This window comes from Syzygium oleosum, unplaced genomic scaffold, assembly GCF_021117445.2.
Source record: "Syzygium oleosum isolate NSW1041296 unplaced genomic scaffold, Sole_v2.1 Sole_v2.24, whole genome shotgun sequence".
In the NCBI taxonomy this organism is placed as follows: domain Eukaryota; kingdom Viridiplantae; phylum Streptophyta; class Magnoliopsida; order Myrtales; family Myrtaceae; genus Syzygium; species Syzygium oleosum.
Window position 1 is genome coordinate 5,855,915 of NW_026607508.1, and position 144,179 is coordinate 6,000,093.

Below are 144,179 nucleotides of genomic sequence, written 5' to 3' on the forward strand. Positions count from 1 at the left end.
TAGTGCCTAAATGTTAATTTTTCCTGGTACTGTTCATTCAGTACCGAAAATGCCTAATTTGTGCCCAAGTTGAATATTCTAAGAATAATGGACTAATGACAAGAATTTAGGCATTTTTAGGGGATGATTAGGACGTGTATAAATCCTATTGAATGACCCCGAAGTGGTGAGAACAACTATTGAGATGGATTTGCCCAGGGTGGGCCTTTAACGCATTGAACTACCTTGGAATGAACGTGCGAATGAATGTGGGATTCGTTGAACCAAAGTGGAAATATATTGAATGTGCCAAGGATGCGTTGAATTCGTTGATTTGGTGAATGATTGTGTTCGGCATGTTGGCTTAGGTATTATCGGTGTAGTCTGGACTGGATTAGGTAGTACTAGTGCGTAATTCGGACTGGATTGAGGATCGATCGTTGGAAATTAAGTCTAAGGAACTTAGTGGGATTATTAGAAATAATTATTGGACTAGCACAGATTAATCGGGGATTATGTGATTGGACTGCTGGGTATGCCCGGGTTGATTGACTGGTTGATTTCTGTACCCAATTGTTGGGAAATTGAGTAATGCCATGTCGCGTGACTGCGTGGCCGACTTGTGAGGAGTGTGATTGGCCATATGATGGCTTGATTGGATTATTGAATTGCACATTGTGGAATTGAGCCGCATTGTATTAATTGACCAGTGAACGATTGTTGCGGCATGAAATTAACTGAATGCTTGAATTGTGCTGATGCTCATGTTGCATTGTTTTGCATTTCATGGCACGCATAGTGAATGCCGGGAACGAGGCGTGTGATGAATTGTGCGAGAATGCGTGCCTGCCATGAGCATGTGATCACCTAAATGCCCTGATGCGTGATACGCGGGGTGCAGATAATAATTGATTGTGTGTATGTGTGATCACAATTTCGCCCTGATGCGTGTTACGCGGGGTGTGCCGTCCTGATGCGTTTTACGCGGGACGATGCCCGGTACGTCCGGAAGACGACCAACCTGATGCGTTTTACGCGGGCTCTGGTTCGTGAGGAGATCGGTGTTGCGCCTGATGCGTTTTGACGCGGGCTAGAGACACTGGGCCAGTTGATGCGTTTTAACGCGGGCCACGAAGTGTTGTGATTAAATGAAGAGACCTGATGCGTTTTACGCGGGTCGTAATAAATGATAAATTGAGCAAGTGCCAAGGTGCCAGTGTGGGCTAGTGAGCCGAGGCATGAGTATGGTGTGACGATAGCATTGCATACATAAGAATGCATAGGCCTGTTTGCGGGTGTGCGGGACTCGGTGATTGACACGCGTTATTACCATTATTAAGTATGAGCATACGTTTGACGTACGCATGAACCGAGTGCTCGCGTATGTGACTTGATTTAAATCATGATTGTCAATAACCTGCAGGGTCAGCCAGGTAAGAGATCTGGGTCAGAGGGCCTAGGTCGAAGTTTATTTATAAATTGGTTGGTTATGTTGTTTTGTCTTTGTCGGTCGGGAGATTGCATGTTAGCCTAGCCTAGGTTTAGGGGTCATACTCGGCGAGATTCGTCTCACGGTTGTGTAAACCGAAACATTTTCAGACCCCCAGCCGTAGGATGCCGAGGACACCACCACTTTTTGGGATGCTGCATTTCATCCAGTGGTCGTTGAGCGTGCACCCCTGTGGAGACGGAGCAGATCGGAGAAGTGGCTGTTTGGTTATTCCTAGGAGTTGGTGTTTTATTTGAGTTGTTGGGAGCACTGTAAAAAGAGTTTTAAAATAGTGATATAAGTATGTACATATTTTCTACGTTGATCGTTGTTTATTGCTTGGCTATCCTTAGTCTCATGCGATTTATTGTATGGGTGTATATATTTATTTATATACGTTGCTTCCGTATGTGTTTGATCTCTGATTGGGCGTTGGGTCGGCAATGCTTCCTGGGAGCGTTGCACCATAATCGACCGTCGACGGAATGTTGCGTTCCGGTAGAGTACGGGGCGTGACATTTCCCCTTTCAAAATCAAAATCACAACCTAAAATAATGTGATGTTCCTAAGAAAAAAAAAGTGATCAATTAAAACTTCATGAAGATGGAGCAAACATGCAAAGTTGCAAATTTAATGTATCAATGAAGAACTACTATAATGTTACTGCATTTTTGCGTATCGTACAAACATATAATACAGAGGAAAAAGCTCAGACATTTATGTCACATATCGTACAAGCATCTTATAATACAAAAGGAAAAAGAGAGATATAGCTCGAATTCCATCACTCGATCGACTAGACAATGTCCTCCCTGACTCCGCCTCTATCACCGCCAACCGGTTGAGATGTAGAGTTGTTATTCATCGATGATTCTTCTCGGTCTGCAACATTAATTTTCAAAAGATTTTCGATAAACACTTGTGATTGAATGAACAAGAAACTGAGTCTCAAAGAAGTTGCTCTGCACATGGACTTGATGATTCGTTTCAACTCCTGAAAAAATTGTTGGTAATCGGGATTTGTATCTACCATAGCGAGGAATATACCATAGATAGCCCACTTGATGTAAGAATTCAGTATAATCGAATCGAGTGCTATTCCAACAAGGAGACATCCTAGTATGAGAAACGAGCAATTTATTAATGTCATTCCACGATCGCTTTGTCTTGTTCGTGAACTGATGCCAAAGAGCACGATGAGAGCTACAGCTATCAGGATGAAGGTTGCTTGCTTGTTTAAAAGTACATCCTTGGCTCCTAAAAGAGCAAATAACCATCTAAGCGAGGATGTCAAGAAATCTTTCGATTTTTTAATGATGACATCTTCTTGTTCTCCGAGTCTACCAAAAAGAACAACAAAATCTAAAATCATTAATTTATGGTGCAAGTAAATAATACAAGCTTGTAGCAAGAACTGTCCACCTATATGGTTAAATCTTGCTCGACAGAAGTTTAATCATCCACAAATGAAATTGTACAATTAGTAAAATCTATTGTACATATGAAATATGACAGATGAAAATTTCTCCCGAATTGCATTGCAAGATGTCACAGGCGAATCCAACATTAAAAAAAAAGAGCTTATTATCAACGACATGCAAAGTTCATATAATTAGCCTAAACGGATTAATTGCGGTAAGTAATAAATGACTCTCCATCAATATGGATGGATTCTACAAATAAAAGTTCCAACAAACATAGAAAGTCAGGTACACTAACCAACAGAACAAAAAAAAAATTAATAAAAAATACACTAGCCTCTCCCGACCAAAATCAAAAGAAGTACACTAACCTCTGAGCTTCAGTTGAAGTAAAGTTGAGTCAGACATGGATCCGTGCTAGCTTTCCGACAAAGAGAGTTGATGTTTTTTCACCTCTGCGCGAGAGGCAAAGAGTTTGCAGTGACTGCAAATGGTGTTGGGCTTTATGTCCATCAAAATTGGGTTCTTATAAGGCATTTTTTATTCATTGCTCTCGTTTTGCTAGCCCCACCTCCAATAGATGCATGTACAAATTTTTTAGATGAATAAATTTATTTTTATGCAACTATACTTGTGAAACCGAAAGTTAGAGTAAAAATCATCTCAAACATGTACACATCTCTTCTTGTGAAGACCCTACAATTATCTAAAATACGAGGGGAAAAAACCATTTTTAGCAACAATGTCTTGAGCAACTTGGCACAAAAAGGTTAATAATATATAAATAAAATAAAATAAATGTAGGGCCATAAAAGAAAGCCTAATTGAAGTTTCCCAGAATTGTTGAAGAGAATGCAAAGGTGAATTGCTGGGCAAATCTCCTTTGGCAGTGAGCTTATATTATATTCACTCCCAATCGCCAGTATTTGACGATAACCCGCCTGCCATAGGAGTAAATGCCCTGTACTTCACACTTGCATGCCAACAACCCTACTTTTAGCTATCTAACATTGCATGTGAAGCTCGTCTAAAGAAAATACTGACCCATATCAAGTTCCTAACAAGAGGAATATGAAGATGATCAGGAACTCTACCTTGTCACTTGAAAATGTGATTTTGATTTCTTGATATTGATTGTCAACTACAAGGCATATTTCATTTTTCACTTTGACTAAATACCCGATCGAAACTTGTAGATGCTATCAAAGTTGAATGTGCCCCATTAGTGCAAGTCTGTCCGAACAGGCACAAAAAGCTCTTTGAAAGGAAGCCATGAATTTTCAATGTAATTAATAACTTGATGGCTTTTCCTTACAACAACATTCAAATTGCTGAATATTTCATCATTTTCCACTTCACTTTTAGAGTTCAAAACCTCAGACCAACCAGGCATGAAAGAATCCCATTACGTTCCTTCTTCAAAATGAGATTTACATTTTACCATAATTTCTAGGAAAAATGAATTGTATTAAATTCATCAATGCCAACTCTCTATCAGTGACAATATCAAAAGGTTGACACCCACTATGTTGCTAAACATTGTGAAAGTCTAAACATAATCTCTCTTCCTCCTTTCTCGAAACGGTAAAGCATGAGTAGAAAGAAGTACTAAAGCTGGAACCTCCAATAATATCCACCAAAGGCATTTAGTATAGTCTTGTAAGTACAGTCCATTACAGAAACATTTGAGAAACATTTAAGAAACTCTTTGTTAGTACCATGAAGATTAGAATGACAGAGAAATAAATGCGTCCAGTGACCCTCAGCATCCTGTTTAACATTGTAGATGAATCCATTTGCACCAAGCTCATCCAATCAAGCTTGGATGATGGTGCAATCATTCAAATATTCACGACAGAATTTCGCTTTCATGTTGTAAACAGTCTTAGCCATAGCTTAAATATTTTGGATTACTATGTCTAAAGGAAGAAAGAATTTGGCAAGGAGGTGTACTGGCTTTAGACTTATCTTTCATATGCAATGCTTCAACTTTAGAAAATCAAGACAAGTAGGATGTCCAAATATATTACTCGAAGGATCGTGATTGTCTTATGCATTCAATATTTTGAATTACCGTGATCCATTCTTCTTTTCATAGCCACAAACTTCAAAAGGTTAGTTAATCAAATGGCATCTAATCTTTCTTCTCTAACGTGCAAAACAAAATATTATGTCATCAAGATAATTATCTCCCTTATTGTAACCACAAAGAACATATTTGTCTCTCTTTAACCTTTTGATAGAGATGGCATAGCCTTGAGCAAGAAATGTCTCCCCACATTATTCAAAGTATCCACTCACGTTAGAAAATTACAAACTAAAGTGTCAAATGAACTTGTTAATGTTCAAGACGGAACAGACATACACATGAACTTGCAAGATTTGACGCTTATAGGGTGAGTGTTATCCAGAGGCTTAAGGCACCCCCTTCACAAGTCATAACCTCCCATGAAATAAGCGGAGTCGAGTCGCCTTAATACTACCTTTCTCTTCCTCTCCTATCATAGGTTTCCTAAATGCAACCTGAGGCTTTGAGTCAATGTCTGTGGAAAAGTCATAGTCCCTCTTGCAAGGCTTTCACTGAGTACGGGCTCTCGCAAACCCTACCGATCGCAATTTAGTTTCTCAAATAATTATTCGATTTGATTCTAAATTAGAATCGCCACTTACATATACGTCCAGTTAAAGGCCGAGTAAGACGCATGAGATCGCCTTACTTCCAGGAAGTAGAGATTGGGGGTATCATGCATAAGTATTGATGCTTTATCGATACTCTGTCTAACGCCCCATTACTGATACCTTTCTCTATTTATTTGAAAATAATTATTCATGCGATTGTCCATTTTGTTGTTGTTTTATTATCATCTAGAATATAAAAGGGCTATCATGGAATAGTACTCACTCAAGTGAAAAAAAAAATCAAATCAAACAAGCATAAAACAAATAAAGTGCGGAAAAGAAAGAAAAACCTTGTCTTATCGGGCATAATTAAATAGGGCCTCTTTTTTAAATTCTAGGACAGGACCCATCCGTTTAATTAAACCAATGAATAATCTAGCTGGCAAGAATAAAAAACCTAAACATGATGCCATGAATGAACTTAGTCTAATCCTACGCTCCGCTTTCTATATTTTTAGTCTTTTTTGTCACCTTTTTATTATTTTTCATTTCATTTATAAAAATCAATTAAAGCCTAAAAATCAACTATACGGCAAAATAAACATGTAAGATGATCTCTGTGTATGTTTAGCCATGGGCCAATATTTGTTAGCATATCAGAAGCTACACAATCACGAGATTGCTTTTCACATTCCCCTGAAAAATGAAAATCATTTTGGAAAACTCACTTTGACCTCGACCATAGTTATCAATCATTGAAAACATTTAGACTCATGTCTTGATACCTTGACTCCATGACCCCTCAATGTTCAAACATAAGTTTCTAGCGCTTGGACCAGGAAATCTGCCTCTGAACCGCCTATCTCCCCGGTAGCTGGATTTTGGTACTTTTTATTGTTTGAGGTTGTACAATTGAATTTTTTATATCTCTCTCCCCCTCACGGCAAAAGTCATCAGGACCTACATTGTTGACCTATGCTATCTCTTTGTCACTCTCTCTTCCCTCTATTGTTTTTTCGTTTTTAAAGTTGGGAAAAAATCACAAAAAAACTTGAAATTATGCCCACCATGACACGTTCGCCCTTAACTTTTTTTTTTCTGATATCAAAAACCCAAAACTATGCCCATTATGATACATTTACCCAAAACTTTTTTTTATGACATAAAAAAATCCAAAACTTGTACATATGTGACACATTTACTCTCCGTTAAGATTTCGTTAGATGATTTTTCAACTAAAATAATGTCGTTTTATTTCTCTTAAGTCACGTGGGTGTCATGTCAATATTGTTTGCTTATAAATAGATTTTTAACGGTTCTTATTGACAGAACTTTGATGTAGGGTAAATGTGTCACACATGTATAAGTTTGAGATTTTTGGTTTCACGGAAGAAAAGTTTAGGGTAAATGTACCACAATAGACATAGTTTAGGGTTTTTGGTGGCTTTTGCCCTTTTAAGTTCTCCGAAGGAGGAGTCCGAAAGTTGTGTCCTTGTACTCTTTTGAATGGGACTAGTCTAATCCTCTTAAAAAAAATTGGGAAAATGGCATCTGATATGCAATCTAGTTTAGCCGTGAGGCCAATATTTGTTGGCATATTAGAAGCTGCATCAGTAAGAGACTATTTTTTACATTCCTCGAAAGATAAAAATCATTTTGGGAAATTATAGTCTCTTGTCCGCATTTATTTAATGTTTTATTTGACGTGGGATTGTAAAAGAGAACTTTCTAAGAGACATCTGCTCTATCGTATATTGAAAGAAACTGTGCGGTCCACCGTCAATAATAAATAAACGAGAAGTGAAAAACGTAAAGTTGAGCCTTTTCTCGACTAATTGTATTTAGTTCTTCGATTTTCCTTGGGCTTCTCTTTTGTTGTATCTTTCAAACTAGGTGGGTTTGAAAGCCCAGTGGACTCGAACGACAAAGATAGAAATGTGCGAAGCGATTTCCTTTCCGGATTGGGATCCTTGAGAAGTTAAAGAGTGCGATAAAGTTTTCCTGGACTTTCATAGCCTACACTTTCAAGTAAATTCACCTAAGCACGACAAAATTCTTAAATACACACTCCAATATCCCTCTTCCCTCCTCTGCCCCACAACCCTCACGCTGCCGCCGTCATACTCGCCACCGTCACTCCTATTACATGTCAAGCATGAGCATTCGCATATCCATAATAGGTTCATATGTGGCCCAAATCTTTCCGAGGAGATCACTTGCAATATTGAAGAGGATAACGAGGATGAGGAATGGGTCAGAAAGGAATGGATTCGTCATGAAGAATCAAAGCCACTCACATTAGGGAAGACGATCACTGTTAATCTGGGCGATAAAGAGAATTCCAAAAAAGTTAAGATTGGAGAAAATCTTCCCTTAGTAGAAGCAAAAAGAATCACAGATTTGCTCAGAGAATATCAAGATATATTCGCATGGTCTTATACTAATATGCCAGGCCTTGATCCGAGCATAGTTGAACATGCTTTGCCAATCGATCCAAGTATTCCACCAAAAAAGCAAAAACTGAGGCGAACGAAGCCGAACTTGGCAAAGAAAATAGAAGAAGAAGTGATGAAATTGCTCAAAGTCGGTTTCATTGAAGTAGTACCATACCTAGAATGGGTTGCCAACATAGTACCCGTAATGAAGAAAGATGGTCGAGTGCGGGTGTGCGTTGATTATCGCGACCTAAATAAAGCAAGCCCTAAGCATGATTTCCCGCTTCCACATATAGATGTATTAGTGGATAGCACTGTTGGGTTCGAAACATTTTCATTCATGGATAGTTTCTCAGGATATAATCAAATCCTCATGAAGAAAGAGGATAAGGCGAAGACATCCTTCATAACACCATGGGGCACATTTTGTTACAAGGTGATGCCTTTCGTTTTGAAAAATGCTGGTGCCACATATCAAAGGGCAATGGTAACTTTGTTCCATGAGATGATGCACAAAGAAATCGAGGTATATGTGGACGACATGATCGCAAAACCCAAACAAGAAGAAGATCATGAAGAAGATCATGTTGAGGTGCTTCGCAAATTGTTCGAAAGATTTAGAAAGTACAAGTTGCGACTGAACCCTAACAAGTGTGTATTTGGGGTAAAATATGGCAAACTGCTAGGATTTGTGGTTAGTAGCAAGGGCATCGAAATAGTTTCCTCCAAGATCAAGGCAATATACGACTTAAAGACTCCTTCTATGGTAAAAGAAGTGAGAAGCCTATTGGGGCGATTAAACTACATTGCCCGTTTCATCTATCAGCTTTCTGAAACTGCTAAACCATTCTTCAAATTGTTGAAGAAAAACGCCAAAGTGAAGTGGGATGCGGAATGTCAACAATCCTTTGACAAGATTAAAGAATATCTTGTGTGCCCACCAGTGCTGGTACCACCAATCCCTAGAGTTCCGCTGATCTTATATTTGACGATTCACTATGAGTTGTTAGGAGCGGTGCTTGTATAAAGAAGACCAAATGATGGTAAAGAACAATCATTTATTACTTGAGCAAGAAGTTTACAACATCAGAAATGAATTACTCGGCAGTCGAAAAGACGTGCGTTGCGTTGATATAGGTGTTACACAGATTAAGGCAATACACCCTCCATTATCAAATTTTGCTAGTGACTGAGAATGATCCGATCAAGTACATTCTTGAGAAATCCTCCTTGGTCGGGAAATTAGCAAAGTTGCAAGTCTTGTTATCTGAATTTGACATCAAAAGTTCATCCCAAAAGTCAATCAAAGGACGAGCAATAGCAGACATATTAACAGAAAATTCGCGGAATATCGCCAATCCTGAAGAAAAACTTGATGATCATATATTAACATTGGTCGACAATAAATGGACCATGTATTTTGATGGTGCAACCAACTTATCTGGATCAGGAACTGGGGCAGTACTGATCTCCCCAGAAGGACAACCCTATCCGGTATCTGCGAAATTGGTATTTCCATGCACCAATAACGTCGCTAAATACAAAGCATGCATTCTCAGCTTGCAATTAGCCCTTTCAATGAAACTCAAGAGGTTGCAAGTATATGGAGATTCTATGCTCATCATATTGCAAATAACTGGTGAATGGCAAACTCGAGATGCCAAACTAATTCCTTATCACAGACACTTAGAAGAGATGATAGAAAACTTCGAAGAAGTAACATTCGATTATTTCCCAAAAGCTCAGAATCATTTTGCAGATGCTCTTGCAACTTTGTCATCCTTACTGCAAGCTGAAGATGGTATGGATATAAAACCATTGAGAATTAATATTCTTGAACAACCAACTCATTGCATGATGGTCTAGGCAGAGTTTGACAACGAACCATGGTATCATGACATCAAAAGGTATCTTCAAACAGGAGAATTTCTTGAAGGAAGCCAATTAGGTGACAGGAAATTTATAAGGAAGATAGCCCACAAATTCTTCCTTAGTGGTCAAACCCTCTACAAAAAATCATTTGATTCAACCCTACTAAGATGTATGGATGATACAGAAGCTGAACAGATCATAAAAGAAATTCATGAAGGTGAATGTGGACCGCACATGAATGGACATCTTCTAGCCCAAAAGATTATGAGGTTGGGATATTATTGGATGACAAACAGATTGCATCCAACATGTGAGATGTTGCTATCAATGTCAAGTTTATGGAGACAGAATTAATGCACCGTCAAATGAGCTACATCAAATGTCCGAACCATGGCCATTTTCAATGTGGAGCATCGATATGATCGGTCCAATCAACCCCAAAGCCTCAAATGGGCACCGATTTATCCTGGTTGCTATTGATTATTTCACTAAATGGATTGAAGCAAACTCCTACACGAATATTACTGCCAAGAATGTTGCAAGATTCATTAGGCGGGACATCAATGCTAGGTACAGAGTTCCAGAAGCAATAATTACGGACAACGGCTCAAATCTAAATAACAAGATTATGGATGATTTACTCGATCACTTCCACATCCGACATCTGAACTCATCCCCATATCGTCCATACATGAATGGAACAGTTGAAGTGGCAAATAAGAATATCAAGAAAATATTGGCCAAGACAGCGGAAAATTATCGTGTTTGGCACGAAAGGTTACCGTATGCTTTGGTGGCATACCGAACTTCAATTCGAACATCAACTAAAGCAACTCCGTTTTCCTTGATTTATGAAATGGAAGCAGTGCTACCTGTTGAAGCAGAAATTCCTTCATTAAGGATATTATCCCAATTGAAGCTTTCAGAAGTTGAGTGGATTCAACAAAGATATGAACAACTCAACATGATCGATGAAATGAGATTAAGAGCTATATGCCATGGGCACGCCTATTAGAGAAGAGTAGCTAAATCCTTTAACCGAAAAGTGAAACAAAGGCATTTCAAAACAGAGGATTTAGTAGTGAAGAAAGTCATTTTCAATAATTCATATCCTCGTGGCAAATTCACTCCGAATTATGAAGGTCCATACATTGTCAAGAAAGTTCTTCCTGGAGGAGCATTGATTCTTGTAGATATGGCAGGAACAGAATTGGCCTATCCTGTAAATGCAGATGCTGTCAAGATTTTCTACCCATGAAATGAAGACGAACATTCAAGAAGAGATTTGGGTTACTTTAGAACATGTGCAATATCATGCATACCATGCATTTCATGAACATGTTTATCTGTTTTGCAGAAGAAAGCAAAAAGAGTCCAAACCAGTCAATGGTTTCAAAAATCCCAATGAAGCTGTCAAATAATAAAGGGAAGTATTATTTCCAATTCAATTTTCCGTTGATATTCCCTAATGTGCTTTTCTTTTTATCATCCCCAGGGAGACAAAGAAAAGGGAGTAACAAAAGAAAGAATCCCCAGTGGAACCAAAGCAAAAACATGCAAACAAAAAGGATCTTGGTAAGTTGATCAGACAGGTATCCCTAAATCGTGAGTACATGTGTTAAAGAAGTTGCCTTCCCAAGAAAAAATCGAACTTTTTCTTCCCCAAGCAAAATGACACTAAGATTGAGCAAAACAAAACACATTGTTTTGAAAAGAAAATACCTTAGAAATGTTTCAAATCAAAAGTTTTGAAACATGCTTTCTTTGAGAATGCATTAAGTATCAAAATTCCCTAAAAAGGGATAATTTGACAAAAGGCTTTGAAAAATTTCAAAGAAAAAGTTTGAATCAAATCGAATGGAAAGACCTTCAAATGATGAAAGGTAAGCCGTATCCAAACACGTCCTCTATACACTCAAAGTCAAAATGAAGGAGTGAGTGAGAAAAAAAAAACTCATCCAAAGGAAATAAGGGATGTTCGCAATGATTACATGGATTGAAATGATAGTAAGGAACAAACATATAACACGGGATAGTAAGGAACTCACTTGAACACATAACAACAAACATATTCATACACTTGGCATACTAACAACATTTATTTACACAACCTTACACTAGGCCATTAACATCAAATCATGTTCATCAAAAAGGGGCGGTGATTGGGTAGCATAACTTCACTACCAAAAGGAGTACACAACATACGGGAGCATTAAACCTATCTTCAATCCCCGTGGTACTCTGGCGGCGTCCCCGGGTCTTCCATAACATCATGAGGCTCAGGGGTCTGAAAGGTTTATAATCAACTATGAGAACGAGTCTCAATAAGCGAACAACCTAAGTCCCGCATAGGCCAACACGTACTTCCGAACAAGTCTAAGCACGAGATTCAAACTATCAACATGCCGTGACAAACACAGACATCTCTACCTCATCTCGGAACATGCACAAGTCCTGCATGTTAGTCAAATCGCAATAATGCAGCAATAACTCACGGACACGTACAATCCCGAAAATGACTTACACATGCATGTGTGCCAGCAATAATCCGAACATGATCACATCTCAATCTCGATACACTGCATACACCAATGCACAACACACACCCACTTTTCCGTTCAGATTATTCACGACCCGCGTAACACGCATTAGGCCCGTGGCACAAACCGCGTAAAATGCATCAGGCTGGCGGTCTGCCGGCTTAACCGTACATCGTCCCTCGTAACACGCCTCAGGACTGGTTAAATCCCCATGTAAAGACGCATCAGGACACTTAGGTGATCACACACGCCACATGACCCATTCAATTCCATGTCATTCATGCGCTCGAACATCACTCGAATGTGCTCAATCACCAGCAATGCAAATCAGTTTACACGCCCACCAAATCAGCCACGGTTCCACCAAATAAAGCCATGAATGCACATTCACAATCAGTCACTCCCTCACGTGCAACAACCACAGCGAAAGGTTCCCGAGAGAGAGAAACCAAATTTGCACAGAATCGGCCTTAAAATTGGCAATTGCACAGTAATCGAAACTCTTTCGAAATAAATAGTAATTCAACTCCAAAAAATTTTAATTTTGGATATGTCATTGAAAACATCTTGATAAACATTTTTCATGAAGGATACAAAATCCAATTGCGGCTGCAAACAGCTCTTTTTGTCACCCAAAATCAGATTGAAAATTAGCCCACCAGGGTAAACCGTTTGGCCTTAGAAATCCCTTTCAATCAATACCAAAATCTCCTTGGAAAACCTTGAAATTTTTATATGTCATAGACACAATTGTCATTGACAACTTTCATGAAGGAAGTTTGTTGAAAAAAGGTCTGAAAAATTTTATAAAAAATTCAGAAAGACACGCCAGTCGGGTGAACAGTAAATCCGGCAAAGTGGTGACGGTCCGAAAATGGACTTCCAAATACACCAAAAAGGTCTCCAAAAATTTCAGATTTAATATATGACATACTACAAGATATTAGGGTCAACTTCCATGAGAACACTTCCTAAAATTCGGTCCACATTGATCTCTACAAAAGTAGAAAAACACAGACGCATAGCAACAACGAATCCGAGAATCAACCAACATGAACCATTTAGCAATTCAAGCTCATCTAACTACTAAACCAACTATCCACAGCCATGAATCATCCCCTAAGGGCGCGCATGGAATCCATTCTGGAGCAGAATTTCTACTCCAGAATGCATTCCGGAACAGAAATGCGTTTGTTAAAAAATTTCCGGAATGCATTCTGGAGCAATTTTGCATTCTGGAATAAAAATGCATTTGGTAAAAACACATTCTTTTTTTGGTTCCAGAATCAAATTTTGATTCCAGAATGAGTTTTCCACCAAAAAAGAGAAGCTACTTTTTGTAGCTTCTCTCTTCCCGGAACTCATTCTGGCCCTAATTTCTTTTTCTTTCTCTTTCATCTCGTTCTCTCTTTCGGAATTCATTCTGGCCCTAATTTCTTTCTTTCTCTTCCATCTCGTTCAACTCTTCAGTTTCGTGCCCTCCCCTTCCCTCCTCACGACTGCACCGGAACCGCCACTGCACGTGGCGGCGATCAATTTGGCCTTCCCTATATCTACGTCTCTTCAGTTTCGTGCCGTCCATCCCTCCTCGCGACTGCACTGGAACTGCCACCTCACACAGTGGCGAACGATTTGGCTCTCCCTATATCTCCGCTGCTTCCGTTTTTTCATGCATAGTTAGTGAGTCTTCGATTCCTCCAACTGTTTCACCTCCTCTCGTTAGCTTTTTCCTTCGGTGCAATCCGCGGTGCGCGACGCGACCGCCTGTTTAGGGCACGCGGCCCGCGCGAATCTCACTCGATCGAGTCGGAACGAGTGAACGAGACGCCGCGGAGTAGTATGGCGAGAACTTGATTAGCATGTTGCGGATTGAGGTTGAGGTTGAAGTTGAGCCGCGAGATTTCGGTTTCGAAAGGGCTATGATGTGTGGATTGTGTGGCTAAATCGGTTTGTTTCGTCATTCGTGTCTGGCTCTGCGGTTCGCGGCGAATTGCCGCAAGTAGTTGGCGCATTTGTCTCGTTTTTATCTGGGTTATCATTTCTAGGCGGCATCTCGAGCACTGGCTTTCGTTTTAGCACAGGCACTAGATGATGGGTTTACCCCGGGAAGGTTAAATTTTATGGATTGGGAGGACGGTCTACAAGTGAAAGATAGCATATCGACCTGAGATAGTGAGGGGAAACCATGGCATTTCATTCAATTTATCTCTTTCGAAGGCTATCCTCGACTCATACTATAATCTTTCTGTTTTCCTATGCTATACTATTTGTTAGCTCTTTGGTAGAGTTTCTCTATTTTCAGGGCTTGAAGATGGTTATAAATCTTGTAATTCAAATAAAGAGTGTGTGAAATCACGAGCTTTAAGTGTGACTGGAGCTTCAATTTTCCGCATCGATAGACTTGTGTGTGCTCAATCTTGAGGCATGCATTGCTTTGACTATTCGATGTGTCTGATTTTAGGGTTCACTTGAATTGCCTGTATCAATTAATTATTGCCTCCCATCTTATGGTTTATTTGAACCATTTCAAATTCCAATAATCTCGAGAATGAAGTTGGCCCATTTCTCCTTTTTATTTGTATTTTCCCTTTGAATATCAGTATTTTAATCTTCACGATTTTCCTCTCTTCATTAGCTCTCAGGTGCAATATCTATATTTTCTCATTGATATTCAGTTTAAGGCTTGAGTCTTGTAGCTGCTTGCAATAATCTTGTGAAAAAGGTGTTCACTTGAAAAACTTTTGAAGGCTTGGGGATTGTCCCCTCTACAATTCTAGTACATAGTACATTATGTTGTTCTTGTCAAACATCATTACTCTCTGGTTGATGGTGCAGTTCAGCTTGGGACTTGGTTCAAATTTTAGCATAATTTTTTTAACCTGAGTTCAGCTCCTTATTTTGCATGTTTCCACCAGTAGGCAAGCCCCTTACATAATTTGATATATGGACTATGCACCTTTTATGTTCTCTTTGATTGAATAGTGATTATCAAGTTTGGCCGGTGGTGTACTTCCTTTCGCAATAGCTTGAAACTAATGACATTAGGGTGTGAAATTCTCTGCTCAGGTACAATTTATGTTCTCTTTTGTAGATGTGCTCCTCTATTTAATTCTTGTTTGTTTGTTGAATCGCCATTACCAGCATTTGCCCCTGAAATTTCATCGATTTTACATAAATGGAATCCTCCAAATACACGTACATGGCAAAGTGGACTGAGCCATTGACCGAATTGTTTGTAAGTCTGATGGTAGATGAGGTAAAAAATGGAAATCGCACATCATGTACCTACAACAGAGTAGGGTGGATTAACATTGAAAAAGAATTCAATGAACAAACAAGACTTCACTTTAGTCAACCACAGTTCAAGAACAAGGCACAGAAACTGAAGAGACAATATGGTAGTTTTAAGAAGTTGCTTTCAACAACGGGATTTGGATAGGACGATGACAGCAAGAGGGTTGTTGTGAACGATGAAACTGTTTGAGCAAATCACATTAAGGTGATGTTACTTACTTAGGTCATCTTATTATTGTAACCTCAAATTTCAAATTTATAAAATGTTGAGTACTACCTGACATTATTTTGAAAATGGCGCAGGCTAATACTAAATGGGCCAAGTTCAGGAAGAACGGATTTCCTTTGTATTCACAGCTTTGTGTTGTGTTTGGGGATACATACGCCACTGGGGAGTTTGCAATAGGAAATGCGCAAGCGTGGCACCGTCGGAGGGTACAGGTGACAGTGGTGGTGGTGGTGACAATGATGTTCATGTCAACCTAAGCGAACCTGAACTGTTTTTCGAAACCCAAGCTGATGTGGAACAATTTAACGTGTCGGTGAGCCCACATCCAAAAAGTCACACGTTGGATAGGACTCCAAATGCCAAGAGGAGGAGAAAGAGCAATTCGCATTCATTTGACGCGACCTGCAAAGCCATTCAAGAGATGATCAAAGCTAAGACGGTTCAAATATCAAGTGCCTCCGTCACCTCATAGTCCTTAATACCTGTGGACCCTTACTTTATAGCAACCGTGGGTGCTGTCCTAAATGCCATGCATGACTTGGACAAGGTTCTTTACATCAAAGCTATGAAACATGCTGTCATTAATGCCTCTTGGAGAGAGGGCTTCCTGACATGTCTTCCCGAAATGAGAGTTGCCTTTATTGAGGCTATGGATGAGTAGTTGGGGGCTCTTGAGTAGTTGTTGGGCTATAGTATGCCGTTTTATGTTTGAGTTCATTTCGGCTTCACTTATGTATTTCAGACATTGACTTGTCTTTATGACTATGCGTTTGTGATGATGTTGAGACTTTGCTTTAATGTGATTGAATTCCATAATTATCTGTTGAGTGGTATTAAATTCCCAACATATCAGTTCAAATGTATTGGCTTCCCAACTGACATGTTGAGTTTGTCTTCTTCTTTCGCATGATGGCCTAGGTAATATGGAAGGGGGTCAAAGTAGCTGGTCTAATAATCAAGTAGCATCAAGTGAAACAATTGTATCGAGTTAACAAGACTTTGATGAGGATGGGTTGAAAATATTGTTGGCATGATTGTGTACTGCTTGGTTGCATAGGTCCATGCACAGGACAGAACGTATTAGGGACAGCGTATTGACAGGACCCCAATAATATTAGCAAGCTTCTTCATGGACGTTCAGATAGAGTATACGAAGCATTTAGAATGGAGAGACATGTTTTTCTTAACCTTTGTGGTTTGCTCAAGTCAAGAGGTTGGTTGGCAGACAGTCGATATGTTAGGGTAGATGAACAGGTTGCCATGTTTTTATTAATGATTTGTCACAAGAACTCCAACAAAGTTTTATGTGAGAGATTCCAACGTTCAGGAGAGACTGTTAGCAAGTACTTTGCAGCGGTGTTGAAAGCTGTTTTGGAATTGGCGAAGGAGATTATCGTACCTCCTTCGTTTGATGTTGTCCCAGAAGAAATTCGGATTGAGCCAAAGTTTAATCGTTACTTCAAGGTACGTTTTTCGTACATTTCCTTGCACCATTTGATTAGTTTTGCTCACAATCTTGTCTAATGTATGTATTTAATTAAATGACAGGGGTGCGTAGGTGCTATTGATGGCACCCATATTCATGCTACCGTACCTGAACATATGCAACCACGATTTAGAGGTAGAAAAGGCACAACCACTCAAAACGTGCTGTGTGTGTGTTCCTTTGATATGCGATTTACTTTTGTGTATGCTAGTTGGGAAGGATCAGCCAACGATTATCGGGTGTTGTCGGCCGCACTTGACACACCTCACCTATAGTTTCCTCGACCACTCGCAGGTGCTATTTTGATATATAAATGAGTATTTGTGTTTATGATTTTGCTAGGATTGCATTTCATGATCAATCCATGAATACTTTGTTGTAGGCAAGTACTACGCCGTCGATTCTGGTTATGCTTCAAGTCCAGGATTTTTAACACCATTTAAAGGCGAACGGTATCATATACCAGAATTTCGATGAATCGGGGGACCAACAACAGCAATGGAATTGTTCAACCACAGGCATTCTTCATTAAGGAATATCATTGAGAGATCCTTTGCGGCTTTAAAGAATCGTTTTGAGACAGGTGCCTCCATTTAAATTTGAAAAACAAACACAGATTGTAATTGCATGCTGTGCAATCCATAACTACATCATTGAGCAAGATAAGATGGATAAGTGTTTGTCCATATATGGAGATCCGGATTATGTGTGTGAACCTACTGAATAAGGTACAGACGATGTAGTAACGACCGAAGAGGGAGCCGAGATGAACATTGTTAGGAAACGTATTGCCAATAAAATGGCTAGGGATAATCATATGCCGCAGATTCCATGAAATTCGGTTTTCCTCTATTGTATTGTACTTCCATTATTATTATTCAAGGATTATTTGCTTTTTTTGCCTTTTGTAATGTAATGTTGTATTGTAGGATTCGTATTATGTGTAATTGAGGATTTGGTACCAGGTCTTCTTGTAATGACATGTTATTTTGGAATTTATGTTCTTTTTATTTGAGGATTCAAAAAAATGTACTAGATTTTGCCTCGAATATCATGCATTGTAGGTTAAGATAAATAATATTTTGCAATTGAGTTCGGACTATCTTTGTTGCGGAAATAGAATTGACGTGCCGTTATCAAATGTATTTTTGGCTTACTTTGACTGAAATTTAAATTTTTTGAGGTGCCCAAAAAAATTTAAAAAATTTAAAAATTAAAAATTTGAAAACTTCACAGAATGGCTTAGAATACCTGTGGCCACTTACTTTGAGTGAAATTTAAATTTTTTGAGATAGCAAAAAAAAAAATCAAAAAATAAAAAATTTCACAACTTCACAGGATGGCTTAGAATACCTGTGGCCACCTATTTTGAGTAAAATTTAAATTTTTTTAGGTGCCCACAAAAAATCAAAAAATAAAAAACTTCAAAACTTCACAGAATGGCTTAGAATACCTGTGGCCACCCACTTTGAGTGAAATTTAAATTTGTGGGCACCTCCAAAAATTTAAATTTTCACTTAAAGTGGGTGGCCATAAGTATTCTAAGCCATTCTGTGAAATTTTGAAATTTTTTATTTTTTGATTTTTTTTGGGCACCTAAAGAAATTTAAATTTCACTAAAAATGGGTGGCCACATGTATTCTAAGCCATTCTGTGAAGTTTTGAATTTTTTGATTTTTTGATTTTTTTTGGCACCTAAAAAAAATTAAATTTCACTAAACGTGGATGATCACAGGTATTCTAAACCATTCTGTGAAGTTTTAAATTTTTTTATTTTTTGATTTGTTGAATTTTTTTTCGGAAAAATTCAATAAATTTCCTATTTTCCCGAAAATCTGACTGTTTTCCACTATTGTATTATACTTCCATTATTATTATTCGAGGATTATTTGCTTTTTTTGCCTTCTGTAATGTAATGTTGTATTGTAGGATTCGTATTATGTGTAATTGAGGATTTGGTACCAGGTCTTCTTGTAATGACATGTTATTTTGGAATTTCTGTTCTTTTTATTTGAGGATTTAAAAAAATGTACTAGATTTTGCCTCGAATATCATGTATTGTAGGTTAAGATAAATAATATTTTGCAATTGAGTTCGAACTATCTTTGTTGCGAAAATAGAACTGACGCGCCGTTATCAAATGTATTTCTCATCCAGAAGTAGAAATTTCCTCTTATTTTATCAAACAGATTTCTCTTCCAGAAATCAATTTCTGAAACAGAATTAGGCTGCGCATGACAACGATTTTGTGCCCGGGAACAGATTCTGCTCAGAAATGATTCTTTTTTATTCTGTGCCCGGAATTGATTCTGAGCATTTTAAGGCGTTTGTTAACGGCCCAAAATTCCATCCCTAGAATAGAAAAAGAACAGAAATGTGTTTGGTAACGCCACAAAATTTCTTTTTATTAATAATATTTTTAAATATTTTAATATTTCTTTCTTTTTTTTCTTTTCTTTTTTTCTTTTCCTCCTTCTTGGCCATAGCCTGCTCACCGGCCATGACCGGTAAAATATTTTTTTATTAATAATATTTTTATTAAAAGTATTTTTTCTTTTTTTTGGCCATGGCCGGTTGCCGGCCATGACCGGTAAAATATTTTTTTTATTAATAATATTTTTTATTAAAATATTTTTATTAAAAATATATATTTTTATTTTTTTTGGCCATGGCCTTGTCGCTGACCATGGCTGGTAAAATACTTTTTTTATTAAAATATTTTTATTAAAAATATTTTTTTTTCTTTTTTTGGCCATGGCTCGATCATTGCCACGGCCGTAAAATATTTTGTTTATTAATAATATTTTTATTAAAATATTTTTATTAAAAATATACATTTTTATTTTTTTTGGCCATGGCACAGTGGTCATTGCATGGGTAAAATATTTTTTTATTAATAATATTTTTTTATTAAAATATTTTTATTAAAAATATATTTTTTTTTTTTTTGCCATGGCCTGGTCTCCGGCCATGGCAGGTAAAATAATTTTTTTATTAATAATATTTTTTATTAAAATTATTTTATTAAAAATATATATTTTTCTTTTTTATGGCCATGGCCTAGTCGCCGGCCATGGCCGGTAAAATATTTTTTATTAATAATATTTTTTATTAAAATATTTTATTCTCGTCAGATCCGGCGAGGGTGGTCCTCGGGCTAGGACATTAGAAGCTAAATTAAAAACCAAGAAAAGGAAGAAGAAAAAAAATTGATTCTCAAAATTGTTCCGAGAATCAAGAAGCTACTTTTTTTTTATTCTTGATTCTGCTCCAAAATTGATTCTGGGAACAATTTTTGACAAAATTGTGCCCATAATCAAAAAATTAAACAAACGCATTTCTGTTCCCAAACTGATTCTGGGAACAAAAGAACAGAATCAAACACTGTTTGGCAAGTTGTCATGCGCAGCCTTAGTCTTGTTTTATCAAACAAATTTCTCCTTCAGAAATCAATTTCTGACAAGAATTCCAGAAATCAATTTCTGGCAAGAATTTGATTTCTAGAGCAAAATGGTTACCATTCACACCCTAACATATCCATTAGTAACCCCTTAGCCTAGTCAAAAGTTAGGAAGCCACTTACCTTGAGTCTAGACAAGAATGACTCAGAGGAAAGGGGCAGCAACAAGGTCGGCGAGAACAACAACGGCGAGCGCGAAGCGAAGCGAAGTAGAAGCGAAACGGAAGCGGCGCGGCTGAGCGAAGCGAAGCGAGAAATGGAAGAAGCAAAAGCAGAAACGGAAGAAGTAGAAGACACGAAGCGGGAGCAGAAGCCAAGAAGGAAAAGAAGAAGAAGAGGAGAGAGAGAGAGAGAATGAATGAGAGAGAGAAGACTTCATCAGATTTTTCTTTACTAACCCCACTAAAAACCCCATCACCCACCCCCACTCACACATCCAAGGGCTCACATTCCATCCCCTTCTCCAAGTCAAGAACTAAGGGTCCACATAATTCCTCACATTATTTTTCCAAAATTCCTAAATGGCACACAAAATAAATAAGCAAGATGAGGAGGGGCATACTTGTCCATGAGTTTCGGCCAAGGGAGGAAAAGCTCATATGTCCAAATTGCCCTTTAACCTTTCAAATGAATTCAAATAATCCCAAGGGCAAAATGGTCATTTTCCAATTACGATCCAAATTTTACTTTTCCAACAAATCCGAGTGGCCCTAAGGTTGACCACGCCAAATGTGACGTTGTCCAATGAATTAGTCGTGACTTTCGAGAAATTCGATTCCCAAGTCCGGATTCCAAGTAATGGTAAAATTCGATTAAATGAACTTTAGTGTGTCTCAAACTATCGGGCGGCTTTTAGGAGTTACGCGTATCGACTCGTGGCCGATTCGATATCGGGCCACATCTAAGTTTACTCGAGCCATGGCGACCTCGATTGTCATGTAATTGCGAGGGTCAATCACTAGTTCCAATCGACGTGTCGTTCGAATTAGGTTTAGGATCGTTCGAAATTTATACAATGGTCAAGCGGATTCACCCGCGATCCAATTATACAACATTTGCGAATCGTTCCATAACCATCATTGGATTAGTCTATAATGGCCCAAAATATCTCCTCGTCAATCCTTATGGTCAAAGTGTCGATTCACGGCCAAGTTCTTAGGTCCACGTACTTAATTCCTAGTTAGCCATTCTCTAATGGTTAGTCTTCTCAAGAGCGATCAATTCCGAGTGAGATTTAACTAAAGTGCATAGAAGATACAATCATTTCATAAATCCCGAGAAATAAGTCGAATTTCATAATGTCACAAACTAGTAGATGAAATCAAGTGAAAATAGAGAATCCAGTGTCTGTTTTGATGAACACTGACCACTACGGCCCGGAGGACAGGCTGAGAATGTTGATCGTGAGGCTTGGAACGCCAAGGGAGGGCCGCTGATCCACCGGAGACACACAAACCAGCAGGTTTCCTTCCTCGGCATCTTACCGGTTTTTCCACTGGTCTTGCTGCCGCTGGTTTTCAGTTGTTGTTCCAGTGATTAGCGGCCCTCCTTTAGCATTCCAAGCCTCATGATCGGCATTCTCATCCTGTCCTCAAGGCCGTGGTCTAAAAATGGGTGAATAGAGATATTTTTGTGTGAGAAAGAGGAGAGAGAGAGAGAGAGGGGGAATTTCAATTTTTTTTTAAGTTTAGAGAGAGAATTTTCATATTTCAAATGGCTAGCCCCCTTAAAATTTGGAGGGAAAAAGCTTAAATTCCTCCCTTGAGTTTAAATTGTGGACCTTGGATTGATCTAATGGCTCACATTGCTTTCTTAAGGTTATCTCTCGTTGATTGAATTTAAATCACTTGGATAAGTAACATGGCATGATTGATGGCCAAGATGTGCTCTTAATGGATGGCCAAGATCACTTGCTTAGTCATTAAGGAAATGCTCCTATTGGCCTAAAATGGATGACATGGATTAATGACATGGCATTCAAGGGCATTTCGGTAATTTCTCAAGGGGCATTTTGGTAATTGTTGGGCATAAAGGAGAAGGCTTGGTCAGCCAAGGCTTGAGGTGGCCGGACGAGATCGGAAAATGACCAAGATCTGGCCATTTCTCGCCGAAACGGCTTCCTCACCGGTTGGGCCGATCAGACCGGTTGCGCCGGTTCAAACCGTTTAAGTCGATTTGGCCAGTTCAATGCTATGCAAATTGTGCAATTTAGTCTAATTTGTTCTCTAGGGGACCTAATTGCAAAAAAAAATTATCCAATTATCAAGAAAATTGATCAAATTGAAATAAAACAACTCAAATCCAATCGATTAAAATCAATCAAACTTATTTTTGACACCTCAATTGAATGAATTTGTTCGAATTACATCATGGATAATGCCAATTTCATTTCAATTGATTTGTCTCACACAAATTGGGGATTTTCAATCAATTGATGCCAATTTTGTAATTTATGTCCTCAACTGACAAAATTTATTTCAATTAAACCCAATTGACTTGAAAAGCAATCAATTAATACAATTGACTAGGCTTGAAACACTCTAATGTGCTCAAATTGACTTTCACATAATGATCCAATTTAGACTACCCCATAAAGAAATTGGACCTTAGTCGTTAAATTAAAGCTCAATTCATCAAATTAACCTTTAGATTGTAATGGGTCAGATTGAATTATATCAATTGGACCAAACTAACTCGATTTCACAAGACTTTAGTTAGCCAAATTGATCAAATTGACTGGAATTCATGTGAGCTTGTCAAAATTGATGTTGAATTCAGGAAGTTTAATAGTGGAGTTTGGTAACCAAGGGAAGACTTTTGCAAATCTCTCAGATTTGTGCCAAAGTCATATTCATCGCAGAGCCGATGTTTTCGTTGCCCCAATTTTTATATACTTTCTCAGCAAAGCTTCCACAAGTATCTTATATTGTGGACATTGGTCGAATTTCCATAGTTGATCAACAATGGCTTGCCACCCTCCAAGAAGGGCATTTCCCAAGGCAACGATCCTGTTAGGTTCTCTCATAATAAAACCCTCACATGTTACATTTTGGATCATTTCATTGACCTTGATAACATGCTCTAACATGTTAACATTAACATCCCATCGATAGTTAGCCAATTCTTTTCTTAATATTAGAAGATTCATTCTTCGTTCCCACGTCCTTGGTATTCTCGGACGGCATATGACAGTTACCATTATTTCTGTAATGAATACATAATAAAAGAATTACTCAGAATCCATGGTACAACAAAATATTGGGAACATCAAAGACATCGAGGGGCAAAAGTCTCTGGATCTACTCCCACCAAGGTCAATCAGATTAATAAATTATACCACAATTAGATAATTTCAATATAAACACAAGGACATCAACCGTGCCCCAAACGAAACTCCTACATTTTTTTTTCTTTTTTGTCAATGGGTTGATCAATTGGGTCAAGTCAGTCAACGGTCAACGGGTCGACCAATGAATTGGGCCACGTGGGTCATCCAGTTGGGTCGACCCGACTGGATGACTAGCGTGGATGATGTCACCACCAAGGCGTGGCTGACATCAACAATGATGTTAGCCACGCCTACGCCGATTGGCGAGCGGCGCTTGTGCTGGAACGGTGCAGGTGGGTGTGTGACGCGCACGTGCTGGATAGTGGCGGCACATGAGGACGATGAGTCAGCCCCTCATGGCCGCGCGTGGGGGCATGGGTGGCCTCCTTGGATACGTACCACCCCTCGTTTTTGTTGTCTCGATGAGAACTACCAGCCTAAGTAATTAAAAACGATTTTTAATGGATGGAACTCCGAGAAGCAACCCCGAATAGTATGGTCAGGCGTCAATTTTCATACCCGAGTGGCCGTTGGAACTGGTTCGCGATTTCCTACCGGTGCTTGTTTGATGGAACAAGCCAATTAGCAATATATTAACCACTGCTATGATACCAATGATAGAAACTTTAGGAAACAAATTCCGAATTCTACACGATGTTGGAAACAAATTCCACATTCTACACATGAGAAACATGCCCAGGAAATTCTTGTGTCACTGATCAAATTGGTATATTACAATTATGAACATACCTTACGTCCACAGATCAAATGCCTTTTGCAGCAGCCTCTAGCATTTTCATGTTATGGTGAAATAAGGTATGTTTGTTGTGTGATATACCTATTCGATTAGCATTTGTAGATTTTCTTGGGCATGTTTCTCGATTGTTAGAATTTCGGTATTTAGGAACTTCTTTTCGACTATTTGAGTTTCGTTTTATTTAGGAATCCATTTCTTCATTGGTAACAGAGCATTGGTTAATATATTGTTACTTCACTTGTTCATCAAACAAGGACTAGCCGGAAATTGTGAATTGGTTCTGACGGTCGCTCGGGTACGGAAATCGACACTCAACCGTACTGTGCGGGGTTGCTTCTCAGAGTTCCATCCATCAAAAATCCATTTTAATTACACGGCCTGGTAGTGCTCACCAAGACCAGAAAAACGAGTGGTAGTATGTTGCTGAGGGAGGCTGCATACGCCCCCATGCGCGACCGCAAGGGGCGACCTTTCGGCCTCACGTGCCGCCGCGTGCACAACACGCGCTCGCCTGCGCCATTCTAGCACGGGCGTGGCTGCACGTAGGTCATCCAGTCAAGTTGACCCAACTCATTGGTCGACCCGACCCATTTACCCAAAAAAAATATATATAAACGTAGGAGCTCCGTTTGGGGCATGGTTGATCTCATTGTGTTTATATTGAAATTATCTAAACTGTGGTATAATTTATTAATCTAAATGACCTCGGAAGGAATAGATCCGGAGACTTTTGCTTGTCGATGTCTTCGATATTCTTAATATTTTGTTGTACCATGGATTATGAGTAATCCTTTTATTCTGTATTCATTACGGATACAATGTAACTATCATATGCCATCCCATAATACCAAGGAAGTGGGAACGAAAAATGAATCTTCTACGATTAAGAGAAGAATTGGCCAACTATCGATGCGATGGTAATGTTAACATGTCAGAGCATGTTATCATGGTCAATGAAATGATCTAAAATGTAATTTGGAGAGGCTTTATTATGAGAGATCCTGACATGGTCATTGCCTTGAGAAATACTCTTCTTGAAGTGTGGCAAACCATTGTTGATGAGCTATGGAAACCCGACCAATGTCCACAATATAAGATACTTGTGGAAGCTTTTTCTGTGAAAGTATATAAAGATTGGGGCAACGAAGACATCGGCTCTTGCGATGAATATGACCTGGCACAAATATGAGAGATTTGCAAAGTTTTCCCTTGATTACCAAACTCCACCATCAAGCTTCCTGAGGAATTTTATGAGTCCATTCTTGTTTTTATGAAGATTAAGAAATAATGATGTTATTCTTTTTGATTAGTTGCCATTAGGATCTTTTGTTTTTTCACTGTTGATATTCCCTTTCTTATAAGACTTATGAGTTGTTTATGGAATATTTAGTTTTGAATATTCAATTACGTTGTTTTTATATTGATATTGCCTTACGCATGTTATATATGAGTGGGAAGTTCTAAAAAGCTTTAATAACTTAAAATAACTTAATTTTGCATAAATAATTATATTAATGATAATTTCAAATTATGATTGTCTAAACTATCATCTGTATGGTATTAATTGTAAAGACATATGCTCCAAGGGAAATGAGAAAAATACCATAATACGCATTTCATATTGCGCATGCATGAAACGACCAACAAGAGATGGAAAAAATTTTTATCTCAACTTTTTAAGCCGTATGAGACTCTTGAGGATAAGTGTTCCTTAATTATGTGCCCTTACGACTCTTACTTATTCTCAAAATTTTATTCAGTGTTTGCTATCTTAGAATATTGCCAATGTCGCCAATGATCATGGATGATTCGATCTAACAGAACATTACTGGAAAAGCAAATCGAATAGAGATTGAGAGATTTAAGGGAAAAGAAATCAATTTGTTATTGATTACATTCTATATTTTGCATTCATAGTTTGACCAATTATGATTATTTATGTTTAATCGTAATTGTGAATATAATAGATATAACATACTTAAATAGATCAATAGAGTTACAAATGTAATTGAATGATCTAGGGTGCATACAAGATCCACTCTAAATGATTATGTCCAATTGAGCTGCTATATTTTCTCAACAGATATATTGCAACGAGCTTTCGATGCATGTTTGTTGCACAGATTATTTACTGATATGAACTTTGAAGAGAAATGAGAGATAAGCTTAGCCCATCACGCGTGAGGGGGAAATGATGGATTATGGGTTTATGGATGTAGGCCACCCATGTTGGGCTAATCCAGCCCATCCATCATGAGGGCCCATCTCAAGTAACTACTCTAGCGGTTACTTGCGAATCGTATAACTGCCCTTAGCAATTTAAAAAAACAAAAGGGGAAAGATCGTAATATAGAGAACGTGTTTTTAAGAAAAGATATGAAAAAAAAAACGACGTTCCGCTCTCTTCCCTAACGTATGATCCAACAAGGAACTCTTGCGCCTGCAATTAACAGCATTTAATATGTGGAAACAAGGTATGCTCATTGTGTGATATACCTGTTCGATTAGTATTTGTAGATTTTCTTGGGCATGTTTCTCGATTGTTCGAGATTCGGTATTGAGGAACTATTTTCCGACTGTTCGAGTTTCGTTTTATATAGCAATCTGTTTCCTTCAATTAACTAAGGTGGGCCACACTTAAAGAAGAAGAAGAGAAGAATTTCATGTCTAAACCAAATATCCACACTCACACTCAGCATCAACTTTTATATCACTTATGCTGCTGATTCACGGAGGAACGAGATTCAAAAGAAACAGACTAGACAAAATTCCAGCAGATAAATTACCTAAATTGACATATTATTCCTTCTAATTATAAATTACCTAGGCTCTGGCAAAAAGCATGTTCTTAACAACTTCCATAGGATGGACCTGTCCAACTGGTCCACTGATATCGTAGCTAGCACCATTCTGGATATTCCATGCCTCCAAGAGATAAAAGAGAAAGCAATGAATTAAAGCTCAGCAGCTCATCAATTCAAGAATTGCCCAAAAAAAAATTAACGAAGGACAAAGGAGACCCAGACAAACGCTCACCTTAACAGTATTAGGCATGCCAACAAACACCCAAGGACCTTCACAAGTAAAACGAGAAAAAATTAGGTGGTCCGGGGACCTCCCCGTAGGCGTGGTCCCGGACCAATCATGAAGCGCCATGTGGGGGCCCACTCGACTGAGGTGGAAATTTTGCACAAAAATTAATTTGTTTCTCTCTCCTTAGGTCTGCACACTAGCCCCTCTCGTCTTCTCTCTCCTCTCCTTCGTTTTATTCTTTCCTTCTCACCATCAGAAGAAAAGCCAACGCATTTCCTCTCTCCGGCTGTCAAATTATTTTGAATCCTTGATTTCGTTCTCAAATTTTGCTCTCGGCTTCAGCGTTCCTGATTGCTCCGGCGCTCACTCTGTGGGGTTGTTGCTACTCCGGCATTCCTTGCTTCCCGCCATCGCCAACGAAGCACCCCTGCTTGCTCCGGGGCTCATTCGAAAAAATCCAGCACTCACTCGCTCTCTACTCCGGTGCTCTCGCTCGCTCTCTACTCCATCGCTCTCTTCGCACCTCCCCGTGAAGTGGGAGCTGTCAGCCTCCCCAAAGACCAGATTGTCTCTTCTATCACGGAGTGAAAAGTTCCTGCATTTTTTTTTAGCAAAGTGTCACAAAGATTCTTTCAACAGCGAAAGCCTAGTTGCTTCATTTTTGTCGTCGTCTCACTACCAACCAGCGGATATCATCTAGCTATGGGTGGTCTCCAAAACCCATAGGTTAAATTCAACAGAGCTTCCATTATGATAACCTTTCATCCGAATTGCACTTGTTTTCAGGGAACTTAACATTTATATGGTTTCTTATTTTTTGGAGAGAAATTGAGTTAGTCGCGTACCAAGGATAGTAGGTGATAACTTTTAAGAACCGCTTAAAAATAGGAAATTGTAACCGGTGCCCACCTCACAGTATTCAAAATGGTTAATCGATTCAATCGTGACCAGTCAAATTTGTTGGAGTGAGTATTATTGCATAGTATCTGTATTTGGATAGCTATGTTGATCTTTTTTTGTTCCTTTTCTTTTGGGGTAGGGGAAAGGGAGGGGTTTAGACCATGACTCTTCGTGGAGATTAAGTCAAGAGTTTGAGCAGGAGTGAGATTACCTGAAACAGGTAGAAGCTCGGAAAGTATGACAGATTTAAACTTGAGTGATCTTAACAAAAAGAGGAATTGCAACAGTAGAATGTAGGTCAAGTGGGCCACCAAAGACCACTGACGTTCGATTTACAAAAGCGTAATAGAGATAAAAGAAGAATCCTTCCCTGTTTTCCCTCTTAACATCCCTTAACTTAATCAGCTCCTTTTATCCGATAGACAGAATTAGAACAAATTACAACATAAAGTTACCCTGATAACCACGAAAGCTAAAAGAGATGGCGGACCAAATTTCAGAAGCAACTTCAAGAAACCAATAACATGGTCTAAACCCCCTCCCTTTCCCCTACCCCAAAATAAAAAGAACAAAAAAGATAAACATAACTATCCAAATACAGATACTATGCAAGAATACTCATTCCAACAAATTGAACTGGTCACAATTGAATTGATTAACCATTTTGAATACTATGAGGTAGGCACTGGTTACAATTTCCCATTTTTAAGCGGTTCTTAAAAGTTATCACTTACTATTCTTGATACACGACTAGCTCAATTTCTCTCCCAAAAATAAGAAACCATATAAACATCAAGTTCCCAGAAAGAACAGCTGCGATTAGAATAAAAGGTTATCATAATGGAAGCTCTGTTGAATTTAACCTACGGGTTTTGGAGACACCCGCTCATTGGTAGTGAGAGGATGCTAAAAATAAAACAAAATGAAGCAACTAGGCTTTTGCTGTTGAAAGAATCTTTGCGACTCTGCTAAAAACATGCAGGAACTTTTACCTCCGTGATAGAAGAGACAATCTGGTCTTCGGGAGGTTGACAGCTCCGGCTTCATGGGAAGGTGAGAAGAGAGCGATGAAGCAGAGAGCGAGCGAGCATCAGAGCAAGGATGGAGCGAGCATCGGAGCAGGGGTGCTTCATTGATGATGGCGGGGAGCAAGGAACGCCGGAGCAGCAACAACCTCACAAAGCGAGCACTGGAGCAACTAGAAATGCCGAAGCCGAAAGAAAAATTTGAGAGCGAAACCAAGGATTCAAAATAATTTGAAAGCCGGAGAGAGGAAATGCGTTGGCTTTTCTTCTGATGGTGAGAAGGAAAGAACGAAACAAAAGAGAGTAAAGAGGAGAGAGGAGAGAGAATAGGAGAGGGGCTAGCGTGCAGGCCTAAGGAGAGAGAAACAAATTAATTTTTGTGCAAAATTTCCACCTCAGTCGAGTGGGCCCCCACATGACCAGGTCCGGGACCACACTGACATGGAGGTCCCGGACCACCTAATATTTTCTCCAAGTAAAACACCCAACTTCTCCTCTAAGGTTGATCACTTGATCACATTTACCAGTGTGACAGTCCCAGATTCGTGCGGTTCCATCTTTGCTTCCAGAGTAGAGCTTTGTAGATCCAGAAGTAAGTGCTAATCCAGAAACACCCAACCATAAAAAGCATAAGGTGAATCCAGACCTACTTTTATGCCAGACAGGCAACGATATTTCCACATCTTAATTAGAATTGGACAGAAACAAATTGGAATTTAATAAAAAAAAGCGACGCAACTGGATTTTATCCGGCGATAGTCTTGGATATAAGGGAGAACGCAAATGACAAAAACTAATTTGTAAATTGTACCTTTTTATGCCCCTCGAGCTTAGCCAAGAGGGCAAAATCAACACCGTGAAACCACGAATGCAAGAAAGGACATGGATCGCCTTTCACACAGTTGCCCGACATCCAGTAGTGGCATACTTTTCCTTGGAGCTTTTGAGGGTTCTTATCTTTTGACGAAACACCTCTTCCTCTAGAAGTTAAACTCGCTGAATTCACCGGACTAAATTCAGGGCCCTTCCCAGGGCAATCCTCAGGCATATAACTCGACTGCTTTGCAGCTCCATGGTAAACATTGCATGGAAGAGACGCATCGTGCAAAAATCTGCAGGGATTCCGGTTGCACCTCCCTTCTAACCGGTAACTGCAAACTTTGCGGCTTGTTTTGGTGCTGTCGGCCGCTGATTATAGTGAGCAGCTGATTTTTGTGGCCAACCCACAGTACTCCTTGCTGTCTTAATACCCATGCTATTATACAGAAATACAGACAATCAATTACTGAACTGAATAACCTATCCAAAGTTAACTCAAAGCATCAGAAGTCGTTCTTGCAAGAAGACCCATTACAGAAAAACCAAGGTCCACTGTAGTCAGCAACTCCAAGAGTTTCAGTTCCTCTTAGCACCAACAGTACGGAGAGAATAAAGAACAATCCACGACCTATAAGAGAATGCATGACCATCTCGATCCATCATGATTCCCATCTCTTTCGGTTCCAACCATATCAAATTCACCCAGAAGCAGAATAACCGAAAACCCCAAACACGAGCTAGAGACTAAACGAATGACGAAATTCGGACAACAATGTCGCATTGTCAGACCCCTTGACGAAAAAATTCCAGTCATCAAACGTAATTTCCAAACTTGCCATCCACGTAACAACAGCCCCTCAAATCAAAGCAACAAATCCCAGATCCTTTCAGGTGAAAGAAAACCCTCGATTCCTTCGGGATTAAGAAACCTGACAATCCCCGGCGAACGACTACCAAACGCAGGCCCGATGGCCATCGTCATCATTGGCAGACACCCACCTGCTAGAAAACCCTCCAATGGCGAGGAGGAGATCATCATCGTCGAAAGAAGATGAAATCCTAACGGAAACTTCATCGTTATACTTGGCTAGAAACTGCAATGGAGAGAGGCGTCGAGAAGAGAAGCAAAGCAAACCTGAGGAAACCCGCAAAGTGACGATCGCCCTCGAATGGAAGTTAAGACGATCGTCGGCAGCGATCGAGAAGAACGGAATCGATGATCGATCGAGAGAGATGTCGAAGGAGACGAAGCTTTGTCTTTGTTTCTTGTATGGGAAGTTTGCTTGGCCTTCTTCTTTTCTTCTTTTAGGCTGTGTTCGTTTGCGGAAAAATATTTTTCCGAAAAATATTTTTCGCATTTTCGGGTATTCGGGGGCGGAAAATGTTTTCCGTAGAAAAACATTTTCCTTCCCCACCCCCAAATCCTTCATTGTTTTGAGGAAAATGATTTCCTCTTTTCACAAAGAGGAAATCATTTTCCCCAAATGAAGGCAAAATTACCATGGGAGGAAAATATTTTCCGTGGGAGAGGAAGTTGATCGTTGGTCACCATAGTTGGCCGCCGGTTGGCAGCCCGCGCTTATGCGCCGCCGCCGCCCGCCGCCCGCCGGTCGCCGCCGCCGCCGGTCGCCGGCCGCGCCGCCCGCCGGTCGCCCGGCCGCCGCCGCCGCCGGTCGCCGGCCGCCGCGCCGCCCGGTCGCCGGCCGCCGCCGCCGCCGGTCGCCGATGAAAAATATTTTCGAAACTTTTTCATATTGATCGCCGAACACCGGAAAATTATGTTCCGGGAAAACATTTTCCAGGAAAATGACTTCCGGGAAAATATTTTCCAAAATGAGAATATTTTCCGCCAAACGAACGGAGCCTTAATATAAAGGAAGCCAAAGCCCGTTCACTTCACGCGGGGGTGAAAGTTACCATCCGGATTATTATTAAAGTTTTAAGGTTAATATCTAGAAAAACCCTAAATTGGTATATTTATTACTCTAAAATAATTTTTTGATCACAAAAAATTCTAATCCGATACACTTACGATAGATTTATCCTCTTTTAATTTTCATTAAATTTTATCGTCAAATTGCTGAGTTGGATTACGCGTAACAGTTAACAGGTATACTAATTTAAGGTTTTACCCCTCCCTTTGTCACAGATTTATTAATTTATGATTTTTCGTGGTACTAATTTAATTTATCGGAGGGTAAATTTGTCACAAGTATACCAGTTTGGAGTTTTAGTAGCCAAAAAATTAGTTTGGGGTAATTTGTCATAGGTGTATTAGTTTGGGTTTTTTTTAATAAAAAAATTAGTTTGGGATAAATTTTTCATAGGTGTACTGATTTGGGATTTTTCGTGGTATTAACCCTTAAATTTATAAGTGAACATCATAAATATCATAAATGCTTACTAAATTAAAAAAAAAAAAGAGTAAGAGAACATTAAATATGGTATAAATATAAATTTCTCGAAGACTTTAGTCGATTTAAGAAAAACGATAAATATCATAGATGTTTATTAAATTTCAATTCGAATGTTTTAGAGAGATTTTACAATATGTTTTTTTTAGAAAAGCTTTAGAGGGTGGAGAAAATATAAGCGTTGAGGAAAACAAGGTGGAAAAAGATAAGAGAGGGAAATTATTTTCATTATCCTTACTTAAAAAGGGGTGAAAATTACTTTTAATTGTATATTTCTCGTAAATATCGTGTCGAATCCAAAATATAAAAATAGGAAAATGATGTGGAAAAAGAGGAGGCAAGCGAAATTATATAGCGCTATCGTTATATGTAAAGGGTAGAGATTATTTTTACTTGAATATTTCTGGTCAAGATCGTGCTAATACAAAAGGATGTTTTTCTATCATGCTAGTTTTATTGTTACATGACCAGGGAACAGGCGCTCTATCAAAGCACGTCGATAATTATTTTTTGGTCAAGAAAGCACGTCAATAATGAAAAAGTCCAAAAGTAAGGATTCAAAATTGGGAAAAATGAAGTAATTTCAAATTGCATTATGATGGGAAATTTTCAAACACAAGCAGACCTCTCGATAAGAGGCCAGAATCATTACAACCATGGATGAGTTAATTATATCATGAGATTTTTGTAAGTAATTAAAATGCAAATAGGGATTTTTCTCGAAAATGGTGAAAAATCAAAAGCATGTTACAAGAATAGTCGCAATGCTAAATTCATGTAAAATTCCTTAGAACGCACCGCGTTTTAATTCGTTTGTAGTAGAGAGTGAAGGAGAAAGCAAGTTTGATAGGCTAATAGAGGAAGAAGGGAGTTATTAGCTGATCTCTAACTCAGTAAATCGAAAAAAACAAGAGTTTTTTAAAAAAAAATTATTAGCGGCTTACCCGAACTTCCCTTAGCAATTCGACTGAAAGCTTGACGATCTCTGGTAACGCAAGCCTTTTTCTCGGTTGACGGACGGGATAAATGCCTATATCGCTTTAGAAAGTGTTATTTATGTTGATGCAGTGCGAATTTGACGTTGTGAATATAAAAGATTCTTTTGTGTTTAATAAATGGCAGGACAAAAAAAAATCAAGTTCAACTTTATCATAATTATCAACCTATACAAATAATAATATGACCATGATAATACAAGTTCAACTTTACTTTTAATGCATGCTATTCATTTTAGGATTGCATTGCATTCCTTTAAAGATGACCATGATAATGCATATTAAAACGTTAATATATCCTGCCTTTAAAGAGGCCCCCATGCAATGAGGCTTGAAATCCATGGTACGAAAGCATATGTGCAGACCATGATAATGCATATTAAAACTGTCACTTGACCTAAAGTTTGTGTTTTTTTATGAAATTAGCCCCATTCTTGTGTGATTTACTTGTTTAGCCTCTAAAAAAGGAGTGAACACTCTTATTTCTCTTGTTCCAACTTTGATAAAATAATATTTCTGATATAGATCATCTCTCACTAGAGTTATGAATATCAATTTACCCCAATGAAGTGATAAATGGGGACTTACTTCTTGGACCAATTTGATATTTGTATTGATTTCAGCTTCGTTTCTTTCTTTGTTTGGGGTTTGTGTAGCCTTTAGGTACAAGAAGGAAAATGGCTCCGTGTTACTCTTTAAAGTGGAACCGGTGGGTATCGGTCGGGTTCCCAGTTATAGGTGTAGAACAGTCCACCCACCCACCTGGATTAGACCAATAATATATATTTTAATTTTTAAGAAAAATTAAATCCCTAAATCAATAATCTCGCTCGCCAGTCGTCTCGTCTCATCTCCGTCTTTCTCATCTCAACTCTCTCAAGTAACTCCCTCGGTCTCTCTGGCTCTCGTCTAAGGACTCTCAACTCCCATCGACTCATAGCCGTGCCTTCGGTCGTTCCTCCTAGCCGCGCCTCCGGTTGTTCCTCCCATTGACTCATGGCCTCACCTCCCTCTCTCACTCTCTATCGCCTCCATTTGCTGTAAGTTGGAAACCCTAATTGTTGCCATTTGCCCCTTTTCAGTTTGTTCAATCTACTCACCGTACGAAATACTGAGAGGAAAGTGTTCTTTGCACTTGTTAGAGAGGATACTCCTTGGGCTGCATGGATAATAGAATCTTATCATTGTAAAGTTGTCTAATTGATATGCAAAAAAAAGTTGTCTAATTAACTCTGTTGGATGAATTTGTTCCATGTACTTGGGTTTGGTCTAAAGGCAGGGCAATTAAAGAACAAGGAAGTTTTATTTACAAACAACAAGGCATTCTTTTTTGCTGGAAAAAGAAGCTTGGTGGGACCGGTTCATGGCTTGCTGGAAAACAAGCCACTGATCGCGTAAAGCTAGGAGGGGCCAGTTTCGCGGACCTACTTGGGAACCGGACCGCCAGTTAGTGGGTGGTTATCAATTCCAGAGTGGGAACTGCCCACCCTAGAACCGATCAACTCTAGTGATGAGCCAAGACAGGACCATAATTTCACAATAATTAACAACATGGCTGTGAAGGCTCCAAACAATACTGACAGCATGAAGGGGTACTTCATGATACAGGCTTTTTTTTTGGGTAAAAACTTCTGGATACATGTGACCTTTAGTGTTTACAAGTATGTGTCAATTGTTGAGAACAAAAAATATCTCATGACGATCGGAGACGGCATCAATTGTTCAAAGATTTAATCAATAAAAAGGAGATAACCTCTAGCTTAACTTAGCCGTTCAAAGATTGAATGAAAGTAACATTTGAAGAATATCACACCAAAATACGAATTTCCACATACTATAAAATAAAACAAAATTAAATTTGTGAAGAAGCTGATGACATTGAAAATTGCCTTTTCTTAAAAAAAATTTCTCAATACACTATTTAGCTAGTTTAAAACTTTCAAGTTACATATGCCCAGTTTAGGGAAAATTCCAAATGATAACCCAAAGTGGAGCCATTTTCTCAAAAAAGGACCCAAAGTGGACATTATCTCAAGTAAGGACCTGAAGTGGCTAACTTAGTCTCAAATAAGAACCTCAACTTCCAATCTTATTCATAGCCAAGGGCATTTTTGTCTAAGAACATTTTTTCTTTACTTTTCTTTTTCTTTCTTATTTCTTTCTTTCTTTTTTTTTTTATTTCTTTTCTTTCTTTCTTCTTTTTTTCTTTCTTCATCTTCCTCATGCCTCCTCCTTCGCTCTAATCACCGCCATCTTCAATTCCATCGTTAGCCCTTCTATCTATCTGTGTCATCTAGTTGTATGACCAGGATCGGGTTTATTTCAGCACAAGCCGTTACAACACGGCCAAACTCGTTGAAGAATTTAAATTTTGCTCATCAAAATGGTTTGTAGACAATTCCATGAAGCCAAAACGAGCTTACAAAAATAGGTTCTCTTCATCCCGACATTCATTGCAAATTCCAATCTCAAAGCCATAACATTTTCTGCTTTTACCGAGACTCCAGCTTCTTGTCCAACTCTCAAGCAATGCAACTAATCCCTCAGGCGACATCTGTTCTCTCACCTCAAGAGAGTATCAAACTCCACTTGTTCCACGTCTTTCGCCAACCTAGCAACTGCAATTTTTTGCGCCGTTGTCGGTCATTCTTGCCAACAACAGAAGCAGCAATATCCAAGCATGATCATCATGTTTGACTAACTTATGCCTCCAATCAATTAACTCTTGCTTGATGATCAACAATTTCACGCCAAAGAACAATTTCGTTGCAACAGGCGACTATTTCAACCTCGACAACAGTTTTGCCTCATCAATTTCAAATTCGGGTTTGCCCATCTTGTGTGAATTCAATCTTTCGACCATCCTCCTTCTCCCTTGCAATGTCAATGGCTCCTATCAGTAATCCCAAGTCTGGAGACACCCTCTCACACTTTTGCCATTCTCATCGACACAGCTCTTCTCCTCAACCGATACCCCATCCTCAGATTGATCATCAATCAATCTCACATCACTAACCGCAGAAACTGCTGTGTTCAGTTGCCACACTGCCACCATTGACAAGGCCTATTTGAGCCCTCGACCTCGTTGGTCACAGCCCTCGACAGAAATTCCAGCATCTTCGTTGTCAGACGGAGGTTGATCTGAGCCTTAGATTGAGCACGAGCGCGCCGAGGTCTGATGCGTCTTGAGAACTGAGGATTGTATCGTCGAAGAAGGCGGCCGGCAGAAAATAACTCCAATCTGGCTTCTCATCACCGAGACCGGCAATAGCTTGCGTGACGATGCAAAGCTCATGAGCTCCCCGGTGGGGAGCCTGATCGAAGATGGAGGTGATGTAGAGCAAGGACGGAGACGTGAGGAAGATGAAGAAAGAACAAGAAGAAGAAAAAAAACAAAACAAAAAGAAAGTGAAAATAAAGAAAGAAAAAATGTCCTTGGACGAAAATACCCCTGTCTATGAATAAGATTTGGAGTTCGGGTTCTTATTTGCGACTAAGTTAGCCACTTCGGATCCTTATTTAAGACAATATTCACTTTGGGTCCTCTTTTGAAAAAAGAGCTCCACTTCGGATCCTTTGAAATTTTCCCCCCAGTTTATAACTTTTTTCATCGGCATTATTTAACATTAAATGATGTTCGACACAATTTCATAAGCTCTAATGAAGTCAATGTCTCTATTTCTTCTTGCTCGCTAATTGCCACACATGAAGCTGGATTTCCTATGGCGTGTTATGGCCTCATTCCGTTGAAGCGCCTGTGGTTGGGTAGCTTTCTTTTCCTGTTAATCTTTTATTTATGTAATGGATTTGACATTAGTCGGGCCATGCGACGTGAATCTATTTTTATGGGAGCGAGTATGAAGAATATGCACTTGCATTTCCAATAATGGGACACAAATTGAATTTTGAAGTACTATTTACTCATCATTGATTTATATTTGAAATTTGTTAATGAGTGTTGAGGGGCACTTGTATATTTTGACGATTAAAAAATTTTATTGTAACATGTCTGACCAAAAAAATATCTCTTTTGTAACATGGAAGTTTATCTCAAATTTCAATAAGTTTTAAACTCGAAATGAAATTTATATTTTGACAATTAAACTCAAAAATGAGTTTTTTAGTTGACTTGCAACACAAAGCATATAAATAAGCTACTTATTATTTTTATTACGAATTATTTCAAATTTTGAAAATAAAAACAATTATTTACAAATTATTTAAGCGTAAAAGAATCATATACAAATTTCAAATGTCAATATTTTTCTATTTTGAAAGGTTCCATGTGTTTTATATTAAATATAAAAAATCAAAGTATGAATTTCGTAACATTTATAAAAATGAGAAGTAAGACCCTAAATAGCAATTTGTGTGTGGAAATCATCCATGTGCATGAAGGCACAATAAGAGGAAGAGTTCATCTTCTCATATTTTCATCCTTCCATAAGGTCTCTAACAAACATTAGGTTTAAGGTGGAAAAATATTTGCTCCTGTGATCGCTATGTGGCAATTCACTTTGTCTCTGCGCCTTTCCATCAAATAAACATTGGTTTATTGATTATTATCTTCATATTTTTCTTCTTATTGAGTTGAATTTCAAAGGATAAAACGAATGAAGAGAAAGTATTTGAAATTTATTCTCCAATATTTATCTCTTCCAATAAAATAGTTTGTTGACACTTTACTTTACTTCTATTAATGCGATACAAATAGAATTTTGAAGGATTGTTTACTCATCATTGATTGCTATTTGAAATTTGTTAATTAGTGTCAAGGGGCACTTGGATATTTTGACGATTAAACTCTTTTGTAAGATGTCTGATAAAAAAAAACTCTTTTGTAACATGAAAGTTTAACTTAAATTTCTATAGGTTTTTAAATTGAAATGATACTTATATTTTGAAAATTAAACTCAAAAATGATTTTTTTAGTTGACTTGCAACACAAAGCTATTAAAAATATAAAAAGCTACTTATTATTTTTATTACGAACTATTCTTCAAATTTAGAAAATAAAAGAATAATTTAATCGTAAACAATCATAGCTAGCACCATTCAAAGGATTATTATCTCCATACTTTTATTTGCTTATTGAGTTGAATTTCAAAGGATAAAATGAATTGAAGAGAAAGTTTCTCAAATGTATTCTCCAATATATATCTTTTATAGTAAAATAATTTGTTGATACTTCACTTTACTGCTATGAGTATCGTGTGGGAAAAACAAAGGGCATAGTTTTGCCACGTGTCACATGCTCGACCAATAAACTTTCGTTTATTGATTTGTTATCTCCTGACTTTTTTCTTTGATTGAGTTTGAATTTCAAATAACAAAATTATTAAAAAGCAAGCATCTCAAATATATTCTCCCATATTTATCTTTCAACTTTTTTCTTTCATTGTTTTTAAACTGGAAAAAAAATTAAAAAGAGACAAGATATTTTGAAAATTACTATCATTATCCTTTCAAGAGGTTTATCTTTTTCGATTTTTATCTCTAATTAATTTTAAATTTGACAATATGGCATATAAGTATATTGACATATATAATTTATTTTAGTAATTATAGATTTAATTAGAAGGAGAAGTATATCTTGCTGGATAAATAAGATGTATTTTTTGAAGTATAGCATATTTTAACATGTGAATATAGACACAATTTAAAATAATATTAATGTAATTTGAAGGATAGCTTGTGTTGTGACATTTTTAATGAATATTTTCTAACTATAAACATTTAATTTGAACTTACTTGAAACATGCATATTGACATTTTAATTCGATTTTAGGTCCTCTTGAAATTCACTTGATTTAAATATCTCTAAAATCCTGTAAAGCAAATCTATTCAGTAAAAAATAAAAAGTGCATGTAAATTGATGTAAACTCCACGTAATTTGAAATTTATTCAACAAAATAAGAGAGAATTCAATAAGGTTGAATGTATTAGTTTATTGCTCGATAGATAATTTAAATACAACAACTCAAATAAAATTTAGGTAGTGGACAAAAAGAGACGATCTCGAGTTTTAATTTAGCAATTCAAAAGATTAAACAAAAATGAAATTTAAACAATATGACGCTAAAATAAGGAAATCTTCATACTCTAGACTAAAACAAAATTAAATTTGAGAAGAAGAAGTTAATAATTAAAATTGTTTCCTTTTTTTTCGGATAAATATGTTTAGCAAATTTTTTAATTCAAACTTTCAAGCCACTTGTGTCCAATTCATAAATTTTTTGTCTGATTTGTTCTATCTTCAATGGGTTACAACCTCAAATAATACTAATACATACACGAAAATGCATGTAAAAGTATGTTATCGATATATGTTGACTAGTTATTTTCCTTATGTAAATTCTACAAAATTTTCACATTTCTGCATTCCTCTGAAATAACTTTGCAGAGTTTATCTACTCTCATAATTGCTCCGTGAGCAGGATCGGGAGACTCTCAGACCTAGTTTGGAGTTATACCTTTCAAGATGGAGCTTCTTATTAGTTTCATATCAGTTTTGATTTATAAGATCTATTCATTTGAATTGTAGTATGTAATGTATCAGTTTTTATTTCACGTTTAAAAGTACATGCAGTGTCATAAGCTTATGAAGTTCATTTACCAATTTCTCATTGAACAATTTTTATCCATACAGTGGTCAGCCAACGCAATGTGGATTTGTTTTCATCAGAGCGAGAAGAATATGCAACAATTTTGAAGTGCCATTTATTCATCAATTATTATCATAGCTTCTATTTTGTTTTTCTTTTTCAGTGTAATAAAACTTAAACAAATCGTACTGAGAAAATGATGATCAGAATTCCACTGTTAAATCTCTCAAAAAGAAGAAACGTTTCCATTCGACAACTTCTATGGTCTACTACTAAAGAGATGGATTTGCCCAACTTGAATAGCAAAAGGCATATCATATACTAATGATGAATCATATACAAGTCCAACCGTTGCTGTCAAAAAAATAATGTCTGTACAAAAACGATAAGAGCCCAAAACTTGGGATTGCGGCGCAGACAGTAGTAGTTACAGCCATCCCATTTCTTGCTCTAAATCACAATCCCAGTCGCGTCGGTGCATAGATGACATCGTCTTCCTTGCGAAATTTAAACTCCAATGTCAATAGCTTGATTCTCTCTTCTACTTAGCATGACTCCATCGAATGAGGAAGCTGCTCTTTTTGGCTCTTCGGAGAATCCAGCCATTTCCAAACGGTCAGCATCCCCGCAGCGTCTCCCGTGAAGAATAGGCCTCCGGGAGCTGTCTGAAGAGTCCTCACTTCTCGTCTTGAGAATATCTTGCCCCTTTCAGTGAACCTAGAGTACGATGCACAAAGTTAGCCAAGCAGAAGAAGAGAACAGTCTTCACAGACAGACAAGGATGTCAAACCAATTAGAGAAATTATTGGGACTTACGATGGGAGCTCGTACAAGCGAACTGTGTTGTCATTGCATGCACAGAGAAGGACCGGCTTACCACATGCATCCATCAGCCCTGACAGTGCAAGAATACCCTGTGCAGGACAAAATGATATTTGCAACATCAACATATGATATTACGTCACTTCCGTGAGACTAGAAGCATGGTAAGAAACTGACAAAGCACCGACGGGTGAAAGATGAAAATTCATGTCTTCTCCACATAGAGCAAGCACATGGACAGTACTTGACCATATGGCTATATTACAAAGTTTCAATCCACATTATTCATATTGATATTTTTAGCCATGGAAATAAAACCGAAAAGAATTAAGACAGCATCTTTAAGATCTAAGATTGTAAAACAGGTCGTCCATGCACTTCGCACATACGAAGTCAATAAAAGAAAACACAATTTCACCCTTATTGTCTATACTTTTTCCTATAATACCATCATCGACCACAAAATAACATAATCCACACAAGTGTGGAAAAAAAAATATAGCGAGCAACATACATGGTCCTCATGATGTGTATAGGCAACTTCCAAGCTGCCTCCTTCAGTGGCAACCCCCCAGACCTTAACTGTCTGATCCAACGAACAGGATATCAAGTACTGGTCCCAGCAAAGAAGCGACATCACCACATCAGTGTGTCCGACAAGTTCCTGAACACACTCCAGAGTGTTCAAGTCCCACACCTGCGAAGGAGAAAAAAAGAAAGATGTGACAGGTCAGGACGATACCACAGTGGAGCGGGGCAGAAAAATACAGAGAGGACGTAGCAAACCCATAGAAGTGATGCAAAAGAAAACATAAACTTCAGAGGCCAAGTCATGCCTTCCAAGGACACGCGACTAGATATAATCAGGGAGAGAGACATCTAAGATAAACCAGCTTACCCTTATGGTCCGGTCAATGGAACCTGAATACAACCGGTCGCGCCCAATAGTTAATGATACCACGCCCCGAGTGTGACCCATGAGAGGCGCAGCCATCTGAAAAGGATCAGCCTCACTACCTCCTTTCCACACCAAGATAGCACCATCCTAGAAGCAAGATTTGTTCAGTATAATCATCAAAAGCCAATGCTATTCATCACAAGTATCAACAGAATGAGGCAGTCAGTGATCAAATGAATGTTGACTTAGGTGGGCCACGCTTAGAGAAGAAGAGAAGAATTTCAAGTCTAAACCAAAAATCCACCCACACACTCAGCATCAACTTTTATAGCACTTGTGCTGCTCATTCACAGAGGAACGAGATTCAAAACAAACAGACTAGACAAAATTCCAGCAGATAAATCACCTAAATTGACATTAAATTCTTTCAAAAAATTAATTACCAGGGCTCCGGCAAAAAGCATGTTCTTAGCAACTTCCAAAGCATGCACCTGTCCAACTGGTCCACCGATATCATAGCTAGCACCATTCTGGATATTCCATGCCTAAAAGAGATACAAGAGAAAGCAATGAATTAAAGCTCGCCAGCTCACTAGTTCAAGTATTGCCAAAAAGAAATAATAACAAAGTACCAAGGAGACCCAGCCAACCACTCACCTTAATAGTATTAGGCATGCCAATAAACACCCAAGGACCTTCACAAGTAAAACACCCAACTTCTCCCCCAAGGTTGATCACTTGATCACATTTACCAGTGTGACAGTACCAGATTCGTGCTGTTCCATCTTTGCTTCCAGAGTAGAGCTTAGTAGATCCAGAAGGAAGTGCTATTCCAGAAACACCCTGTCATAAAAAGCATCAGGTGAGTCCAGACCTACTTTTATGCCAGACAGGCAATGATATTTCGACATCTTAATTAATATAGCATGGAAACAAATTGGAGTTTAAAAAAAAAAGTCATGCAACTAAATTTTATCCAGCTATAGTCTTGGATATGAGAGAGAACACAAAAGGAAAAAACCAATCTGTAAACAGTACCTGTTTATGCCCCTCAGGCTTAGCCAAGAGGGCAAAATCAACACCGTGAAACCACGAATGCAAGAAAGGACATGAATCACCTTTCACACAGTTGCCCAACATCCAGTAGTGGCATACTTTTCCCTGGGGCTTTTGAGGGTTTTTATCTTTTGACAAATCACCTCTCTCTCTAGAAGTTGAACTCGCTGAATTCACCGGGCTAGATTCAGGGCCCTTCCCAGAGCGGTCCTCAGGCATATAACTCGACTGCTTTGCAGCTCGACGGTAAACATTGCGTGGAAGAGATGCATCGTGCAAAAACCGGCAGGGATTCCGGTTGCACCTCCCTTCTAACCAGTAACTGCAAACTTTGCGGCTTGTTGGTGCTGTTGGACGCTGATTATAGTGAGCACCTGATTTTTGCGGCCAACCCACAGTACTCCTTGCTGTCTTAATACCCATACTATTATACAGAAATATGGACAATCAATCACGGAACTGAATAGCCTATCCAAAGTTAACTCAAAGCATCAGAATTCGTTCTTGCAAGAAGATCCGTTGCAGAAAAACCAAAGGTCCACTGTAGTAAAGCAATCCCAAGTGTTTCAGTTCCTCTTAGCACCAACCAACGATACGGACAGGATAAAGAACAATCCACGACATATAAGAGAATGCATAACCATCTCGATCCTTCATGATTCCCATCTCTTTGGGTTCCAACCAAATCAAACGCACCCAGAAGCAGAATAACCCAAAACCTACAACACGAACTGGAGACTAAATTCGAACAACATTGATGTCGCATTGTCCGAGCCCCTTCACGAAAATGATTCCAGTCATCAAACCTAATTTCCAAACTCGCCATCACCGTAATGACACCTCCTCAAATCAAGGCAACAAACCGCAGATCCTTTCAGGCGGAGGAAAACCCTAGATTCCTTCGGGATGAAGAAACCAGACAATCCCCGGCGAATGACTACCAAACGTAGGCCCGACGTCCCTCGTCGTCAAAGGCGGACACCCAACTTCTAGAAAACCCTCCGAAGGCGAGCGGGAGATAGTCATTGTCGAAAGAAGAAGAGAAAACCCTAACGGAAACTTCATCGCTATATACTTGGCTAGAGAAACTGCAACGGAGAGAGGGCGTCGAGAAGAGAAACAAAGCAAAGCAAACCTGAGGAAACCCGCAAACCGACGATCGCCCTCGAATCGAAGTTACGAAGATCGTCGGTGTCGGCTATCGAGAAGAACGGAAGCGATGATCGCTGATCGAGAGAGATGTCGAAGGAGACGAAGCTTTTTGTCTTTGTTACTTGGAAGGGAAGTTTGCCTGGCCTTCTTCTTCTTCTTCTTCTTCTTCTAAGAGTATATATAAGGAAAGCCAAAGCGCGTTCACCTCACGCGGGGTGGAAAAGAGAGGAAAAAAAAAAAGTGAACATCCGATAAATATCAGAAATTTCATTAAATTAAAAAAAGAAAAAGAAAAAGGGAACATTAATTATGGTATAAACATAAATTTCTCGAAGATTTTAGTCTATTTAAGAAAAAAGCGATAAATATCAGAGATGTTTATTAAAATTTCAATTCAAATGTTTTAGAGAGATTTTACAATACTTTTTTAGAAAAGTTTTCGAGGGCAGAGAAAATATAAGCATTGAGAAAAACGAGGTGAAAAAAGAAGAAGAAAGGGAAATTATATTTGTTATCCTTATTTAAAATGGGGCGAAAATTATTTTTCGAGTAATTGTTCATTTTACCCCTATAGTTTTGGCCCCTTCTCCTTTTAGCCCTATGTTTCTTAATCGGACTCGACTTTGATTGATTATGCGTGTATATGAGTTATCAACAAGTTAGCTCTTTTAATATACCTTATAGGAAAAAATTCGATTTTCAACCGTTGATTATGCATATCACGAGAATAGCTAGTGTGTTGAAGATCGTAAATTATTTTCTTATATGATTGCTTAATAGGTGTATAGGGCACTTTTCTACAAATTGTATACATATTTTTTTTTATATATGATGAATGGAAATGCCATAGAACATGCTAAGTTATAAGATATGAAAGACATCCGGGTATGACCAAAAAGGAAACTCAAGCCTCGGAGTGATGTCGTGTTTGGTACGATGGAATGCAATAAAATGGAATGATGGTTCTAATATATTTGTTTGGTGAATCCATGGGAATGAAATGGAATGGAAATTACTTTGTTTGCTAGTAAAAAAAATGTTGTCGGAATGGAATTGAATAAGAAATTTCTAATAGATTTAATTTACATTGAAGTTGTATTTATTATAATTCTACGATATTAAAACATGTACAAACCAAATAATGTTATTTATAATTGAATAGTATGCTAATCGGCACTTTTTAAACCTAATTCATAATATATCATTATTCCAGAGAATGATCAGTTCTTCAAATCAGACATGCAATAATTTAAAAAAAAAACATATAAAATTTCAATTCGAAGGTGTTAGAGAGATTTTACAATATGTTTTTTTGGAAAAGCTTTAGAGGGTAGAGAAAATTTAAGCGTGGAGAAAACGAGGTAGAAAAAAAGAAGGCGAGAAAAATTATTTTAGGTTATCGTTAACTAAAAAGGGGGTGGAAATTCCTTTTACTTGTATATTTCTTATATATATCATGGGGCATTACATATAAATGTAAAAAAACGAGGTATAAAAAGAAGGAGGCAAGGGAAATTATTTTCCGTCATTGTTATTTGTAAAGAGTGGAGATTACTTTTGATTATATATTTCTCGTCAATATCGTGCTAATACTAAACAATGTTTTTATCATGCTTGTTACAGTGTTACGTGACTTGGGACAGACGCTCTATCAGAGCACGTCCATAATGATCTTCATATGAGATTGGTGGCTCAAAGAAAAACTTTGATAGATGAATCGGAAGCTGATCCCTAACGTGGAAAATCAAATAAACAAGAATTTGAAAAGAAAAAATGTATCGGCTGCTTACCCGAACTTCCCCTTACGCAGGTGTTTTTCTCAATTGAGGGATGCGATGAATGCCTATATTGCTTTAGAATGTGTTGGCTATGTTGATGCAATGCGAACTTGACGATATGAATATAAAAGATTCTTTTGTGTTTAATAAATGGCAGGACAAAAAAAAGAGGCACGTTCTAATTTATCATAATTATCAATCTATACAAATATGACCATGATAATACAAGTTCAACTTTACTTTTAATGCATGCTATTCATTTTGGGATTGCATTGCATCCCTTTAAAGATGAACATGATAATGCATATTAAAACGTTAACATGTCCTGCCTTTAAAGATGCCCCCATGCAATGAGGCTTGAAATCCATGGTACAGAAGCATATGCGAAGAAGATCAAGTCTTCTAGCAATAAAAGATACACTGTAATGACCTAACTCGCTTGCATTCCTTTTAAGATGACTATGATAATAGATATTAAAACGTTTTGCTAGATTTGGTTCATTTCCTAGCCTATAAATTAGAAATGGTGATTGATTTATTGAAATGGTAAAGAATATAGAGACGCTAAGCAACGATTATGGGTCATTTTTCAAGTAAATTGGATATATAGAGCATGAGGAGGTAAAGAAACGGCACTTGTCATTGTAAAGCACACAGACAACTGGTCTTGTACTTAGTCAGAAATGTTGAATGGAATCATTCAAGACCATCAAGCTCAAATTTGAAACAGAAAGAGAGAGAAAGCCTTCATCCTTAGTCAATGTCATTTATCTAGATCTTTCACGGGCTAGCTTGCAAAAAAATGATTTTATTTTTTAAGCATTCATATTCATTTTGGGATTGCATTCACATTCGTTTTAGTGATATCAAGAATTTTCATTTTGAGACTGCTTTGTGGAGGATTAATTATACTTCCATTGTTTCTAAATAAAAGATTAATTTATTCACCAAAATGCTTAATTCATGGGATAAATATATTTTTTGGACACCCATGTTTAGTCAACGTAAAAATATTACATCTATAATATACAAGCTTGTGAGGTATCTAAAACCTTATGCGCTTATACGCGACTTGCATGTGAGAGAGATATTGAAATATTGTCCCACATCACTTGACAACAAGTCTTAAATACTCTTTATATTCACCAGAAATCAATTCTTCTTGTGTTTTTTACTTGTTTAGCCTCTAAAAAAGGAGCGAACACTCTTATTTCTCTTGTTCCAACTTTGATCAAATAATATTTGTGATATAGATCGTCTCTAACGAGAGTTATGAATATCAATTCACCCCAATGTAGTGATAAATGGGGACTTACTTCTTGGACCAAATTTTTTTTTTGGTGTAAATGTAAGTATTATAAATCAAATGAAGTACAGCAACATAGGGGCATTCCCCAGCGTTACAAATAAAGCTAAACAAATAGAGCTAATGGTTCGAAAATATGGACTTAGGAAGCCTCCATGTAGTAGCCAATACACCATTGGTTTGGGAAGGTCTAGTTTTTTGACCTCTTACATTTTTTACGCACTTTTGCCAAAATAATATGGACGGCATTGGACTTGTTCAGGAACTGTCTTCTATTGTGCTCCATCCAAATACAACATATGGTTGCTAGGAAAGCCACTTTAATGAGTCTTGCCGCTAAGTCTTTGCCTTTTGTTGCTCTAATCATCCATTAAAGCTCCTCATGCTATCCTTCTATAGGATGCCTAATCCCAAATTGTGTAAAGATACTACGCCATATACTGCCTATCCACTCACACTGGAAGAACATATGTGTTCTATCTTCGATACATGTTCTACAAAAATTACATTGGGTGTCAACTGCAGTTATCTATTGGGCGATAATCGTTGCTATCGGTAATTTGTCTCTGCAAACTAGCCAGCCAATAAAGTTGTGTTTGTTAATGCCGCTGGATCAAATTAGGTTATACCACTCCACAATCAGTCCTACATATCTGAGTTCATCATATATATCATGACAGCAGTAACTCGAGCTATGAATAAACGGGGTTAGAATAGGTCGTAGTTCTAGGATGCATCGCCAACTCCACGCCATTCTGCCCCTAATACCGAGTTGCATAATTGGAGTATCTCTGCATTTGGTGTTGTGGATCCATATACTTCAAAGGGAAGACGACGGACGATTGATGAGGTTCCACAGCATGCGGCCTAACAATACTTTGTTTTGTTCAGATGAGGTAAACCCAATCCACCTTCCCATTTAGGTGAACATACTACTTGCCATGCAACCTTGTATGATCCATGATTTACTGCATTACCAGCCCATAAAAATTTTAGGTGAAGAGACTACTTCTTGGACCAATTTGATATTTGTACTGATTTCAATTTCGTTTTTTCTTTGTTTGGGATTTGTGGCCTTTAAGTACAAGAAGAAAAATGGCTCTATGTTACTCTTTAAATTGGAACCAGTAGGTATCAGTCCGGTTCCCGATTTCATGTGTGCCCACCTGCCCACCCGATCCGGATCGATAATAACATTTTAATTTTTAAGAAAAATTAAAACCCTAAATCCCTAATCTCGCTCGCCAGTCGTCTTGTCTCATCTAGGTCTCTCTTGTCTCAACTCTCTCAAGCAACTCTCTTAGTCTCTTCGTCTTTAGACTCTCAACTCCCATCGACTGACAGCCTTGACTTTTAACTCCCATTGACTGATAGCTGCGCCTCCGGTCGTTCCTCGCAGATACAACTCACGGCCTCACATCCCTCTTTTGCTCTCGATCGCCTCCATTTGCGTAAGTTGGAAACCCTAATTGCTGCCATTTGCCCTTTTTTAGTTTCTTTAATCTACTCACTATTCGAAATACTGAGAGGAAAGTGAAGTATTCTTTGCATGTGTTTGAGAGGAAACTCTTCGGGCTGAATGGATACTAGAATCTTATAATTATAAAGTTGTCTAATTGATATGAAAAAAAAGTTGTCTAATATACCGTGCTGGATGAGTGTGTTCCATGTACTTGTGTTTGGTTTGAAGGCAGGGCAATAAAAAACAGGGAAGTTTTTTTTACAAACAACAAGGCAATCTTTTTTGCTGGAAAAAGAAGAAGCTTGGTGGGACCGGTTTAGGGCTTTTTGGAAAACAAGCCACTGATCGTGTGAAGCTTGGAGGGACCAGTTCTGTGGACCTACTCGTGAACCAGACCGCCAGTTAGTGAGCGGTTCTCAATTCCAAGATGGGACCCGCTCACCCTAGAACTGATTACCCCTAGTGGTGAGCCAAGACATGAGCCAAAGCGGTTGTGAAGGCTCTGAACAATACTAACAGCACGAAGGGGTACTTCATGCTATAGGATTTTTGTTTGGGTCAAAACTTCCAGATACATGTGACCACCGGTGTTTATGAGTATGTGTTAATTGTTGAGAACAAGAAATATCTCATGATGATCGGAGACGGCATCGACTGTTCAAAGATTTAATCAATGAAAAAGAGATAATCTCTAGCTTAACTTAGCCACTCAAAGATACGAAAGTGACATTTGAAGAATATGACACAAAAATATGGAATTTCCATATACTCTAAAATAAAACAAAATTAAATTTGTGAAGAAGCTAGCAACATTCAGAATCGCCTTCTTTTCAAATTTTTTCTCGATACATCTATATAGCAACACTTTCAAGTGATATATGCCCAATTTATAACTTTTTTCATTGGCATTATTTAACATTAAATGATGTTTGACAGAATTTCATAAGCTCTAATGAAGTCCATGTCTCCGTTTCTTCTTGCTAGCTGATTTCCATACATGAAGATGACCAGTCTTTGGATTTTCTAGGGAAAATGACACAAACAGTCCCTGAACTTTGGTCTAATGTGCAATTTGGTCCCTGAACTTTTTGTACATGTTCAATTTAGTCCCTGAACTATATGAAAATGTTCAATATAGTCCCTGAATTTGAATTAATGGAAAGGACTGCATTGAACATTTTCATATAGTTCAGGGACTGAATTGAACATGTTCCAAAAGTTCAGGGATGACATTGAACAAATTAAAAGTTCAGGGACCACATTGAACATTAGCTTAAAGTTCAGGGACTACATTGAACAAATTAAAAGTTCAGGGACCAAACTGCACATTGGGCCAAAGTTCAGGGACTGTTTGTGTCATTATCCCGATTTTCTATGGTGTGTTATGGCCTCATTCTGTTGAAATGCTCGTGGTTGGGCAGTTTCCTTTTCCTTTTCCTTTTCATCCTTTATTTATGTAATGGATTTGACATTAGTCGGGCTATGCAACGTGAACCTGTTTTCATCATAGCGAGTATGAAGAATATCCAATCGCATTTCTTTTAATGGGATACAAATAGAATTTTGAAGTATTGTTTACTCATTATTGATTTCTATTTGAATTATTGATTTATATTTAAAATTTGTTGATGAGTTTGAAGGGGCACTTGTTTATTTTGACGATTAAACTCTTTTGTAACATGGAAGTTTATCTCAAATTTCAATAGGTTTTTAATTTGAAATGACATTCATATTTTGACAATTAAAATCCAAAATGATTTTTCTAGTTGACTTGCAATACAAAGCATATAAAAAGGCTACTTATAATTTTTATTACGAATTATTCATCAAATTTTGAAAATGAAAACAATTATTTAAGAGTGAAAATATCATATAAAATTTTCAAATATCAATATTTTTTTTATTTTGAAAGGTTCCAAGTGTTTCGTATTAAATAAAAAACCAAAATATGAATTCGGTAACATTTATAAAATGAGAAGTAAGACGCTCAATAGCAATTTGTTTGCAGAAGTCATCCACTTGCATGAAGGCACAATAGGAGGAAGAATTCATGAGTACGCTCATCTTCTTATATTTTCATCCTTCATAAGGTCTCTAATAAACATTAGGTTAAAGCTGGAAAAGTATTTGCTCCTGTGCTCGCCATGCGGCAATTTACTTTGTCTCTGTGCCTTGCCATCCAATAAACATTGGTTTATTGATTATTATCTCCATGCTTTTATCTTCTTATTGAGTTGAATTTCGAAGGCTAAAACGAATGAAGAGAAAGTATTTCAAATGTATTCTCCAATACCTATCTCTATCAATAAAATAGTTTGTTGATACTTCACTTGACTTCTATGATTATCGCGTGGCAAGAGCAAAGAGCATAGTTTTGCCAAGTGTCTCAAGCTTTACTAATAAACTTTGGTTTATTGATTCGTTTTCTCTTGACTTTTTTCTTTGATTGAGTTTGATTTTCAAATAACAAAATTGTTAAAAGTAAGCATCTAAAATATATTCTCCCATATTTATCTCTTTCAACTTTTTTCTCTCATTGTTTTTAAACTTGAAAAAAGAGAGAGAAAGAGACAAGGTATTTTGAAAATTACTGTCATTATCCTTTCGAGAGGTTTATCTTTTTCAATTATTTTAATCTCTAATCAATTTTAAATTTGACAATATGGTATATAAGTATATTATCATACATAATTTGTTCTAGTAATCATAGATTAAGTTAGAAGGAGAAGTATATCTTGTTGGATAAATAAGATGCATATTTCGAAGTATAACATATTTTAACATGTGTATAAATACACAATTTAAAATAATATTGATGTAATTTAAAGGATAGCTTATGTTGTGAAAATTTTATTGAATATTCTCTAACTATAAAAATTAAAATAATAATAATTTATCAGACAAAGAAGTTCAAAATTTTAACTTGAAACACGCATATTGACATTTCATTCGATTTTAGGTCCTCTTGAAATCCACTTGATTTAAATATATTTAACATCCTTTAAATCAAATCTATACAGTAAAAAATAAAAGTGTATGTAAGTTCATATAAAGTCCACGTAATTTGAAATTTATTCAACAAAATAAGAGAGAACTTAATAAGGTTTAATTTGTATTAGTTTGTTGTTCGAGATATACTTTAAATACAACAACTCAAGCAAAATTTCCGTAATGCACAAGAGATGATCTCAAGTTTTAATTTAACAATTCAAAAGACTGAACAAAAATGACATTTAAACAATACGACACTTAAATAAAGAAATCGACATACTCTAAACTATAAAACAATTAAATTTGTGAAGAAGAAATTAATGATTAAAATTTTGTTTTCTATTTTTTTCCCGATACATACGTTTAGCAAATTTTTGAGATTAAACTTTCAAGCCGCTTGTGTCCAATTTATAATCTTTTTTGTCTGATTTGTTCTATCTTCAATGGGTTACAAGCCCAAATAATACCAATACATACACGAAATTGCATGTATAAGTATGTTATCGATATATGTTGACTAGTTATTTTCCTTAGGTAAATTCTACAAAATTTTCACATTTCTGCATTCCTTTGAAATCACTTTGCAGAGCTTATCTACTCTCATAATTGCTCAGTGAGCAGGATAGGGAGACTCTCAAACCTAGTTTGGATTTATACCTTTGAAGATGGAGCTTCTTATTAGTTTCATATCAGTTTTGATTTATAAGATCTATTCATTTGAATTGTAGTATGTAATGTATCAGTTTTTATTCCACGTTTAAAAGCACATGGAGTGTCATAAGCTTATGAAGTTCATTAATCAATTTCTCATTGAACAATTTTTATCCATACAGTGGTCAGCCAATGCAATGTGGATTTGTTTTCATCAGAGTGAGAAGAATATGCAACACTTTTGAAGTGCCATTTATTCATCATTTATTATCAGCGCTTCTATTTTATTTTGCTTTTTCAGTGCAATAAAACTTAAACAAATCGTACAGAGAAAATGATGATCAGAATCCCACTGTTAAATCTCTCAAAAAGAAGAAAGGTTTCCATTCGACAACTTCTATGGTCGACTACTAAGCAGATGGATTTGCCCAACTTGAATAGCAAAAGGCATATCAATTACTAATGATGAATCATATACAGGTCCAACCGTTGCTGTCAAAAAAATAATGTCTGTACAAAAACGATAGAGCCCAAAACTTGGGATTGCGGCACAGACAGTAGTAGTTACAGCCATCCCGTTTCTTGCTCCAAGTCACAATTCCCAGTTGCGTCGGTGCATAGATGACATCGTCTTCCTTGCGAAATTTGAACTCCAATGTCAATAGCTTGATTCTCTCTTCTACTTAGCATGACTCCATCGAATGAGGAAGCTGCTCGTTTTGGCTCTTCGGAGAATCCAGCCATTTCCAAACGGTCAGCATCCCTGCAGCGTCTCCCGTGAAGAATAGGCCACCGGGAGCTGTCTGAAGAGTCCTCACTTCTCGTCTTGAGAATATCTTGCCCCTTTCAGTGAACCTAGAGTACGATGCACAAAGTTAGCCAAGCAGAAGAAGAGAACAGTCTTCACTGAGAGACAAGGATGTAAAACCAATTAGAGAAATTATTGGGACTTACGATGGGAGCTCATACAAGCGAACGGTGTTGTCATTGCATGCACAGAGAAGGACCGGCTTACCACATGCATCTATCAGCCCTGACAGCGCAAGAATACCCTGTGCAGGACAAATGATATTTGCAACATCAACATATGATATTACGTCACTTCCGTGAGACTAGGAGCATGGTAAGAAACTGACAAAGCACCGACGGGTGAAAGATGAAAATTCATGTCTTCTCCAAATAGATCAAGCACATGGAAGGTACTTGACCATATGGCTATATTACAAAGTTTCAATCCACATTATTCATATTGTTATTTTTAGCCACGGAAATGAAACCGAAAATAATTAAGACAGCATCTTTTAAGATCTAAGATTGCAAAACAGGTCGTCCATGCACTTTTGCACATACGAAGTCAATAAAAGAAAACACAATTTCACCCTTATTGTCTATTCTTTTTCCTATAGTACCATCATCGACCACAAAATAACATAATCCACACAAGTGCGAAAAAAAAAATTTAGCGAGCAACACACATGATCCTCATGATGTGTATAGGCAACTTCCAAGCTGCCTTCTTCAGTGGCAACCCCCCAGACCTTAACTGTCTGATCCAGTGAACAGGATATCAAGTACTCGTCCCAGCAAAGAAGTGACATCACCACATCAGTGTGTCCAACAAGTTCCTGAACACACTCCAGAGTGTGCAAGTCCCACACCTGCGGAGGAGAGAAAAAGAAAGATGTGAGGGGTCAGGACGATACTACAGTGGAGTGGGTCAGAAACATAGCAAACCGATAGAAGTGATGCAAAAGAAAACATAAACCACAAGGGCCAGGTCATGCCTTCCCAAGAACACACGACTAGATATAATCAGCAGGAGAGACATCTAAGATAAACCAGCTTACCCGTACGGTCCGGTCGATGGAACCTGAATACAACCGGTTTCGCCCAATAGTTAATGATACAATGCCCTGAGTGTGACCCATGAGAGGCGCAGCCATCTGAAAAGGCTCAGCCTCACTACCTCCTTTCCACACCAAGATAGCGCCATCCTAGAAGCAAAGGTCGTTTAGTATAATCATCGAAAGCCAATATAATTCATCACAAGTGTCAGTGATCATATGAATGTTGACTTAGGCAGGCCACACTTAAAGAAGCAGAGAAGAATTTCAGGTCTAAACCAAAAATCCACTCTCACACTCAGCATAAACTTTTATATCACTTATTCTGCTAATTCACGAAGGAACGAGATTCTAAAGAAACAGACTAGACAAAATTCCAGCAGACAAATCACCTAAATCGACATATTATTCCTTCTAATAATAAATTACCTGGGCTCCGGCAAAAAGCATGTTCTTAGCAACTTCCATAGCATGGACCTGTCCAACTGGTCCATTGATATCGTAGCTAGCACCATTCTGGATATTCCATGCCTAAAAGAGATACAAGAGAAAGCAATGAATCAGCAACTCCCTAATTCAAGAATTGCCAAAATAATAATAATAATAATAACAAAGGACAAAGGAGACCCAGCCAACCGCTCACCTTAATAGTATTAGGCATGCCAATAAACACCCAAGGACCTTCACAAGTAAAACACCCAACTTCTCCTCCAAGGTTGATCACTTGATCACATTTACCAGTGTGACAGTCCCAGATTCGTGCTGTTCCATCTTTGCTTCCAGAGTAGAGCTTAGTAGATCCAGAAGGAAGTGCTATTCCAAAAACACCCTATCATAAAAAGCATCAGGTGAGTCCAGACCTACTTTTATGCCATAAAGGCGATGATATTTCCACATCTTAATTATTACAGGACGGAAACAAATTGGAGTTTAATAAATCAAGCGATGCAACTAAATTTTATCCAGCTATAGTCTTGGATACGAGAGAGAACACAAAAGGCAAAAACTAATCTCTAAATAGTACCTTTTTATGTCCGTCGAGCTTAGCCAGCATGGCAAAATCAACACCGAGATTCCATGAATGCAAGTAAGGACATGCATCGTCTTTCACACAGTTGCCCGACATCCAGTAGTGGCATACTTTTTCTCCGGGCTTATGAAGGTTTTTATCTTTTGACAAATCACCTCTCTCTATAGAAGTTGAACTCGCTGAATTCACCAGGCTAGATTCAGGGCCCTTCCCATGGCGATCCTCAGGCATATAACTCGACTGCTTTGCAGCTCGATGGTAAACATTGCGTGGAAGAGATGCGTCGTGCAAAAACCGGCAGGGATTCCGGTTGCACCTCCCTTCTAACCAGTAACTGCAAACTTTGCGGCTTGTCGATGCTGTTGGAAGCTGATTATATCGAGCAGCTGATTTTTGTGGCCAACCCGCAGTAGTCCTTGCTGTCTTAATACCCATTCTATTATACAGAAAGACGGACAATCAATCACTGAACTGAATATCCTATCCAAAGTTAACTCAAAGCATCAGAACTTGTTCTTGCAAGAAGATCCTTTGCAGAAAACCAAGGTCCACTGAGCAATCCCAAGACTTTCAGTTCCTCTTAGCACCAACCAACAATACGGAGGGAATAAAGAACAATCCACGACCTATAAGAGAATGCATAGCCATCTCGATCCATCATGATTCCCATCTCTTTCGGTTCCAACCAAATCAAACGCACCCGGAAGCAGAATAACCGAAAACCTAAAGGAAATTCGTACAACAATGTCGCATTGTCCGAGCCTCTTCACCAAAAATTCCAGTCATCAAACCTAATGTCCAAAAACTCAAATCAAGGCAACAAACCCCAGATCCTTTCAGGCGAAAGAAAACCCTCGATTCCCTCGGGATCAAGAAACCTGACAATCCCGGCAAACGACTACCAAACGCATGCCCGACGGCCCTCGTCGTCGTCACCGGCGGACACCCACCTTCTAGAAAACCCTCCGAAGGCAAGCGGGAGATCGTCGTCGTCGTCGAAAGAAGAAGACAAAACCCTAGCGGTAACTTCATCGCTATATGCTTGGGTAGAAACTGCAACGGAGAGAGGCGTCGAAGAGAGAAGCAAAGCAAACCTGAGGAAACCCGCAAAGCGACGAACCGACGAACGCCTCCCGAATCGAAGTTGCGAAGATCGTCGGCGGCGGCGACCGAGAAGAACCGAAGCGATGATCGATCGAAGGAGACGAAGCTTTGCTTTGTTACTTGGAAGGGAAGTTTGCCTGGCCTCCTTCTTCTTCTTCTTCTAAAGAATATATGAGGAAAGCCAAAGCGCGTTCACCTCACGCGGGGTGAATGTTAAAAAAAGAAACCGATATACATCAGAAACGTTTATTAAATAAGGTATACAAAGATAAATTTCTCGAAGATTTATTCGATTTAGGGAAAAATACCGATGTACATCAGAAACGTTTATTAAATTTCAATTCGAAGGTGTTTGTGAGATTTTACGATATGTCTTTTTGGAAAAGCTGTGGAGGGCGGAGAAAATATAAATGTCGAGAAAAGCAAGGTAGAAAAAGAGCAAGAGAGAAAAATTATCTTCGTTATTCATATTTAAATCCTTATTTAAAAAAGGTGGAAATTACTTTTTACTTGTATATTTCTCGTAATTAAAATGCAAATGTAAGAGTACGAGGTGGAAAATATGTAAAGGGTGGAGATTACTTTTGCTTGTATATTTCTCGTAAACATTGTGCTAATACAGAATGATGTTTTTGTCATGCTTGTTTTACAATGTTATATGTCTTGGGCGAGACGGGGCTCTATCATATCAGGTCGATAATGAAAAAGTCCAAAAGTAACGATGCAAAATTTGGGAAAAACAAACTAATAATAAATTGCATTATGATGGGAAATATTCAGACACGAGCAAACATTTTGATAAGAGACCAAAATCAGTACAATCATGGATGAGTTAATTATTCATGACATTTTTGTAAGTAATTAAAACGCGAATCGCAATTTTTCTCGAAAATGGTGAAAAATCAAAAGCGTGTGACGGCGATAGTCAAAATGCTAAACTCATGTAAATTTCCTTAGAACGCACCACCATGTTTTAAATCTTTCGTTGCAGAGAGTGAAGGAGAAAGCAAATTTGATAGGCTGATAGAGGAAGGAAGGAGGGAGTTATTTTCGGCCGTCATTTAAGGAAAATGAATAAACGATAGATCCCTTCATGAAAAAAAACAAAAAAACAAAACATGTTTGAAACCAACATAAGAAAATAAATCATTTTCCCTAAAAAATATTTTCGAGTATTGTTTATTTTTCATCAAATTAATCAGAATCGCGAAAAATGAACAATTCAGGAAATGCTTTCCTAATTTTGATTGATCTCATCGCTTCGCTTAGAAATATAAGTTAGATGAAAATAATTTTCATTATTGACAAAACCTATGTCAAGCATTTTTTTGGTAATCAAAATATTTTCCGTTAAATCAATTTTCAAGTCAAGCGTTGCATCCATTTTCAAAATGATTAGTAAACCGAGTTGCTCAACTCCAGTTCCTTAGGTCTTCTCCATCATTTGGTGAAGAACAAGATGAATGAGCGGGGAACTCATAGAGATCTTTGCGCCTGATTTCTCAATCCCCAACCCATCATGCTTCATAGCTTCCCAAACAGGGAGATCAAAAATCTTTCTTTAGGTTTTCTTTGTTCTCATCTTGACTACTTTTGGATTGGGATATTGTGACATTTGATTGTCTTAATATATTTGCATTGCTATGGAATTTGGGTTGTGAAATTTGGAAGTTGAAACAACTTTTGGATGCGATTAAAAAGTACGAACCATAATGGGAGGTCATTGATTTCATGAAATGGTTTAACTTAGTTGTCTATGTAAAGTACTAAATGTAGTGAAAAGTTATCCATTACAAATAAAACTTGTTATTTCGTGATTCTGTTTATTTAAACGCATCTACCTACCAAAAAACCCTTTAATATTGTCGAAGCCCGCATTTGTTATGATCGGTCTTCCGAGCCGACAACGGTGTCTATCCGTAACTCAATTCACAAATTACTAAGAAATCACATTGCAGACTAAGGTCAAGAAGCATCATTTTACGATCTATTTTGCAAAACCATTTCATGCATCTACGTCGCAGTTTTCTGAGACGTTGGTAGTTCACGACATTGACCGATAAGGTTACGAACTATGTTAAGTATGAGGATAAGAAACCTTGGCATGTAATTCAAATTGCCATTTTTGGTATCCGTGGAAGAGATGGGTTTCGAGGTACCACTTCCATAGTTTCCTGGTACTCCTCTCCTTTTGCCTCACGCATTCTAAAGTTAGTCCACATGCAAATAGGAGGGAGATTCTATAATGTTTTTCTTCCTCAAAAACCTGTAGAAAGATTGAATAAAAGTGTCCAGGAACACAGTACATGTGCCGTTTCAGATGCTAGAAGTTCAAATAAACGACGCATTCATCATCATTAACTCGAGAATTTAAGGCCTTCGTGCAAAAAGATGCTGGACTTGCCGAGGCCATTTCTCTTTTCGGGGAATGGTGGGGGATTCATTGAAGGGAATACCATCGAGGCCATCATTTGCACTCTCAATGCTGCGAGAGATAGGGTGCTGAGAAGGTCGGGACATGATTCCAAGACGAAACTCGTTATCCACGAGTCAGACCAAACGAATTGCTCCATCCAGAAAGATGCCCGGAACGCGGGAATCAACCCACGGACTGGACTTCCGGGCCTTAAAGACGACGAGGTCGACCTTGTTGGGTTTGTCCCCCGACTCACTAGTGAAGGCAATCCATTCGGACATCAATGCGGGGCTAATCCCGCTGTACTTATGCACCACAGTTGGGACAACTTTGATTGCAGCGGTCCACCCGCTGGAACCTCTATGCAAAGTCGCGGGTGAGCTTGGCATGTCGGGTCCATGTTGATGCTGCGTATGCCTGTACATGCCCGGAGTACAGGAAATTCATCAATGGGGTCGAGTTTGCAGATTCATTCAGCTTCAATGCACACAAGTGGTTCTTGACCCCTCTCGATTGTTGCTGCCTCTGGCAAACGCCCTCGTGAAGTCCTTATCCACAGACCCTGAGTACCTCAAGAATGAGGCAACTCAGTCAAAACAAGTTATTGACTCCGCTGATTGGCAACTCTCTCAGCAGGGCATTGAAGCTGTGGCTTGTAGTCAGGAGCTATGGCGTGCAGAATCTGAATTTATGATTGAATTGGTTTTGTATAAAAAATGTTTTGGACTGAATTAGTAATTATCTATAAAATTTTATGTGACCACTGAGTCAAAATTATTAAGTACTTCCCAAAATATGTCAAATTATTAACCACTTCCCAAAATATGTATCCACTAGCTTCGTTGGTGGATAATCATTGTAATTTCGTGTTTAGACCACAACTACATCGGTTTTAATTAAGGCTCTGTTTGTTTCATGAAAAATGTTTTTTCAGGAAAATAGTTTCCTCATTTTCTAGCGTTTTGTTCGCTTAGAAAAATGAGTAAACGGAAAACCTATATTAAATTCAAGAAAATGATTTGTTTTTAAAAAAATCGAAAATCATTTTCCAAAATATAATTAGATATTGACGCTTGGACCTGAAACTTTACACTATGGCACAGAAACAGTTGCTATTTCATCAGGTCTAAGGAAGGAACCCCAGCGCTAGTTCCTAGGCCCTCGGCGTCCAGGACTAGGTCTTTGACGCCCAAGCCATCGAGGCTGGGCCTATGACCTTGGTGCCCGTGCCCGAGACCCCGATGTTCGTGTCTAGATCCCTTGCATCCTTGCTTGGGTCCATCGAGGCCAATCCCGAGACCTTGGTGCTCATACCCGTGCTCAGGCCCCGAGCACTCGCATTCGGGTCCATTAAGGCTGAGTCCGAAGCCCCAGTGTCCATGCCAATGCCCCAGCACCAAGGCCTGGGTCCACAGAGGCCAAGCACAGGATCCCAATGTTTGAGCTCGGATCCCCAACACTCAGACGTGGGTCCATAAAGGCCGTGCCCGAGTCCACTGAAGTTGGGCCCAAGACCTAGGTGCCCATGCCTCGATCCTCGGCACTTGGGTCGAGGTCTATTGTGGCCAGACCTAGGACTCTAGTGCCCATACCCAGTTCCCTGGCTGCCCATACCCATATTACTAACGCTCGTATAGTGTATGTCTATTTTGAAAAATCAAACTAATCTCTCATATCAAACGACGTATAATATTTTCCAGTTCATTTTTAGGTTTCAACTAGACATTACAAAATATTGTAATTATCCTGGAAAAATGACTTTTTGGAAAATATTTTTTAGAAATATCATACTTTTCGCGAAACAAACGGAGCCTAATTAAACTTACGTAAAGAATCATAATGTATGAAGGAGGGTACCCGAAGAAATGATAATCAATTCAAATAGACCTGAAAAGAGTAAATTCACGTGGTGACTGTTTATTTAGACATGCATTATAGTAAGTGGAAAATCTGCACCGAGAGATTTTCTCTCCTCTTCATGTATCCATGCAACATAATCGAGTATTTGTTTAATCCACTTCACTCTTGATAGAAAAAATAATAATTTCAAAAGCAATTCTATACCCTTCAAGCCATTTGGTGGGTGTTGGTACATGTCCATTATATTCTTTATAGAATGATATGGACTCAAAAAAGGTTCTTTTAATCACAACTTTCCCAAAACAAGCTAAAAATTCAGGTTGAATTCAAAAACCTTTTACAACAATTAAAACGGGTTAATTCAAAAAAAAAACACCAACTTTAGGTCAAGGGACAATTTTGGCCCGAACTTTTTTTTGTTCCATAAAAAAGCATCAACTTTAGGTCGAGGGACAATTATGGCCCGAACTTTTTTTTGTCCCGTAAAAAAGCACCAACTTTAGGTCGAGGGACAATTCTGGCCCGAACTTTTTTTTGTCTCGTAAAAAAGCATCAACTTTCACTTAAATCCCAAATCTGGCCCTTATTGACTTAAAACAATTGATTTTCCAACTTGACTATTCCACCTTAGCAATAAATCCATGTGACTTGCTGACTGGATTTAAAGCATTATTCATTGTCTTATTCTCTGAACCACAGCTTGAAGAATAACGGTGAAACTGTTCGTCTCCTTCACTTCACCGGCAAGTCAAAAATATCTCCAGATTGAATCTTTCTAGCCAAACTTCGTCGTTTTGTCGTAATCTAAAGCTATAGACCACCGCCCATCGATAGACGCCATGGAAGAGATTCGCCAGGCTCACCACCATAACTTTTTTTCTCAAACAAGGGTAACTTCAGACAGAAAGTCAATGGGGGGCCAAATTTGGGATTTAAATGAAAGTTGGTGCTTTTTTACGAGACAAAAAAAAGTTCGGGCCAGAATTGTCCCTCGACCTAAAGTTGGTGCTTTTTTATGGGACAAAAAAAAGTTCGGGCCAGAATTGTCCCTCGACCTAAAGTTGGTGCTTTTTTATGGAACAAAAAAAAGTTCGGGCCAGAATTGTCCCTCGACCTAAAGTTGGTGCTTTTTTTTGGAATTAACCCCAATTAAAACCAACGAAATTTGAATATATATATATATATATCTCAGCGTACATCTTTTGTTCCAAAGATTAGTGAGTGGGCCACTCATAACAATAGGCTCGGTTAGGGCCTAATTGGGTTTGGGATTAAACTTGGCATATCTAGGACTAGAAACCTCCGTTAGCAACTGTGATTCATGCACAACTCGGCATTCCTTAATGTGATTTCAGCAACTCAGCATTCCCTTGTGTGAGTTCGAGATTTTAAAGGGGCTTTATCTTGTTTTAATTATCTCTTTTGATCATCAAGAGCCTTTGATAGGTTTTAAGTGAATTTGGCCTATTCGGATATTCAATGAGATTGACTTTCGAATGGAAAAAAAAAATTTGGACAGCTCTGGATTATAACCATTTAGGGCCTTATTGTTGAGGTTGTCCCACATTGGTTGTAGAAGGGACTGGTGGTCAGTTTATAAGTGTGAGGGAAAGCCTCACCCTTTGAGTTAGCTTTTGGGGTGAGAGAAGCCTAAGACCACCCAACACTATTATCAAAGCTCATGTTGCCAACAAGTCTAGACCCAATAGTCATACGGGAGAGTTACGGGTTGTTGCGTCTTTGACATAGGCCCGATGTGTGAGGGGGAAATTGTTGAAGTTGTCCCACATCGGTTGTGGAAGAAGCTGGTGGTCAGTTTATAAGTGTGAGGAAAAACCTCACCCTTTGAGCTAACTTTTGGGGTAAGAGAGGTCAAAGACCACCCAACACTGGTACGAGAGCTCAGGTTGCCAACAAGTCTAGACCCAATAGTCACACGGGAGAGTTACGGGCTGTTGCATCTTCGACCCAGGCCCGATGTGTGATAGGGAGATTGTTAAGGTTGTCCCACATTAGTTGTAGAAGGGGTTGGTGGTCAGTTTATAAATATGAGGAAAACCCTCACCCTTTGAGCTAGCTTTAGGAGTGAGAGAGGCTCAAGACCACCCAACACTTATCTAGATTGTGATTAACTGAATTCATGTGAACCTATAAGCCCTAAACACTTGCGATTACTTGAATCGTTAGAGGTATCGACTTGAACAACTCTCTTTAATTTGATTTATATGAGTTAAGATTTCCTCGTTGATTATACATTGGGTTTTTAAATAAATTTAAATTCCCTAACGTTTATTTGCAAGAACTCTATAGGCGACCGCGGCATAAGGTAGGGGCCCGAGATAATGTTCTTGAAGGGGCGATACCCATTGAACTTTCATGCAGGGTGATCCCCTATGTGAGCCCGGTCTCTTGTGCAGTGTGCACAACCGTATCATGTGGACTATCGACTCGTCACATGGGTATCACTAGACGCTCTGTAATGGTGTTACTTTTTGTGGGTCTAATTCTTGACGAAGTACTTATGTGGACTTACTACACCTCCGAGTTAGTAAAGTTATGAACTTGTGATTGTGAACTTTGATCTGTGAATCTTTTGAAAAGTGAGCATGGATATCCACGTAATCGAAACTAAGAAATTGACTCTCTCAAACTATCAACTGTTCATTGAAAGTTTGTAACTCTCATTTGGTCGTTAGTTTCTATTTTGAGCCAACATGTTATTGATCTTTGAGGCATCGGATTTCTTGGTTTACTAATAAAGAACTATCCCTTCAAGGATCTTTTAGATATATGTTAGTCTTAACTTCAACTCGGCTTAATATTAGGAGGGATTCCCAATCCCTAAGGGGCATGATTAATTTACTGAAGGCATAAACCATTTCAAGTTGATGATTCTGAGGTTACTGGAGTCTCAAACTATACTAGGTTAAGAAGAGCAAAAGACTAAAGTCAAACCTATAAACTATAAGCTATTAAAGCATATAAAAACTAGAAGCCCTTAGAAACTAGGAGCTATTAAATGTACACTATACTCAAATTATACTAGTTTAAGAAGAGCAAAAGACTAAAGTCAAACCTATAAACCATAAGCTATTAAAGCACATAGAAACTAGAAGCACTTAGAAACTAGGAGCTATTAAATATACACTATTACAATGATTGTGGCCATCCCAAAGTGTCTTGATTCAAGCTTCAATGCATGGGAATGACAAAATCTTTATGACAAAGTCAAAGATGAGGCCCTTCACTTATCGATAAGACTCTTCACTTGCTTATCAATGCTAAGCTTATCGATGAGAGTGTTGTCAAGCTCGAATGTGTGGTTAACCTTCTTGTTTGAATGAGTTCGTCTTGAATATGGGCTGCATCACTATAAGCCCTAAACACTTGTGATTACTTGAATCATCAGGCGTATCGACTTGAACAACTTTCTTTAATTTGACTTATATGAGTTGAGATTTCCTTGTTGTTTATACATTGGGGAATTTGAGTTTTTAGTTCCCCAATGTTTATGTGCAAGAACTCTATAGACGACCGAGACATGAGGTTGGGGCCCGAGATAATGTTCTTGAAGGGGCAACACCTATTGAACTTTCATGCAGGAATCATAGTCCCCCATGTGAGCCCCGTTTCTTGTGCACAACCGTATTATGTGGACTATCGACTTGTCACATGGGTATCACCAGACGCTCTGCAGCGGTGTTACTTTTTATGGGTCTAATTCTTGGCCAAGTACTTATGGGGGCTTACTACACCTCCGAGTTAGTAAAGTTATGAACTTGTGATTGTGAACTTTGATCGGTGAATCTTTTGAAAAGTGAGCATGGATATCCACATAATTGAAACTAAGAAATTGACGATCTCATACTTTCAACTGTTCATTGAAAGTTTGTAACTCTCATTTGGTCATTGGTTTCTATATTGAACTAACATGTTCTTGATCTTTGAGGCATCGGATTTCTTTGTATACTAATAAAGAACTATCCCTTCAAGGATCTTTTAGATATATGTTGGGGATTAGATACAATAATATTGAATTTTGACTTCAACTCGGCTTAATATTAGGAGGGATTCCCAATCCCTAAGGGGTAATGATTAATTTACTGAATGAATCATTCACACTATCGTTTCTTTTGGCATAAACCATTTCAAGTTGATGATTCTTAGGTGGCAATTACCGGAGTCTCAAACTATACTGGGTTACGAGATTCTTATGGATATTATTATAGTGGCTTGTCTTTCCAATTGGAAGCGGAAATCGAAGTTGAAACAATGGGCGGAGTTCAAATAGATTTTGAGTCCTATTAGGCTCAAGTGGATCTTTCGTAGATTCTTCTTTGGGACATAAAGCTTTTGGTAGTTGCTTATTTAATTTTTCTCTTAATGTTTGACATGTTTGCTACTACCAAGGATTTCTCTGAGTAAAGTTGTTAGGGGTTGTTTTGACTGGGATATGATTTACAAATCATTTCTATTCCATTTCTTATTTTTGTTGGAAAAATTACCAAAAAAGTCATAAATTTATTGCAATTGTGTCAATTCAATCATAAGCCTTTTTTATTTTATAAATCAGTCCTAAACTTTTTTCATTTTGGTCAACTAAGTACATCCAGCCAATTTTGGCTAGCCGGGAATAACGTGGACACCGGCCGGCCTCGCCCGTCGCTGGCGAGGCCATGGCCACCTTCGCCCGTGTCACCAAGGCCTCGCTACACTTGCAGCTGGCAAGGTTGCCTCGCACGCAACCCCCAAGCCGCCTCGCAGGTAGCCCCTAGGCCTAGCGAGGTTGGCCTTGCTCGCGACCGCGCCTTGCAATTTGGGCGTGAGCCTTGAGGGCCGCGTACGAGGCGGCCTCGCCATTGCCTTGGTTGAAAGGGCGAAGTTGGCCTTGCTGCGGCGAGCAAGGCCATAGCAAGGCTAGCCTCGCCCAATTCGGCTGGCCACTTTGGGGGAACAAAAAAAAAAAAGAAATGAAGGAAGAAAAGAAAAATGAAAAAGAAAACGAATAAATAAATAAATAACTTGAAATAAAATATTATTTGAAATTGTCCACGTCCGTGTCCGTTGGTATTCACGTCAGCGATGGCCGGCTAAAATTGGCCGGATAGACTGAATTGATACAAATACAAAAAGTTTATGACTGAATTGGCAAAAAAGGTTGAGAATCAAATTGACATAATTGTAATAGGTTTATGACTTTTTTTGGTAATTTTCCCTATTTTTGTCTTCTGCTGTAATTTCTTAGGATATTCCATTATGAAAAAAAAAAGTTAGCCTCATGTTTGCTTAAGAATAGATGGTCTTTACAAATTTAATCGCATCGAATTTTGAGTGCATCACATTACAAGGTCTATGTGTTACCCGAGCTTTATATCGATATAGACACACACAGCAATTGCACCTGGAAGATTGCTTGCTATGTTTAAACATTTACTTATACTTGCTTCCCTGGGTTTGGTGTAGCAAATTTCGGATTCGGGTCGTTACACTTTATGTTTTGTGGTGTTTCGGGTTATGTTTTGGTAGGCGTGATGAGTTATGTTCGGAAAAGAAAATGGCAAAATTGTGAATGGGTGCATGAGGGTGCAAATTTGCATTAAAAAATAGAGGTAGGTATGCCAGTGAAGTAAAAATTCAGATACGTTTTTCTAGGGAAAAGCCTCAAAAAAGCCATAAACATTTTGCATTGGTGCCAATTTAGTCCTAAATCTTTTTTTTGTGCCAATTCAGTTCTAAACCTTTTGAATTTGTGCCAATTTAGTCATAAACCTTTTTTTGATGACAATTCAGTCTTAAACCTTTTGTATTGGTGCCAATTCAGTCCTAAACATTTTGTTTTTATACCATTTTAGTCATTCCGGCCAATTTTGGCGAGATTTTGTTGACGTGGATGTCCATCGGCCACCGGCGTTGACATGGACAACTTTTAATAATATTTTAATATTTTCTAAATTTTTATTTATTTATTTATTTTTCTCTTTTTTTTCCTCCCCTCCCTCCTTCCTCTGACCGGTCGCCGGGTTCAGAGGCCGGCCAGGTCGCCTCGCCGGCCACTGGCGAGGCTCGCCCTCGCCGGATGGCCGCGAGGGCGGCCTCGCGCTGGGTGGGCGAGGCTCGAGCCTCCCCAGTAGCTGGGGCGAGGCCCAACCTCGCCAGATTCGGCGAGGTCGGGCCTCGCCTGACGAGGCCTCTGGCCAGTCGTCAGTCCGGCAACTGGCCGGAGAAAGGAGGGAGGGGAGAGGAAAAAATAGAAATAAATAAAAATTCAAAAAAATATTAAAATATTATTAAAAGTTTTTCATGTTAGTGCCGGTGACTGACCGCCGGTCGGCCGGCGTCTACGTCAGTAAAATCCGGCCAAAATTGACCCGAAGTACTTAATTGGCACAAAGACAAAAGATTTAGGACTGAATTGACACTACTGCAAAAAGTTTAAGATTGAATTGATACCAAAAAAAGGTTTATGATTAAATTGGCACCAATGCCAAATATTTAGGACTAAATTGGCACCAAAAAAAGGTTTATGACTAAATTGACATAAATACTAAAGGTTTATGACTTCTTTGACACTTTTCCCCGTTTTTCTATTTTCTTCATCGGTACATATGGACCAACTTGCCGGTATGTGACATAGAAGGTGCACGATATTTATGAATCTAAATGGTCTGTGCAGTATGATCATCTTTCTGAGGCATTCTTCCCGTCAAGTTGCTCTCTTGGAGGTGGACATCACTTTTCTGATGACGCCCACTCCTCCTTGCTGTCTTCTGATCTGCATTACTTTTGTTAGAGACGGCTCCTCGCTGTCTTCTGATCTGCATTACTTTTGTTGAAGACGTCTCCTTGCTGTCTTCTGATCTGCATTAGTTTCATATATCCTTGATTCTCCATATTTCTTTTAAGGGTTAATACAACGAAAAACCCTAAACCGGTGCACCTGTGATAATTTTATTTCAAACTAATTTTTTGACCACAAAAAACCCCAAATTGGTACGCCTGTGATAAATTTACCTTTAGTTTGTTTCCGTTAAATTTTATTGTCAAATTGCTTTGTTAACTGACACGCGACAGTTGACTGATGTGCCAATTTTATGTTTTACTATCCGTTTGTCATAGGTGTACTAGTTTGTGATTTTTTGTGATATTAATCTAATTTAATGGAAACTAACGGAGGGTAAATTTGTCACAAATGTACCGGTTTGGGGTTTTTAGTGATTAAAATATTAATTTAGGATAAATTTGTCATAGTTGTACTAGTTTAGAGTTTTTTGTGATCAAAAAATTAGTTTGGGGTAAGTACCAATTTAGGATTTTTCATGGTATTAACCCTTCTTTTAATTATTCTTGTCTCACGATTTTGCATGCATATATCTCTCTTACTGTGAACATGCCCTATTGATTGTGCATGCATCTTGTAAAATCTATAAATACCCCCAACTCTAAAAAGTATCATCTCAAACCTAGCTAAAATAAAAGCATTGGCAAAGACCCCTTTCATCGCGTTCCCATCTCCAGCCTGCAACTGCAACTACATTTGGGAAGCCTTCAATGTGATTGCGGGCACCTGCTCGATAATGCCATTGGCAATGAGATCGCGATGAACCCTCTCGATCTTGGAGAGTTCAGGCGTCAAGGACACATGGTCATCGACTTCCTAGCTGATTACTACAAGAACAATGAGAAATACCCAGTTCTAAGCCAAGTTGAGCCCGGGTATCTTTCCAAATGCCTCCCGAGTTCTGCCCCACAGCATGAAGAACCCCTGGAGGCCATACTTGACGATGTGCACCGGTACATAGTCCCGGGCTTGACTCATTGGCAGAGCCCGAATTTCTTCGCCTACTTCCAGACCAACACTAGCACTGCAGCAATCCTCGGTGAGATGCTTTGTGCGGGCTTCAGCGTGGCAGGATTTAACTGGGTCTTGTCCCCCGCTGCAACTGAGGTTGAGAGCCTAGTCATGGACTGGCTCAGGAAGAAGTTGGACTTGCCGACGCCATTCCTCTTCTCAGGGAATGGTGGGGGAGTCATTGAAGGGAATACCACCGAGGCCATCATTTGCACTCTCACTGCTGCGAGAGATAGGGTCCTGAGGAGGTCGGGACATGATTCCATTGCAAAGCTTGTTGTCTACGGGTCAGACCAAACGCATTGCTCGTTCCAGAAAGCTGCCCGGGCCGTGGGAATAGACCCGCGGAACATCCGGGCCGTAAAGACGATGAAGTCGACCTTGTTCGGTTTGTCCCCGGACTTGCTAAGGAAGGCAATCCGTTCGGACATAGACGCGGGGCTAATTCCTTTGTACTTATGCGCCTCGGCCGAGACAACTTCAATCACAGCTGTTGACCTGCTATCGCCTTTATGCGAAGTGGCGAGCGAGTTCGGCATGTGGGTTCATGTCGATGCCGCGTACGCAGGATCACCGTGTTTATGCCCAGAGTACAGGAAATTCCTGAATGGGGTCGAGTTTGCAGATTCATTCAGCTTCAATACCCACAAGTAGCTCTTGACCTCTCTAGATTGCTGCTGCCTCTGGGTAAAAGACCCAAATGCCCTCGTCAAGTCCTTATCGACAGTCCCCGAGTACCTCAAGAACGAGGCAACTGAGTCAAAACAAGTTGTTGACTACAAAGATTGGCAACTTTCTCTCAGCAGGAGGTTCAGGGCCTTGAAGTTGTGGCTTGTACTCAGGAGCTATGGCGTGCAGAATCTGAGGAGTCACATAAGGAACGATTGCAGATTGGCCAACCTCTTCGAGGAGCACGTGGAGGAGGATGGTCGATTTGAAGTCGTTTTCCCGAGAAATTTTGCCTTCGTTTGTTTCAGGATTGGTCCGTCGGTAATCGCCGGCATGGCAAATGGCCATGCACTAAAAATCGAACATGGTGAAGCATGGAAATTAAACGAGGTAAACAAACTCAATGCACAGTTGCTTCGCTCCATTAATGCTTCACGTCGGGTCTTCGTGACTCATGCCGTGGTTGGAGGAGTTTATGTCTTACGGTTCGCCGGCGGGGCGACTTTGGTGAGAGAGAGGCACGTGATCATTGCTTGGAATGTGGTGCAAGAACATGCGAATTCTCTCTTGAGCATGTCGAGGTGCAACGCTCCTCGTGATTGATCCACTGCAACGCCCAAAATAAGCTGCACAATCCTTTACAAGTGTGTCGCTCAAAACTTTAGGCAACACTTCTCAAGGGATTATGCTGCCGTCGAGAAGTGTGGCCTTTCCAAGATGTCATGGTCGGCAACTAAATGAATAAATTGCTTTGTATTGTTGTCGAGGATGAAAAGTCCAAGAAAATGTAAGTTGGTTAAGATGAGCTTTAAGCGCGTTTGTTGTTGGCAAGTTAGATTGTCACACATAATTATCCAATGGACCGATCTTGATAAGACACCATTGTAATATTATTTCATTAAAGCATGCAAGTGTGTTAACTACTATCTAAAAAGTTGGACATGCATTGATCACTAAAACAGCATGGGTGGCATTTCTCACTTTCTTTCGCCACTTTTCATCATTATAATAAGCAACACTTTAACAAATTTTAGTGTGGCGTGGTATCGTCCATTGCGAAAAGTTTGTGGCCTTCAATCAACTGGAGAGGGAACAACTAAGCACGACTTACCACGATGCCTTTCCTTTTTCTGTTTTTTAATCTAATCTTACAATTATTAATTTGTATCTAAAAACAGAAAGACACAGGGCACTTAGCATTAACAAATTAAGGATTTGAGTTTTTTTCGAAACAATTTTAGTCATATGTTCTTCTTTTCTTTTATTACAGGCTATAAAACAATATTTTTGGCCACTTGCCAAAAATCAATATAGATATAAATAACGCTTTCAAAAAAATGTTGTCTAAAGTCATAATAAAACGCTTCAAACGGAGACATCGGCCGTTGATACATTTTTCCTGTGCAGAGTTTAGATGTCGTCTTTTTCTTATTACATTTTTCTTTATATATTCTTCCAACATTTAAGTTTAGTTTTATTTATCTCACACGTATTTAGATAATCATATTGCATAAACAAATATATCAACAAGTAAAAAAAAAAATCATGTCGATGCGATTAGGTGTTTTCTCCCATTTCATGATAAGATTAGTTTAATTTATATCGCAGCTTTGACCATATAGATTAGGAGATTGTCATTTATTAGACTAGTGAACGTTAATTTGTATGCATAGCTCACGGGGTTCATGTCATACCATTATAACAACAAGGCCTTGGATTAACTTGGTCCAATATGGCTTGGGCTATTTATTTTTTTTTTTGTGTGTGTTTTCTTTATCTATTTTTATTATTGATTGTTTCATTTATTGTTTGAGCTCTTAAGCATGGCAATATATAATTACATGTTTACGAATAGAGCTAGAAAAAGATTACATGAAATAACATTCTATTAAAAAAGAAAAGGTACTAGTAGTAGGCGTTAGGCAAAACTAAAAGTCACCAAACTGGATATGTTTTGTTTGCAGAAGTAAGGTGTGGGAGCACACCTTACTGAGCTCCTGACTGGCCTAGAATGTGTTAGTGGCAACTAAAATTTAAACTCGATATATAATGAATGAAAAATCAAGTGGCAGTTGGTAGGATTGAGAGAGTTCGTGCTAAGTGTAATCGCTACCTCGCAAGAGGATTATATGGGCTCCCTTAGCAATATGTTAAACTCTCTCAAAATTCGCCTAAGGAGGATTGCGACAACTGACAAGACACCGTGAGGAATACCGTATGGAAACGGAGGATCCATGGCTTGTTTGAAAAATTAGCCATTGGAGTGCCACCATAGGATTCAGGTACTAACGGTCTAGATAGATTCGGTTTGACTGATTTAAGGATGGCACAATATTTTAATTGTTATCTCTATTAGTAGGTTGTTATCATGAGTTGCGCTCATTCATGAAAATTGAAAGCCCTTCGCTAGGTTGGAGATGATTAATTCTTGGACATACACCCAACCAATGGGAGAATTAAGATTTAAACCTTTTGCATTTATGCCAATTCATTCATAAACCTTTTAATTGTGCTAATTGAGTCTTAAACTTCATCACGTTTTGCCAATTGAGTCCATCTAATTAATTTTGGCCGGAAATCACCAACGTGGACGCCGACTGTCTTACATTACACGGCCTGTGCTGACGTGGATATTTTTTAATAATATTTTTAATTATTTTAAATAATTTTTTGAATTTTTATTTTTTTTTCTTTACTCCCTCACCGGCCAAAGGGAGGGTGCGCAACCCCTCGCCTAGATCTAGCGTGGGCTACGGCGCCTTCACCTGCCCCGGGCAAAGGCGTCGTGGCCCTCGCCAGGCACTAGATCCGACAAGGGGACCCTTACCCACCCTTGTCGGCCCTCGCCAATCTTTAGCCAAAATTAGCCGGATGAATTCAATTGGCAAAACATAAAAAAAGGTTTATTTGGGAAGCCATTAGCAATAGACTTCAGGCCTGTTAAAGTCCTTTGGATTCCTATTACAATAATGCTTGAACATTAAATTTCATTAAAGATAATCAACTCACAAGCTCACCTCAAACCTCAATCAACAAGTCCATTTGATATTTGTGCAAACAAAGGGAGATTTCAGCCGTAATTTGTTCCTATGGGTTTAATGAAGAGAAGCGGTCCAAGATGGAATTTCTAGAAGTTGGAGAATAATGATTGATTCGACTCGGTCAATGAAAGATGTTTGTTTCCTAGTTTAAGCAGGTTTCCTAATTTGAGTATGTTCCTATTTTCAGTAAATTTTCTAATTTGAGAAGGTTTTTAGTTTGAGTAGGTTTCCTAAGAGTGGTTGTCTAATTTAATGCTTCCCAGCAAGTCTATAGATAGTAGACGCATTATCAATTGTAAGAATTCAGATTAAGTTGATTGTACATGAGGGTTCTTCTCAGCCATTTTTATTTATTAGAATTCTCTATTTTATTTTTTATAAGAAGGAAGGATGAATTAGGCTTTTTAAAGAAGATACTACCCTGATGGCATTCCTACATATACTTGAGGCTGCGAAGGTAAAAAAGGTTAAAAAAGATGGTCATATTTGTCCCAACGACAATGGCGGTGCGTTCTTTTGTCCCTCTCGAAAGTTTGGACTATAATTATCTAGATGCATTTTATTGGCAAAGCCCGTTCTATCAATCAAATCTTGTTTGAATGATCTCTTCCTTATCACTATCGTATAAACAATCTACATTGCCTCTTGTCCCATCGTCATTGATGACAATCTATATTCACCAAGCTATGGCCGATCAACCTCCACGACCACGTCCTCCGTGTTTCTGACGAGGATAAAAATACTTGGTGCTCATCTTTTATTCGAGACCCAACTTCAAACTAAGTCTAATTCACGAATTATTATTGTATCTCATGATTATTGTGCTATATAGAGCCCACAAGGTGTAAGGCCTAAAGGAGGATGGCCAATTTTAAAGCGAAAATGATACAAATGGTCTCTAAATTTTGGCCTAATGAGCGATGTGGTCTATGAACTTTTAATTTATTCAATGTGAATTCTGAACTTTAACCCAGTGTTCAATGTTGTCCCTAAACTTTTAATTTTGTTCTATATGAATATGTTCAATATGGTCGTTGAACTTGAATTAATGAAAGGACAATATTGAACTTTTTCAATATTGTTCATAGACTAAATTGAATATGTACTAAAAGTTTAGGGACCACATTGAACAAATTAAAAGTTCAAGGATCACATTGCACATTAGACTAAAGTTTAAGGATCATATTGAACAAATTGAAAGTTCAAGGACCACATTGCACATTTGGCTAAAGTTTATGGACTATTTGTGTTATTCTCTCAATAAACAAGTGGTGGACTACAAAGATTGGCAACTTTCTCGCAGCTGGAGGTTCAGGGCATTGAAGTTGTGGGGTTGTGCTAAGAAGCCATGGAGAACACTACCTGAGAAATCACATAAGGAACCACTGTGGATTGGCAAAGTCTTTCGGGGAGCTCGTGGAGGAAGATGGCCGATTTGAAATTGCTTTCCCAATATACTTCGCAATGATCTGTTTCAGGATTCGTCGTTCTGCAGTAATCCATGACATGACAAATGGTCATGCACTCGAAAATGGACACGGTGAAGTGTGGAAAGCAGAAGAGGTGAACAGGATTGATGCACTGTTGCTTCAAGCTATTAATGCTTCAGGTTGGGCCTTCGTGACTCATGCAGTGGTCGGAGGCGTCTATGCGATGTGTCGGGGGTGCGCTGGCTAGAGAGAGGCACGTAGTCATGGTGTGGAAGGTGCTGCAAGAACATGCAAACTCTGTGCTAGCGTCGGTGAAGCATGCGAAGGTATGAGAAATATTGTTTAGATCCCATTATTCCATTTTGTCTGTGTGATGTTTGCGTCTCTTTTTAGCATTGTAACCTAGTCATTTATCCTTGGCAGGGGAAAATATAATCCACTATCGCTGTTATTAAAGAAATGTTGAGGCATTCTTATGAAAACAAAGATATTTTGAAGACCTAAACAAAACATTTCGGTTCTAAATTTAAACCTATTAACTCTAAGACTAAGCAACAACTATGTGAAAGAACAAAACATTTGTAACACCAAATATCAAACAAGAAATAGAAAGAAATATAATCCCCTCAAGTTTCACTAAAAAGAAAAAGTCATAAGTCTTATGAATGACCAACATAATGAACCTAGAACATATTCAGAGAAAAAATGTTCTAGCCAAATACGATAAGTATCAATTTGATTGGGACAGAAAAGAGCGTGAACAGTTCTGTTGTATATTAATCAATCAAAAACTCAATTATGGAATGTATATTGCCAGGTCGAGCATCATTTCATCAATATAACCCTGCTGGTACTACAGAAGCTATGTACCGAGTTTATTTCAGATTTGCTGCAGTGTTTCTTTACCACAACTTGTTAAATGAGTAAAAAGGGAGATAAGATAAAGCTAACTGCAACTTGCTTTTTGTGCATCAAACTTAGTTCATCAAGTGAGGATCATATTAGTTTTGTTGAATTGGTAAGACTTGTCCAAATGATGATTCTGAAATTTACCAATACTCCTTACAAGAACAAGCCCCACCCCTAAAATGATGAAATCGACTACGATCCCTCACAACAATCTCCCTATCGTAAATCTTCGAAACCAGTTTGATTGCCAAATGACAATCTGCACATATCCTCAAATTCTTCACAACCCTAATAGGAGTACCTGGTCCAGTGTTGATGAGCATGAATGCCACTGCAATCTTCTCGCTGTGATAAGACAAAGCATTCTCCTTTTCCTCCTCCTCTATATCTGCGAACACGTTTACAGTGTGAGGGACGTAACCTTCCAATTTTAACAACTTTGTGATCTCTGCTAGCTTCAAATATATTGCCTCACTCTGAGGATGAGATTTATCGCCCATAGTAAATTCATGAACGTTATTGCCCAACTCAACAAGGCTATGCCCAGGAGCTTTCCTAACTCCTTCATTTGACATTTCCTTCCTCACTTTTTGCACATCCGACCAACGACGCTCCAAAGCATAAAGGTTTGAGAGCAGCACATAGTCCCCACTATGTTTAGGCTCTAACTGCAAGATTTCGGCTCTTGCGGCCTCTGCCAAAGCCAAATGCCCGTGTATTGTGCATGCCGCCAATAAGATCCTCCAAATTACTGCATTGGGTCGCAACTCCATATCCCATATGAATTTGCGTGCTCGCTCCACCAAACCTGCCCGACCCAATAAATCAACCATGCAACCATAGTGTTCAATCCGAGGCACAATACGGAACTCCTCTTTCATCCGACAGAAGTATTCAAAACCCTTGTCAACCAACCCACAGTGGCTACAAGCATACAAAACTCCGACAAAAGTAATCTCTGTCGGAACCAATCCCTCTCTTTCCACTTCACTGAAAAGCTCAAGTGCTTCTTTACCAAATCCATTAACTGCCAACCCAACAATTAAACATGTCCATGATACCACATTCTTCTCACACATCTCGTTGAACAACCTCTGGGCCTCTCTTATGCTGCCACACTTTGCATAGAGGTCCAAAAGGGTGTTATTAACATGCAAATTCTTAGTCAGACCTACCTTTGTCATATACACATGTATTCTCCGGCCCAATGCCAAAGCCCCAAGCTCAGCACAAGCAGTGATCAAGCCAACCATGGTAAAACCATCCGGCTCAATGAACTCCAGCTCCATATCTCTGAAAAGTGTCAAAGCCTCATTAGGTCTCCCATTTAGCGCAAACCCTTTAATCACAGTATTCCAAGCCACAAGATCTCTTTCAGGCATTAATACAAACATCCTGTGCGCGCTCTCCGAATCACCACACGAAGCATACATATGAACCAAAGTGTTCTGGACATAGATCAACGACTCGAACCCATCTTTTATGCAATGAGAATGTACCTGCACGCCTTCCTTCACGTCCGTTGACTTAGCAATGGCTTTCAGAAGAAACGGGTAAGTGTGCGTGTCTGGTTGGACACCAGACGCGCGCATCCTGCGGTACAACTGGGTCGCCGGCCTCGGATCCTCGCTCTCAGCGAAGCCTCTGATCATGGTGTTCCAAGCGAAGATACTTGGGCACCGAATTTGATCAAACACCTGGTGGGCATAGCCCATGGGCCCAGAGGCGCACACGATCTTCAGGACGAGGTGCTTCCCGAGGTCTGGGTCGGCGAGCGGAGCACCCTGTCGGAGGCAGAACGCGTGTATCTGCTTCACCTCGCGTAGGGAGGAGGCGCGGGACTGAAACAGCGCGATGCATTGGTCCGTGATGGAAGGCTTGGGAGTCTCCGGACACGGCGGCGAGGTGGTCGTCGAGGAACAGTGGGGCCTGGTTGGTGGGTGGGAACGTGCCGCTGGCGATGAAGAGAATGCAGAAGAGAAGAGGCTCGAGGACGAGGGACGCTTAGAGAGCATGAGATCATGCTCGTCGCATCGGCGACGACCGAGCAAGTTGCTACTGTACGCTCTTTAGTTTCTGTCTGAGCTCTCGTCGATGACTTGCCAAAGGCCCGTGGCATGCACGGGATCTTCCGTTTTGTTGCAAGCTCTTTATCATGGGAAATTCTTGCCCGAATGCATGACCGATCCATCACAACCGATGGTTATGTGCAACTCCATATAAGTTTTCACGGCCCATGATTAATAATTAGGGATAGTTATAAAAATGGTCCATGAACTTTGACTTAATGTATAATGTTGTCCATGAACTTTGAATTTGTTCAATATGGTCCCTAAACTATATCGTCTTTAAATTTTTAATTTGTTCAATGTGGTCCCTGAATTTTTGGTATATTTTCAATCTAATCCCTTAACTAAATGAAAATGTTCAATGTTGTCTTTGAACTTGAATTAATAGAATTGGACAATATTGACCATTTTCATATAGCTCAGGAACTAGATTGAACATGTACTAAAAGTTCATAGGCCACATCAAACAAATTAACAGTTGAGGGACAATATTGCACATTTGGTTAAAGTTTAGAGAATACGTTGAAAAAATTAAAAGTTTATGAATAATATTGCACATTATGTCAAAGTTCAGGACCATTTGAGACATTTTCCTCGGAGGTTATGACAAAAGCGATTCACTGAATCCAAATATACATTTCTTGCTAAATTTCTCATAAAATAAATGATTGTTATATTTCTGTCATTCCAAAGTTTCCATGACATCTTGAGTGCATTCCAAGATTATTTTAAAATTTATTTTGTAGAACATAATATGGTAACTCTAGATTTATGTGTAATTTTAAATGAATATCCTATATCTATATATATTAAAGTAAATAGGCGAGCAATATTGTTTGGGTGATGTGGCTTAGTACGCTATTTTTTTCATGTTTTTTTTTTTTTATATTTTGGTTGAGAGCTCGTAGGTGAGTTCTTTTTATAGTTTCAGTCTAGTCTTTTCTTTTTGATATGAGAGATAGTGAGTGATTTTTGAAGCTTTTTTCTTTTGTCAATTTCGATCAAAAGTTGATTCTAACAAACATTCTTCAAGACTAATGTATCCTTGAATGTCTTTGCACCCAAATGCTCAAATAATTGGTCGTGATTTGTTTTCAACATAATTTGAAAAACATAATTGTGTGGCACTCTCATTTCTTATTTGGATAAATTCATGTATGACATCTTAGAATTGATTTAATTTAACCAAAAACGACAGTATATACGTGATATATGATTATAATACAAAAAAAATGATTCTTTTAAATCGATGTAAAGTTTTGTCATTCAAAAATAAAAGAAAAACATTTCACGGGAAATTTTATTTTTTGGATAGGAAGTTCGAAATTAAAGGTTTGATAAATCATTCATTATTCTGAAAGAAAAGGAATTACTCCCTTACTACGAGCATCGTGGTCAATCAAGTAACGACAAATTTAATCCTTATCTACGCTTATAGTCAATGAATCTATTGTAGATTAAAGATGTGGACTCTTCTGGATATATCTAATCTTACCTAGTAAAATATTAGAATTATCTTTGATAATTTGAATGACGGGAGTTCATGAAACGCCATTGCTCTCCAATACTCATATCTTAAAAATCCCTAAAAAAAACAGTTGATAAGGAAAAATTCAATCAATTGTATACCTAATTCTCTCAATTGTGAAATGATACAAGTGATGAAGATGTGTTCAAGTGGTCCAAGCATATCCATTTACAATTGCTTTATTTTGGTTGATTTTCAAATTATTTCAGAGTGATATTGTATTGAGTAAAATAACTAATGCTGAGCTTAACAAGAAAAAACAATATGGTCCTTCATTGTTTATCCATTATATAAACATATATTCACACGTGTTTATATATATATATCTATATATTACGTGCATTATAGAGATGTTAGAATTTATTATTTTATTTGTTGTCTCTTGCCATGTCCAGTTAGGTTCGGTCTGGTTTTGGGCAGCTCCCGTAAGAACCGGTCTAACTCCTAGTTCCAAAGTTTAGGGAACCGACATTATTTGGTCCGGTTCATGATTCTAAGGTGGAACTACACCAAACCGGTATTGTTCAACACTTTAATTTTTCTCTTTTTTAACAAACACCCCCGAATATGCTATAATAACCCACAAACTATATGAAACTCCCATCAGTCGATGTGGATCTTACAATTGGGCTCTATTTTGTCTTAAAAGATATGTCTTCTTCCTTACCAATCTATTTTGATTTTCTTGTTTCTTTCTATTTTGGTATTTGGCTCGTCATTTATTAGCTATCGAATTTATAAGCTTTTTTGTTCAAATCGGTGATTTTGTCAAACAGTTGGGTGAGAAATGTTAATGTGGCATTCCATCAATGCTAACTAGGCTAAATTTCAACATAGAATAGAAAAGAAGAAATTACAAACCAAAGGATCACCCATCCTGTGGAAAAAATATTCACTAGTATCATACTGCCACGTCATTGTCTTACGTGGTGTATCTGTTCCATTAAAAAAGTAACACATGTCAAGTGCGCTGTAAAAAAAAATGAAAACTTGGAAGTTTTCATATGCGTGCGCTCTCTTTCTCTTTTCCTTTCAACGTCTTCTCCCCCACCTCTCTCTTTCTTTATTTCAAAATTTCAGGCCTCACGCTTCACACCTCCCCTCTCTCCGTCTCGCAAAATCTAAGGATCATCTCTGGATGACCATCGCCGAACGCGCCGCTAGTAAACGACGGAGGCTTGGTGGAGCAGAGTCGGGGTGGGAGGGCTGATGGCACGAGCTTCCCTTTGAAGAAAAGGTCGTCGGAGAGAGAGACAGACGCGAGTCGTGGTTTTAGCCGAATGACCCAGAAGAGAGGTGAAGTCGAACTCCCTGTCGACGTCGTCGCCATCCTTGACGCCTCGGCTGGCCCTTGCCAAGACCCAGACCCAACCTGCTTTACACCTTCAGGGCTGGCTACTTGCCCCTTTAGGACCCGTCGCCCAACTGGAGCAAGTAGCCAGCCGAGCTTCGAAAACGAGCTTCCAAAACAGTTGCGCTGTCACCAACTCATTTCTCACTTTGAAGATAGAGATTTGATCAGCTGAGAGAGAGAGAGAGAGAGAGAGAGAGAGAGAGAGAGAGAGAGAGAGAGAGAGAGAGAGAGAGAGCTAGGGTCTTCCGCACCTCCTCCTCCTTCGTCGGCCCAAACACGGGTCCCCTCGTCGCCTGGGACCCCGATAAGCCCGCCTTCGATCATCCTTCGAATTCCGCCGTTCTCGCGAAAGTGTCCGTCTGTTTGAACACTCCTTGTCAATTTCGAGAGTCGATCGTTCTCTCGAGTCGAGCCCTTCATTTGTAGGGTGGCAAGGTTGATGTTTCTTCATCTTCCTCGCCTGTGTTGATTCCAGTGAAATGCCGGACGGAAGGAAAATGTGATGCGATGTGACGTGACGTGACGTGACGTAATAGTGTCAGATTGGGAGAAAATTTGCTCGCGACGGAGCTCTTGAGTGTGTGAAAAACCTAATTTGTTGAGCGCTGAAGCTGCTTGCTTTTAATCCGGTTGGCTAATTCTCACTGCCTTTGGCTTGGTGGTTTTGTGTTGAGTCTTGTGGAACTGTGCTTGTAGACGGGGGATGGGAAAAGTTATTCAAGAAGTCGGCTAAGGTGGCGGTGCATTGGGATTTGCCATTATTCTAACTATGTATTGTTCTGTCAATGCATCGCGAAAGGATTTCAACTAAATTTACACTACCTTGAAGGCTGCTTGATGTAAAAGAAAAAAAAAAGAAATTATGTGAATATACAGATTGTAGATTGTCTCGAAGTGAGGTATTTGTAATAGAAAGTAAATCTTCATCTTGTTTCGATTATCTTTTAAGCAAGCAAGTGGAATTTAATTCATTTTCACTTGTCTGTGTAAAAGCAACTCGTTCCATAATACTTTGGGCCACTAGGAGTCTGCATTTCCATAGATGTATGAAGGTGGAGAAATTATCAATACATAGTAATTATCCATACAGTGGCATTCTTGTGCTTGATTTAGGGAGTACCGAACAATACTGGATGAGGCTGGATGCTGCTAAAGTCATTGCTCAAGTTTTGTTCACAGCTTTTTATATATAGAGTACTATTTAGTGGCATGTCCCTGCTTTTAATTTGCCTCTTGTAGTGATTAGTTTGCGCATTCCGATATGTCATTTGCAGTTATCATGGTGGATATGGTGCAATAGTGGTTTGACTATATGCAATTCTAGAGTAAATCACGACGACAACTGCCTTCATCATACTGATATTATACTAACTCATATATTGTTTGTGGATTTGTATGAACAAATCCTACGACAACCCCTCCTTTTGTAACTCTTACACAAAATCAGTTCTTCTTGGTGAGGCAAAATTCTGTGTTGATCCTATAACACTGGAAAAACAATTGGTGCATCATTTCAAACTTTAGGATGAATAAGTGTACAACGGCATTTCAGGGGGTGTTATTATTAATTCCTTCTGTAGTTGTGTAAAAGTACTGATCTTCTTACTCTTGAATCTAATCCTTTTTTTAGATTTTTTTAATTCCTTAGTTTGACATATGACTTGTTCCGATGAAGTTGGTTTGGGAAGGTCTTCGGCTTGGAGGAGAGCTTGCAGTTGGGAGCTGGAGCAGGTATTCACTCATGCTTTAACTGATATTATAAGAAATTAGCCTTTCTTTGGCAATATCATTTCTAGGCTATTTGTATGACTTTGTGATTGAATTCAACACTTTGTAGATGTGTTTTCTCCCATTTGAAAGACTATTGGGGAAGCAATATAACTTCTATGTTTCTTTACAAAAGATATTTACCTTCGTCGTAGATGTGAAATGCTGAGTACAAGAAACTGAGACAGCACATGTGCTCATGACTGTAAATATTAGTCCTTTATTGCTCAAGACCATGGAATTATATATTTGCCTCTGATACTGTATCAGGGATGTTGCTAAGAAGAAAGTCTTGCTTGGGATACGTGGCGGACATTACGCGACTTGGCATATGTACGTTGTCCAATAAGATGTCTTTTAACTTTTTAATCCTCCTTAATGCTACAAGTCTTTTCGTGTGGTTGATATCCATGAATATGCTACCTGTTCTGATTAGAGATATGTACATAAGAAAGATAAGATCTTTTCAAGTTGGAACATCCCAGTCCTCATTTTTGGAAATGCCAAATCTGCTAGCAGCAGTGTTCTGTGTGTTTTCTTTGGTAATTAATTCAATATCTTGATACAGACTGCTTCATGAAAGTAACGTCTGTGCAAGTTGCTCAATCATCAAGTCGTGGATAGTTTGCTGAAATTTTCTAAATGTTTTGCTAACAAGTCGTTTGGTTCATTGATCTCATATTGATTCCTACCCTGAAATTGGCTTCCGGATCTATGTCCTATTAGGCTCGAGTCAGTCATCTTCGCTTCTCATCATCATGCTTGAAGCTTTACGTCAATTCTTGCTAGCATCATACAAACTAATGACATGTTGGTCATTTCAATTCTTTTTTTTAGCGCAAAAAGAAGGGTCTTTGAGTTTGTCTGATAACTTGCCTGTCACTTTCTTTTTAGGTTAGGTTGCATTATAGTAGTGTGCTTGATATGTTTTTCCACCTTGAAGCATTTTCATGAGCATTTTGTTTCATAACAGAGGCTTGTGTGGTGTACCTTCTTCGCCTGTCCTCTATTTTGTATAAAATGATGGCTTGTCCATTGGTGGTAAACTTGCCATAGCCATATCGTGTCTTGTTGTGTTCCATGTTCTGCTTTTGGTGGTATACATATGCTGCATAAGAAGGGGAGGCATGATTATGACTTTGCACTGCCCTTATCTCTAAGGGTTGGTTTAGATAGAACATTTGCTTGTTCAATTTGCAGTAGGAACATAAATTAAAAGAAATCACCACACCGAATCCTGAGCACAACCAAGTAAGTATTCTTGTCCTATTATATTATTACTCCTTTTTGTCACATTATGTCATTAACACATTTTTTTTCTACAATTTATACACAGCACTCTCGGTGGTAGTCATGGTGTACTAAGAGTACCCTACAAGGGTCGACAGGGTGATTTTTATGTCATGGTGTGCTGCTATTTCTTTTTTGGTTTGCAACATCAGACATTTTCTCTTCTCTTCTTTTAAGTTGTAAATGTCTGTTTTGCGGTAGATGTTGATTTGAAGAAGTGGAAGCATATTCCAATCCCCCGTAGCTAAATTGACTTGTTCTCAGGATAAATGGGTATGACTTCATCTTTTTAGAATTAAATTTGTTTCCGCTTTATCTTTCTTCTCTAAATAATTAGATATTTTTTTAAATTGTGGAGGCTCCAAAAGATAATATCATAGTGCATAATGTTGATGAAGAATTTGAATTTAGAATTGGCATGTTGTTTGCTAATGAGGACGAAGCTTATAATACATACTACGCATATGCAATTTGCAAGAGATTTGGAGTGCGAAAAGGACAAAAAGCAAGTAATAGCAAAGGAATATTGCAACGATGCAAATTTGTTTGTAATTGTGAAGGACAGTCTCCACCAATCCCACCTCATGAACAAAGAGATGTTATAGGACAATGAAGAGAACTGGATGTCAAGCTTGCATTAAATTCGTAATTGAAGATGGAGTTTGGGTAGTTTCCAAGTTTGAGGATGTCCATAATCATCCCTTCATTGAAGACAAACAAAAACATCTTATACGATCATATCGACGCATCGCGGATACTAGTAAGGGTATATTGACTTCCATGGCAGGGGCTGGTATAAGGGCTATGAAAGCATATACCTACCTTAGTGGTGAAGCGGGGGGACCGGAAAATGTTGGCTTCACATTACGTGATTGTCAAAATTTCTTACAATCCAAAAGAAGGAACTTGATTAGTGCGGGGGATTGTCAAAGTCTTATTAACCATTTTAATTCCTTACAATCAAATGGAAGCAATTTTTCTTATACATTTCAATTGGATAAGGAAAAGAGACTGACCAATTTCCTTTGGTCCGATGGTGTATCCAAGTTGGACTATGAAAGTTTTGGAGATGTGTTGGTATTTGATACCACTTACCGTATAAATAAGTACAATATGATATGTGCACCATTTGTTGGCTTGAATCATCATTGGAAAAATGTGATATTTGGTTGTGCTTTTCTGTCAAATGAAACTATTGGTTCTTTTGTTTGGGCATTTCGATCTTTTTTAGAGGTGATGGGTAATAAAGCACCCAAGACTATTTTCACCGATCAAGATCATGCCATGGCAAATGCTATTAGAACTGTTTTTCCGAATTTTGATCATCGCTCATGTGTATGGCATATTGCGAAAAATGCTATGCATCATATTACACATCTTCTTGGAAAGACGGGTATTTGTGATAAATATTGGCAAAAGCTTCTATATGATTCTGAATCTGAACTAGAAATGGAGAACATTTGGAAAGCAATGTGTCAGGAGTGGGGCTTGGGTGACAACAAACGGTTGGATAGTTTGTATCAACTGCGTCATAAATGGTGTCCTGCATTTGGCCGTGATTTCTTTTCTGTAGGAATTAGATCTACACAAAGAAGTGAAAGCACAAATAGTGTCTTTCAAGATATGGCATGTAAGACCATGACTTTGACTGAATTTGTCAAACATTATGAAAAGCAAGCTGAAAAAATGTGCAATGCTGAAGTTGTTGATGATTTTGAGTGTGCTCGAGGAAAGCCACGAATTATGGTTGACAATGCAATTTTGGAACATGCTACAAGCATATATACTCATGTCATTTATAGGAATTTCCAAGCCGAGTTCATGCATGTTTTGTCTGTACATGTTCTTAGATCAGAAACTGATGGGCCGTTGCACACTTACATCGTGGGAACCAGAAGTAGTGAACGGAAGCATATTGTCCATTTTAGTCCAAGTGATTCTACCATTACATGTAGCTGCAAGTTATTTGAAATGCGAGGATGGTTGTGTAGGCATACTTTATGCATCTTGACCCGTGTTGTAAATGTTACAAGCATCCATCACAATACATTTCGAAGAGGTGGACAAAAGTAGCAAAACAAGGGACTTATTGTGAAGATGTTGCACAAAGCTCTCATCATGCGGTTAAATCAAAGACATTCTGAACCAATTATCCAGCCGCCAAACTGGAATTACCCTTTCGAGATCATGTGTGACGCAAGCAACAGAGCCGTGGGCGCGATTCTAGGACAATGAATTGAGAAGAATCCACATGTCATATACTATGCCTCAAGGACCCTGGATAGTGCTCAGTACAATTACTCCATGACAGAAAAAGAACTTTTAGCTATTGTATTTGCTTTAGAAAAATTCCGTTCTTATTTATTGGGCACTAAAGTGATTGTTTATTCTGATCATGCAGCGTTGAAATTCTTACTCAAGAAGAAGGAGGCAAAACCGAGGCTGATTAGATGGATTCTCTTGTTACAAGAATTCGATTTGGAGATAAGAGACAAAAAGGGATCCGAAAATCTGATTACTAACCATCTTTGTCGATTACCTATCGCTGAAGAAGCACAGCCTTTGCAAGATGACTTTCCCGATGAGTATTTATTTTCTATGCAAAGTACAGCTCCCTGGTATGCTGATATTGTAAATTACCTAGTAGCTGGTACCTTCCCTAATGAATTAACTAGGTCTGAAAAGATAGGATAAAAAGGGATGCCAAGTATTATGTATGGGATGATCCTTATTTGTGGAAACATTGTTCTGACCAAGTTATTAGGAGATGTGTTTATGAGGTAGAGGTTGAGTCAATTCTGAAATTTTGTCATTCTTATGCTTGTGGAGGTCATTTTGGACCCAAGAGAACAACACGTAAAGTATTAGAGGGTGGGCTGTATTGGCCTTCTTTATTTCGTGATGCTTATATATTCTGTAAGTCTTGTGCTAATTGTCAAAGAATTGGTAATTTAGGACACGGAGATCAAATGCCACTCACTCATGTACTTGTTTGGGAAATATTTGATGTATGGGTTATTGATTTTATGGGTCCTTTTCCACCTTCATTTGGTCATACGTATATTCTGCTTGCTGTAGATTATGTTTCTAAATGGGTGGAAGCCAAGACTACACGAACCGACAATGCTAAGACTGTAGCAGATTTGGTCAAAACTCACATCTTTGCTAGGTTCGGAATGCCAAGGGCAATTATCAGTGATAGAGGGACTCATTTCTGCAATCACATCATGGAAGCGCTCTTCACTAAATATGCCATAACTCATCACACCTCCACTGCCTACCATCCACAGACAAATGGACAAGCCGAAGTGTCGAACAGAGAAATTAAGCCTATACTTGAAAAGACAATCAATCCAAATAGAAAAGACTGGAGTTTATGGTTGGATGACGCACTCTGGGCTTATCATACAGCCTACAAGACCCTTATAGGCATGTCTCCATATCGTCTTGTTTTTGGTAAGCCTTGCCACCTCCCTGTGGAGTTAGAGCACCGCGCTTATTGGGTTATCAAGCAATGGAACATGAAGATAGATCAGGCTGGTGAACATAGGAAATTACAATTGCAGGAGCTGGAGGAGATTAGAATTGATGCATATGAGAGCTCCAGAATTTACAAGGAAAATATAAAGAATTTGCATGACCAAATAATTTCTAGGAAACAATTTTCAATTGGACAAAAAGTTCTACTTTATCATTCCCATTTAAAACTATTTCCTAGAAAACTAAGGTCCAAGTGGATTGGTCCTTTTATTGTTACTAATGTATTTTCTCATGGTGCAGTGGAGATACAGAGCCTAGAGACAAATAAGGTTTTTAAAGTGAATGGACATCGTCTCAAGCATTTTATGAAGGGTTTCAGGCTTATAGGAAAAAGGAAATAACCCTGGATAGGGTTAATGAGGGAGAATGAAAATGCAGGTCGTCTAGCCTAAGACATTAAACATGGGCGCTTTGGGGAGGCAACCCAAGTTTAAGGTGTGCCCACGCCTTATTTCTAGTTCATTTTCAGTTCATTTTATTTACCGTCATCTTCTCCAATAATTTACCCTAATTTTCTATTCTTTTATTTACCCTCATACATGTCTACTCATGTTTCTCCATCAACACCACCACCTACTGCCCCCCCCAACGCAAAACCAGAGCCTGTCTCAACAAGCAGAAGCGCCTCAAAGTACCCTGCGATTTGAAGATGCAGCCCACCAGGCCAGGTATAAAGCTCTTCAAAAATAGCCCATCGTGTCTTGTCCGATTTTCCCACAGGAACAGTGCACTACTCGAGCTCCCGACGCGGGCACAGTTTCCTCATCCACTTCAGCTGCCCATCTTAGACTGTCGTGATTCTATATCTTCCACCATTCAGGGAAGTTAAACTCCTCTTTCTTTTCCATTTGTGCTTTTCTTTTTCCCACACGTCGAGGACAATGTGTCTATTAAGTGTGGGGGAGGAACTTGCTTATCACTTTGTTTGTCCTTGACCGTAGCTTTTATCTAGTTAAATCATTAACTTCTAGTTTGAATTTGTGCAACTCTTCTTGTCTTGAATTGATAAAATATGCTAGATTATGTAATAAACTTAATATAACCAGATTTATTCTTAATTTTTCGTGGAATAAATGGTTGATTTTGGTCGTTCTTCTTATCATAAAATATGAGGCTTGAATTAATGAGGTGAAATATGCTTAACTTGCTTGATTTAAATCTACGTCATATGCATATGGAATTTTCACTAAACTTGCCTAGTCACATAATTATTCACATGTGAATGTGTGATGGAAATGAGGTTGCTGCAAAAAAAAAAAGTAGAAAAGTATTATGTTTGATTATGTTTGCTCCGCTATTCTGCTCTATTTAAGTAACCAGGGGTCTTCATGCGCCCCATGTTGACACTCAGGCCAAAAAAGAAAAAAAAGCTAGCAAAATATGAGCAGTGCTAGTAGCCACTTAGGGTTGTGATGGGTTGAGTAACTGGGGGTAACCACCATAACTGGTCTACTTTCGCGTCAAAAAGGTCTATGACACCCTAGGCAAGCCTAAAAGTGTTGCAATAATTTAAAAGCACCTCAATTTCTTGTTTATTGCTTGAATTTATGTGAGATTTGTGACTTGGCAAGTTGAGGGATGATTCTTTATGCATTAACTTAACTTATATGGAACTCATTTGTGTGAATATTCTAAAAATGTTCAAGCCTTGTGTTTTATGATGATAAGAATTATTAAAATCAGTTATTTATTGCTTGAGAAATTGAAACTTGTTGGTTATGTTGAGTTTATTATGTTGGGATTTGTGCGAGTGATGGCTGGATGTTGTTGGTTGACAGATTTGGGTTATGCTTGAGGACAAGCATTGGATAAGTGTGGGGGAGTTTGATGATGTGTATATTTGACTTATATTTTGATTATATTTGGTGGTATTTTGGGCAAATATTCGAATAAATAGAGTGGAATTTATTTGTTTTTATGCATTGTGGTTAGGTGATGGTGAATGATATAATCGTGAAGATTTTGGACGTTTTTGATGTGTTTTTTGAGCTGATGGTTGGGATTCTGCATGTAAAAGATCCATTTTCCAGAGAGCTGTGCTCACGGCTTAAGGTCACTCGGATGCAAAGCTGGTGCAGAATTTGGGGACGTGATTTGTGTGACATCCTGAAATTTGCACATTTGGGATTGATGAAATGCTTGATTTTATGAACGTACTCATGGTCAGTTCTCGCCCGGAACTGATCATTCCTGGGATACTAACCATTAGGGAAAGGTTAATTAGGGATTTAAATTCGTGCGACTAAAGAAAATTCGATCATGAATTGATTTTCGACCATAAAATCGTCGAGGTGACATTTTGAGCCACTGTAGGCCGATCCAAGGATAGCCAAGGGTCAGTTCGCCACTGTCATAGTAGTGGATCGCGGGTGATTCCACTAGACCACGAAATGAATTGACGAATGATCCTGAACCTATACCAAACGATCGTGCCTCTCGAATCTAGCGATCGATCCTCGCAATCAAGTGACAATCGAGGTCGTCACGAACCGAATGAACTTGTACGTGACTCGATTTATTATCAGTCACGAGTCGAATATACGAATTTCCCCAAAAGCCGCCCGTTAGTTTGAGAAACGCTCGAGTTACGTTAAATAAAATTTGATTATTAATTAGAGCCCAAATTGGACATCGGAAAATTAGGAAGTCACAACGGGACGTTAGGACGACGTTGTAGTTGGACCGTGCAGCTTTGGATTTTCTCGAATCCTTCAGAAAAATTCAATTTCGGCAAGAAATGAGGAAAGTGACCGTTTTACCCCTAGGAATTTGTTAAGGGCAAGTTTTAAGAGGGAAGGGCATTTTGGTCATTTTGCCCTAGTTTTGGAAAATGACAATTTTACCTTTGGACTTTTTGAGAAATCCCCAAATTGCCCTTGGATATTTTGGAAAAGATTCGATCCGGGCCGTCGATTCCAAGATAAGATCAAATCTCGACCGTTAATTAAAAAGATTAGAGAGGGGCAAGATGGTAATTTGCAAAGTTGGTCAAAATTAGACTATTTTAGTCCAAAATTCCTCTCTTTCTCCTCACTCTCTCTCTCTCAAACTCTCGGCCATATCTCTCTCCCCCTCCCTCACCGTGAGCTCTCCCCCTTGGCCGCTTGCCGCACCGTTGTCGGCCACCGCCCGTCCGCCGTGCCGTCACCGCGCCACCGCCGTACCACTGCCGTCCCCCTTTCACCCTCTCAACTCACTCTCTCTCTCCCCTCTCCCGTGGCCGTGACTCACGGCAAGGAGGCCGTCGCCGTCCGCGCCACCGCCGAGTCGCGCCGCCGCTCGCCGCCGTCCCCGCCGATCGCCGCCGCTTTCCACTCTAGCCGCGTTAGTCTAGACTTTGGTAAGTCGCGCCCTAAACGTTATTTAGGACGTCGGGTATCGACGGACAATTTGAGGTGTAATCGGGTTTATTTAGTCGCGGATTAGTACAGTTTTAGGGGAGAATTAGATTAGCGGGCCTTAGAAATGAATTTGGGAAATTTTGGTGGAAAATTGGAGACCAAAGGTGGGCTGTGATTGGCTGATAGGTGTGCTGTGATGTGTCGATCGATACGTAAATTGGATATTTGGATTCGGCGATTAATTGTGAGAAAATGTCGTGAAGGGCTGGAATTGATTCGCCGTAGTTTGGAGGTGGAAAAATGAGAATCTGTATGTCAATTGTGTGTTTGTGATGTGGCTGAATTGTGGTGATGAAATTGGGTGCATTGATGTGCAATTGATTGACTGAAATATGCTTGATTATGTGCACGCATGGGCCGAATTGAATTGATTGTCAATTGGCTGTGTTTGAGTATCGATTGAGCATGAGAAATGTGTGGTTTGATGCGTGCACGGGCCAAGTGTGAATGGCCAATTGTTGAGCATGTGAACGAGTGAGAAAGTGCGTGTGGTGCAATACGTGTGAAAAGGGAAATCCCTGAGGCGGTACCATTACGCGGGGATGTTGATCCATCCTGAGGCGGTATGAATACGCGGGACGATGCCCGGTATTACTGGAGGACGGCCAACCTGAGGCGGTACCATTACGCAGGTTGTGTCGTAGGTGGTAGGTGTTGAGCCTAAGGCGGTACCACTACGCGGGCAAGATACATGGCCTGAGGCGGTACCATTACGCGGGCCCTGGAGTGTTGTGATGAGTTGGTCGCAGTGAACCTGAGGCGGTATCATTACGCGGGTCACTGGCGAGTGGTGTGGAAAAGATATGATGAGATCGGAATGAATGCATGAAACGAAACTAGAACATGCATGTGAGTGGAATGGTGTTATTATGGCTAACGTGCAGGTTGCACGCTGGAAAGGCCCAGGTAAGTATTGATTGTGTGCCTGCGATGTAATAGCTGAGTGTGGTTGTTTGTCGTGATTGTCTGGAGGTACGTGATAGCCTAGGTGTGGTTTAGGGTGTGTGCTTGCTGAGATGTATTCTCATGGTTGTCTCAACTAACAATTTCAGAACCTCGGCCCGAGCAATGAATCCGTCGCCGCCGTTGCCACCAGAGCATTTTGGAGTACCAGTGCACACCGACCACAACGTCGTAGAGTTTCCGATCGATGAAAATATGACCTGGATAAAGCATACCTCTGTAGTTTGGGTAGATATAGGATTACCCCTTTTGCAGGCCCACACATATACTGCGTGGTTCTTCCGAGACGGAGTAGACGAGTTTGGACCCGTCCGTGGGTTTGACGTCCCCTTTGATGGATTTGGGGACTGGGACCCGTCTGCTATACCTCCTCCGGCGAGTTGACTAGCTTGGAGACTAGTCTAACGTAGTCAGGACTTCATCTTGCGTCAGCAGCGCCGGAGTCTTCGGGGGCCGAGCAAGAACCAGAGCCCGAAGGATCGCAAGCGGGGTACGATCCAATGGATGTGGATCTTGAGCCGATCCCAGAGGAAGAACCAGAAGAGGAGGAACCCGAGGCAGAACCTGAGAATGAGCCTGCTGTGCCTGAAGAAGAACTGGTGTACATTCCCTCTTATGAGCAGTGGATTGACCCCGATTTCGTGCCAGAGTACGGGTCTGATGAGGAGTCCGACTCAGAGGAGCAGATAGAAGTCCCAGCGGAGTCGGGTGACATCAATAACCCGATTGAGATCGGAGCCGAACCGGAGTCCTCGGAGGAGCAGACAGTCCAGGGGGATTCAGATTCAGAGGACGAAGAATCAGACTCAGAGTGGACACCTAGCAGAGGGCGTAGGAGTTAGGTTTAGGGGTTGATAAGAGACTTTTTGAGGAGTACCATTTTTGAGGATAGGATATCCAGGTCATCGATCCTTTTGAATATCGGTGGTTTATAGTACGGTGTGCATATGTATATGGCGGTTGTAAATTGTGAATATTATATAAGTTGATAATGAGAAAGGAATATGTGTATTCTCCCTGATTACCCCAGTTTTAATTGTCCGGGTATTTGTGGTTTCCGCTGGTCGTTTTAAGTCTCTGATAATGATAAGTGAGGTCGGCGATACCTTGGGATGTCGCATTAATCAACCAGGGAAGTGTGTCGCGCGCTCGATGGGGTTCGGGGCGTGACAATTTGGCCATTAATTTCCTTTTTTTTATAGATCTGATTGTGGAGGATTTTTGTACTTAAATAGGACTCTTAATTAGGGACATTATGGAGAAGTTTTTACCTTTTTTTTTCTCTTTCCATGTTGGATTGAATTTCTTTTTCTAGACTTTCTTTTTTTTTATTTAAGAGGTTGAATGCAAGAGGGGAGGGGAGACTGGACTCCAAAAAATTCAGAAACATATTTTTTTTCTCTTTTGCGCATTTTGTAGCCATGTGTGGCTAACTCCTCTTTAATCTAGCAAAGGATTATCAAAGTTCAAGTTCATTCAAGTTGTGAGATCTAAACTTAATTCTCTTTCTTAATTTCTGCAGTATTTATATGTTCTCTATTTTATTATTTACCATTGCTTTGTTGGTTGTTACAATAAGAACTCGTTGTGCAATTAACAGGGTGATAGTTTGCCAATTGAAATACCCAAACCCGTAATTGTTTAGGTGTTTTAATAATAATGGCAAATAGTATGACTTGATTAAAACCAGATTTTCAGGTTGTATTATGAGAATATATGGTCTAGCTTGAATAAGTTACGTGTGTGATTTATTGGCTAGGGTTAGGTTTTTCTCGTTTTTCATGCTATTAGCGAATTGAATCCTTTGCGCATGTCAGAATTATTCGTTAATAAGGGATTAATCATAGGCGCGTGTCTGGTTAATCTAATATTAAGGAAAGATTAGGTTGTTAGAAGCGTTTCAACGACCATAACCAGTCTATTGCAGTGTTTGAGATTATTCGTTTGACTTAATGATCAACTTCCGAACTTGAATGAGATTACCTTTGCTAGATGTTGCATAATCTAATTTTCTTTAATTTCTGTTTACTTATTTTATTTAAGTATATTCTGCATAAACCTCCCTTTTTAATTTCGCTTTTATTGTTTACTTGGTTTTCAATGGATTAACAATTTGTCAGTCTTTGTGGATTGACTCTGCTCACCCTAAGTACAATTTATTTGTGATTTAGAGAGTAGGAATTATTTTTGGTGAATTCGACCACTACCATTGATCAATAGAACAATCTGTTTTTGGGTGTAAACAGTGGCATCGCTGTGTCTATGGTGATGAAGTACGCAAACAATATTGTGAAGGTAAGACATCTTTTGCATATGGCATCAAAGAATGAAACATTATACCAAATTTACTGGAGGCTGTTTGCTATCTTCTAACAGTCAGCTTAAATTTTTGCAGAGTCCAGTGCTGGAAATGCAAACCAAGTGAATCTTTTTGGGCAGGACTTGATTGGAGATGTGTTGGATGCACCAATATCTGTTTCGACTAATGCTTCTTCGTTCCATAAAAATTCATCTGAGGTTGACCTTTTTCTGATGCGAGTTTTGTTTCGGCACCTCCTTCGGTAGAATCATCTGAGAAGAAGGTGAAATACTCTTGAGTTTTTAAATTGTGGACTATCTGATGCTGCTTACTACTGGCTCTGTAACTCACTCTTGCTATCCTTTCACTGCAAGGAAGAATTTGATCTCTTAGGGGCAGCTACTCTTTTTTTCAGTCACAAGCTAACATCGATGATTTTGCGCATGTGTTGATTATATGAATTCTTTTGCGGACTGAGGTGGATCTATTTGCTTCTGCACCTGCCGTCTCTTCTGCAGTTTCGCACCGGTTGACCTCTTTCTTGCGCCAGCTCCGGTTACTCAACCTCGAAACCAAGCCCATACAACTGTTCCCACTAACCCTATAGTGGATCCATTTGCCGCTTGTTCCACCGAACAATTTTGACAGCTCCGATCCTTTTGGCTCATTCACTTTCGCTTTGATTCAACATCGTTGGGACCTTCCCAAAACCCCGTCGATGATTCCAACATGAGTGACTCAAGTAAGAAGGCTTCAGCTATCTCGAATCCACAACCAAAGAAGGATGCATTCCATGTCAAGTCTGGAATTTGGGAAGATTCCCTCAGCCGTGGACTGATTGATCTTAATATATCTGCTCGTAAGTATATCTAAGCTTGTCTTGTGGCATTGCAGTTGTTCCCTGGCCTTATATCTTATAACTCTTCCGCGTTCAACTTAAATACAAAAATAAATGTGTGGTATAGATGTATCTGGTCTAATTAGCAATCTCTTCGAATTATCAGGGGTCGTTTACAGAAGCAATTTATGTGTCATGGAATACAAATTGTGCAAATGCTGAAGTTCTGTGAATTCTTTCAAGTCATTGTGTCCTGTTGGGGGAGCAAGAACACCTTGAAGTTGTTTCTAGCAAAATTAGTCACCTGGCTCATTCTCATATTGTGATTGTTTGTGTCAGCCTCACACGTTTTTTCCTTTAAATATGTCTGCTGCTGTACCTTCTTGGCTCAGCCAAATGATGATGTACTTGGTTTTTTGGAATGTAGAATGGATGTTTCCCCTCTCTTGTGCTCAGTACACGTGCACCCATGGCACACTGCAACTTATGCCTATTGTACTATAACACAAACTCACACTGTGGTTGGGAAGTGTCTGCAAGCCTACTACTATGGCTATGTTCTGTTTGCTCATAAAAAATTGCAGCCAAGAAGGTTTCACTTGCAGATGTGGGTGTAGTTGGTGGGCTAAGTGATGGTTCGGATGAAAGGGAAAAGGGTCCCCCAACTTCATTTTACATGGGAAGAGCCATGGGTACAGGGACTGGTCTTGGTATGTCATGTTTTACATCATCACAAGCGACCGGTGGAGACGACTTCTTCTCAAGCTTTGCTAGCCAATCTCAGCATGGTAGCTTCAAGAAATAATTCGTCCACTCTTTCCCTTTTCTTGTTTGACTTCTCATTTTTTGTCTTGAGAGTATTCACCAAAAGTATATTGTCTCAAGAGAAACGGTTTGGGGTTTCTTCTGTGCGGACACCGAACAGCATTTCTGGTATGATGTTGTAAGTATTAAGAGTCGATGAATGCCGTGGAAAGGTAACTTGTGTGAATTGGATGGTTGTTGAGTTCTGTGGGCCATTAGTTTTATGGAGCAGCTATAGTGTCCGAGTTTAATGATGCTCTGCTCAGTTTCAACCCAGTAGAGGAATGTGATAGCGAATTAGAGGTTTGCAATAAAATGAGAATATAAGCCTGGACATTTCATATCGGAGTTAGAATTCTCTCTCTCTCTCTCTCTCTTAGTATATTTAGTTTGGAAAATCGCGAGTGCCACTATGGCAATCTAAAAACATATCCATACTCTGTCGCAAAGTGGCATTGATCGACAAGGTAGTAATCCCATGGACAATTGTTGAGTCCATCATGTTTTTGTAATCGTAACAAGAGATGCAAGAAGACAACCGAGCAAGAAGAAACTAGTGATGGCAGTCTAGATGTATAGGGCATCGGATCGAAAACAGCCCTTCATCATTTAAACAGCTGAAAGTGTCCGTATTTTAAAGCATGGAGTCACGAATCTATGAGTAGCGTTGAATAGCGTCGTTTTACTACCTCGAGAAGCAATAAAAATGCCAACAGGATTTAAAACTGGATAGAAGGGCAAATTCTATTAACAAGCTAGCTCATTGTGGAGCAACTGCCAAATGAAGTGCAGTTTGGAATCAATCTGTGTATGCATATTGATTGAGAAGGTGTTAAGAGAAAAGCAACCGAAGCGTTTCACTATACAGTTAGTGAGAACAAGCACAATTTTTTCAACAGCCAATTCCAATATCCGCGAAAGCCATGATTGTCATGAATAGTGAAGATGATGCATGAGAGAAGCGATGCAACTGCCGTCTCTCGTTACAGATCCATCATTCTCCCACGCAGTATGGCTTCTGCCTTCCTCACCTGCTATACTGGTCCTATGATGAATACCTACACCGAAATTAAACCCACCTGAGAAACTCGCATCAATAATTACATACAGCACAATGCTTGTTATTAATGGAGGAAGTTGTCAGAACAGATCATACCAAAAAGCTTCAATGGGATTTCTCCCTAAAGCGAATTGAACTACATTGCAGTGAATATATGGAGCAGATTGGCAACTAACCTTGTCAGGTGGACCTTTGGCACCTCCAATCAAGATTTCAGCACTGTCAAAGCAAGACTACGGTAAGGAAAACCAGACATGTATTTTCAACAGGACAGAGTCATGATAGCACACAGGTTCAGAGAGAGAGAGAGAGAGAGAGAGAGAGAGAGATCTACTTGCAAGATTCCTTAACAGACATTATTGAAGCTCCTCTCCTTCCAACAACACGTCCCATCTTTCCGGGTGGAACATCAAGAACAGAGACGATTTCCTCCTCTGCAGCATTTTCCGCTGCTGATATGTCATCTACACGTGAAGTACTCTGAAATTAGCCCTCGAGTCAAGGCTCTTGTTTTAGCATTCAAAGTACGAAACTCTTTTGACATTCTCATATTAACTCGTTTTTATAATACTATGCCACCTGCAAGTGATGCATCCCGAGTCATTAACAACAAAATCTGATGATTATTTTCATGTTGAAAAATAAAATATTAGCATTAAAAACTGAATCATAAGATGGCATATCCACAAGCAAAGCAATTTGTACAAGCCTAGTTAAAAGGTGGCACCTTATCTCAACAAAGACATGGTACTAAGCTAAAGTAGCATCTCTATATTGCACATTTGCACCTTTAAAAATATTGGAACTTAAATTTGATGCAACCAGGCAATGTAGAAAGCAACATCACTTGAAGAAGACATTAATGGCCCTGAAAATAGTGGTTTTGATTTATGCCAGTCACGTTAAGCAACCATTACACTATCCAAGTAAACTTTGCTGAGCTCTGAAAAAGCACCTCAGGAAGTCATTCACTGGAAATCTCCACCCATCTGTACGATCGAAATTGTCATTGATGTCTGCTCCAATTTGAAAACGGGAAAAAAAGTTGCACGAACCTTCTATCTTTTGAACAATTCCCCATCTCAATCCTAATTCAGAGCATATTAAATACCAGCAGAAACCCTCGAATGACTTAGAAGGATGGGGTTACAGTCAACAAATGCAAGCACTAGTTCCCCACACGATGCATCTAGCAGTTACCAAAAAATACAGAATAAACAAAAGCTAGTCCAAAAATTTTTTATCTGTAATTTTTAAACCTGGAATCGGTGGCAAAGATGGCAAATCAGCATACTTATTGTCATTGATACAAAAACATCGACAATAAAGAGCACTGCCAACTGCCAGATACCACAAGGATCGTGCATTCAGTTTCTCCATCATCTTGCGAAATCGAACATCATCTGCAGCTGCACGTATCATCATTTCAGAAAATGGTCTGTATGTCCAGAACTTAGGGTCCTGTAAATGAAACACGCATATTAGTGAATGGCAAAAGAATATTTTGCACTGGGCACATCGTGCGCCTATGTAAAAGGTGCACATTAGTAGTCACGAGCATAGTTAGAGCAACTGGAGCCATCATATAAATGAAACAATCACCAACATGTAAACTAATATATTTGTTCAAACTGGAGTTATTTTTTAACTGGCCATTTACTCTGAACTAATGAACCATACTAAAAAAATTATCATCTCTTGATTGGCTTCTTCTGCTTAAGAACTCCATAATGTAACTCAGCTGATAGTATGTGAGTCTAGTGGATCAGATCACTAGTGAGATAATAGTTAGCATTCAAAATTCTCTTTGGCAGAATTTGGAAAGGGTAGACACTACTGCTGAGTTAATTAACAACTAATAATTCCCTTTTGCAGAGGGACAATTGTGATTGCCACAACATTTGTAGGTAAAATAAAACAATCTCTCTGTTGAACTCACTGTTGTTGAATAGCCTTAATATCAGAACTATAATTCCTGAGCATGGTCTGATCTAAAAGCAATGCACTGGTAGCAGCAAAAGCTCAAAGCAATCTCCAACAACAAAGATATTTGTTGTAGCGTATTTAGCATTTTTGTGTCAAGTATTGATGCATCACAGCTCATAGTTTGGAAAACTGAACCAGATATCAATCCTGGTGGAGTGAGTGCAAAGGCCAAAAACAACTGGCTTCCACACGATCACCACAACTAATCAAATACTGACAACTCACCTGCCTAAGGAGGATACGAACTTCTTCCTTCTCGAGTTAAGATATGCCTGTAAGAAATTAAAACACCCCAACACCCCACATGATGTGCAATTTGGATGTCATTTCATATTGTAGTTCCCATAGACATTGACGTGTGAGAAGCCCATATGAGTATCTTGATCACTCCTCAAACAAACAAAATCAAAGAAGAGCACCGTAGTTCTTCCCTACATTCTTCACTCTGATAATCGTTAACCACACGAGTTGAAGGCAGACAAGAGTAAACATAAAGTTCTGTTCCATAGTACTTTTCTTGATCCTAGAACAAGCAAAAAAGTATGCCCCCCAACCAAAAGTAAGTGCCCGAGCAATAACAGAAGATGCACTATACCACCATAACGTGGATCTGCAAGAAGGCTGACAAAAGATATGTAATCATCAGGCAATCGCTTCCTTCCTTCTTGCTCCTCTATAAGGTGGTAAGCAATCTGCTTAAATCACAACAATTTGTCATTCCCAATAATTTTATAAACTTAAGTAAGCCTCCTCAATCAATTGTTGCATCAAGTTGCATAAACGAAAGACAAAGCCTACCATAAGACTGAAATTTCATACGAAATGCTCACCTGAGTATCCACAACATTATTCAATTTGATGCCAAATTGGAAGTACAAAGCCCACAAAATCAAATGTCCAAGCACAAGAACCGTGTGTCATGATGTATGTGAGTGGTTGAGATGCAAAAGCAAATAAAACCAGTTAGAGAGCTCACTATCTCGTTTGCAGTCATGAATAACTTTGGTGACGTACATAGACTCGAGTGCAGGTTTGCAAGCCTTCATGAGCACCTCATCTCCCTGAATGGCATCAACCAAATATATAGCATCTGGAAAAGCTAGCTGCAGATTACACAATGCTTGAATCATCAGAAAAGAACTCTAATTTTCCACCAAAAAAAAAAGAGTTCTTAGGTGGAACTATTGGAAACTCTACTCGATTACAAGCACGAAAACCTAAAGGACATTCAACATTCAATGAGCAGAAAGAGATTAAGGAAGCAAAACAGCACGGAAAATAGGATCCAATTGCTTCTAAACAGCATATATGAACTGGACACATAAAATTATTCCTACAATGGACAAGACCTACCACATTACTTCATACATTCACTTAGGATAAAATCAGATGATCTGTGTATGCACTACAAAAAAAGTTGTTTTAGCGATGAATTTTGCCACGAAAAATTTGGCAAAATTCGTCGCTAAACGAATTTGCGACGAAATTAGCGACGGAAAAAAATTCGTCGCTAATAGGCCGTCGCAAAATTTTGCGACGGAAAATTTCAATTTTCGTCGCTAATTTGCGACGAAAAAAAATTCGTCGCAAAATTCGTCGCTAATTATTCGTGGCAAAATTAGTGGCTAATTTGCGACGAAAAAAATTTTGTCGCAAAATTCGTCGCTAAATATTCGTGGCAAAATTCGTGGCTAATTTGCCACGAACTATATTCGTGGCAAAATTTGTCGCTAATTTGCCATGAACTGTATTCGTGGCAAAATTCGTCGCTAAATATTCGTGGCAAAATTCGTCGCTAATTTGCCACGAACTGTATTCGTGGCAAAATTCGTCGCTATTTTCTTCGAAATTTTTTTTTGTTGGTTGCGAAATTGCGACGAAATCTTTTCGTGGAAAAAATTGTTGCTAATTATTCGTGGCAAAATTTATCGCTAATTTGCGACGAACACATTTCGTGGCTAATTTGCCACCAATTTTTTTTTGGTCAGTTTTTTGCGATGAACTTATTCGTGGCAAAATTCGTGGGTAATTTGCCACGAACACATTTCGTGGCAAAATTCATGGCTAATTTGCCACCAAATTTTTTTTTGTCAGTATTTTGCGACGAACTTATTTATGGCAAAATTCGTCACTAATTTGCCACGAAATTTTTTTAATTTTGCCACGAATATTGTTCCGAAATGAATTTGGCGATGAATTTTAATGAATAATTTAGTGACGAAGTCTGCGACGAATGTTGTTTAGGGACAATTTCGATTTGAAATCTAATTAACAGCAATTATAGAATTTATATTTAACATTGATAGAATCACAGTCAAGACAACAACAAACACAAAAAAGAAAGAAATGGAGCAAAGCACTAAATTTGTATGAAAAATCCTTGGAAGGATCCAACAAATTCAACTGCTTCAAATCCAATTCGCTCTCTTGTTGCAAACTGTTGATCTTGCCAAGAAGTTCTTTCACGTAGTCACGTAGTCTATAGTGTCTCCAAGAATCGAAGTCCTGTCCATCTGTAGCGCAAACATCACAATATCAAACTCCTAACCCCTCTTAATTTTTTCACATCTATTCAACAGCAGAAAGAGGGGTGTTCAAAAAAGAATATATTAGGCTATGCTCACACAAAAGACCAATTCCAAAGGGCATGTATGCAAACCAAACGCTTATTGTCATGTAGCATAAAGAATGATAGAAGTACCTCTTGCATTAACTTAGTGAACCCAGGGCACAATTCTCTGCGAACTGACTCGTCAAATATCTAATCCAAAGTGATATCTTGTAAAGCCACCAAAGTGGTCTCTAATATGTCAAGTCCTGCCTAGTTTGCAAAGACGAAAATTGGAATAGACTGCCAAACCAAAAGGAAGACCGTCATTAATCATTCCTAATTACATACATGGCAAAATTCACTTTTAACAATTTCGAGTAATACAAATAACAGATAACAACACAATATGGCATCATGATCATTCGAAAGATTCTTCAAAGAATCAATGCCAAGTAATTCAGATCCCAGCAACTCTGTTCCTAGAATGCACGTGCGTGCGTGAACAAGGGAGAGAGATAGCCGAGCATCAGCTTGATTAGTCCATTGTCTCTCATGTACATATGCAAAAACAGTTGTTGGACTTATAACAGTTGTTGAACTTTTAACAGAATCGATACATGTGCATTGAACAAATGCAACAACTAATAACTTGTCCTATAAATAAATAAATAGATAATGCTGAAGCAAGCTTACCCTCGAGTTTGGAAATTTTAACTAGCAAGGATCATTATCATCATCAGCATCATCATCAGCAATGTCATTGTCATTGTGTTGCTCATCATTGTGCCCATCACCTACTGGATTAGTGGGAGGTACAGGAGGAACGTCATCGTGATCGAGGTTGAGGTGTCGCATGATCAATTGCAAATGTTGTTTCACTCCTCTTATTTCTTCGTCCTTCTGTACAAGTAAATGTTTCAGTTGGTTCAATTCTTGGGTCATTTGCTCCTCGTGTTGTGTCCTCCTTAAAAAAGCGGCATTGGAGGATGAAGTTGCAGCAGCCGGCGTTGTGTATAGCCTTGACAAGGATCCCATCCCAAATATTTGACCTCTTCTCATTCCACCCGATGCCTCCACCCATAATGCCATACTATCAACCGATGGCTCGGACGCAACAACACCATCACCATCACCATCACCACTAGCAACAGTGCTCATTACAAGTTCATCATATTTGTCCTACATTAACAATATAGATGAAAATAAAAAAAACTTCATATATATAAATACAAAATATAACCTTACATACCTTAATAGCTTTTGCTCGATTGCCAGTCCATGTCTTATCTTTTTTTTGAAATGTGCGTTCAAATGTAGCTATAAATGTCGGTTCCGTCCCCAATGCATCTGCCTACAAAATATAAACATAAATGAGTAATCATTGAATTAACTTACAACATATTTAACAGACTTACCATTCTTTTTCTATGCTCCCCGATGTTGATAGAGCCCCCAGCATATGTGGCAGACCCTTCACTAGAACTAGAAGCTCGATTCTTCTTATTTATTTCACTGATTTGCTTATGCTTTTCGGTATCCCAAGTTCTCTTAATTTTCGCCCAATTATCAGCTGTAATAAAATCCGGCTTTTCTTGACTTCTCTTTGCTTTATTCATCACATTTCGCATGTGATCACCGGCTTTCTTCTTAAAAATTCTTCTAACTTCTTTCTCTTCTGCTTCATCCCACCTGAACTTCCGATGCAAGCAATCAATAGAAAAACAATTGTACACTCAGTATGCTAAACCGAACTTAGTTTGTGAGAAAATAGAAGGACAAAACTTACCTTGAACTCATTCTACAACAATTCTTTTACTTCTTTTGGAGCGGTGGTCCAACTACTATACTGTCTCATCCAACAGTTATTGATTATTTTATTAAGTTTCCTCACAACATACGTAGCATCCGTGAATCTGCAAACAGGTTATAACGATGTCAACATACGTAACATCCGTGAAGCATACGGACAATTCAATTGACATCCATAATAATTTACATATACTTAAAAAAATGAAGTACTTACGAATCTCCAAATGGGGATATCATGAATCGGCTATCTTTTTCGTCATTCGAGTGTTGCATTGAAGAAGAAGGTGGAACCGAAGGCGATGGAACTGAAGTAAATTCAGTTCGCATTTGAGGGTCAGAGGAAGGGCCAATGTGTCCATCAGCATGTACTGGTTAAGGGTTAGATGAAAGGGCAGGGGAAGAGGAAAGGGACGGGGACGAGGACGAGGAAGGGGAAGGGCCTGGTCTTCTTTGTGAAGCTACACCACGACGCATGTGACCTCCACGTTTATACTAACAAGTTGGAAGGGTAGACAAATATGTTAAAAAATATGAACATGTATTAGGGACACATAATGATGTACGTCGTGAAGCTTACCATTTTCTTTTTGAGAGCAAGAGATAAACTTGGCCTCTGATAAAAAGCAAGCTGTCCGGAAATATCTACGAGCTTAATTTCTAGTCGTACAACAGTAAAATAGGGAGTTGCAGCCCAATATTCATCAAAAGAATTGGAGCAAACAGCACCAATTAACTTCCAGCAAACAGCAAACAGAATTGGAGCAAACAGCAAACAGCAAACAGAATTGGTCGGTGGCAGCAAACAACCCAATATTCATCAAAACAAAAGAAAATTAACTTCCAGCCACTAGAGTTGCAGCAATAAGAGCTAAACAACACTACTTGTTGCAACAGCTTCCCAACTACCAGTTTACACTCGAAGGTTGTGCAGTGTGACAATTGGAGGACAGGCAAACAAAAGGATTGGTTGAACACATAAGGATTTAATCTTGCCTGAAGTCTAGTTTTAATGGTGTCAATTGGGTAAAGTGCTGCTTCAACAACAACACCAGCCGTACCTCCAGCAACAACACCTTGAACTCAAGATCCAGAAAGAGGACATACCACACACTATTCGCCAAAAATCAAAAGGCCGGCCTTCCCTGACTTCCCTTTCTAGTATCCGCCCAAATCGCGGTCCGCCCCACCTATTACAACAAACCTACACGAAACGACCCACATTATAGCCTATTTTTTATTGGTTTCAATATTCAAACCTAGATATAAATAAAATAATAATGAAACAACTCCGAAACGCCTAAAAAAACTCAAATCGAACTGAAATCACTGTTCATCCAGAATGGTTTTTTGCTCAAAAACCCATGTAAACGACTCCGAAACATCAAAAAACGACTTATGTCACAGCCAAAGGGAGTGATTTTGGATCAGAGGGCCGTTTCCACTTGACCGACCAAATTTCAGCTCATTCCGACCACATTTCACCTCATTCCGACCAAATTTCAAACGAATTTCAACCCAAATCCGACCAAATTTCAGCTCATTCCGATCAAATTTCAACCTAAATCCGACCAAATTTCAACCTAAATCTGAGGAATTTGATTCTGTTTCGTGGGCTTTCTGTTTCGCTCACGAACATAATGAAATTCGTGGGCGAAACAAAACCATTCTGTTTCACCCACGAACAAAATCAAATTCATGGGCGAAACAGAACCATTCTGTTTTGCCCACGAACAGAATGAAATTCGTGGGCGAAACAGACCCAATTTGTTTCGCCCAACATCCAACAGCAGACCCAACACAATGGTTCTGTTGTCCAACAGTAGACCCAACGTCCAACAGCAGACCCAAGCTAAGTCGTCCAACAGAAGCAAAAACAGCAGACCCAACACAAACAACAGAAGCAGAAGCATAAGCAAACGTCCACAAAAAAATTTAGAGAACGTACCTCTAAAACTCTCGGACGACGATCCTCGCGCTGGGTGTCCTCGTGCTTCCCAGCATCCGGCGCCGAACAACGCCGAGAATCGCGCCGAAGAACGCCAAAGAACGCCGAAGGTTGCCGAGAATCATTCGATTGAGAGAAAGAGAGAGAGAGATAGAGATAGAGACAGAGAAGAGGGAGAGGTTCAAGAGAAGAAAACCCTAAATTGTTTGATCGAGACAGAGAAGAAACCCTAAATTCTACCCGCAAATGAAGACGACGCCGTTTTGCTAATTTCCGCCGAAATTAGCCACGGATTAAAAGTCATGGCTAATATCGTGGCAAATTAGCCATGGATTCAAATTCGTGGCTAATTCCGTCGCACATTAGCCACAAATTTTAATCCGTGGCTAATTTACCACGATATTAGCCACGAATTTTAATTTTGTTGCGGCAAATTCGAATCAAAATATAAAATTGCCGCGGCAAACCCTAATATTTTTTCCGTGGCTTAGCCACGAATTTGAAAAAAAATGCCCACACACGCCTAAGCCATGGATTTAGCCACGAATTTCATTTTTACTAGCCTTTAATGAAATTCGTGGCTAAATCCGTGGCAAATTAGCCACGGATTTGAAAAAAAAAAATTTCAAATCCGTGGCTAATTTGCCACGGATTTAGCTACGAATTTCATTTTTACTAGCCTTTAATGAAATTCATGGCTAAATCCGTGGCAAACACGAATTTGAAAAAAAAATGCCCACACACCCCTAATTCATTTTTTTTTCAAATTCGATTCGTGGCTAAATCCGTGGCAAATTTGCCACGGATTTAGCCACGAATTTCATTAAAAGGTAGTAAAAATGAAATTGTGTGGCTAAACCGGGCAAATTTGCCACGGATTTAGCTACGAATTTGAAAAAATGACTTAGGCGTGTGTGGGCATTTTTTTTTCAAATTAGTGCTAAATCCGTGGCAAATTTGCCACGGATTTAGCCACAAATTTCATTAAAGGGTAGTAAAAATGAAATTGTGGCTAAATCCGTGGCAAATTACCCACGAATTTTTTAAAAAATGCCCACACACGCCTAATTCATTTTTTTTCAAATTCGTGGCTGGCAAATTTGCCACGGATTTAGCCACGAATTTGAAAAAAAATGCCCACACATGCCTAATTCTTTTTTTTCAAATTCGTGGCTAAATTTGATAAATTTGCCACGGATTTAGCCACGAATTTGAAAAAAATTGCCCACACACGCCTAATTCATTTTTTTTCAAATTCTTGGCTAAATCCGTGGTAAATTTGCCACGGATTTAGCCACGAATTTCAAAAAACTTGCCCACACACGCCTAATTCATTTTTTTTCAAATTCGGATTTAGCCACGAATTTCATTTCTACTAGCCTATTTTCAATTTCCTGGCTAAATTCGTGGCAAATTTGCCACGGATTTAGTCACGAATTTGAAAAAACTTGCCCACACACACCTAATTCATTTTTTTTTCAAATTCGTGGCTAAATCCGTGGCTGATTTGCCACGGATTTAGCCACGAATTTCATTTCTACTAGCATATATTTCAAATTCGTGGCTAAATCCGTGGCAAATTTGCCACGGATTTAGCCACGAATTTGAAAAAAAATGCCCACACACGTCTTATTCATTTTTTTTCCCGACAATAACGTTTCAGTAACAATAATAGCAATAATAATAATCAACAACAACAACAATAATAATAATAATAATAATAATAATAACAATAATAATAATATAACAACAACAACAACAACAACAATACTAATAATTACGACAACAACAATACTAATAAATAGGCAAAAGGACACTATAAGTGCCATAACTTGTGTACGGAGATCACTTTGGTGCCATAACTTTTTTTCGGATCACTTTGGTGCCAAGTCGGAGGAAAAACGATCTCTTAAGTGTCATAAGTTTTTTTTGGATCACTTCAGTGCTAAAATTTTTGAAAAACGATCACTTAAGTGCTAAAATTTTTTAAAAACGATCATTTAAGTGCTAAAAATTTTGAAAAACGATCACTTAAGTGCCAATCTCCGACGAGCCACGTCAGCTTCAGAAATTAATAAAAAAAATGCCACGTCGGATTTCCGGCGAAAAATTGTGTACGGCACCGGAGTTGGCACTTAAGTGATCGTTTTTAAAAAATTTTAGCACTTAAGTGATCGTTTTTCAAAAATTTTAGCACTAAAGTGATCCAAAAAAACTTATGGCATCAAAGTGAGCGCCGTACACAAGTTATGGCACTTGTAGTGTTCTTTTGCCCTAATAAATATGACAACAACAATAAACTCTTGTCGTAATAATAATAATGATAATTACGACATAATTAGTAAAAAGTCTCAAAAATCTAAATCTTCATCTTCTTCACCTTCGTCTTCCTCTTGATCTTGATCTTCTTCATGAGCATCATCGTCGTCATCATCATCATCATCATCATCCTCTGTCTCAAAATCAGATTTTGCAACACCTTCTAAATTTGATTCGCGAATTTCAGTTAGATCTACATCTATCATTGCTCCACATGGATCTTGTAGAGTTGAAATGTTATATTCCTCAATTTGAACCGTGTTACAAACTTCCTCTTGTTGATATGTTGTATCCTTCCAGTATTCCTCGATTTTTCTTCATGCTTTGGTTTTACATACAGCCCACCAATCAGCTTTGTCACGTTTCAAACTAGGATATGATGCATAATATACTTGAATTGCTTGTTATGCCAACACAAATGGTTCATATTTCATATACCTTTTCTTGTGATTTATTTCAACCAAATTAAACTTCGTATGCACCTTCATTCCTTTGACGGGGTCGAACCACATCCACTTAAATAACACAATCCGTATTAATGGTCTGGGGTACTCTATCTCCATGATTTCATCCAACAAGCCATAAAAATCATCTTTTGAACTACCACCATTGGATGACCGAACACACACACCACTATTTATTGTGGCTTTTCCCATTCTATATTCTTGAGTGTGAAAATTATACCCGTTTATGAAATATGCTGGCCAAGTTCGTACTCTTGACTTTGGACCTCATGACAGATGATATAGCAATCCTTGCTCTTCAACTTGATCATGATTACTGTGAACCTAAGGTCACACACGCAAAGTCAATAATATATATTTAAATGATGTATAAAATATTAATAACTTGGTTTTGGTCCATAGGCAACTTACATATGTTTTGAACCATGCTGTAAATTGTTCATCGCACAAACGGTCAAACTCATTTGGTGGTAGTCCATACATTGAAGTTTGAAAAATCCTATTAACAATTTACATTTATATATTAGTAAATATTCGATACACAATACATATATTTGCAAATATACACTTACTCGAAGTATGGCTCCACTTCTGGAAAATTCAGTAAAATATATGTATAGGCTGCCCGCCGTTCTTCACCTATTAAGCAACGAAACTTACATGCGCCGCTTGGTCGATCAAGATAATTGAAAATAGAGAATGATTTGCAATTGGGATCAAAGGAACCCTCATCATTTCTTCCTGCTCTCCGCCTCTTGCACTGCACGTGCGGCTCAAAATAGTATGATGCAAATGTTGTCACTTCTTCCACAATATATGTATTACAACTTGAAGCTTCAACACATGCCTTATTCTTCACTTTTTTCTTCAAATGATATAATAACCTAGTTGCAATTGAAAGAAGTTTATCAGAACATAATATATAATAAAGTATTTTGAAATTTCTTTTCAAAAAAATTTTACCTCTCAAATGGATACATCCATTGAAATTGGACGGGACCTGCAACTTTAGCCTCATAAGGCAAGTGAACTAAGAGATGCTCCATTGAATAAAAAAACGATGGAGGAAATATCCTTTCTAAGTTGCAAAGAATAATTGGAATGTCTCTCTCTAGTTTCTCCATGTGTGATGCTTTTAACACTGTTGAGCAAATATCATGAAGGAAATTACTTAACTCTTTAATGGTGCCCCATACAAAGTTTGGTAGAAGTTCCTTGAAAGCTATTGGAATTAGTCTTTCCATAAATATCTGACAATCATGACTCTTTAATCCTGTCAACTTGCATTCGTTCAAATCAACACATCTCCCGATGTTCGAAGCATATCCATCAGGAAACCGCACATATTTCAACCATTGACAAACGACTCGTCTCTGCTCCTTATCCAATGTATAAACTGCTTTTGGTTTTGGTCCCCTACTGCTTGCATCCACATCTAGTGTTGGCCGATCACAAATATCTCTCATATCTTTTCTTGCATTCAAGTTGTCTTTTGTTTTTCCAGTGATATCCATCACAGTATTTATGACATTGTCCAAAACATTCTTTTCAATGTGTATGACGTCAAGATTATGATGAATAAGATGGGTATTCCAATATGGTAGATCCCAAAATATACTGCGTTTAGTCCCCTTATGTGTACTTCCGTACACAATAGTTGTGCCATGAGGGTTTTCAACAACAGTTGGAAAATCCTGCACTCGCTCCCAAATTTGATCACCGGTCAATCTCAATGGTGGAGGTGTTCTTTCAATCCTATTCTTGATGAACTTTTTTTTATTCCTTCTGAATGTATGATTCGTCGACAAAAATTGTCTGTGACAGTCAAAATAGCTGGGCTTCTTGCCATGTCTTAATTTGAATGACTTCGATCTCTCTAAACATATCGGACATCCTAAGATCCCAACTGTACTCCATCCAGATAACATTTCATAAGCTGGAAAGTCATTTATCGTCCAAAGAAGAGTAGCCTTCATTACAAATGTTTGATCAGTAGAAATATCATACGTAACGACACCTTCATCCCATAGCCGTTGTAACTCTTCAATCAATGGTTGCATATAAACATCTATCAACTTTTTCGGATTTTGCTGGCCAGTCACGATCAATGTCAAAAACATATAAGGTGTCTTCATGCACATACTGGGTGGAAGATTGTACGGAGTTAAGATAACTGGGTAACATGAATAACTTTTTCCTGATTTCCCAAATGGGGCAAATCCATCAGCACAAAGACCTAACCTGATGTTTCGAGGCTCTATCACAAACTCAGGGTATGTTCTATCAAAATGTTTCCATGCCTCTGCATCTGAAGGATGACACATTAGACCCTCTTCTGTTTCATGATTTGCATGCCAAGTCATGTGTTCAAGAAGTGGCTTGAGACGCATAAAGCCTTTGCAACTCCGGGGATTAAGGGCGGATAAAACATTTGCTTGCATGGTCTACGCTTCGATTACGACCCCGCTCCCGTTAATCTTGTACCTAGGTTGGCTACAGAATTTGCAAGATTCTGCATTTTCATCATCTCTCCAATATAACATACAACCCCTACTACATACATCAATCCTTTCAACTGGAAGACCTAAGTTATCCACTAACTTCTCCATATCGTAAAAATACTTGGCATAATGTTATCACGAGGCATTGTTTCTCGCATTACTTCAACAAAAGAGTTGAAGCAATTCTCAGACACATTATGCTCTGCCTTGATATTTAACAATCTTGCTGTCACTGATAACTGAGTGTGGTTGTCACAACCTGCCCATAAAGGTTCATCTGCTGCTTTCAACACTTCCCGAAACTGATTAGATGGAAACGTTTCATTACATACATTCTCATCAAAACCTGTTACTCCTATCTCTTCCAATTGTTCAAGTGTAGGAGTAAAACTAGTACTTGCATGGTTCGAATCTGAAACAACATTCTGACCAGCTGCATCAATCACCATCCTCTGGTATGGGTTCAATTGGTCATAATAGCTACATTCTTCCCTAACTGAAAATTGGTCACTTATTCGATATTCTTCATCAGATATAAATGGATCACCATGGCAAGTCCAATTATAGTAGTTCGGAGTAAACCCAAATCTACAAAGATGTTTTCTAACTTTATCACACACATGAAATTTACCATTACTGCACTTGTTACACGGACACCATAACTTATTTCCATCCATTAACTCATATTTACTACTAGCAAAGTCCAAAAATAGTTCCAACCCAGTACGAAACTCATCGGTCAATCCTCGACGTCCAGGTAAGTTCTTATTATACATCCAAGCCCCGTCTCTTTGCATTGTGTCTATATAAAAATAAAAAAATCTCGTAAAATATTAAAACCATAAAATTTTCTTAATTAAAACCATAAAATTCGAAAAATTAAAATTTTGATTTTGACGAAAAATTAATTTGAAATTGAAAATAATGAAAAAATTACCATGTCAATAAGACTTACCCAAGTATTTGACTGAAATCTTTGTAGTAGAAAGTGCTCAATTTGATGAGAATTACAACGTTCACTTCATCTGCGAGACTTTCAAATGGACACGTACCTAAAAAAAAAATGACTTCAAATTTTTTTTTAAAAATAATTTTTTTTCGAAATTTTTTTTTTCGAATTTTATTTTCTAGATATTTTTCGCCGGTCCGGCTACCGGCTGAGGCCGGCGAGTTGGACCTCGCCATGGCCATGGGCGAGGTCACCTTGCCGGCCATTGGCGAGGTTGAGCAGCGGCCTTGCCATGGCCGCCGTTGGACCTCGCGACGAGGTCGAGCGGCGGCCATGGTGAGGCCGCCGCTCCACCTCGCCGCCCAGATCTGGGCGCCGTTGGACCTCACCGCGAGGTCCAACGACGGCCATGGTGAGGCCGCCGCTCGACCTCCCCACCCAGATCTGGGTGCCGTTGGACCTCGCCGCGAGGTCAAGCGGCGGCCATGGCCGCTCGGCTTCGCCCATGGCCGCCGCTCGACCTCACCGCACAGATTTGGACGGCAAGGTCGAGCTGCGGCCATAGCCGCCGGCCTCGCCCGGATCCGGGCGAGGTCCAGCTGCCTCGCCCATGGCCGGCGACAAAGTTAGAAGTTAGGAAAAAAAGAGAGAAAAAAAAGTCAATAAAATAAAAAAAATTTGAATCTAGCAATGAATAGTTTTGCGACGAACCGTATTCGTCGCTAATTAGCCACGAAATTAGCCACGCCACTTACCGGTAGAAAAGCTTTACCGAGACTGATTTGCGCGCGCGCAGAGAGGTTTATCGAGAGAAATGAAAGAGGGAGATGGAGGGAGAACAGCGAAGAAGGATATGAGGAATTAGCAGGGAGAGAGAGAAATTGGGGGTAGGGGTATATTACAAGTGGCGAGGGGGACTATTAGCGAATTAGCGATGAATTTATTTTCCGTCGCAAATTAGCGACGAATTTATTTTTCGTTGCAAATTACGTCGCAAAATTAGCGACGAAAAAAAATAAGTCGCTAACTCCGTCACAAATTAGCAACGAATACTTTTTCGTCGCAAATTCCGTTGCAAATTAGCGATGGATTTTTTTCGTCGCAAATTCCATCGAAAATTAACGACGAATTTTTTTTCGTGGCAAATTCCGTCGCAAATTAGCAACGACATTTTCTTCCGTCGCAAATTAGCAACGGAAAAAAAATTCGTCGCTAATTCCGTCGCAAATTAGCGACGAATTTTTTTTCGTGGCAAATTCCGTCTCAAATTAGCAACGACATTTTTTTTCGTCGCAAATTAGCAACGGAAAAAAAATTCGTCGCTAATTCCGTTGCAAATTAACGACGAAAAATTATTCGTTGCTAATTTTCCGTGGCTAAATCCTTATTTTTTTGTAGTGATGTACACACGCATATAATTCTCTGGGTCTGCCATTGAATATTGAAATTACATAACCTATTAGCTGAACATTAACATTACCTGAGCCCAATTGTTACATTTTAGTTTAATTATGTGACTTTATCCCCATTTGCAAACCATCTGTCTCTATATTATGCTTATCTATTGTTCAATATGGGTGATAGGGCGTCCGTAGGAAAGCGAAAGTGTTAGTGATGTCACATTTACATCTTATCAAAAAGGTGAAAATGCAAATCATGTGGTTCATGTTTGATGGTAATCATCACTCTATATATGATAAATGATGCTGGATGTCTCAATGAAATGTCAACATCGTTGAAAGGAGAACACACCTGCATGATACAAAGCCTGCCATAGCGACATAGGTCAACACCCTCACAATCAAAACCAATCACTAATTGCCTATCAGAAGAGGGTTCCAGAAATTCAGCTGGAAGTTGAGTTGCACAACTAACGATGTGAATGGGAACCAATGACAGTTGAGTTCCGTCTTCTACAGGTTTTTCACCTACAGTATGTGAACAAATTTGAAAACAAAAAAGAAGAGAGTTTCGAGCTCGATGAAATAGATCTTAACGTACAAATGACATGTGACAACGTATTTTAATTAGGTAATACAATTGATATAACTACAATGAGCAGACGTATTCTAATTATGAAACGAGTTGCTTTGATACAGACAAGTGAAAATGAAGTAAATCCCACTTGCTTGCTTAAAAGATAATCGAAACAAGATGAAGATTTACTTTCTATTACAAATACCTCACTTCGAGACAATCTACAATCAGTATATTCACATAATTTCTTTTTTTTTTCTTTTACATCAAGCAGCCTTCAAGGTAGTGTAAATTTAGTTAAAATCCTTTCACGATGCATTGATAGAACAATACATAGTCAGAATAATGGCAAATCCCAATGCACCGCCGCCTTAGCCGGCTTCTCGAATAACTTTTCCCATCCCCCGTCCACAAGCACAATTCCGCAAGACTTAACATAAAACCACCAAGCCAAAGGCAGCGAGAATTAGCCAACCGGATTAAAAGCAAGCAGCTTCAGCGCTCAACAAATTAGGTTTTTCACACACTCAAGAGCTCCGTCGCGAGCAAATTTTCTCGCGATCCGACACTATTACGTCACATCACATCACATCGCATCACATTTTCCTTCCTTCCGGCATTTCACCGGAATCAACACAGGCGAGGAAGACGAAGAAACATCAACCTCGCCACCCTACAAACGAAGGGCTCAACTCGAGAGAACAATCAACTCCCGAAATCGACACGGAGTGTTCAGCTCGACAAACACTTTCGCGAGAATGGCGAAATTCGGAGGATGATCGAAAGGTGGGCTTATCGAGGTCCGGCGGCAGAGGGACCTGCGTCTGGGCCGGCAAAGGAGGAGGAGGTGCAGAAGACCCCATCTTTCTCTCTCTCTCTCTCTCTCTCTCTCTCTCTCTCTCTCTCTCTCTCTCTCTCTCTCTCTAGCGAAGCTGATCAAATCTCTTGCTTCGAAGTGAGAAATGAGTTGGTGACAGCACAACTGTTTTCCAAGCTCGTTTTCGAAGCTCGGCTGGCTACTTGCTCCAGTTGGACGACGGGTCCTACAGGGGCGAGTAGCCAGCCCCAGAGGTATAAAGCAGGTCTGGTCCGGGTCTTGGCAAGGGCCGGTCGAGGTGTCAAGGAAGGCGACGATGTCGACAGGGAGTTTGACTTCGCCTCTCTTCTGGGTCATCCGGCTAAAACCATGACTCACGTCTGTCTCTCTCTCCGACGACCTTGTCTTCAGAGGGAAGCTCGTGCCATCAGCCCTCCGACCCCGACTTTGCTCCACCAAGCCTCCGTCGTTTTCCAGCAGTGTGTTCGGCGATGGTCGTCCAGAGATGATCCTCAGATTTTGCGAGACGGAGAGAGGGAGGTGTGAAGCGTGAGGCTTGAAATTTTGAAAAAAAGAAAGAGAGAGAGTGGGGGAGAAGACGCTGGAAAGGAAAAGAGAAAGAGAGCACGTGTATGAAAACTTCCAATTTTTCATTTTTTTTCCACGTCACTTGACACATGTCACTTTCTTAATGGAACAGATACGCCACATAGGACCATGACGTGGCAGTATGATACTAGTGAATATTTTCTCCACCCACAGAGTCTCTCTTTTCCATCTCCGTGTGCGCTTGCGCGCACGTTTGATGCGCTAACGAGTGGCACCATCGCCTAAGTTTGGCTACCCTCGCCGGTGGCTACCCGATAGAGACGCCGCTTGTCCATTTTACTTTTTTTTTCTATCTCAGAAAAAATCCTTCGTTTTATTTTCAAATTTCTTTGTTGTTGTATGATGTTTATTTCGTTTTCAAATTTTTTTTTATGTTGGAATAGCCTACGTAGGATGCCCTAACAGCATTTAACGGTAATTTAACCACCACGTCAGCATTTTTCATTAAGATTTTTGAATGAATGACCAATTTGAACAAATTAGTATATACTTGGAAAATCTAATTGAAAAAAAAAAAGATCTAGAAAATGACAACAAATAATTTGAACAAGGCTTAGGGATTGTGTCATGACCCGAACCAAGACCATGACACTCGGTCCAGACTCGTAGCTATCTTTACTTCGGGGTTATTGATGCAATGTCCCAGGCACGTCGTTGTCCCATTGCTTTTTATCTTTGAAACGAACAAGCAGAGCAATTATACTTGACACCCAACAAAACAACAAACAACCAAGATGGGATAGAAACATATTTCACAAGCACACCATTAATTTACATGATACATACATATTTTACATGCCCTACCACTTCGGGCCTTGTTCCTTACATACATCCGGATTGCATCCGGTCTTCTACATACTATCCACGTGGTTTGGGTAGTCCTAGCTCCTCTAACCCAGCTCCTTCCTCGAAAAAACAAAAGTCGGTCTTCCTTGTGCTCGGTCAGCTACCTATAGCCCGCCCATGGTCTCCTCGGGTGCGTCGTCATTAGCGGCTCCGGGTGGCCCGCCAAAGTCCGAAAGGGGTCCAAGCAAATCTCCGTCAAACCAAATGAACCAAGCTACATAACGGTGGGGGACTAAGTCGTTGGCATCTTCTTGCACCCAAACCGTAGTAGTAAATTTACGATATGTGACCTTGGACTCTACATCAACTATGTCAATAACGAACACTTTCTATTGGAAGCCCATGGCTAACCGGAGGTGGTGATGCCATACCTACAAACTTGAAAATGATACGAGTGAGTCACAACTCAATAAGTAAATTCACTATACTTCGGCTAAGAAGAAGCCTCGCCATTGAACAAGAGATCAACCATTACCATTTCACTTGTTGATGGCATATCAATAGCAAAATGCATCTTGCTTTGCCTATGTGTTAATCATGTCACACGCACCAACCAAGAGAACATCAATCATGGTATTTAAACATTGCATATGAAGATCGGCACACGGGATTTATTATTTCTTAACCGAAATCCATCGGTTCTTTTGGAATTCACCAGGCATCCGAAATCAATCGAGCATCTGGAATCCACCGGGCATCCGACATTCGTCGGTCATCCGAAATCCATCGGGTAACGTCCCAAAATCCATTGGTGACGGCTTTTAGTCCCTCATGTGATCATGCAACAAGCATCAAACAATCCGATTTCTTATCTTGTTAACGTTATTCCATGCATCCAAGCCCGAAGGCGTGCCGTGCTCATGTATTTTATGATCTATAAGACAAAATACCTATTATGCCGGGCGCGGTCTAGGGCTCGTGGCTCGGTGCACTATGCCGAACGCCAGCTTGGAGCCGTCTTGGCTCAGGTCTACACGTCTCAACATAAATCCACACCAAACCGAGTTCAGTCCATCACGCCACAACATGGGTACAAGACCATACGAAACCCCTTTTCATAACCCATTTGTGCCTTAACTCATGGCCGTGATGCAAGAACAAACAATCACACATGCAAGCATAAATTACTACAAACAAGGTCATCACTCGAGTCCAACTACGTAACACCACATCCTAACCAAAGAATAGAGAATTCACTTACTACTAGTGTCGAGAAGTGATTCTAAAGGGGGTGTTCGGTGATGGTGAAGGGGCGAGAGAGAGAGTGGCCGAGAAAGTGACCGAGAGAGTGAGAGTGTATGCAAGGTTGAAGGAAAGAAGAGAATGGGATGGTAGCCCTTCTATTTATAGCTCAAGCTCTAATGATGGCCTTGTCAAATGGACCAATCATTTGTATCAAATTGGCGCCTAATAATATAGGGAAAATCTTGCAAAATCTTAGGCTCAATTATTGTTGATTCAATTATCTAACAAGTGTCCTACTTGTTCTACAAGTCTCTTATTAGGGTCATTATGCCCTAAGTTTAGGATATGTGAATCACCCTTCTCATTAATTGCCAAGAGAACACCTAAAATTCTAATGATGGCTCTCCAATAATTTCCATTAACTTGGTCTTCTATTTGTCTTGTTCTTCAAGCTTCTTGGGCGTGTGGCTTGCCTTGTCTCTCTAGAATTCTCAAGAACACTTCAATAATTGGCTAGAGACAAATTAGAAGATAAGATCTTCCTTAATGATTAGTTTACAATTATTGGTCCAATGTTGACTTGGTCTACTCAGCTTCTTGTTTCCCAATTTTGGGTGTGTGACACTTGTTCTTTGTCCTTCAAGAATGTTGCGCCGCGCTTTCGTGCGTCTTTGGAGGTACTTTCATTTGTCATGAATGAGGAAACTGTCCTCGAATGAGCTACTAAGGTCCGAACGGATATTTCACCCAAACATCTCACAGTCATCCCATCACTAGATGAACGAGGGTCTCTTCCAGAACATACCTCACGTGACAGCGGGTATTTATTTTTTAATCTTTCTATTTAACCTAAGTTTTGTTTTGGAGTCGCCATTAGTCCTTATTGGTCGACTAGAAACCTAATCGAGGTATGAGAGAAATACCACGATTTCTGCGAACCAGAGATTATACAGGTAATGGGACTTAGTTACATTAATAATCCCGATATCGAGATCTCTAACGCCCTTTCGGTACCTAAAACGATATGAAGTGTCTAAACGTATTACGCGAGTTCGCAAGGCCTATCCACTAATTCTAACCATTCTAATAGGGAGAAATCAACCAATCAATAAGGAAATGCGCAATCAATTTCAATCAAACACAGCACTCCTAAAATGGTCTCTAAAATGAAAATCAATCAAAACACTCAAACCCTAGTAAAGCCCTAATGGCTTGTTCATTCAATGGATTGTGTTGTCTTAGAGTTTTAGGGTTTTTTAGGGGTAAAGATCTATTTTAATCCCTAAACTAAGGAGTCTTCAAAAATACCATTTGGGCACCTCAAAAAATTTAAATTCCACTTAAAGTGGGTGGCCACAGGTATTCTAAGCCATTCTATGAATTTTTGAATTTTTTGAATTTTTTTGGGAAAATTTTTATTTCCGAAAAGGCTAAATTTTCATTTTTTCTGCATTTTCTGAATTTTCTAATTTTTTAGGATTTTCTGATTTTTCTGATTTTTTAATGAATTTTATGATTTTTCTAATTTTTTTAGGATTTTTCTGAATTCTCTAATTTTTATTATTTTTGAATTTTTATTTTTATTTATTATTTTTATTTTCCCGCCGAGAATGAATCAGACCAAACCGGTTAAGACCGGTCTGACCAGGTTGGACCTGCCTGGCCTACATCGACTAGCACTCGGGCGAGAAACTCACCAAAATCACACTGTTTTTGACACTATTCTTTGGGACATTTTTACAAACAATTGGTATGCATTAATATCAGTTTTACCATTTCAGGACCATGACTTTGAGATCATTTTTTAGTAACCTTCCAGCGATCATCCGATCATCCTCACAACTCCTAGATCAACTATTTCACACCCTCTAATCACCTAGCCCCGCCAAATCGTCATCGGACCACCGCCGGCTAGCAAAAACTAAGCCTAAAAACATTAACTTGAAACTCGACTAAACCTAATCTATCTCGATATTCAAATCAGCAAGCAAGTCGTCCTAGCCGTTTCTAGCAATCAAACATCAACCAAAACAATCAGAGAGTATGAACAACTGACTTGGAATGGCCATTGGCCATCGGGAAGCACTCCAGTAAGGTTTGGGAGCTCCGGTGAGGGGGGTTTACCAAGGCCAACCCACGGTTTATGCATAATCCGATCCAAGATGCAACAAACAATGAAATATATGATCAAAAACATGTTTTAAGGATTGATGATCTCAAAATCACAAAGGAAATCGCATAATCAAACCTAATGAAACTCGAGTGCCTATTCTGGATTTTTGTCAAACATGTTATAGGTGATTGGGAACAAATTTTACCTTCTTCGCTGGAGCTTAAATCTGAAATTCTAAACCAAGTGAGAACTTTGGGATAATTCTATGACACATGTTCTTCAAGGTGATGATCTCTGCTTCGCCGGGATGATCCTAGACTGGCCGGACGAGCCTCGGTTTCAAGTGCTCACGATCAGCCGGTTTGACTGAAATGAGTGCTCGATTTGCCGGTGCTCTGCCGGTTAGGGTGGCGCTGGACGCTCGGTTGGGGACCTCTGACCCTCTCTCTCTAACTTTCTCTCTTTGGTTTCGCTCGTCTTCTTTCTCTCTCTCTTTTTTGGCAAATTGTCGAACAGGTTCCCTCCCTGATAAGAAGTTTTTTCTCAATTTTTATCCACCTCTCCGAGTCGGTTCTCAGCTCTAACCGACTTTCGAATTGGTTAGAACATATGAGGATGGACAGCTGGAGATTCTCTAGCTGTCCAATCCTATTTTTCATGTGCTGAATGAGATTTCTAAGTCAGTGAAGAGATGGCTTTGATTAGATAGTTCTTCCTTTCCCACGCATTGCCCAGTCGGGTGAAGAGGATGACTGACCCGGGTTGGGTCGGTTCGATCTGATCGACCCCGCAGACTCAGGTTGGTCCAAATCTAAAAATTTGACCCAATTTTGACCCAATTTCTCAATTCTAACCCAAAATTTTGACTCCTTGACTCATTTTACCCTAGAATAGGGGTTCAATTTGAATTTTCACTTTAATTAGATTTAAAAAAATCCCCAATTTTGGATTCGGTTCACTTGGGTTTTTGTTCAATTAAGTGTCTAAATGACCTAATTAGGCAAAATTGAGACCAAAATTGAATTATCCATGACTAATTAACCCTAGAGAAGGTATGAGTCTTGATTGATAATTTCGGATTGAATACAATCCTCAATTTGGGTCTTAAAATCCCTAATTTTCAATTAATTTTGGGAATTTTCAATTCCTTTGCCAAATTGTGAAATTGGACAGGCTAATATGCAATTGAAGAATCAATTGTTGTGAAGACACTATAGCCTAAAAATAATTAAAAATGATTTAATTGGATTTTTTGCTCAATTGGGGTATGAAATTACCCAATTTTGGGAAAAACATACTCCCAGCTAAAATTTTCTAAAATTGAAAATACAGTGATGAAATTAGAATTAAAATAAGACTATTGATTTTTTTTGAATTTTTGAATTCCATTTGGTATTTTTCTTGATTTTTCTCCCCTTTTAGCCAAAAGAAATTAAGGAAAAATTCACAAAAAATCTAAAAAATTTATTTATTGTTTAGAAATAGGTTCCTAAGCATGGCCAAGGTTCCTAATCCTAATTTTATGATTTTTAGGTAAATTTGAAAAATTGGCCTAAAATCAGGTGTCAACAAAGAATAGCCAATAATCCTCTAAGGACAACTAACTTATGATTCACCTTCTTCATTAAGCACAACCTCCAAAATCCATTATAATACTAGCAAAGGCGAACCAAATAAAAGGGAATTTATGTATCTAAAAATGATCAACCATCCTATTCGAACCGAAGTTTGGTGTAAAAATATGTCCAAGCATGACTAGTCATAACCAAGCTAAAGTCCGGGTTGAACGGTGCAAGGTCTGACTAGTCAGACTGATCAAGTGCATGGCCTATTCGGTTGGGCTTGACCGGGCGCAGGGCATGGCACGTGGCCGGGTCACATGAGCGCAGCACCGGGCACAATGCCGGGCCGCACGAGCGCTGGGCCAAACGGACAGTACAAGGCCGGTTGCATGAGCACGGTGCCGAGTCGAACTATCGGTGTGCTGAGCGCATGGCTGAGCCACACGAGTGAAGGGCCGGTGCACGGGCCGAACACTTGCATTGGCTCACGAACGGGCACAATGCATGGCTCGTGGCCAAGTCTGATTGGCACAAGACTAAGTTTGGATCAGAAAGGATGAGCACAAAGCATGGCACAAGTGCCAAGCACAATGATCGGCACACAGCCGGGCACAGGGCCGATCCGTGGCGTAACCGACAGGCTCATGGCTGGTTCATGGCCGGTCCATGGTGGGGCACAAGGCCTAGCTTGCGAGGTCAGCACAAAGCCTGGTCCGCGACCAAGCCGTAAGGCTCTTGGCCTTGTACATGGCCTATCCATGGCTTACCCAGCTCAACGCAACGATCCATGGCCGATTCACAACCGATCCACGTTTAAGCATCAACGATTTATGGTCGACCCTCGGTTATCATGTAATCGCGTGGAACCCAGTGCTACAAGATCAATCCATGGTCACCCGCGACCGATGCATAGCCGAGCTGAATCACCCTCGATCGACACATGCCCGCATGGCACCAACCCATGGTGGTCCCGGACTATCCCACTAGCAACCCTTGTGGTTGAAAGGTCGATTCATGATCGAATCACTCTAATCGACTTGCGTGACTGGGGAATCATTTCATTGTCGATCCCTTAGCCAATCCTCAATACACGCATTCCGACCTTACTATTCATTCCATTACCGACCCTCGAATCGGACCGCTTGCTACTTCCATGGTCATTTTCCTTTGGTCGTTTCGGTCTAAATTGGGGATGTCATAGATTGTCGTCGTCCTACAAAGTGAAAGGAACTTTTTCTTGATTCGATTAAGCGCCTATTTGTTTGGGTCCTAATTTCCTTATTAAAGAATAACTTTAGCTTAAGTTTCAATTCTGGCCTAAATTTTTTTTGTCTCATGAAAAAGTATTAATTTTAGCTTGTATCTCAATTCTTGCCCTATATTTATTTGTCTCACAAAAAGGCACCAACTTTAGCTCGGTTCCAATTCTAGCACAAACTTTTTTTGTCTCATGAAAAGCCACCAAATTTCTGTCGTTACCCAAGTCTAGTCCTCGTCATGCTTCCATCCAATGATATCATAAAAAATTCGACGTGTCATTCGACGTGTACTCAGCGGAAACTTGACGGAAATTTGACAGGGCCAGAATTGCATATGGATTGAAAGTTTGTTCATTTTTATGAGACAAAAAAAATTTACGCCAAAAGTGGGACTCGAACTAAAATTTATGTTTCTTTTTAGACAAAAAGGTGTCGGCCAAAATTGGGACCCGAGCTAAAACTGGTGATTTCATATGAGACACAAAAAAAAGTTTGGATCAAAATTGAGATTCGAGCTAAAGTTTGTGCTTTCTAAAGAAATTGGCCAATCGTTTAGCATAATGCCAAAAGCTTACTTCATGGGTTACTTGGGGTTGTTGCCCGGGCCACCAAGGCCCTTGCAATTTATTGTAATAGACCTAAAGTGCTAATTATTTAATTTTTTTTTTGGAATTAAGCATGCAACTTAGCATTCCAATCTTCAGATAATCGGGTCTCTATGTTCGTATTCCTAGATAATGGAAAAACCTAGCACCCAAAATTGAGATTGGCCCAGTCTAATGCCTTGAATTTCACTTTCAACGACCACTAATTTTCTTTTTATAAACATGTCCAAGAAAAGAGTTTTTTTTATGATTTTTTTCATAAATGATTAGGTAGAAAGTACTTAGTGCTTAAAATACGAACTCCGTTTCTCCAATGAAAGTAACTTATATTAAGTGAAATACTCATACCAAAAATACACTTTTGGTGCCTTAGAAAAGATGGAAATTTCGTGACTTAAAGTCATAATCGTGAACTAAAATTATGTGAACAGAATACTATTCAGTCAAAAAACAAATTGCGTTTATTATTTCACTTTGTTGTATTGATTTATTATATTGTGTTCTTCACTACGTGCAACAAATAACAATTATTGAAAAAAAACCATTGGTCGAGTACGTCGAAGAATTTGCCCCTTGGTTCGAACTTATCCAACATATCAGAGTACTCACATTCACGACATGATCAAACGCTCTCAGAATTTTTTTTCCTTTTGCCAAATATTATTATTATTATTATTGTTATTATTATTATTATTATTATTATTATTATTATTATTATTATTGTCTTTTAAATATCTGTTTCAACGAAAATTGCTGGGAATTTATAAGAACCACACAAAAGATGGCAATGGAAGTCAAACCAAATGGAAGGCCAATAAGAAGTCAAACTACAACCGTTATTTGCCCACAACAATGACCGTCAATGTTGGTTTATAAGGAGAAAAAAGGAAAACAAGAAAACTGCTTAGAAGAAGCAGAAACAAAGACATGGAATAGGAGGAGAGATTCACAGGAGAGTGAAAACCAAAATCTCTCTCCTTTTCTATCTGTCATCGTCCTCTTCAATCCTTCTAGCTATCTCTTCCATATCTCCAAAATATCATCACTCCTGGAATTAGAGGTTTGATGGCAGATGCGAACCGAGTTCGTGCCCATTCGTCGCCAGATTTACTTCCTCCTTCGGTTGGTAATGTCGAAAGGCGAGAAGATTACATGCTAGAAGGTGAAGAAATCATACCTTCATAAGCGATGTCGCTGGATGCTTTCTTTGGGGCCTGATCTCCATTGATGTCGATGTTATTTGCCGTGTTACTATGTTCATTAGATTTTCATTCATTATCTGTAGGAAGAAGAAGGAAATTTCCAATTGAACATCTCTAGTTAGTCCATCTTTATTAGGAATCTGTCTAATGTTCCTAGTTACTTTTCTTTAGGTGTTGCCACAAATATAATGCTGCTGCTAAAATTAGTCCAAGATCACAATGAAGCGTGCGGCAAAAATGGCGATGACCGCAAGAAGCAAAGATTAGCTGGGATAATGACCATCCTCGACGATGTCAAGACTCGAGTCCAAAAGTCTCAATGTGGCGACAATAAGAGGGAAGCAGAGCTAAGGCGATGCTACACGGAACTTAGGCCTAGAAATGGAAAGAGGGACAAGAAGCCCGAGGAGATTGTTGTCGATGAGAAGGAAAAGCTAAGGAAAGCGCTAAACGCGAGTTTGGCAGCTCGAAAGAGCCTCGAGATGATGTGCTCTAGCCTAGGAAAAGAAAAGGAGATAATGGCGGCAGAGCTGACAAAAAAGGTACATGAGTTGAATGGAATGGAGGAGCATCTCAACGATCTCAAGGCACAAAATGAGCTGTTGTTGGCTAAAGTACAGGCTTGTGCCGTGGAGCACAAGGAGAAGCAGCACAGCGGAGAAGCTCACAAAGACACCGCGCTTCAGGAGCGTAACAAAGAACTCTCGCAACAGCTTCTAAAGTCGCTCGAGGGCTACCGGTCTTTAAAGAGGAAGTTTAAAGACTCGCAGGAGGATATTAGGGAATTGAGGACGACGATGGAACAGCTAGGCATGGAGATCGAGAGCGGACTTAATCTAGTGCACAGCTTCCGGCAACATGTTGCGGCGAGAAGCGAACTTACCACGGATATCTGCGGGGAGATATCTGAATTAGAGAATTTGCTCCAACGCTTTGAGATGAAGGTATCAGATCATAGACAGAAGGATATTAATGCTCCAAAACCAAAGGCCGAGATCAATACCAGCAAGCCTTTTCTTGTTGCCTGAGAAGAAAATGGACTCCTAGTAAAAATAACATACGGCAGCTATGAACATCTTGTTCTTTCTTCGACAATTCCCGATCTCTAGTGGACCTCTTGGTGGGATTCGAATGGACCTCTTAGTAGGATTCGGACCCAGATGATTATATGCTAGCTTTGCTTGTATTCTTTTTATTTTGGTTTCCTTATGTGGGAACACCAATTTTGCTTGTTGAGAAACATTTCAAATGAGATCAAAAGATTAATAAAGTTCTATCCATGTCTGATAAAATCTATTTACTCACTAGACGAGAACCTGCGCTTCCTGTGGATCTTATGAAGAGCCAAATCATGCACCGCACGATATTGAAAACTCGATCGACATGATGATCACAGCCATGATCACTACATAGAATACATATCGATATATCATTCTAACTCTTTCACAGATGTCATCATCGATTGCAAAGTAGCAAGAGTTATGTGATTATTCATTTAATCACGTGGGTCACGACATGACAATATATTATGTTTATTTAATCTAATTACGCATTTAATCATAAGTTATCAGACGACAGTCAAATCTTCTCAAAGCATTTAATCATGAAAGTGGCCACTTGTATGCATTTAGAAATATTTACTTTTGAAATATGTTCGCCATTCAATATTAGCCCTCTAAAGATATATTTTTCCCTTGTATTATAATTTATGTTGTAAAAACATATAAGTTATGTTTTTATATTCATTTATTTATAAAGCATGTGATATAAATTTTTGATGATATATTTTTTTTGTTGATCTTTCAATATGATTTATTTGTCAAATATGTAAGATATCATAGTCGTTATCCCAACATTATTAAACTCTTTCTCATCACGATCGTCAATTCAACCTATAGATGAAGACGTGCTAAAGTTACCCTAAAAATTAAACTAGTGGGAGTTTCACCCATTTACATGATATAGATATTTTGAACCGAACGCAAAATTTGTGTTTGATGCATTATGTTCTGACCGTTGCTATTTCGGTTTTTTTCATAATTATTGGTTTAGAATCAATACAACATGGAAATCATCCACAAGATTTCAGTTCTCTTGTCAGTTTAGGGTGAAATCGTTGGAATAATATGTATAAAATCTTAAAGAGGATTATTTAAATTTTTCGACTCGAAAACAAAGTAATTGCAAGTTGGTTTTCAATAATACGATAAAAAGCTCCAAAACATTCTCTAATCATAAATTCCCTCTGTCATATTTATTTTTTCTACATTTGTAGACTTTTAAATCTAACTTTCATTGGCTACTCTACCAACTGCGTTATGGAAATTCAAAATTCCAAATCTTTTGAATCATATAATTAATGACATCTAAGTCATCGCGGAAAAGTTCATGATTATCTAAAATTTATTTTTTTCTGTTATATTTGCCATTAGCATGTGCAATGCACATGGCTTTTAAGAGATGAATGTGTTTTTTCATCTCATTGTTAAAGTAAACTCTCTTTTACACTTGACCTCTAAAAAACATGAAAAAAACAAAAACAATGAAGAAGAAAAAATTAAATAAAAATTAATATCAGAAAAAATAAATCAATAACAATATTAAAAAATAAAAAAAATCAAAATTGATGGATATAATAATAGAGCTACTAAGATATTTTAACAAAAAGAAACACGATTGAGTAAAAAGAAAAAGGCCTCAATAACAAAGAGCACAAATAGTAAAATTGAAGTCTCATTATGTATCGTAAAATGGTTAGTTAATGTTAAAAATTGATTGATCAAGAAAATTGTTTTAAAAATTATTGAAAAAATTCTCAATGATATTTTCAAAATGACCAAATAATCAAATGATAATAATGTGTATATTTGAATGTGTAGAACAGCTTCTATGTGCACAAGCCATAAATAGATAGTGTCGGCAAAAAGATGTTCAAAGCATGGAAAGGCTTTGGCCTTTGTAGAAGGTGAGCAAGCTATTGAATGGGAAGTGTGTCTACATTTAAAAAGACATTTGTAGATGGTGAACAAGTTGCAAAACGAAGGTTCTTTAAAGCTTGAATGCACCAATAGAAGGTGAACAAATCTTAGAACATAAGGATGTAGATTTGGTTGGAAGGACCCGCTTTTAGAAGGTGAACAATACAGAGAAGTTTCGTGAAATGTCTAGGAGGAGTGTTTTGCAAAAACAACCCATGCTAAAGTTGAACTAGATGGTTCTAGATACGACCTGGTACAGTTCTGGTGATCCTAGATATTTATCAATTTGAATTCGACTCCAATTGGAGTTTCCAAGCTGTCTTCAAGTGTTAGAATCAGCCAAAAGCAACTTGGAATATATCAAGTGTTTTCTAATTGCAAATCTTTGTAGATGGTGTGAATATTTGTAATTTGAAAAGAGAATAATATAGCATTGTGAGAGGTGCTTGAGTTTGTAGAAGCGACTCCCGAAACTCCTATGGAAGCAGTACTCTATACAAGTTGTAACATCATAAGGATTACACAATGGATTCTAACTATGTTAAGGCTGTTAGAACTGCGAGATGAAGTAGGCAAGGTGGAAGGCCGAACTATTATAAATCTCATTTGTATCTCTTCTATCTCTCTAACTCCTTTAATATCCGATTGATAGAAGGTTCTACTTTTGCATGAATGTTTTTCGCTTCAACATCACATTCTACACACTTGCCATCACGTCTGTCATGTTTAATTTTCCAAGAACAGCCAATTCAACCACTTTGGGTTATTGTGCTTGGCCCATTTCAAAAATTACATTAGATTTTGGTTAATCATTTTCTTTTATTCTTTGAGGCATCATATCCTTTGATAAGATTTTGAAATATTTTTGGCAACCAATCAATTTCACATAAATTAACCTGTTAAATATAAAAATTGAGCGACCAATTTTTGTCAGTTGACAATTTTGTTATCGATGCCTTTTTCCTTTAATCTAATTTATGTTTATCCTTTTTTCCGTAATTTTAGGGGAAATTGCACAAAACCTCTCTGAATTTTTAAGGTAGTACACATTTGTCTTCAAACTTTTGATTATAACACTATGTCTCTTGAACTTTTCTCTTTTTTTATGGTCGCTAGTCCTCCATCAGTTTTTAAAGCATGTGCAATGCAGAAGACTTTCAAGGGGTGATACATCTCAGTTTTTTTAAGGAAAACTCTCTTTTACCCTTAATTGGTGTAAGAACACGAAAAATAGAGAAAATGCAAAAAGAAAAAAACACTAAATTAACTAAGTACTAATGATAGAAAAATGAATATCAACAATAATATTAAACAAAATTTGATAAACATAGTCACTTTAGTAGAGGTAAAAAATATATTTTAAGAAAAAAGAACAAACACAAATTAAATAAAAATGAAAAAGACCTCAATAACAAGAACGTCAAATTACAGAAATTGGATACTCATTATCTACTTTTAAATGGTTATAGAAAATACTTTAAAATCACCATGAATTCCAGTTAATTTTTTCCTTTTATGAGTTGTGGACATCATTACTTTAATAATACTTCTCAATTATTTTTTACAATGATTAACTATTTGGATGTACATAATGATTAATTATTTTTTTTCATTTGACATCCTTATCATTGAGGCTCTTTTCTTTTTACTTAATTGTGTTCTTTTCGTTAAAATATATTATTAGTTATATTAAAATGTTCATCAATTTTCGACGGTATTTTCTAGTATTATTATTCCATTTATTTTTTTTATATTAGCAGTTTAGTTAATTCAGTTTTCTCCATTATTGATATTTATCATGTTGTATAAAAATCAAGGGTAAAAGAGAGATTTCTATCATAAATAAGATTAAAATATATTTACCCTTTAAGTGATGTGCATTACACATGCTAACAAAAAATATAACGGAAAATTAACGACCATAAAAAAATTAAAGTTCGGGATGTAATGTATAACAGTTGAAAATTTAGGGGCAAACGTTTACTAAGTCCAAAATTCTAGAAAGTTATGTGTATTTACCTCCATATTCTGTATAACTTTTTCTTGGTCGAACTATATAACTTTATTAAAGTGGCTACATTTATCACATTTTGAAAAGAGTTATCTTTTGACATTATTATTAATATTCATTTTTCTAATATTAGTACAATTGTTAATTTATATTTTTCCCATTTTGTATTATATTAATTATTTTACGGTTAATCAGAGGTGAAAGAGAGATTTCCTTAAAAAATGAGATAAAAATATACTTTTACTCCTTAAAAGTTACGTGCATTGCACATGTTAACCGAAAAAGATAATGGAGGACTAACTGCTATAACAAAATAATATTTTTAGGGATTATTATGTATAAGTAAAAAAGATCAAAGCTCAGGAGTTTGTTTAATTTCTCCTTATATATAATTTGTTGGGAAAATGATGTAAATGGTCTCCAAACTTTAGCTCAATATACAATGTCATCCTTAAACTAATTTTAATGTGGTTCATGAACTTTAACTCAATGTGCGAAGCGTTCCTAAAATTTTAATATGTTCAATGTGATATCTAAACTTTTGATACGTGTTAAATTTAGTCTCTGTACTATATAAAAATATTCAATGTGATCCCTAAATTTAAATTAATGAAAGGACAACATTGAACATTTTCATATAATTAAGGGATTAGATTGAATATGTACCAAAAGTTCAGGGACCACATTGAATAAATTAAGAGTTCAGGAAAGATATTGCATGTTGAACTAAAATTTAAGAATCACGTTAAATAAATTAAAAATTCGGAGATTATATTCGGGGATAACTTGTGTGATGATGCCTAGTTTGTTCAAGCAAAAGAAAGGATCGGCCGTGTTCAATTTCTTCCGGCTTTCTCCCTCCCCTCGCTCGCTCGCTCGCACAGAGCAAAACCCTGACTCGCTCACGCCCGGTCCCCTCGTCCGGCCAGCAAGCGCACACGGTATGGTGAAGACGAAGGAGGAAATGAAGAAGAGGAACGCCGGGACGACGCCGGAGCAGCCTCCGCCGGGGCCCGACTGGGTGGACCTCCCGCGGGAGGTCACGGCCGCGATCATCTCGAGGCTCGGGGCGGCCGAGACCCTGGAGACCGCGCAGCACGTGTGCGCCTCGTGGCGCTCCATCTGCAGGGACCCCTTGATGTGGCGGGCCATCGACATCAGCGTCCCGTGGTACCTCCCCGCCATGGGCTGCGGCCTCGACGTCGCGTGCCGCCGCGCCGTCGACCTCAGCCGCGGCGGCTGCGTCGACATCGGCATCGAGTACTTCGGCACCGACGAGCTCCTCAAGTACATCACCGACCGGTGAGGGCTCTTTTTTTCGGATGGTCAGATGGAATAATTTGTCGTTCTTGCATCTGTTGTGGTTGAAGAAATGTTGGTTGTGTTGACCGTCCCGCGTTGAGTTTTTTAACGCATGGCGTTGAGTTAGAAGATTAGGCGCACGCCATGTGCTCGATGCATTGCGTTGCGGGCAAATTAGCTCATGTTTGGCCACTTATCTGGGCTGACGTCTTACCCAGATAACAGGGTCCGTTGGCCTATTTCGTTGTCTGGGTTGTTCCACTGTCCTAAATAAAACTTCCTAGTTGTGACATTTTAGCCCCCACAAGGTTGGCTTGGTAAGAGGTCGAGTTCTTGGTGCAGATGATTCGAATGGCGGTGGTTTCCTCTCAAGGTAACTTGGAGCCGCACCTGCCATTCAGAAAGGTCTATTCACGTATATATTATATAGAAGAAGAATCTGAAAAGGAGCAGTTGCGTTAGATCGCATGGAGAGGTAAGATACACCATGAGGTATAGGACTGCCCTGAGATGCTAGGAGAGAGAGTGAGAAACTAATGGCTTGACTTCATTTCCTTAACCCGACTCAGCAGCTGTCAATTCCTTGATTATTAGCTCATAGAAATCCTGTCAATGAAAGGAAACCCAATGTTATGAATGAAGGAATGACTGTTTATTAGTCCTTTAGGGGATTGATCAGATTGGTTATCCATATTGACTAAAGAGTAAAGTTTCTCTTCAAGAAAGCTTTTGAAAGATGACCTTTCAGATTGTGTTTTATTGCTGAGTTATTCCTGTTTGCCTCTTCAATCTATTCTTGGGAATCAGACTCCTTTCGGGGTAACTGTTTTCCATTATATCTTTCATATTTTGAGTCTTGACTCAGTCCTATTTATACTTGTTTTCAAGGAACTTCCGTAGATAATTTAGTGGAGTTCATGTCATATTCATTCTTCCTAATACATATTGCAGTCACACATATAAAAAGCTGTAGTGAGGGGCCATTAGTGGAGCAGTCATTGCATCTGTCAATTGGGAAGATTTCTAACCAGTTTACATTGAGATAACCAGTACAAGCTAAAAGGAATCTTGCTGGATCAAGGCTGCATAAGCACTGTTTTGAACATGACTCGGAAGGGTTGAACAGAAGCTGCTCTTTCAATAGAGTATTCTCGTGATTGAGGATTCTTGATGATGTTATGTCATGCTGTCATATTTCTGTTCTGTGTGTTTTTGAGATACTTTGTAACCTCCTCGCCTGCTTTTTTCCTGCTACAGTCACTTTTGGTGCTGATTGAATATATGCTTCTAAGCCTGTGTACTGCAGTAGATCGTTCAGCTCTTTGACTGCATCTGTCTCTATATATTAGTCATTGACATTAATTTGGGTAGTCTGCTGGCATGCCTCTCTTTATTGCTATGATTATTCTCATGTATGTCACGATTCATGACAGGTGCAATCATATTAGACGCCTACGACTTGTACTTTGCTGGGGCATTTCAAATGAAGGTTTATCTGAAGCAGTCAAAAGGCTTCCTTTGCTGGAGGATCTTGAAATATGGCTCCCATATGACCATATCTCGGAGGATGCCCTGGAGTCTGTTGGACAATGTTGTCCTCTTCTGAAATCACTCATTTTCAATAACCAGGTATACTTCAAATGAATTGCGCCCCCTCCAGCTCTTCGGAAACAAGATGACTAATGTTGGCCTGAAGGCAATACTGGATGGTTGTCCGCATCTGAAGCCTCTTTGACTTGGGCAAATGCTTCAATGTTGATCTGGAGGGTAGCCTGGGTAAAGATGCACTGAACGGGTCAAAGTTTTAAGGCTACTACCTGTTCATCCTATGGAGGAGATTATTCATCTGACTATGATGGCTTCTGCCACCACTACCTATAAGTACAGAGTTTTAAGGCTCGTATTTGCAGGCTGTTCTAGGGGAGCGGCTCTAAGTTTGCCGTTACTTTCCTAGCAATCTACATCGACATTTTTTTTTTTGGTAAGGTATCTACATCGACATTTCGACGCCCTTGTTTTGAAGAAAAACTTCCGTAGATCTGCAGTCCTCAGGAAATGCTTATTTTTGTTCTTCTTTCTCTACCTATGCCTTTCGTTGCATATAGTTCTACTATAGGCTTCTTGGTAAGGAGTGGAGTGGGCAAATAGGGACTTCTCTGCATTTCATTTCAGGTTACTTTGTGCAGATCTCGACCTTTTAGGTTTTACAGGAACTTTTCAACATTTTTTAACTCACCTCTGGAGCTAAATTTCAGCATTTGCCACTTTCCCGCACATGATGGACGGGCTCTTGTAAAAGAGAAATATATGTGTGCGCGCTCGCACATTCTTAAACAAGTTAGCTATTATGTTGCATCTTGCATGAGACTCAAATTTTTTTTTTTTTTGGTACAAAGGATCGGGTGGTGTTGGGACTAGTTTTAGCGCATTTCGACCGGTTTGCCTCCTGGACAATCATAAGGGCGTAGACCCCAACATTGGGTTGGTTTGGTGCATTTGGGATTTCACTCATTAAGCACTCCCAAGAAAGCTTGAACTCGAGACCACAAGTAAAGGAGCAAACTCCATTATCATATATGCCAATACCTTTTTAGTTGCATCGGACTTCTTTATACTCGGTGGATGGTGCCAAAGTTCCCGATAGTCAGAAGAGTTTCCATTCTATATTCTATGGTCATTATCTGCCCTCAACAGGATCTTCAGAATTTTCAAATTGTTTGAGCTTTATACAGTTGATCGTGTACTGCTTTGTTTGGAAAGATGGGAGTGTGAAATGTGAGAAATTTTTTTTAAAAATGTTTGCTTCAACCTCGTCTCATTTTTCCCCCTTCCCAATCTTTCCAAATAAAGCTAGTTTCATAAAAATGAAAATTCACCGGACGGTTATTATTAATATTAAAATTATTTCATTATTTCTCAAATTGAAAGTATCTATTTTGTGAATTTATATCCTCAATGCAAGATTCAACATCTATGGAATAGATAATTAGCTTCTCTTTTTTCCATCAAAACCAAATGAAAAAGTGCTTTACGTGTTAGAAATAATTTTTTATGGAAGGATCTTTTGCAAAATATGATGTGTAATTATTGCAGTTTTACATATCTTTCCATGTATGCAAATATTTTCATAATAACTAATTCTCATGATAATTATCTAGCCTAAATGACCAGTTAAATACATTAGCTAAGAGGTACTTGGTCAAAATTTTCTGAATATGACAATTTAAGCATAAATCTGATTATTACGAATCAGGTTAAATTTTAAGAAATATTAGTTTAAAAGTTCTTCATTTTTCCCTCATTATGATTTTCTACCAATCGATATAATAAAATCACAAGACATTTATCAACAAATTCGCATATTTATTCACAGTGTCGTTAAAAATGATGTGCATCTTTCCAGAGAAAAAAAAAAGGTCTGTTTGAAATTACTGGCTTGCTGCTTTCCACTTATGGTGCATTTGTTCGCGGAAAATTAATAATTTGAAAAAATATTTTCCTAAAAATGATCTCTTGTATCACTTACAAAAATAAATTAACCGAAAATATTTTCATTGTTCCTGAAAATATTTTCATTGTTTATGAAAATGTTTAGATATAAATTGTTGTTGATAGTAAAAAAAAAATTCATCGACTAATCATTTCAAGCGATAGAAATAATTATTTTTTGGAAAATATCTTTTTAAGTCATTTATTTTTCATGAAACAGACGGAGCTAACTTAATCAATATTTTGGTTTATCGTCAAAATTTAAAACATCATTTGATAATTAAAACATTATGAAAAAACATAAAGAAATCTCCTTGTCAACATTTATATGATATCAAAGTTCCAAATATTTTGAGTTAAAAAAGAGTCAAAATGTGAGTACTGCAAATGAAAAGTAAAAGTCAATCAATACACGCCTCCTCTAGTAAATTTGCAACTCGCACATTTTGACTTTTTTTTTTACCTCGACTTATCTAATCGTTCAAAACCGATTCAAACACAGACGTATTGATCTTTAGAGTCATATAATTTTTTTCATAATATATGAGGCTTAGTATTTTTCATTTTCAGATTTTGAAGGAAAAGGCCTAGTAGTTTTTTTTTTTTTGCATCTTCCGAAATCCTAAATACCTATATTCCTGTTTCATATAAAAACAAAAGTAAAATATAAATATTTTCTTATTATCGTATTACAGCGCCATCTATTTCCCATCATATATATATATATATATATATTTCTCACTAGAGAATTTTTATAGGGAAAATGCCTCCCAAACCTCCCAATAAACCCATCAGGAGAGATAAAGGCAAAGAAATTGCCGAAACATCCTCGGAGAAAAAACCTTCTGGCCTAACCAACATCAGGAGTTGGCTTCAAGCAACTCAACCATCATTAAATATTACCACCATTTCTAATCAGGTCAAACAAGAATCAGATACTCCTTTTGATATTACCAAAATATCTCACGAGGAAGCCTTATAACTTCTTCAACAAGCCTTCAATAACCAGCCTCAACTTTCAATAGTAATGGTAAGTCCTGATCCTTCTTCCATAGCTACTCAAAAAGCAATGGGAAAAAGAATTTCTAGTGAGGTGGTTATTCAGCCAACTCAGGCAACCCCTCCAAAATCCAAATTCTTTCATAAAATAATATTCCAAAATGTTTGCAATGTAGAAAATGGATTTTATAATGAAGATCCATACCTCTTTTGCAAAAAATATGTTTTCTAAAAAATTTAACTACACTCCACATGATATTTATAAAATAATGGAGTTTTATGAAAAAATCCTAACAGAAACAAAATCTGTCATTTTTCGACACTTTTCTGATAAAGGCCATACCAATTACTCTACAGCCAGAATCCATAGGGTCATTCACCCTTCCCAATGGAAGCCTGACCCTTTAGCCTTGAAAAAATTTGATATCAAGATGGCCGAATCTTTACCATACATATCATCTTTTTCATATTTTGACTATCAACAAGCTTGGTGGAATACCTTCTAGAGAAGAAATGCCAACAATTCTCATGCATGGCTATTCTTCTTCGTAGAATTTGATATTAAACAAGTTCCATACTGGTTCATCAGATGGTGGGAACATCTTGGTCCCATTGATGAAATCCTTCACCCAAAAATCCAACCCAGTTATGAACTTTTCCTCGGCCAATTTACTCCCCTTCCTTATGAGAAAAATTTCCCTAAATTGATGCTCTTTGTCTATCACTTTGGAATATCATGGGTACTAGGCAGGCATTTTGATTACCGCAAATCCATTGACAAGGGCATCCCCATTTTAATAAGACGATTCAAAGTCAAATGGTGGGATGGTTTCAAGTTCTTCGATAGAATTACTGAACAAGCCGTTACCCAATGGCTTATTTCTAGAGGATCCGTTTCTTTAAAATCTGATGATATCACTCTATTTCCACATGATAAAGGAATTGTTTTGTCAAAACTAGCATCTGCTAAATCTCATCAACAGTTAGCAGGAATGCTAAAATAAGCCATTTCTCAAATTGAAGATTCGAGTTCCTCTCACTCTCATCATAGTGGAAATTCCAACGAAGATGATTGTTATGGAATCCCTGGTATACCACGCATTCCTTGGGGAGATCATGACGAACAAGAAGAAGAAGATTCCCCTGAAGATTTGTCTAGATTCTGACATTGTAAAAGACAGAGGACACCAAAAGAAGACTGTCCTTTTGTTTTCTTTTTGAGAATTTTCATAATTATGTCTGTTCACTGTAATACTATTCACTTTCTACTATTTGTTACAGTACCACTCGTGAACCCTTTTCATACAGTAACCAACTTATCTATATATTCAGACCCCATCCTTCAGTGGAGAACACACAATTCTTCACTCAGAATTCGATATCCCTCAAAAACCCTCTCGAGTTTCTTCAGATTTCTTCAGCCCTTCTTTGAAGGAATAAGAGATCATTCGTCTCAAAAACTTTCCATACCTCTTGAATATCCAGTAAGTTTCATAGAATCCATATATCACCCGATATTCCAGATCTTACTCATGGTTTGAGGATACAACGGGTTTTTACTTTTGCACTTTTACTTTTTAATCTGAATTTGTAATATTTCCATACTGTTTATATATCAGCAATCTTTACTTAATTGCAATTTAATTTAAAGTAATTTAGTTTACATACCCCACAATCGGTAGGTTGAAATCGCCTGTGGATGGTCTGTATTTTATTTTAAGGCAATTTACTGCATTCGTTATATATCCTTACTTCTTCTTACCGTTTTACCCTTACCACCTACATGATTGATTTAGTAGTCTTACTTCTGATTCTACATGTTGCTTATGGTCTTTATATAAGCTACAATGCTCGTCTTTTTATTTAGCCTGATTTTTATTTATAAATCATTTCTTTATTTAGTAAGATTTTTATTAATTCTATACTTCTTTCTAATTTATTTAAAATCCCCAGATCCTCGGCCACTGATGGTAATATATATATAATAAGAAGGATTTGTTAAATAGACTTCATGATGCAAAGATATTTTCAAAATTCGATATGAAATTAAGCTTCTGGCAAATCCAAATTAGCGAAAAGGATAGGTACAAAACAGCCTTTACTGTTCCTTTTGGCCAATATGAATGGAATTTTATGTCTTTTGGATTAAAAAATGCCCCTTCTGAATTCCAAAGGATAATAAATGACATTTTTAACTCCTGTTCTGATTACATCATAGTTTACATAGATGATGTTTTGATATTTTCCACATCCATAGAAAAACATTTTAAACATATCAATCATTTTATCAATATTGCGAAAAAGAATGGTTTAGTAGTTTCACTTACTAAAATATCCCTTTTTAAAACAAGAATACGTTTCCTAGGACATTACATTCATCTAGGAACCATTATACCCATTGAAAGATCAATAATATTTTCTGAAAATTTCCCGATGAAATCAGAAATAAAAATCAATTGCAAAGATTTCTTGGCAGTTTAAATTACATTATTGATTTCTTTCCTCGCATTAATATAATTTGCAAACCACTCCATCAGAGACTTAAAAAAGATCCTCCACCTTGGACTCAAGTTCATATTGATATTATCAAACAAATCAAACATACTGTCAAGGAAATTCCTTGCTTACATCTTGCTGATCCTCTTGCATATAAAATTGTTGAAACTGATGTTTCTGATATTGGTTATGGAGGAATTCTTAAACAATCAAAAGACAATAAAGAATAGATTGTTCAATTTGTCTCTAAACATTGGAATGATTACCAAAAGAATTACTCTACTATTAAAAAAGAAATTCTTGCTATTGTCCTTTCAATTTCTAAATTTCAAGGAGATCTTTTACATCAAAAGTTTTTGCTAAGAATTGATTGCAAATCTGCAAAAGATGTTTTGCAGAAAGATGTTCAAAATATTGCTTCTAAACAAATCTTTGCTAGGTGGCAAGCAATTTTTTTTGTTTTTGATTTTGATATAGAATTTATAAATGGTTCTTCGAATTCTCTCCCAGATTTTCTCACAAGAGAATTTTTACAAGGAAAATGCCTCTCAAACCTCCCAACAAACTCACCAGGAGAGACAAAGGCAAAGAAACAACCAAAACATCCACAGAGAAAAAACCCCTTGGCTTAACCAACATTAGAAGTTAGCTTCAAGCAACGTAACCATCATTGAATATCACCACCATTTCTAACTAGGTTAAACAAGAATCGGGTACTCCTTTTGATATTACAAAATTGTCCCATGAAGAAGCCCTACAACTTCTTCAACAGGCCTTCAATAACCAACCCCAGCCTTCCATGGCAATGGTAAGTCCTGATCCTTCTCCCATAGCTACTCAAAAGGCAATGGGAAAAAGAATTTCTAGTGAGGTGGTTATTCAGTCAACACAGGCAACCCCTCCAAAAACCAAATTCTTTCGTAAAACAATATTTCAAAATGTTTGTAATGTAGAAAATGGATTTTATAATGAAGATCTGTATCTCTTTGCAAAAAATATGGTTTCTGAAAAATTTAACTATACTCCACATGATATTTATAAAACCATGGAGTTTTATGAAAAAATCCTGACAAAAACAAAATCTGTCACTTTTCGACACTTTTCTGATAAAGGTCATATTAATTACTCCACAGCCAGAATCCACAGGGTTATTCACCTTTCCCAATGGAAGCCTAATCCTTTAGCCTTGAAAAAATTTGATATCAAGATGACTGAATCTTTACCTTACATATCATCTTTTTCATATTTTGACTACCAACAAGCTTGGTGGAACACCTTCTGGAGGAAAAATGCCAATAATTCCCATACATGGCTATTTTTCTTTGAAGATTTTGATATTAAACAAGTTCCATACTGGTTCATCAGATGGTGGGAACATCTTGGACCCATTGATGAAATACTTCACCCAAAAATCCAGCCCAGTTATGAACTTTTCCTTAGCAAATTTACTCTCCTTCCATATGAGAAAAATTTCCCCAAATTGATGCTCTTCTTCTATCATTTTGGAATATCATGGGTATTAGGTTGGTATTTTGATTACCGCAAATCCATTGACACAAGCATTCCCATTTTCATAAGACGTTTTAAAGTCAAATGGTGGAATGGCTTCAAATTCTTTGATAAAGTTACTGAACAAGCCGTTACCCAATGGCTTATTTCTAGAGGATCCGATCCTTTAAATTCTGATAATGTTACTCCATTCCTACATGATAAAGGGTTTGTTTTGACCAAATTAGCATTTCCTAAATCCCATCAGCAGTTAGTAGGAATGCTAAAGCAAGCCCTTTCTCAAATTGAAGATTCAGGATCTTCTCATTCTCACCGCAGCGGAAATTCCAATGAGAATGACTGTTATGGCATCTCAGGAATACCAGCCATTCCGTGGGAGGATGTAAAGGATGAAGACGAAGAAGAAGAAGAAGAGCCACCAGAAGATCTCTCCAGATTTTGAAAGACAAAAGGCGCTAAAAGATTCCTGCCCATTTCATAATTTGATACAAGACCGAAAGGAGTCTGTCTGTCCTTTTACTTTCTTTTTTATAAACTTTCATGATTATATCTGTTCACTTGTAACGCTGTGCACTTACTACTATTTGCTACAGTACCACTCGTAAACCCTTCCATACAGAAGCCAGTCAGTCTATATATTCAGACCTCATCCTTCAGTAAAACACACATAATTCTTCACTCAGAATTCCATATCTCTCAAAAACCCTATCGAGTATTCTCAGATTCTTCATTCTTCTTTGAAGAATAAGAGATCATAAATCTCAAGAAACCCTTCAACCTTTCTAGTTTTCCGTAACCAGTAAGTCTCATTACTTCCTTGAGATTCCATAACATCCCTGAACCACCTTATGTTCCAAATCTTGCTCATGATTTGAGAATACAAAGGATTTTATTTACTTTCGCACTTGTACCTTTAATATTTGCAGTTCAGTTGTAATCTTTCAATACTGTTTATATACCAGTAATCTTTACTTAATTGCAATTTAATTTAAAGCAATTTAATTTACATACCCCACAATTGGCTGATTGAATCGCCTGTGGTTGGTCTATCTTTTACTTTAAGGCAATTTACTGCATTCGTTATATATCCTTACTTCTTCTTACTATTTTGCCCTTTTCATTTCTGCTTATCTTAACCACCTACATGGTTGGTTTAGTAATCTTGCTTCTAATTCTATATGTTATATATGGTCTCTATATAAGTTATAATGCTCGATTTTTTATTTAATTTAATTTAATTTATGTCAGTCTTTTGTGCATAGCTAATCACTTACATATTAGAAATTATTCTTTCTATAGCAAGATCAAGAGATTCATTTGATATATACATAAGAATTTCTCGATATATAGATTACATACTCTATATTGAGTAAAGACTCAAAATCGTTTATAAACTCCTTTTACTCTTCTATTAATTTCTTTTCTCTTTATAAACCCAAGATCCTTGGCCACTTATGGTATCAGAGTTAAGGGGTAGATAAAGAAATTCTTTATAAATTCACTGGCATTAAAGGCGATTTCCTTCATGGAGATCTTTTTGTATTGATCAGTGGTTGGATGTGGTCGCGGCAGTAAAACCCAGTGGAGTAGTGAGTCCATTGGTCAGCATCATTAAGATCAATATACAAAGAAGAAAGTAGTATTTTGCTATGAATTTATTAAGAAGATCCGAGTCTTCCTCTAGTTCTTTATCACAAATGTCCTCAGATCAAGGACTAGTAAATAGAGAAGAAATTAGTATAGAAGATTTCAATAAATCTATAGAAAATTGGATCATTCCAAAAATCAAGCTTAATCAAATTTATGGGCATTCAAAGTTTAAAATTTTTGGACACAATAATTATATTATTGTTACTGAAGAAAGAGATGTACCACTTTCCAATTCTTTTGCTTCAATATAACTTTTGAATAAAGATTCTATAAAGAAACATTCCCAAAAATGGAATTATATGCATATAGGATTAGTACAGATTGGTGCTAAACTCCTTACCAAAGAAGGATTAGATACTTCCTTGCTTCTTGTTTTAAGAGATGCGACACTTTTAAAAGATGATGAATCTATTCTCGAAGCTGTTGAAACAAGTCTTTGAAGTGGACCAATTCATTTTAATAGCCATCCAGGTCTTACTGTTTCTTTTAAAGACAATACTATTTTAAAATCTCTGACTCTTCAAATAAAAACTCATAATTACTCTATAGCTGAAGGTTCTATTCCCATAGCTCTTATTTACAAAGTTCATTATAGAGTAATGAATTCTGCTTTTGGTAGCAAAGCTTTTAAACTAAATTCCAATAGAGAAACTCTTTTTTTACAAACAGATATTTCTAAAGCAAATATTACCATCCCCAGGACCATTCATTGGAATCAAATAACCCTACCTGATCAATGGGAATTAGAAAACAGAATTCCCCAACAAATCATTCAAAACTCTGATCCTACTAATATTACTCAACACCTTGAAGGAAGAGTAACTATATAATTTTCCAGAAGATCTGTCGATATTCCTAGAAGGTTTTGCGATATCAAATCAATTCCTTCTTGGCATTCCATTTCTTCTCGAAGATCTATAGATTCTGTTCCTAATATTCCTTTGAATAATCCTGAGGAAGCATCTGCAGGTGCTCCTCCTCTTCCAAATATCAGTGGTATAGATAGCAAGTCGGGAATTTCCAGACCAGTTTATCAGCATACTCCGAATTTCCTTGATCCAACTCCTTTTGAAATGAAAGATCCTGAAATCAATGTTTTAGAATCAGTTTTTGAACTAGATAAAATAATTTTAAATCAAGAATTTAATTCTTTTAAAAATAAACAAATCAGAGAATGGTTCTTCAAGAATTTCCAAAAACAAGCACTCGAGATAAAAAAGGAGTATTATGATTACATGTACCAACATGGAGTCCAAATATTCTTCTTTGATTGGTTTGAAAACAAATTTTTAGAAGAAAAACAGATTTTTGTTCTGGACCAGTTTTATAAATGGAAACTAGACAATGACCAAGTCATCGAGTCCAATCATCCTCCTCTTAGAAAAATAAAATTTGAACACCGAGAAACTGAAATAATAGCTTCTCCTTTCAAAGCAGCTTCTGAAATAGATGGCATAGGAATAAAAAAAAATCGTTGAACAAAATAATTTTTCAAATCAACATCTTCATACTATAGGAAGATAATTAGACCGAATAGAAATTTCTGTCCAAAATAACTTTTCATCCTCTTCAAAAGTGACCTCTAAAAAGGATTTAAAAACACCGCTCTTTAAGAATTTTGAAATTCCAAAAAATCCCAATCTTGAATTTGCTAAAGCTTTAGAAGATAAGAGAAAGCTCCTCAAAGGAAAAGCAGTATTAAATCCCAAAAATCCTTTGATTCTAAACACTCATTTGATACAAAACCTGAGTGTCAAAGATAGTCCTGATCGCATTGAGCCTTCCAATCAAATCAACCTTTTGGATAAATCTAATACTGAATCAATTCCTGAAATAAACCGTATTACTTGGAAAGATTCCCAAAAATTATATTATTCACATGCTACCCCTCCTGACATTCTCACAGAAGAAACCTTTTCAAAAACATAAAACAAATATTCTTCATATGCAATTTATGAATGGAATATAGATGGTATTTATGAACAAAACCTCATAAATGTTTTGACTAAAATGGTTATGCTTGCTAATACTTATAAAACCATTCTAGACACTTCTGACCATTCTGTTGCCTATCTTTTAATAGCCGATTTTATTGGCCAGCTCAAAGGATGGTGGGATAACTACTTGAATGATGAGCAAATGTCTCAAATTCTAAATACTTATAAAGTCGACAATTTTGGTCAGAGTATAATTGATGAAAATGACCAACCCATCCAAGATGCTATTAATACTTTAATATTCTCTATATCCCAACATTTTCTGGGAGATTCTTCTCATATTCTTGATAAAAACCAAGACCTTTTATCTAATATGAAATGTAGATCTTTAGGAGAATTTAGAGAATATAAAGAAATATTTTTGCAAAGAGTTTTCCAAAGAACAGATTGTAACCAACCCTTTTGGAAAGAAAAATTTCTTGCTGGTTTACTAAAACTCATAAGAGAACAAGTCCGCAATAAGATAAAAGAAGAATATGGAAATCAAATTTCATATGACCATCTTTCTTATGGTGAATTAACCTCCTATGTTTATGAAATAGGAACACAATTGTGTACCAATATACGTCTTCAAAAACAGATTAAAAAAGAACAAAAACTTTCTAAGAAAGGATTAGGAGATTTTTGTGCCCAATATGATCCATCTTTTGAATCTTTGGAAAAATCTAAATGTTTAGGAAAATGTTTTTCTAAACAAAAGGATCAAAAGAAATCTTATAAAAAACCTTCTAAGAAGAAATTTGATAAAAAGTTTTCTAAGAAAAAATAAAATGAAAGTTTTGATAAAACCAAGAAAACAAGAAAGAATTTTAAAAATATTACTTGCTATAATTGTGGCAAGAAAGGCCATACTTCTAGATATTATAAAATTAGCAAAAAGTTAAATGAGCTAGATTTGAATGAAGAAATTACCAATCAGCTCAACCAAATAATGGCTGAAACTGACACTAGTTCTTCTGATGAATCTAGTTTTGAAAAAGGTCTTCAAATTTGTGATCTAGAAACCTCTTCATCTTCTACTTCATAAAGTGAAAATGAAGACACTAGCAACTTTGAAATAAATGTTTTGACAAAAGAAGAAGAAATTTTTTTACAAACCATTGACCAATTCACTGATCCTGAAACGAAAATAAAATATTTAAATAATTTCCAAAATCCCAAGCCAGTCTTCCATTCTGATAATCCCTATAATATTTCTACCATACTTAGTAAGGAAAAGAAAGCAAGTTTTAAGCCCATTGCTATAAGTGATATTAATCACGAAATCAATAAACAAAAGCAAGAAATCCAGAATCTCAAAGCTGCTCAGATAATCATGCAACAAGATATTTTGGATATTAAAATGAAAAATTTAGGACGAAAACAAAAGGAAGAAGATTTTGAGGAAAATGCAATTTCTGAACTCCCTTCTCCTTCTGACACAAACTTCCTTTTAATGCTTTCCGAAATAACAACCAGAAAATGGATTATAAATATTACTATAAAAGTCCATAATGAATTTATTTTAAAAACGACAGCCCTTTTTGACACTGGTGCAGATCTTAATTGTATAAAAGAAGGTATTATACCTACCAAATATTTTGAGAAAACTTCCCAGTCCCTGTGACATCCCGAATTTCGGCCATTTTTGGGATTTATAAAACGCGTAATTTGTCAGTGTGCTTATAGTAAAAATCTCGCCCGGGAACTGATCACTCCCGGTTATCATTTTAAATTAGAGATTTCGCTAGAATCGCACTCGATCAAATTTGGCCGTTATTTAGACCCTGAACTTGGCAGTCGATTTTCGGGAGTTTCGGGACGAAATAAATTGGACGGTGTCAATATTATGGTAGCCAACGCTGAGATTTTCAGGAATGATGGAAAAATGGGAGTTTTTGACCACGTGCGAATTTGGACTAGTAGACCTCCCTCGTTATAATTTGGTCTAATTAATTTGGCCTTTGTCCCTTTTTATATGCGAGGCTTATTTTGGACCGGTAGATCATTTTCGGTTTTGAATTTGGACCATCGGTTTGCAAATAATATTTGAATGTTCAAATTATTTCTTATTCTATTTTCTCTCTCTCTCTCTCTCTCTCCTGCCGCCGCGCCCTCCCCTACGCGCACGTTCTCTCCCCGCCCGCACGTCCTTTTTCTTCTCTCTCTCCTCTTTTCTCTCTCCTTCTTCCTCCTTTCTTCTTCTTCTTCTTCTTCCTTTCTTCCTCCCCCGGCCCCGACCGGGTTCCCGCTCGTGTGTCCGCTGCCCGACGCCGATCGCCCGAGCTCGCCCTGGCCGCCGCGCGCGCCGCCGGCCGACAACTAGCTCGACCGCCGCGCCTCGCCGTCCGCGTCGCCGCCCGACCGGGCTGGTCTCGCTCTCCGTTCCGAGATCTCGTTTCCCGACTCCCTTCCGCGCGTGTCTTCCATCGCGCGCTGCTCGCCATCGCCTGCGCTCACCGCCCGTCTCGGCGGTGTTCCCGTCGACCCGAGCCATTGTCCGTGCCATCGATCGTCCCGAGCCGACCGTCCCCGTCACTCCTTTCTCTTCTCTCTCTCTCTCCTCCGCTTGGGCCGGATGCTGCTGCCGTGCCGGCGCCGGCCGCCGTGAGCCCACGGCCACTGTCGCCGCCGCTTCGCCCACCGATCGCCACCCCACCTCGGCCGGCCACCCGTCACCGCCCCTCCCCCGCTTCGGCCAACCCAGCGCCTCCTTCCCTTCCCCTCGTTGCCTCGTCGGCCCTATTCCCGTCGCCGCGTGGGCCGCCGCGCGACGCCGGAGCCGCTGCTGTCCGCGAGGCCTCGGCTCTCCCTTGCTGCCGCAGAAGCCTGCCGCCTCAGCCGGACCTCCTTGCCGCCCTTGGCCGTGGCCAGAGCCTCGCTAATCGCCGCCGTCGCCGTTCCGACGATTTCCCTGGCCGACCCTCGTTTTATTGCTCAAATCGAGGTAAGCAACTCCTAAACTTCGTCTAGGACATTGGGTACTAGTAGACTTGTTTAGGGACCAACTAGCGTGGATTGAGGGTTGTTTTAAGGACCGATTGGGTTGCTAGATTGGTGGACTGATTATGGCGGGATTTTGAATCGTTTATGGCTGATTTGGTGATGGATTTTGGCGGGCCTCGATGGCTGGTTTGATGGAGTGACATCGATCGGGTTATCGGGTGAAATGTGTGTTAAATCGTGTT

General features: G+C 38.5%; 6 protein-coding genes, 2 long non-coding RNA genes and 5 pseudogenes across 8 annotated transcripts; 7 read left to right on the forward strand and 6 right to left on the reverse strand.

Annotated features, from left to right (window-relative positions):
- Positions 1 to 14,797: 14,797 nt before the first annotated feature.
- Positions 14,798 to 16,694, forward strand: LOC130134866 (uncharacterized). The gene is made up of 2 exons (XR_008814382.1): positions 14,798 to 15,854; positions 15,953 to 16,694. It is a non-coding gene; the product is annotated as an uncharacterized LOC130134866 (long non-coding RNA).
- A 307-nt stretch (positions 16,695 to 17,001) lies between these two features.
- LOC130134880 (uncharacterized) lies at positions 17,002 to 17,650 on the forward strand. The gene is made up of 2 exons (XM_056302676.1): positions 17,002 to 17,342; positions 17,427 to 17,650. The coding sequence occupies exons 1-2, from the start codon at positions 17,043 to 17,045 to the stop codon at positions 17,637 to 17,639; spliced, it is 513 nt and encodes a 170-aa protein (XP_056158651.1). The 5' UTR covers positions 17,002 to 17,042; the 3' UTR covers positions 17,640 to 17,650.
- Positions 17,651 to 27,732: 10,082 nt separating this feature from the next.
- Positions 27,733 to 31,534, reverse strand: LOC115664707 (zinc finger CCCH domain-containing protein 48-like; annotated as a pseudogene).
- A 9,503-nt stretch (positions 31,535 to 41,037) lies between these two features.
- Positions 41,038 to 43,968, reverse strand: LOC115665129 (zinc finger CCCH domain-containing protein 48-like). The gene is made up of 7 exons (XM_030587012.2): positions 43,460 to 43,968; positions 43,079 to 43,264; positions 42,865 to 42,966; positions 42,422 to 42,568; positions 42,038 to 42,220; positions 41,518 to 41,615; positions 41,038 to 41,418 (listed from the first exon to the last, which is right to left on the reverse strand). The coding sequence occupies exons 1-7, from the start codon at positions 43,898 to 43,900 to the stop codon at positions 41,247 to 41,249; spliced, it is 1,329 nt and encodes a 442-aa protein (XP_030442872.1). The 5' UTR covers positions 43,901 to 43,968; the 3' UTR covers positions 41,038 to 41,246.
- Positions 43,969 to 53,179: 9,211 nt separating this feature from the next.
- LOC115684162 (zinc finger CCCH domain-containing protein 48-like) lies at positions 53,180 to 56,703 on the reverse strand. The gene is made up of 7 exons (XM_030608862.2): positions 55,686 to 56,703; positions 55,305 to 55,490; positions 55,091 to 55,192; positions 54,665 to 54,811; positions 54,293 to 54,475; positions 53,772 to 53,869; positions 53,180 to 53,672 (listed from the first exon to the last, which is right to left on the reverse strand). Exons 1-7 carry the CDS (start codon positions 56,124 to 56,126, stop codon positions 53,501 to 53,503), a joined length of 1,329 nt encoding a protein of 442 aa, XP_030464722.2. The 5' UTR covers positions 56,127 to 56,703; the 3' UTR covers positions 53,180 to 53,500.
- A 2,483-nt stretch (positions 56,704 to 59,186) lies between these two features.
- LOC130134850 (tyrosine/DOPA decarboxylase 5-like) lies at positions 59,187 to 59,905 on the forward strand (annotated as a pseudogene).
- An 8,730-nt stretch (positions 59,906 to 68,635) lies between these two features.
- Positions 68,636 to 70,466, forward strand: LOC115684165 (phenylacetaldehyde synthase-like; annotated as a pseudogene).
- A 4,571-nt stretch (positions 70,467 to 75,037) lies between these two features.
- On the reverse strand, positions 75,038 to 77,147 carry LOC130134671 (pentatricopeptide repeat-containing protein At4g21065-like). The gene has a single exon (XM_056302678.1). The coding sequence runs from the start codon at positions 76,982 to 76,984 to the stop codon at positions 75,110 to 75,112; it is 1,875 nt and encodes a 624-aa protein (XP_056158653.1). The 5' UTR covers positions 76,985 to 77,147; the 3' UTR covers positions 75,038 to 75,109.
- A 16,672-nt stretch (positions 77,148 to 93,819) lies between these two features.
- On the forward strand, positions 93,820 to 95,165 carry LOC115684127 (clathrin interactor EPSIN 1-like). The gene is made up of 2 exons (XM_030608820.2): positions 93,820 to 94,039; positions 94,603 to 95,165. Exons 1-2 carry the CDS (start codon positions 93,910 to 93,912, stop codon positions 94,821 to 94,823), a joined length of 351 nt encoding a protein of 116 aa, XP_030464680.1. The 5' UTR covers positions 93,820 to 93,909; the 3' UTR covers positions 94,824 to 95,165.
- A 449-nt stretch (positions 95,166 to 95,614) lies between these two features.
- LOC115684157 (uncharacterized) lies at positions 95,615 to 112,329 on the reverse strand (annotated as a pseudogene).
- Positions 101,668 to 102,113, reverse strand: LOC130134805 (uncharacterized). The gene is made up of 2 exons (XR_008814310.1): positions 101,835 to 102,113; positions 101,668 to 101,770 (listed from the first exon to the last, which is right to left on the reverse strand). It is a non-coding gene; the product is annotated as an uncharacterized LOC130134805 (long non-coding RNA).
- A 9,963-nt stretch (positions 112,330 to 122,292) lies between the features above and the next one.
- On the forward strand, positions 122,293 to 123,617 carry LOC115684156 (uncharacterized). Its single transcript, XM_030608855.2, has 2 exons — positions 122,293 to 122,541; positions 122,753 to 123,617. Exons 1-2 carry the CDS (start codon positions 122,445 to 122,447, stop codon positions 123,607 to 123,609), a joined length of 954 nt encoding a protein of 317 aa, XP_030464715.1. The 5' UTR covers positions 122,293 to 122,444; the 3' UTR covers positions 123,610 to 123,617.
- Positions 123,618 to 128,386: 4,769 nt separating this feature from the next.
- On the forward strand, positions 128,387 to 130,839 carry LOC130134802 (F-box protein SKIP19-like; annotated as a pseudogene).
- The last annotated feature ends 13,340 nt before the right edge of the window (positions 130,840 to 144,179 follow it).

Coding starts and splice junctions, on each gene's coding strand:
- LOC130134880 (XM_056302676.1), top strand. CDS start 17,043: ATGGAGAGACATGTTTTTCTTAACCTTTGTGGTTTGCTCAAGTCAAGA. Junction 17,343..17,426: donor AGTTTAATCGTTACTTCAAG/GTACGTTTTTCG, acceptor ATTAAATGACAG/GGGTGCGTAGGTGCTATTGA.
- LOC115665129 (XM_030587012.2), bottom strand. CDS start 43,900: ATGGGTATTAAGACAGCAAGGAGTACTGTGGGTTGGCCGCAAAAATCA. Junction 42,967..43,078: donor GCATGCCTAATACTATTAAG/GTGAGTGGTTGG, acceptor TATCTCTTTTAG/GCATGGAATATCCAGAATGG. Junction 42,221..42,421: donor CCATTGACCGGACCATAAGG/GTAAGCTGGTTT, acceptor TCTCCTTCGCAG/GTGTGGGACTTGAACACTCT.
- LOC115684162 (XM_030608862.2), bottom strand. CDS start 56,126: ATGGGTATTAAGACAGCAAGGACTACTGCGGGTTGGCCACAAAAATCA. Junction 55,193..55,304: donor GCATGCCTAATACTATTAAG/GTGAGCGGTTGG, acceptor TATCTCTTTTAG/GCATGGAATATCCAGAATGG. Junction 53,673..53,771: donor CGCTTGTATGAGCTCCCATC/GTAAGTCCCAAT, acceptor ATCGTACTCTAG/GTTCACTGAAAGGGGCAAGA.
- LOC130134671 (XM_056302678.1), bottom strand. CDS start 76,984: ATGCTCTCTAAGCGTCCCTCGTCCTCGAGCCTCTTCTCTTCTGCATTC.
- LOC115684127 (XM_030608820.2), top strand. CDS start 93,910: ATGAGTGACTCAAGTAAGAAGGCTTCAGCTATCTCGAATCCACAACCA. Junction 94,040..94,602: donor TGATCTTAATATATCTGCTC/GTAAGTATATCT, acceptor AAAAAATTGCAG/CCAAGAAGGTTTCACTTGCA.
- LOC115684156 (XM_030608855.2), top strand. CDS start 122,445: ATGGCAGATGCGAACCGAGTTCGTGCCCATTCGTCGCCAGATTTACTT. Junction 122,542..122,752: donor AGAAGATTACATGCTAGAAG/GTGAAGAAATCA, acceptor ACTTTTCTTTAG/GTGTTGCCACAAATATAATG.